General features: G+C 45.3%; 1 protein-coding gene across 2 annotated transcripts; it reads left to right on the top strand.

Annotated features, from left to right (window-relative positions):
• The first annotated feature begins 24,211 nt into the window (after positions 1–24,211).
• Positions 24,212–105,987, top strand: HIPK1 (homeodomain interacting protein kinase 1). Of its 2 annotated transcripts, XM_075335604.1 has the most exons (16): positions 24,212–24,683; positions 43,584–44,664; positions 55,704–55,827; positions 63,584–63,703; positions 63,952–64,038; positions 65,475–65,659; positions 65,841–66,003; positions 66,210–66,432; positions 68,060–68,184; positions 74,862–74,996; positions 88,166–88,305; positions 89,582–89,752; positions 90,211–90,423; positions 90,617–90,861; positions 99,817–99,944; positions 100,146–105,987. In XM_075335604.1, exons 2-16 carry the CDS (start codon positions 43,586–43,588, stop codon positions 100,641–100,643), a joined length of 3,636 nt encoding a protein of 1,211 aa, XP_075191719.1. In that variant the 5' UTR covers positions 24,212–24,683; positions 43,584–43,585; the 3' UTR covers positions 100,644–105,987. The 2 variants fall into 2 exon arrangements, with proteins under 2 accessions (XP_075191719.1, XP_075191720.1); XM_075335605.1 differs by lacking the exon at positions 74,862–74,996.
• The last annotated feature ends 38,192 nt before the right edge of the window (positions 105,988–144,179 follow it).

Below are 144,179 nucleotides of genomic sequence, written 5' to 3' on the forward strand. Positions count from 1 at the left end.
TGTCTCTTTGACTGTCTCTGTCTCTCTCTGTCTCTTTCCATGTCTGTCAGTCTCTGTCTGTGCTTATGTCTGTCTGTCTCTTTTTGTCTCTCTCTATTCGTCTCCCCACCGACATCTTATTACCTCACACATAAGCTTCTTATACTAATAATTTATTTTGTTCCTATAGCAACCACTCACAGCTCCTTTTAATAAGCTGTAGCTCCTATCTCCATTGACCTTAATAGAGACAGGTGTCTGTGCAAAATTTCGTGATTGTAAATGCGACGGTGCGAATTCCTTTAGCGGACATACATACATACACACACACACACACTCAGCTTTATATATTGTATATATATATATTACACACACACTGTATGGTGGTCAATGTGATTTTATTAACTCTCCTCATTTCATAGAAGCCACTGAAAAAAAGCCCCTGTATGCCTTGATATAAAATTCACAGGTGTACTAATATCTCTTTGAGTGCCCACTTATGACAAAGTGGGGCAATAATACCCATAATTTCCAAGCATGTAAGTGATCTCAGTATGAAGACGTAAATACCATGAGAACAGTGAATTAGTTATGTTGAAAGCTAACATGCCCAAACTTTCTTTTCCAAGAAAGTCTGTAGTTATTGTATGTGACTGCAGACTTGTGAATCCACACATCGCGCAGCATTCGGTGTCAGGATTCTCTGGGATAGCCAGCATAACCGAGCGGTCATGTGACCACAAATATGCCATATGCATACTCCCCATCACATTCTGACTAGATATGGTTGAAAGTAAGCATCTCACATACTTTTGGTCACATGACTGTTTGGTCTCACCACCGCTCCTGGAAAACCCTCACAGCGTGCGCTACACATGATGTGAGAATTCACAAGTCTGCAGTCACATAGAATAACTGCAGACGTTTGTAAGAAACCTAAATAATCCAATTAAATGGTTCTCCAGTGATCAAATATTGATGACCTATCTATAAAATAGACAATTAATATTATATTTGGTGGGGGTTCCAGGTCTAAGGGGTACTTTGCACACTACGACATCGCAGCTGCGATGTCGGTGGGGTAAAATCGAAAGTGACGCACATCCGGCCTCGCTGTCGATATCGTATTGTGTAAATCCTTTTTGATACAATTAACTAGCGCAAAAGCGTTGTAATCGTATCATCGGTGTAGTGTCCGACATTTTCACAATTTCGCTGCAGCGGCAGGTGCGATGTTGTTCCTCGTTCCTGTGGCAGCACACATTGCTGTGTGAGAAGCCGCAGGAGCGAGGAACATCTCCTACCTGCCGGCTATGCGGAAGGAAGGAGGTGGGCGGGATGTTTACATCCCGCTCATCTCTGCCCCTCCGCTTCTATTGGCCGCCTTCCGTGTGACATCGCGGTGACGCCGCACGACCCGCCCCCTTAGGAAGGAGGCGGGTCGCCGGCCAGAGCGACGGTCGCAGGGCAGGTAAGTGCATGTGAAGCTGCCGTAGCAATAATGTTCGCTACGCCAGCTATCACCATGATATCGCATGAGAGGCAAGGGCGGGTACTATCGCACTCGGCATCGCAAGCATCGGCTAGCAATGTCGTAGTGTGCAAAGTACCCCTAAGTCTCCTACTGATTTGTTATTGATGATTTATTCTAAAGACAGGTCATCAAAATCATATGATTGGATAACAATACAGCATAGATTGGACTAAATATTGTATGTTATATTTCTGATTTATACACTGTGAGACGGGGAATATAGCCGGTATAACCCGGTACCTACCTGCACGCAACCTCACATCCTCACAAGATCTCCTTCTCTGCTCCTCTCTTATCTCCTCTTCCCACAATCGCGTACAAGATTTCTCCCGTGCATCCCCCATACTCTGGAATGCTCTACCTCAGTACATCAGACTCTCACCTACCGTGGAAAGCGTCAAGAGGAACCTCAAGACCCACCTCTTCCACCAAGCCTACAACCTACAATAGCCCTCAGTCCAGTAGACCACTGCGCAACCAGCTCTGTCCTCACCTATTGTACCATCACTCATTCCCTGTAGACTGTGAGCCCTCGCGGGCAGGGTCCTCTCTCCTCCTATATCAGTCTGTTTTGTACTGTTAATGATTGTTGTACGTATACCCTCTTACACTTGTAAAGTGCCATGGAATAAATGGCGCTATAATAATAAATAATAATAATAATAATAATATAGCCCAGCTGGGATCTTTGCTTTTTCTAAGCAAATGGCTATGGAGTCACAGATGACAGCGGCAGTCTGGCAGGTTCCACACAGGTACGGCCATGGCTTTGTTTATTGTATACACTTAGCTCTCAGTGTCACACATGCAAAAACAGGAAAATAGATGTCTAAGGCCGTCTGGCCACTAACTAACATCAGTTTGCTAACTACAAAATAAAACCTATACAATATACAAACAGTAACATCTAACTGTGTCGGTTTCTCAGCACAGCAAGCAGAGTTGTGGAGTCTCAGCACCGGCCGTCATGAGCCTGGATTGCTCTCCTCAACAGTCTCCTTGCACTGAATGCCTCCTGATTATTTCACCTGATCCAGTGAGGAATCGAAACCTGGACTGAATGTGAAAAGTTGAGCAACCAGTCCCACTGCCATTCCTAGGCCCGTTTCACACATCCAGCATTTCGCCGGATGCCGGATCCGACATGCATGCAGTACAATACATTCATTTATAGTGGAAGCACGACACCATGCAGACAAATGCGATTGTGCACGAAGCACACAACCGCATGGTGTCGCGCTTCCACTGTAAATGAATGTACTGTACTGCATGCGTGCCGGGTCCTGCATTCGGCGAAACGCCGGATGGGTGAAATGGGCCCTACTGATTTACTCTGGCGAAAACCAGGCCCGAACTACATAAAAAATCAGTACAAGGAGGCATATGAAATGAACCGGGGGGAAACATATCTGTTTTCTAGTACTTCTCTCGGAATCTCACAACACATAGAGTAGACACTAAGGGGTACTTTGCACGCTGCGACATCGCTAGTCGATGATAGCGATGCCGAGCGCGATAGTACCCGTCCCCGTCGCACATGCGATATCTTGTGATAGCTGCTGTAGCGAACATTATTGCTACGGCAGCTTCACACGCGCTTACCTGGTCGGCGACGTCGCTGTGACTGTCGAAGAATCCCTCCTTCAAGGAGGCGGTGCGTTCGGCGTTACAGCGATGACACTGCGACGTCACTAATCGGCCGGCCAATAGAAGCGGAGGGGCGGAGATGAGCGGAGATGATCTTCTCCCTTCCGCATTGCCGGTGGATGGCAGGCGCAGGTAAGGAGATGTTTGTCGCTCCTGCGGCTTCACACACAGCGATGTGTGGAGGTGCAGGATCGACAAACAACATCGTACCTGCGGACGCACCGACATTATGAAAATGAACAACGTGACACAGATCACCGATTTTTGACTGTTTCACGCTCGTTAATCTTCTCTCCTAGGCTTTACAGGTTGCGACGTCGTTACCGGCGCCGGATGAACGTCACTTTCGATTTGACCCCGACGATATCACAGTAGCGATGTCGCAACGTGCAAAGTACCTCTTAAAGTGTAGGGTTTTTAGAATATGGCTTACTGCATGTAGGTTTCTTCTGTCTGGCTTACAATTTGTCCATGGTTTATTGAACTTCATGAACCAATTGCTTAACTTAGTTTGCGTTCATAGGATGTTCCCGTTTTACAATATTATTACATATTACTAGGAAATACCATAACATTATGGTCAGTAGGAGACCAGTCACCGAGGTCTCTATTGACCTGAGGAACAAAGGGACGTCAACATTTCTCCTGCACATCAGTGTGAGTGGAAATATAAAGCTGGGTTCACACTAAGCGACAGCGACAACGACGTCGCTGTTACGTCACCATTTTCGGTGACGTAACAGCGATCTTGTAAGTCGCTGTTATGATCGCTGCTTAGCTGTCAAACACAGCAGAAGCAGCGATCATAACGTCGCTGTGCTACATGTGCAGAGAGCAGGGAGCCGCGCTTAGCGCTGGCTCCTTGCTCTCCTAGGTACAGTACACATCGGGTTAATTAACCTGATGTGTGCTGCAGCTACATGTCACAGTGCAGAGAGCAGGGAGCCGCGCGCACTGCTTAGCGCTGGCTCCTTGCTCTCCTTGCTACAGTATACATCGGGTTAATTACCCGATGTGTACTGCAGCCACATGTGCACAGAGCAGGAGCCGGCACTGGCAGCAAGGGCGGAGGCTGGTAACGAAGGTAAATATCGGGTAACCAGGGAAAGGTCTTCTCTTGGTTACCCGATGTTTACGCTGGTTACAGCTTACCGCAGCTGCCAGTGCCGGCTCCTGCTCACTTCATTTCGTCGCTCTCTCGCTGTCACACACAGCGATGTGTGTGTCACAGCGGGAGAGTGACGACCAAAAAATGAAGCTGGACATTCAGCAACGACCGGCGACCTCACAGCAGGGGCCAGGTCGTTGCTGGATGTCACACACAGCGACAGCGACGGGACGTCGCTGCAACGTCACAGAAAATGGTGACGTAGCAGCGACGTCGTTGTCGCTGTGTGTGACACCAGCTTAATTCTCTCAACAGCTATCTATTTTGGCTCCTCCACACACAGGAGTGCTAGGCTGAGCAATCCAATGTGAGAACCACTGCCTGAAACATCTGTAAGCAGTTTGTATCCCCTCTGCACAAGAAGATTGGGCAATTGATTTCCAAATGCTCCATCCAAAATCTGTTGGGGGACTACTGATGGGACCCAATATACATTTTATCTACAGTATATTGGGCCTATACTTTAGAGGTCAACACTTTTTATCCAGTTAAGGCCCCTACACACATCAGTTATTCCGGTATGTATGACATCCATTTTCATACGTACTGGAGACACGAACATAAATAAACCCATTAAAATCAATGGGCCTGTGCACACATCAGTGTTTTCACAAGGACCTGTGTTCATGTGGCGCACACGTGTATCCGTGTGTTCCGCACGGAGACAAGTCTGTTTTTCTGTGGCGGCACTGATGTCACACAGACCACAAAGTGGTGTGATCAATGTGACACGTACCAAAGAAAATACGTGTCTTTGAAATAAAATTATTTTCCATACTTATCTGTCTCCAGCGCTGCTGTCGTCGCTGATGTCACTTGCTTCAGAGCCCGCTCATTATGCTTATGCATATTCACTGCACCACAGACCTGGAAGCAGCAGCGCCGGAGACCGCAGGAGCATAGACAGGTGAGTAAAAAGTTCCTGATCTCCATGTAGTATCACGTATAGCACACGGAGAACACAAGTGTGCCAAAATCACAGCACACATAGGGCCATACGCACCTTCAACATGTCTGTGAAAAACGTGTGTGTTTTCCATGGACGTATGAAACTAAACCTTCCTGTATCCTCAGTATTTAAACAAAGAAGTGTTATACCAAATACTTAAATCTACTTAATGCCATAAAGCCAAAGGAGAATGGGCACATTAGAAAACAAAGAAGATTGTTTTATCTGAAGACCCCTTAAGGTACCGTCACACTAAGCAACATCGCTAGCAACATCGCTGCTGAGTCACAACTTGCTAGCGATGTTGCTGTGTGTGACATCCAGCAACAACCTGGCCCCTGCTGTAAGGTCGCTGGTTGTTGCTGAACCATTTTTTAGTTGTTGCTCTCCCGCTGTGAAGCACACATCGCTTTGTGTGACAGCGAGAGAGCAACAACTGAATGTGCAGGCAGCAGGAGCCAGCTTCTGCGGACGCTGGTAACCAATGTAAATATCGGGTAACCAAGAAGCCCTTCCCTTGGTTACCCGATATTTACCTTCGTTACCAGCGTCCGCCGCTCTCACGCTGCCAGTGCCGGCTCCCTGCTCCCTGCACACGTAGTTGGAGTACACATCGGGTAATTAACCTGATGTGTACCCTGGCTAGGAGTGCAGGGATCAGGGAGCCGGCACTGGCAGCGTGAGAGCGGCGGACGCTGGTAACGAAGGTAAATATCGGGTAACCAAGGGAAGGGCTTCTTGGTTACCCGATGTTTACCGTGGTTACCAGCGTCCGCAGAAGCCGGCTCCCTGCTGCCTGCACACGTAGCAGAGTAGACATCGGGTAATTAACCCAATGTGTACTGTGGCTAGGTGTGCAGGGAGCCAGCGCTAAGCTGTGGGCACTGGTAACCAAGATAAATATCGGGTTGGTTCACCGATATTTACCTTAGTTACCAAGCGCAGCATGCTTCCACATGTAGCAATGCTCCAGCGATCCCTGCCAGGTCAAGTTTCTGGTGGGATCGCTGGAGCGTCGCTTAGTGTGACATCTCACCAGCAACCTCCTAGCAACTTACCAGCGATCCCTATCAGGTTGTATCGTTGTTGGGATCGCTGGTAAGTTGTTTAGTGTGACTGAGCCTTTAGGCTAAGTTCTCACAGTGCAAAAATACAGTAGATTTTTTTGCTGTATGATCACTTGTGGAAAATCTGCAACAATTTACAATGCCAGCAAAGTCCAACATATTTTAAGAAACATATCTACAGTGCACAGTGATGGGGGATGCTCATCAGAGGTTCATTTGTACTGCGAATGTAGGTGAAAGTTTCACCCTCTACGATTCAAAGTTTGAGAAGTCTTCTCCGTACCTTTTCCACAATGATATTTACAGCGGTATATACCATACCACTGCGGGAACTCTGCTGCTGGAGGTCCGCATCAAATACATTCCTTTGTAGTGTAACCTTAGGTTAAGTTCACACTTCCTTTGTTTTAAATCCGTCAGGTCGCAACGACGGATCCATCGTTTTTTAAATGTCAACTGACGCAATGGATGTGTTATTTCACAGGATTCCATTCACAGGAATCCTGTGAAAAAGCTGATCCGCCACGTCCGTTACATCCGTTGTGCGTCCGTTTTTTGACAGATCCGTCATGATCCATTTGTGTTTGGGACAACCCAATGGGTGTGCCAAACATGCTGGGCATGCTCAGTAGAGCATGACGAAATTCAGCACTGGATTCCGTCGTGTGATGGATTACGGTGGAATCCAGTACCATAGACATCCATTATAGCTTTTGACGGATGGCAACGGACACCTGCGGAGTCCATTTTTTTGCCGCTCCAAAAAACGTTACATTCAGTGTTGCTCCCGCCTGATGGTCAGTCAGTAAACAACTGATCCGTCATGCGGCAGACGCAACACGAGGCCATCCGTCGCAATCCGTTGCTAATAGAAGTCAATGGGTAAAAAACGTAATTCCTCAAGGCGACGGATTGCGACGGAAGCAAATCAATGGAAGTGTGAACTTACCCTTAGCATCTTACTGCTGAAACCTCACTGACTTCACTTCATCATCACATACAAAAAGATAGTGAAATGTGTAACTCTCTCTTAGGCCCCCTTCACACGTCCGTGTCTCCGGTACGTGTTTGGTTTCCTGACGTGCCGGAGACACGGGCACACGTAGACCCATTAAAATCAATGGGTCTGCGCTCATGTGCGTTTTTTGCCATGGACTGTGTGTACATGTGGAGCATATGTGTGCCCGTGTGCTCCACACGTACACATGTCCGTTTTTCTATGGCATCACGGGTATCACACAGTTTGTCCAGGATTCTTGAGGAAATAGTGATGATGCAATTTGTGGGATATAGCTGTGCCTTTGTTCCTCGGTGTTAGACCTTATTTATATGGCCCTTTTTACATCTCTATCCTGAGCGAGGATTTTCAAGCAAAAATTAGGAGTGGAACCTACATACAGAGCGCACACAGTAAATGGTATAAGAGTAGGCCAGTGTTATACAAGGGCATTACAGACACATTTGTTTGCCCCCATTACAGATACAAGCCGCAGCCAGCCCTTGCAACCTGTTTTCTCATTCTCTAAGAGCTCAGTGTGTTATTAAGTTGATTGCCAGGCAAAAGGTCACTGGTTCAAATCGAAAAGCAACCATAAAGAAAATTTCCCAACAAAAGAAAAACAGCATCATCTAGCTCATCAATAGCAGTCTCTCGGACTAGAAAATTGCCAAACTCCATGTGTGAGTGCCATGACAGTTGGAATTATATGAAATGAAGTCTGTCCATCCATTCAAAAACCAAAATGTGGAGGAAAATTATACAGGCACAATATCGGGGTCCACAAGTCAGCTCATTGCAAGGTCAAACAAGGACAAACACTGCCATGGAGGAGGCTCTTGCTTTGTGATTGTCACAATATGACAGCAAGACAATGAGGGATAGGGGCTCCTATGCTGTCCCTCACTCTAGGGGACCCTAGGCTATCCCCATTCTCAGGGTTACTCCTGATGTTGGAGATTCTTGAGTCCTGGCTATGCTCCTGACCAGATTTAATCTGATTCCCCACTCCCACCAGGAAAGGAAAGGGCAGAAGAAGTGAGAAGGAAACACAGATAAAGATAGACAAGGGAAAACCAAAGTTCTGACACACTGCAAACACACAGGAACAAACAATGAGAGACTCAGGAGAAAAGCAAGAGCAGAAATGTAGCAACAAAAGGCAACAAAGGTTAACTCAACAACTGCACTCCGCAACAGGTACCACAATCATGAGATAGTCTGAATCACAAAACCTCACCAGACCAGGTAAGATAAACTATAGCTCGCATAGAAGGAAGGATCTACTGAGCATATACAAGAGGGGAGCAGATGTGATTAGCTCTCCCACAACATGTGATCAAAGAAGACTAACAAGCAGGCTAGAAGAGAATAACTCTTACTAGCCTGGCTATGAACTACCACTCTGCAGGTCACAGACATCGGATAACTTATCAGGCAGAGTGTCAGAATTGAATGATAAAAAAATGGATCCAACTCACACACCAGGGTGTTAAACTAATTTTTCAGTTCTATTTTGAAAAATTCCTTTTAAAATAACTTAATAGTTAGGACGTCTCAGACAACATTGCAAATATAAAGTAGGGGGTAAAAAGAGAACCATACGCGTTTCGAATGAAAAAGTTCTTGAACAAACAACACAAAGCAGGAAGCAACACTAAAGAATTAAGTACAAGGTGGCCATAAAATAACCTAAGGTGTTTAGAGCCGTGTGCAGACTGACCCAATAGACAGAATTGGCTGAAAATTGGTATGTATGCTATTCATGGCATGGGGAAACGGAAGGCATCTTAAAATTATTTTTTATACCAAGCACTTTCCACACTGTGCTGTACGGGAGCCCCATTTGCCAGAAACACTGCATGCACTGCTGTTTACGGCAGGGTTGTTTGTGCCCTGTTCCACGATGGCAATGGCAATGTCCAGTGGCGTAACTAGAGTTTGATGGGCCCCGATGCAAAGTTCAGACCTGGCCCCCCCTCTCCACGTACACCGACACTTGGGGTACGGGATAATGATACTGACACTCGGGCTACGGGATAATGATGCTGATACTTGGCTCTTACCCTCAGAACCTAGGTTTCCCATGATCTGAAATCCCTCTATCACCACCCAGCTTTCCTATGTTATATCCATCTTGTCCTCGGCACCCAGCTTCCCCATTCTCTTCCTTTACATCTTTCCCTCAGCACCCAGCTTTCCCATATCAGAGCATGGGAAAGCTGGGTGGTGAGAAAAGATGTATAGCAGAGCATGGGAAAGATAGGTGCCGAGGGGAAAGAGCCTTTTTCCCTCAGCAAAAATTTTTCCCATGCCATGCTTGTATCTTTGTTCCCCCTTGTATATAGTTCAACAAATACTATAATGGCCCCCACATAGCCTTCCATATAGTATAAAGGGTCCCACATAACCCTTCAAATATTAGAATGCACCTCCATAGTCCTCCATATATTATAATGCATTTCCCATATATTATACTGCACCACATAATCCTCCACATATTATAATACACCCCCATAGTCCTCCATGTATAAAGTAGCCCTCATAGCCCTCCAATTATTATAGTGAATTTCTCATAGTTCTCCATGTATTATAATTCACCCCATAGTTTTCCATATATTTTAATTCACCCCATAGTACTCCATGTACTGCACCACATGGTCCTCAACGTTTTATAATGTATCCCATAGTCCAGGTATAAGGTAGGCTCCATAGTCCTCCATATATTATAATGTAGCCCCCATAGTCCTATATGTATTATAACGCAACCCCGTAAAACTTCATATTGTATTATGCAGCCCCATACTCCTCCATGTATAATGCACCCCTAGTCCATGTACAGTATAAGGTGTCCTTCATGTTGTATAATGCATCCCCATACTCCTTCATGTATAATGCAGCCCCATAGACCTCCATGTATAATGCACCCCCTAGACCGCCATGTATAATACACCCCTATAGTCTATGTATATGGTGTCCTTCATGTTTATTATGCAGCCCCATAGACCTCCATATATAATGCAACCCCCCCAGGCCTCCTTGTATAATGCAGCCTCCTAGACATCCATGTATAATGCAGCACCCCCAGGCCTCCATGTATAACTAGACCTCCATGTATATTGCAGCACCCCCAGGCCTCCATGTATAATAATGCAGCACCCCCAGGCCTCCATGTATAATAATGCAGCCAACCTCCCCAGGCCTCCATGTATAATAATGCCGCCAGCCTCCCCAGGCCTCCATGTATAATAATGATGCCAGCCTCCCCAGGCCTCCATGTATAATAATGCAGCTAGTCTCTCCAGGCCTCCATGTTTAATAATGCAGCCAGCCTACCCAGTCCTCCATGTATAATAATGCAGCCAGCCTCCCCAGGCCTCCATGTATAATAATACAGCCAGTCTCCCCAGGCCTCCATGTATAATAATGCAGCTAGCCTTCCAAGGCCTCCATGTTTAACAATGCAGCCAGCCTACCCAGTCCTCCATGTATAATAATGCAGCCAGCCTCCCCAGGCCTCCATGTATCATAATACAACCAGCCTCCCCAGGCCTCCATGTATAATAACGCAGCCAGCCTCCCCAGGCCTCCATGTATAATAGCACAGCCAGCCTCCCCAGGCCTCCATGTATAATAGCGCAGCCAGCCTCCCCAGAACTCCATGTATAATAATGCAGCCAGCCTCCCCAGGCCTCCATGTATAATAATACAGCCAGTCTCCCCAGGCCTCCATGTATAATAATGCAGCTAGCCTTCCAATTCCTCCATGTTTAACAATGCAGCCAGCCTACCCAGTCCTCCATGTATAATAATGCAGCCAGCCTCCCCAGGCCTCCATGTATCATAATACAACCAGCCTCCCCAGGCCTCCATGTATAATAACGCAGCCAGCCTCCCCAGGCCTCCATGTATAATAGCACAGCCAGCCTCCCCAGGCCTCCATGTATAATAGCGCAGCCAGCCTCCCCAGAACTCCATGTATAATAATGCAGCCAGCCTCCCCAGGCCTTCATGTATAATAATGCAGCCAGCCTCCCCAGGCCTTCATGTATAATAATGCAGCCAGCCTCCCCAGGCCTTCATGTATAATGCAGCCCCCCAGGCCTCTGGCCACCGTGTACTCACTAATTTATATAAAAAAACTTAACGAATACTCAGCTCTCCTCGTTCCCACGCTGCTCCGTCCTCACCTCTGTCCTCGTTCTCCCGCTGATCTGGTCAGCGTCTTCCCGTCCTGTGCTGTGTGCTCTCAGCACAGCAGTCGCACAGGAGTGACATCACCGCGCAGGCACAGGGGGAGAATGATGATACTTACAGTGGCGCCGGCGGCTCGATGCATTATCATTGCTGTGCATGATGACGGGAGAGGGGGCCCCGGTGCCGCCGTCACTGACACTGGGCAGGGAGGCAGCGGGTCATATAGCGGCCGTGTGGTCTGCAACAGAGCAGCGCAGCTCCCCTCTCATAGAAAGGAGCTAGCTGCTGATCTGCAGGGCATCTGCCGGCCCCGGGTTGCAATGGCGATCCCTGCGACCTCGGTAGTTAAGCCCCTGGCAATGTCCTCCACAACCCCTCTGCTTACCGGTCGTCGCCCGTGCCCTGGCTGAATGCTCAATAACTTTTGGACAGCTACGTGTGAAGGTCTTTCAAATGACGAAAAGCTCTCAGTGCAACTGTAGCATTCCTGAAATTCTCATAAAACAACCGCACTAACAGCGCACGATCCGGCAAAGAGACAGGCATCTTGCTGTCTGAGTTGCAAGCCACGCTCACTTTTTCACCTGGTGGGGAGTTTTGGTATACATTTTTTTTCAAGTTGCCTTCTGTTTCCCCATGTCTTGAATAGCATACATACCAATTTTCAGCCAATTCTGTCCACTGGGTCAGTCTGAACACGGCTCCAAACACCTTAGGTTATTTTATGGCCACCTTGTATACTCTTAATTATTGGGATGGAAAACATATGAGGGAATCATAGTGATATAGATCATAAAACACAGGAGCTGCGTGAGAGATACAACACAAACCCTGCAAAAGTCTAAATCATATCTATATATCTAGATCTCAAAAACAAATATACAAATATTGTATGTGGAATAGGTAAAAAAAAAAAATTGATAAGAGTATCAGAATCAGTAGTCTGAAAAGATATGGCCACCATGACAGTCGGCGAAGTTTGTAAAAATCTCTGTGTGACAGTAAGGCTATGTGCGCACGTGTGCGTATTTCATGCAGTTACGCTGCGCTCTGCAGCGCAGCGTAACTGCATGCGTCCTGCGTCCCCTGCGCAATCTATGGAGATTGTGCAGGGGCCGTGCACACGTGGCGTCTTAGAGCGCAGCGCTTCGGCTGCTGCCCGAAGCGCGCGTTCTAAGAAGTGACATGTCACTTCTTCCGTGCGCTTTGCTGTCAGCCCCTGCTCTGTCTATGGCAGGAGCAGCATGCAGAGCGCACGTTCTCTGCCGGCACCATGCGCTTCAGAACGGAGCTTTTCAGCTGCGCTCTGAAGCGCACCTTTTAGGTGCGGTGCAGAGCGCACACGTGTGCACATAGCCTAATAGTGAGATCACAGATTGCATTTTATTACAATGTTGCGGTGCCCTAAAAAAACTTATTTTTTTCCATTACGCATTTTATCGATGCTGGAATTGAACTTTTTTTTTTGCAATTTCACCGCACTTGGAATTTTTTTTTCCATTTTCCAGTTCATGTGGCAGAATAAATGGTGCCAATTAAAAGTACAACTTGTTGCTCAAAAAACAAGCACTTGTATGGCTTTATTGATGGAAAAATAGAAAAAGTTACAGCTCTTTGAAGAAGGGGAGGAAAAAACTAAAAATTGCATGGGGGTGAAGGGACATTGACAACACAGAATGACTGTTTAAACCGAGTACAGGCGCTGTGTGCACAATAACTTGGCCAAATATTAACTCCACCTTTCCATCTGCTTGTTTTCCATCTATCCCCACCCATTTCTAGCTCTATGAAGCCAGAGCTGTCAATCAAAGTGGAGAGGAGGGTGAAGATAGAGGGCAAACAAATAATTAGTCCCACTAGGATGCACAATCACCTATGCTTGGTTTAAATAGTCCCTTTATGAGACAACAACCAGGTTAAGGGTACCTTCACACTTAGCGATGCAGCAGCGATCCGACCAGCGATCTGACCTGGTCAGGATCGCTGCTGCATCGCTACATGGTCGCTGGTGAGCTGTCAAACAGGCAGATCTCACCAGCGACCAGTGAACAGCCTCCAGCCAGCAGCGACGTGCAAGCAACGCTGCGCTTGCACAGAGCCGCCGTCTGGAAGCTGCGGACACTGGTAACTAAGGTAAACATCGGGTATGGTTACCCGATGTTTACATTAGTTACCAGCGCACAGCTGTGTGTGCAGGGAGCAGGGAGCCGCGCACACTGAGCGCTGGCTCCTTGCTCTCCTAGCTACAGTACACATCGGGTTAATTAACCCGATGTGTAATGCAGCTACATGTGCAGAGAGCAGGGAGCCGCGCACACTGCTTAGCGCTGGCTCCTTGCTCTCCTAGCTGCTGTACACATCGGGTTAATTAACCCGATGTGTACAGCAGCTACATGTGCAGAGAGCCGGAGCCGGCAGCACAGGCAGCGTGAGAGCTGCAGAGGCTGGTAACTAAGGTAAATATCGGGTAACCATCTTGGTTACCCGATGTTTATCTTGGTTACAAGCTTACCTCAGCTGCCAGACGCCGGCTCCTGCTCGCTTCATTTGTCGCTCTCTCGCTGTCACACACAGCGATCTGTGTGTCACAGCGGGAGAGCGGCTTTGAAGAAAACGAACCAGGGCTGTGTGTAACGAGCAGCGATCTCGCAGCAGGGGCCAGATCGCTGCTCAGTGTCACACACAGCGAGATCGCTAATGAGGTCACTGCTGCGTCACAAAAAGCGTGACTCAGCAGCGAGCTCGCTGTGTGTGAAGCACCCCTAAAGCATGTTCCACTTTTTGCCTCCAAACCAGTGCTTGTCTCAGAGATTTATAAATACTATAAATTAACAAGCACCCTTAGGGGGATTCAAACCCATGAGCGCAGCATTGGAGGGTCATAGTGCTACCTACCACACCACTAAGCCTGACACGCTGTAAGCCTTCTTTTGCTCAAATACATAAAGAAAACCTGCCTGATAGCTAATGAAAATGATACTATGAAATTTATGTATACAATGTATACACACATATTTGTAAATATAGATATTTTACTTTTTTTTGGGTGTAGTGAATGAAAAAGGGTTCATTTATTTTATGGTTTGCTGGACCAGACTTTTATGGGGTTGACTCGCTCTCCCCTCTCTCCTCTCTCACTCGATCGATAGATGTATATAGATAGATGTATATGTATATGTGTATTTTTTTTTGGTGTATGCACGTGCATATAGTTAGAAAACCCAAGATAATTATAATAATAATAATAATTTTATTCATTTATATAGCGCTATTAATTCCACAGCGCTTTACATACATTGGCAACACTGTCCCCGTTGGAGCTCACAATCTAGAATAATATGGATGTATACCCTTACTGTAACTAAATAAGGGCACAGTGCAAATAAATAACCACAGAGTACTTAGTAAACACTATTTTTGATCAAAAAAGCATAAAGAAATCCCACTGTGACAAGGTGTACCCAAATCGTATACAGTGGAACCTTGGATTAAGAGTAACTTGGTTTGAGAACGTTTTGCAAGACAAGCAAAGCTTTTTAAAAATTTGTAACTTGGTTTAAGAGCAAAGATTTGCAAGAACAGCAAATATTCACCGTGCATACTTCCGGGTCTGTCCTTTCACTGCGCTCTGACCCGATCTGGAAGTAAATTTCTGTACATATGTACTGTTGTACAGTACAGTACAGTATATACTATATAGCATGTCTATCAATTTGCATTTGTGGATACAGTATTGTACTTTCTTTCTGCTGACCAGTACAGCACATTGCTTATCCTGTAATCTGCCTGTGCAGTATTCCTATCCCATTTGTCTTAGTTCTGCCCTTATTTTGGGGTGAATACATTAGGGGTGTGTTTTTTGTGTATTGTACTAGAATAAAGATTATCATATTTATACATCATTTTTTATCTCTATAGTGCACCTCCCACACACTAACAATTCTTTTGTAAGCTAGTGTGCAGTTTAATTTGTTTTATATGCTTTTACTGTACTGTACAGTATTTTGTATTAGTGTACTGTAATAATTTTATATGAATACAGGACATTATATTGTATTACTGTAATAAATTTGTATAAATGCAGTAAATATTTTTGGGTTGTGGAATGAATCGTCTGCATTTTAATTATATCCTATGGGAAAATTTGCTTTGATATAAGAGTAACTTGGTTTAAGAGCACACTCCCGGAACCAATTATGCTCGTAATCCAAGGTTCCACTGTATTTGCATATATGTGTGGCATAATTTTCATTGGTAATCCGGTCCTTTTATTTATTTTAACAAATGAAGAATGTGTTCCTGATCAGACTGTGTGGTGCATTGGGTAGGGCTGTTCTCATCTGTCACTAGGGTCCTGGGTTCAAATCCAACCACTGAGGTTTTTTTTTTTTTTTTGTGTGTGATGTAGTGACTTTTGACCCAGCCCCATGATGTCATTTCCTTTTCCTGTTGTTTCATGTATATAAATCCCTGTTGGTGCATCCTCTGCCATGGCCAGAGGAGGGCACTGGTCTGTCTCAGAAGGGGGGGGAAGTTTGATTTTAGTCTGATTAAACATATCCTGCCTGTCTTAAGATAGCAGAGCTTTTAATTACCCCCTTTTTTAATTTTCATTTAATTTTAAAATATTTATTGTTCGACTGGCGATTTTTATAACTGAACAGGACTTTGGGTTGAGCTGCAACTGGTTAATTGTATTTTAGGCGCAAAACTGCATTGTATTTCACGATACCATCCTCATAAGGTGAGCATCCAACCTTACTTATTTTACCAAGGTGCCTATGTTATGGAGCGCCCTGTGTTTCTCTCCTTTCATTAGGGATCGGTTTATTATGGGACTGTGTATATATGTATTTTCACCATAGATCCTCTTTTATGTAACAAACCTATGCTTTCATAACACTGCGGCTTTTCTATTTTAACTGGCCATTTTATTATAGCATTATCTTGTCTGCCTAGGTGTGGGTGTATAGGGAACGTGAAAAAGTCACAAAACTAAAATACAATTTTATTTTTTTTTTTTTTTTTTTTTTTTTGTACTGCCCACTAATAACCTTGTTGCAATTTCACCTTTAGTGACTTTTTGTTTTCCAGCATGTGTGAATGAGGTCCAGGGCCAGTTAAACTGAATCTAGAAAACTGGAGTTTAAAGGGGTTATTGGGCCTTAGGTTTCAAGTGTACAGGCACGCTGTGACCTCATGTGCCATGAGGATTCTCCAGTGCTGGCAGTGGGTGTGTGACTGCAATGCACCAACTAGATGGGTGCGGCCCTGCTCAATATAAACTCATTGAGCCAGGCTGCGTACAGTCTAGCTGACATGTGGATAGAAGTATGCAAATCGCTAACTTTTAGGGCTATGTTCACATTTCCGTTGTTTTGCATCAGTCACTTGCGTTGCTTGACGCTTGTGATTGATGCATTGTACAACGGGAGACAAGAATTGTCATGAGAAAGCTGATTCCGAGAGAGCGATCAGCTGATCGTTCGGCCGCCGAGACATTGATTTGAATGATTGATTTAACACAAGATCTGAGCATGCGCAGTGAAAACAAAAGGATTCCGCTGCTCAAAAAAAGTGACATGCTGCGTTCTTGCCGCCCGATGGTCAGTCGTTCCACGACTGATCAGTCGGGCAGCGGATGCAACGCAAGGGCATCAGTCGCAATCTGCCGCTCATACAATTCTATGGGAACAACGGAATCCGCTAAACTGATTGCGTTGTTTATCAGAGCGGCGGATTGTGACTGATCCTAAACGGAAATGTGAACATAGCCTTAGTTGCATGACTGTCCGATGCCAGCAGTGGAGAATCCTGATGCCTCACAAGACCGCAGTCATTGCAATAGCCAAAGTCTGGACAGACCCTTTAAGCTACCTCCTGATAGAGATATATATATTTATATTTAGATGGGTCAGTGTGCTGTTGTTCTGGACACTGCATTCAGTACTTGGATCATAAGTGTGAAATGGGCAATGACTGACAATGTAGGGCGTGAACCTGTTTTTGTTTTTAATTGATCCACAGGTCCATCTGTACAAGAACATCTACTAGAAAACAATGGAGCCCACCGCAGTCATGGATAAGGTAACACCTTAAATTGCTTATTTCATTAATGTGTAACACTACCTCCCGAGAGCCTGAACAAATGTGTACACAGTGCATCTATCATGTATATACTATGTTTTTGATCTACAAGCTAAAACATATATTATTTTTTTTTTATACTTTCTTTTTGTAGCTGGTCGATTAGTACAATAGAAGTATTTAAATGTGACCTCCCGGAGCTATAAATGTCTCCTCCTTGCACAATGTTCAAATCTAAAACCTCAGACTGTTTCTGGACGTCTGACAACCACTGCTGTGCTGCGCTTCCTTAGTTTTGAGCTGTAGTATGGCAGCTGGCATGTTTTCCCCCGGACCTAGTTTTGACGAGGGGGAAAAAAAGATAAATGGTGAAGTAACACAATGACTTTCAGATGAGAGCCTGGGTCATAAATAGTGATGGGTGAGCGCTCAGGTGCTCGTAACTCGAGCAGAGCAATTTCTAATGTTTTGGGGGGGCTTGTCTAGAGTAAGGAACATAATAAAGTCAATGGGAAACTTGGGCATTTTTCTTCTAGCAGAGCCCATGGAGTGAATTTTTTTTTTTAAATGGATGGAAGCACCTCTGAAATTTAATGTGGGGGGGGGGGTGGCTGGGCACATCTTATTCTCAGGATGCTCCTGCAAACAATATCAGAGTATTACACCCCTTAAACTGTTAAAAACGTTGCAAAAGATGCAACATCTGAATACTTCCTTACTAGCTGGGCAATAATTCACCTTATTGCTCCTCTCGCCTATGATTAGTGATGACATACTATAGTGCAGGGATATCGAACTCATGGGGCCAAAATAAAAAAAAAAACAACAAACTGGATCAAGTCAAAGGTCAACATAGTTGCAGGCCCCACATACCCTCCTTTCACAATAATGGAACCTACATAGCCCTCCACACAGTTTAGCCTTGTGGGACAAATAAAATCTGCTTGTAGTCCATAGTGTAAAGCCCCCCCCCCCGTCACATTTAATGACTTGCCAGCGATCCCGAAAACGATACGACCTGATAAGGGTCGCTGGTAGGCTACTGGTGAGATGTCGGACCTTACCAACGACACAGTAATGATGAGCGACCTGTATAGGAGGTTGTTGGTAGGTGTCAAACAAGCGATGCGTCCTGCCCAGCAGGACATTGGCTTTGAAGAAAATAAACCAGAACAGTGTGTAACGATCAGCGATTTGACAGCAGGAGCCAGGTCGCTGCTTAGTGTCACACATGACAAGATCGCTGGTGAGATCACTGGTACGTCACAACCTGTAACTCAGCAGCGATCTCTCTAGCGATCTCGTTATGGGAAAAGTACCCCTAAGTGATGTGCTGCAGATGGTTTCGTCTGCCTATCTTGACCTGTGTGTGGGATATCTGCAGTATGTCCACTTCCCAATCCTGCGGTTGGCGCATACTTAATCAGAGGCAACTAACAGCTGTATTACGTAAACTGGTAAGGCCTGCAGGCCTAGGCAAAATGATTATGGCAGAGGTGATGTTATAGGACATGAGGTTGTGTAAGGCAGGGACACTACACCTGGGAAATGGTTAGGGCTGGGTATTAAGTACTGAGGCATTTGCCGCCATCAGATCACAGAAATACTCACTGTCCACAAGCATAACATAAACATTTTGCAGGGAAAACAGACTGGAAATGTGGCTTATTGTTTGGGCTTGTGGGTGGCTGCATATTAATGATTGTGCTCAAAGGCCAGGAGTAGAAACAGATGCTGCACTGGGACAAAGTAGTTGCTGATGGTGGTTGCTAATGTGCAAAGACAGTATCTGGGTAGGAGGCATATGCGCCTGCTTCCTGGACAGTGGATTGACCAGCATGTAACACGGGTGAAGAGGCAGTGGGGTCACCCAAAGTGACGGTGCACCCAGATATTCGGCCCACCTAGTCCACCAGGATGAATGGCTAAACAGCCAGCAATAGAAGTACAGAACACACTCTGAGCACAGTCTGAATCAAAACACTTAATTCACTCAAACTGGGCCAGGATATGCATTCATAGACATGAGTATGTGTAAAATTCTTTGAAGTAGGCCTCTAAAAAAAACAAAAAAAAAACAAAACCTAATGCCATCATACACAACCTTCTTTGGGTGGGAAGTATGGGAATATACTGCAATAAAAGGAACACTTCGATTTACTTTAGGTCTGTCTGCTGTCAGCTTGCGTGGGGGGGGGGGGGTTGAGAACTCTGGGCTAATCCACACTTTATTCATTTTGCTAAGTCAACATTCAGTTATAAAGTGGATGCGCCTACTGGTTATTATGCCCCCGGGGCACTAACACTCGTCAGACAAAATGCTAGTGGCTGGGTAGGCCAGCACCTTCAAGGCACAGAGGGACTGCTCATGCCACATATCCAACTTGGATACCCAATAGTTCTATGGCATAGAGGCATCGAGAGTGGTGTCGTAATCCTTCACCATCTGGGAAAACTTCTCTCCTTGCTGGAGTACCTTTGGGCAGCAGGGCCTGGGTGATGGGAGGGTCTCAAACTGTCCCAGCACTTTAAGTGTTTTCCGCCCCTTCCTGTAGTGTCTCCCTTCTCTCCTCCTTAGTTGTGCAAAGAACTATGGTATGACCTCTGCCACCAGCTTTGATAGTTGAAGAGTTGGTCAAAAAAATTCCATCTTCTACCTTCTGTTCCACCATTTTAGTAAATCTCTCAACCACAGGGATGAGGGATGTAAAGTTCTCCTTGTGTGGGTCTACAAGGATGCACAAACAGTTATTTGTGTTGCCCAAGATGTGTTTTAAGCCAAGGGTCCCTGCAGAGGCAGTGAGACAAAACTTGCCATGTGTGCCAGACTCACAACATGCAAGAATTCCCTGTCCCCACCAGAGGAATGACTATAGCTCTCCTGCTACTCTTCAGGTCATCCATGTTGAGCAAAAGGGATAAAGTTGTTGCGGGTAGCACAAGCAACCAACTCCTGTTCCTCCTCATTGTGGGTGGCTCAGTGGTTAGCACTTCAGCCTTGCAGCGCTGGGGTCCTGGGTTCAACTCCCACCTAGGACAACATCTGCAAGGAGTTTGCATAGTCTCCCAGTGTTTGCATGGGTTTCCTTGGGTACTCTGGTTTCCTCAAACACTCCAAAAACATACTAATAGGGAATTTAGATTGGCAAAACTCTCCCCATTGTAGCTCACAATGTATGTAAAGTGCTGTGGAAGTAATAGCGCTATATAAATAATATCTATCTAGCATCCAATCCACACTGAAGATGAGGCTAGGCTTGGTAGTATCGCCATGTATTTTCCTCCTCTATCTCCATCTGCTCCTGCACACAGTCCTTTCATTGTGAGAAGTGATAATTTCTTCACATTGCAGCGGGATGGTTGCGCTGATTATGGTGTCATCACCGCCCACTAGCTTGGTGGAGTACTCCAAAGTTTTGGAGAACCGCACAGATGTGAGGTATCCATAGCCACTTGTCCATTATGTGCAGAGGCTGACTGGAATACAACAGGAATGTTGGAGCTGAAATTCAACTGCTGCTCACAAAGCCATAACATATGTAATGTTGAGTTCCAGCAAGAAGACAAACCAAAGTCTGAGCTGGCACTTGCAACCGCTGCTGCAGCACTGCCAGACCGGCAGCAGCTAGAACTCCATTGTGGAAATGGGTGCACACTTTCAAAAGTGACTCAGGCAAATCTGGGTAGGTTTTGGTAAAGCGCTGAAATACTAAGTTGAGCATATGGACCAGACATGGTACACGTGTTAACTTCACACGTTTCAGAGCAGTCACCAGGTTAGGCAGGGGCCAAACAAGGCACTAGTGCGATCTTTGCATGACACTCGGCTCACGCTGGCAGCACAGCAGAGCCGGGTGTCAAATGTGGCGCCCCCTGAGGATTTAGTCGCCACAGAGGTACTGCACCTCAGCCAGAGGTGTGGTATCCCATCCTGGGTAAGAAAGGGGTCAGCTACCAGTTCAGACAACCTGCACACACCAAGTGTTAGGTCACACACTGGGTCAGGGTTTAAGGCAGGTACCCCGTTAATGCTGAGTAGTGACCACTATACCTGGTTATGGAGCCTTAAGTCCCATTCACTGGCCTGAAGGGGTGGAGTCTGGGAGCAGTCAGTGGGTCAGTAGTAAAAGTGGGCAGAGCTAGGCTTAGAAAAAGTGAACTAGTTAGGACCAGTTTGGGGGAGTTCAGTCAGTATGAGGCAGTCTGTCAGAGAAGTGACAGTTGACAAGATTTAGTCAGTGAGGAGTCTAACCAAAAGGAGGTTTTAGGTGAAGATCCTGGGGTGTTGCTAGGCCCAGGTCACACCGATTGAAGGGATTCCAGAGTGCCACAGATGTGTGGGAGGCCCCCGTGGACTTGTTCCACCAAGAACACCGGGGTGGAGGGATCTGGTTGCAATAACGGGGACGGACCCCAGGCTAAAAAAGAAACATTCCCCTTAGCAATCCGATGGCCCGGAAGGTTGCTTCAGGCACCTGAGGCCACAACCTGCCACCAATCACCTGCAAGGGGGAGCAATAAAGACAGGTCAGCCACCCTTTGGACAGGCTCGGTGGCAGAGGTGCAGGACAGTCTAGTGAACGTCTGCACTAGTGAGACGACCAGGGAAGGACACATTGAGGGGTGCACCGGTACTGACCCTTGAACTATTCGGGATCGGCCGAGGCCCACAACAGTGAATCCGGGCATCCCATGGGTCAGCTGCAGTGTTGGAATGAACAGAGTAAAAACATCTTAACTGCAAGCTCCGTGTCGTCTGCTTTGTCCTGCACCTCCTCAACAACCACCATAGACTTTACAAACGGTTGCCCCGGGGTACCTGCTCCACCTGTGGGGAGCAAGAAACACCTCAGCTGCCTAACACCTGCCCCCGGAGCTCACATCCAGCAGCCGCGGCTCCAAAGCTGCCATCCACAGGTGGCGTCACGAATATTATATAAATTTTACTATCCTCTCCCCCATACCACCATATTTTTTTTTAATTGATTCCGCCAGGGTCACTGAGTCAGGCCCCACCACCACTGACTACCCCGGACTAGTCCGGCCTGACACAAAGTGCCCCCGGCCCTGGGACGGGCAAGTCACATGCAAGTATCCCTGCGACTGAGGTCCAACTGTGCGAGCGGACCTCTGCAGTGGAGGGGCGGGCCAGCGCTGTGGAGGGGCGGGAGAAATTTCTCTCCCTTCTGTAGCCGGCTATTGCCATTCTCACTGTACACTTGCGGTACATCGGTGTACTGCGAGTGCAGTGTTTTTTTTTTTGTTTTTTTGTTTTGTTTTTTTTTTTTCCTCGCCCCATACACTTTGGGTGCAAGAGTCTCGCATGAGTCGCAGCATGCTGTGATTCTTTTCTCGGTCTGATTAGGGCTGAGAAAATAATCGCTTATGTGCGCTGACACACAAGCGGCGGCCGGAGGCAACATATATTGCAACGTTTTTTGTCCGGCAAAAAAAAACGCATCCGGCCACTGCAGCGCATTTTTCAATGCATGCCTATGGACGCCGGATGCAGAAAAAACTGCATCCGGCCGCAGCATGTGGTTTCTTCCACTGCGCATGCTCAGTAGCGTGCCGCAACCGGAAAAAAACGGACGGGCCGCATGTAAAAACTTGTGCAAAGGATGCGGTGTTTTCGTTGCATAGGTTTCACAGCCGGATTGAGCGGCACTGCAAAAACCGGATGTGTGACTGTAGCCTAAGGGACAGCATACAGTGACGCCTTGCTACCACTGCCATCAGGTTTCGGAAAGCCTGTCTCCAAGCCTAAATGGCAATGTTTCCAGGGCAAGCGGTCTGAAAATGTGGATGTTTAGGCCTGTGGGTTGAGACAGATGGACGCTGCACTGCAACAAGTGGATGTGCCTGCTGATGGTGGTTGTGAATGTGCAGGAACAGTTTCGGGGATGGAAGTATCTGCACCGGTGTCCTGGACGGGATTGACCAGCATGTGGCCGAGGGGTCACCCACACACTGTGGACCCAGGCATTCCACCCACCTAGTCAGGTGTTTGGATGACCCATGCATAAGCATGCTGATGGTGGTTATGGAGGTATAGTCTGGCCCCTTCTGGGCTTGGTACAGCACAGGTTGCAAAGTTGTGTGTGTGTGTGTGTGTGTGTGTGTGGTTTTTTTTTTTTTTTTTCTTGTGTACTCTTCTGGCAGGTATGTTGTCCTAACTGTGGCCCCCTAAGATTCAAGGAGTTGTAGTTTCTCTGTGCTACAGCCAGCGCCACACACAAGCCGGCATGACTGCTCATAAAGGGGTGAAGCAGCAGCCAGCGCCACACACAAGCCGGCATGACTGCTCATAAAGGGGTGAAGCAGCAGCCAGCGCCACACACAAGCCGGCATGACTGCTCATAAAGGGGTGAAGCAGCAGCCACATTCTAATCCCTGCAGTCCAGGCGGGCGGCCTCCTCTGTCAAAACGCCAGAAAGTTCATAGCCCCGACGCGCATGCGTGGTAGACAGTAGACACTGCGCGACTGCTCATCCGTGACGTCAGCGGGAATGTTCCATTAGCAGAGGGAGCTGCCTCCTCTGTATCGATTGGTCGCGCCTGCGCCGCTGTCTCCGGCTTCCATTTGTCAGGTCTGGCTGTGTCGTTGACCGTGGGAGCTTCCCGGCGTCTCGGTTCTTTCTTGTCTTCCAAAACCGACCCTCATCCCCCGGGAACCGTCACTCGGGGCCGGCGCACTGCGTGCACAGCGTTGTGTGTGAGTCCGGCAGCTTTCCTGGCCCAGAAACGGAGACCGGGGGAGAGGGGAGGTGATAGGAAAGGAGCCCAGGAGAAGAGTGCCTAGAGCCGGGCACAGAGCAGGCCAGAGCCGTCAGCCGCGGAGGAGCCTGTGCAGAGCCCTGTGCCGGCCCCAGCTGTGAGCCTCGGAGGAGCCCCAGAGCCGGCCGTTCTCTTCAGAGGAGCCCATCCGCCGCTGAGGAGCCGTGTGCCGGCCGCTCCCAGGTATCCGGCCCGGGGTCTGATGATGAGCCCGCGGCGGGGGTCCGGACCTTCCCCGGCAGCTCCTCTCACCCGCGGCTGAGACTCCCACCACACCAGCGGTGAGTATCGCACGATGTGGGCCCGATTATCTCTGCCGCGATCAGGTCGCTGGATTCTTTTCTTTATGTATCAGCCACAGGCCAGTAGTGGTCGTGATATCTTCCTGCATCCTGTGCCTTCTGATGATCGTGTGCGACCGATCGCGGCCACTATGGTTGGGGCCGACATGCGATAATTGTCTGCCGTGGCATCCCATATGTACTATGGAGCAGTGAGCTAGGTGAAGGCCTCTTCCTGTCACTCTGGCCTCCCTTGTGCCAGCTGTGTGGCATTATGGCTGGTATATGTAGATGGCATCTTATCGCAGGGGCTTATTGACATGATTGGTTTCCAACTGGCATAAGATTTCCATGAATCCCTGTGCCATTACACGTAATTCTAACATTGATGTGCCAGTCAGGATGCCCTATACCCGTCTGTACTGTAATAAAGCTGGTGGCCGTAGAGGGGGGCCTGGATTTTGCACTGATCGGCTCCACCATCCTGACCCCATGCTCTGATGCCCAGCCCCAGCTGGGGACAATGGGGTCTGTGATTTGTCTTTAGTTTTGGGCATTGCTGATAATCACCCACATCTTGGGCATTAGTTTGGGTGACTTAATAGGCCAAGATCTCCTCAGTGTCACATGCAGGGTGAATTACTCGCTGCCCTGTGCTGGATGGCTCCAGTTTCTGGAAACCTCTTATCAGTGTCTGGTATTATTCACTTGCACTGGTGCCAGGCAGTGAGCGCTGCTGGCAGATCATAATTCTGCTCCCGTGTGGTGTATATATCACATGCAGGGATGGAGGCCTCCTGTGCTCTGCTTATTTCTGCAGGTGTGTAGTATATCATGGTGGCTGTGCCTCAAGCTCAAAGGCTGACTAGGTGGCAAGTAACCAATAACCCAGGGCTGCATGTGGCGGTGAGCTGTGGCAGGTGTGGGGTGGCTCTAAAAGTGCCCCAATTTTAAAAAATAATAATAAAAAAAATGTCGCTGTCCAGTTGTGCGCGTTTCTTCAGAAGTGTCTTTAGTTCCATAAAGATGCGGTACATTCTGGTATCCTCCATTTTGATACAAGTAAAATATATCTTTGTACAAAGATAATAAAAAAAAATTATATATTTATATTTGTGGGGGGGGGGGGGGGTTGTTAGTGGATGTGCAGTGCCCACTCTTGGGATGTTGGTTATACCCAGGACATGGCGGTGTTCCTGTAAGGCAGCGGTTCCATGCCCTCTTGTACCGCACTCCTTCTAGAGTTGTCGGCCCTGAGGTCGCCCTTCCCAGTTTCCAGCTCCTCCATGCTGGCTGATTCAGGTCTTGTTTTTCCGAGATGGCTGTAATCTCTGTGTAAATGCTGTGTTATCAGCCATCCGCAGGAATGATTGACGGCAGGATGGGGTGAATAGCTTTTTTATCTGCACAACTGTAGTCACTAAAAATGTTGTTTTTAAATTCCATTGTCTTTCTTTAAATAGGCTTCAAGCCCTGTCGGGAATAGCCATTTCCTTGGCAACCTGAGCAATGGAGGAGGGCTGGTATTAATAAGCTGGGGTGGCTCTGGTGGCAATGTGGAAGTGCATTGTTAGTAAAGGGACAATTACTGCTAAGTAGGTGTCAGGTGCTGCGCACTTTTATAATTTTTTTTTTTTTTTTTTTTTCCTTGTATACCAGTTTTATGATGTAAAGTGTGAATTCTGCCAATGACCCTGAATCCACTACTAGTGGTCAGTGTTGCCTTCCCATTCCTACTTTTTTTGGCATCAGCATGTTATGGCTTTTATTAGAGTGGGTACTCATCGATGCTATTTGAGTAGTTGCGTCATTAGAGGAACTTATTGATTCCAGAAAACTTCAGAACAGGATGGAAAACGAGCCAATAAATTGCTGCTGCACATCTTCTGGATGAGCAATCCATTGCTGATAATAGGTTAGACTGGGGGATGGTGGCAGATTGGACCAATCATGGTGGCTCATTGGTGGGCAGGTGCTGCACAAGGTCTACTCTCTCCTCTCTTGTGCTTAATTAGCATACAAATGGTTAAATAAATAGTATAAGATCTAAATTGGCAGTGTATACAAGGTGCAAGCTGGAGCAGAAGGCACAAAACACTTCCTGCTAAGGACACTACAGCTATCAACAGAGGTAAGGACATGGTTTATCTGGCCTGGAACTAATCTATAGTAGGGGTCCCTAACCTGCGCTCGTCATCTGGGGCTCATGGCTTTCTGCCGGCTTGGTGTATTGCCACCAAGCAATGAGCAGAACTCCAGATGGTGGTTAAGTTGCTCCACATAGATCTGGTTTTGCATGCGGTCTAAGGTGGTGTTAACTAGAAGATCCTTCTAGTCAGTGGCACCTGAACCTGGATGCAAGTGTGGTGGGCATGCCTGATGCCAGAATTCGGGTAAAGTGGGGACTCGTGGATATAAGCGGGGGAGCTTTGGCTCCTACCAGTAATGTGGTTTAACCTCTAGATGGCACTGTTTATCTCGGGGGGCTCTGGATGTGGCCTGCTACCATTTCTCACTGAAGGTGGCTCTTGAGGTAAGGTTGGGCATAATTGGTCTAGTGTTAATGTCCATACCTCCTAAGACTTTAGCAGTGGTGTGGCGTTTGTCTGGCGATCCCTTATGTGCCGGCTCCATGGAATACCCTGACTGTTTGGTTTAGTTGACCTTGTCTGAATTGAATATACAGTTGTGGTCTTTGGTGACCATCTTTCTGGTTGAGGGTTTATTTTTGTTCTTGCTGACAATCTGCTGCCAGTGAAATGTACTATGGATTCAAGTGTTCTCCACAAAAGCTGAAGCTGCAGATTAGTCACGGAGTCTATGGGTCAGGTCACTTCTTGTATAAAGGGTGGTGGTTAAGAATGCAGCTTGCTTCTAGGAAGTTGACTTTTCATCATAGCACGACATTCTTGGCTCCTGGATTTAAGTGTCTTTGAGAACATCTAACTCCCAGGAGCTCTAAACCCCGCCGCCTCCCAATTGTTTTACAGAAACCTTTTCATGGAAAAGTAATTGAACTGTAGCCATGCTGGCTTTCTGTCTTTATGGGTTTGTGACTGTTGGCTACCATGGGCTGGGCCGGGGCAATCTTTTCCCCTAATGTTTGTGTGGGTTTCTTTTCCCACAAACTCATTGTTTTATCACTTTGAATTTTATTTAATCTCTTTGCGAGAACTAGAACACATGAAGTATACCTACTAGTTCTACTATAGTCCAAGTCAGAAACTGGATCATCATTGGGCCAGACCTGCTTATCTGTAGTAATGAGATGACTATGAAGTGTTGGGTAAATAGAAATGAGGATATGAGTAGTAAACCTTTATACTTGTCGGCTATAGGTGGAATGTATGTTACCACAGCAGTGTGTAATCTTCAGGTTGAGGGGGGCTTCACTGCCTTAGAGGGGGGGGTCTCTTCTCTGAATTTCATATATATCCATCACTGGAGTTTGGGCACTGGAGGTGTAAATTGGCTCTTGTAATACCACTTGATATGCACATATTTTGAAAGCTGCATTTCCATGATTACATTTGTAATGGCTCTTCTGGCTTTCCTCTTATTTTCTGTGTTATTGCCTGGTGTGCACTGTCATCACACTGCTCCTGGCCTCCCTGCTAACATGCAATTAGTTGAAAACAATGCGAGCTATTGACAAACCTCACTCTGGATTGTTGTCCTGATTAATAACGTTACCGACGCTGCCCTTAAGCTGGCCATGCATATTAAATGGCTGGCAGCCGAACCATTCTTCAGCCTATTATTCAACCACAGCCCTCTCTGACTACGGGGGCACTGGGTTGGGCGAGGAAGGCTCCTGTGTATGGGATTCTGAGAAGGCTGTCAGCTGACCCAGCTGCTTATCTTGGGGAGAACGCAATCTAAGGCTGTGTGCGCTCTGCACCGCACCGAAAATGTGCGCTTCAGAGCGCAGCTGAAAAGCTGCGTTCTGAAGCGCATGGTGCCGGCAGATTTGTGCGCTCTGCATGCTGCCTCTCCCTATAGACAGCATGCAGACCGCACGAAAGAAGTGACATGTCACTACTTAGAACGCAGCGATTCGGCAAGCAGCCGAATCGCTGCGTTCTAACATGCCACGTGCGCACGGCCCCTGCACAATCTCCATAGACTGTGCAGAGGACGCATGCAGTTGCGCTGTGGTGCAGAATGCAGCGTAACTGCATGTAATACGCACACGTGCGCACATACCCTAAAATTGGACATGCTCAACCTACAACTCTCCTGACTGTCAGTTGGTGCCCCTACACAATAGTCACTATCCCATCAGTATCGGTGGGTTAACCTGACATTGGCCTGAATGGGGATGTTGGTCTGTGTAATGGCTAGATTATATACATTTTTTTTTTTTTTTTTCTAAACTACTGAGCTGTCCCAAGTAAGCAATATGGGATCCCTCCTTAAATCTACTTATTTGTAGCCGGTGCCTTGAGCGGAATCTGTCCAAAGCTTGTCAGATTTTGTAAACATTTAGACCCATGTGTACATGATGGCTGTAGGATTTTCTGCCCAGTCATCTCACGATTCACCAGCATGTATTTTAGGCCAGTTTCACACTTGTGTTGAATGGCATCCATTGCGTTGTGTGACGGATGCATTGCATATAACGGGGCAATGGATTGTACAAAACTGTTTCCTTACTTCAGTTTTACCGGCAGCAGACGATCGTGAACGATCAGCTGATCGCCGGGCGCTCAGCTGAGAGCTCTCGCATGTTGGCGGCCAGGCGCTCAGCTGAGAGCTCTCGCATGTTGGCGGCCGGGCGCTCAGCTGAGAGCTCTCGCATGTTGGCGGCCGGGCGCTCAGCTGAGAGCTCTCGCATGTTGGCGGCCGGGCGCTCAGCTGAGAGCTCTCGCATGTTGGCGGCCGGGCGCTCAGCTGAGAGCTCTCGCATGTTGGCGGCCGGGCGCTCAGCTGAGAGCTCTCGCATGTTGGCGGCCGGGCGCTCAGCTGAGAGCTCTCGCATGTTGGCGGCCGGGCGCTCAGCTGAGAGCTCTCGCATGTTGGCGGCCGGGCGCTCAGCTGAGAGCTCTCGCATGTTGGCGGCCGGGCGCTCAGCTGAGAGCTCTCGCATGTTGGCGGCCGGGCGCTCAGCTGAGAGCTCTCGCATGTTGGCGGCCGGGCGCTCAGCTGAGAGCTCTCGCATGTTGGCGGCCGGGCGCTCAGCTGAGAGCTCTCGCATGTTGGCGGCCGGGCGCTCAGCTGAGAGCTCTCGCATGTTGGCGGCCGGGCAACTCAGCTGAGGGCTCTCGCATGTTGGCGGCCGGGCGCTCAGCTGAGGGCTCTCGCATGTTGGCGGCCGGGCGCTCAGCTGAGGGCTCTCGCATGTTGGCGGCCGGGCGCTCAGCTGAGGGCTCTCGCATGTTGGCGGCCGGGCGCTCAGCCACCGAGACAAAACAAGTTTCTGTGATTAAAAAAACAAAACAAAATGAGCATGCGCAGTGAAAAATAGAGTATTATTCCACCACTCAAAAAATGTTACATGCAGTGTTCCTTCCGCCTGGAGGACGCAACGCCGTGTCAGCCAGCAGAAGCAACGCAGGTACTTTTGGCACAAACCGTCATCCATACAAGTCTATGGGAAACTACAGAATCCGTTAACTGATTCCGCTGTTTTCCAAAAGGGCAGATTGTAACTGAAGGTAATAAACGCAAGTGTGAACATTCCCTAAGGTTTGCTCATCTTTACAAAGTCCCTTGTTCAATGACCATATCTGAGGCCTCCAGACGGGAGCCCTGCAGTCTGCTCCGACATCCCCGACTTCTCCATTTTGACTTTAAGGCATGATGTTGGGATCACGCTTGACTTTACAATGCTCGGGCGCTGGAGATTCCAGAAAAAGGTGTGTATCGCAGGGTTCCCATCTGGCAGCCATTGATGAGGCCACTTCACCGGAGTCCTGCAGCTGTACTTGCTCATCTCTAATGGCAAGCCTTGGGGGCTCTTGAGGTCCCTTTCTAAGTGGTTTCCATTCATTACTTTTGTAATCCCCATTATGAGGCATTCCTCCTTTAGCCATAGTGCCCTGTTTCTTGCTGCCCTTTCTCTAGTGCCCTATGGCTTATCAGCGCACGTGCCAGTTGTTGTGGGTACACGTAGCAGAACAACATGTTCTCTTACATAAGGTAGAGTCCACTGGGTTGTACAACCAGGGCTATGCGGGTTTAACAATGTTTTCAATAGATCTGCGCTGGAAGCTGCACGTATTTCCTAGTTTGGAGTTTCTGTGGAATCTGGATGGGGGAGGTACAGCAGGGCTAATCTATTATTACATATGCACGCTTTCTTTTCTGTACACTGGTTCTTTTTGTTTATCAGAAGCCTCCCCCTTGTTTCCTACTGGACTGAAAATAGCAGAATGCAATCTAAGGCAGATCACATTACCCCTGTGTTTTCTGGCCTAATCTGCGGGCTGTGCTGTGACAGAGGCACTTGTTATAGTCCGATATGGCTCTGCTCCTTGCCCCCCTCATCTCGCCCATACAGTCTGGATCTGTAGTGACTGATAATGTGGCACTTGTGTGGTGTAACGTTCCTCCGGTGTCTCGCTCTCATCCAGTAACCATTCATCCTGTATTATGAGAACATCCAGATGTGATATGTGGGATGGAAGCAGAAATCTGTTAAAATGACTTCTTCCAGCTTTGATCAGCAGCCCCTGCGCTCTGTTCTCAGGTTACTTCCTGCACTCCTGTTATGTAATCCTAGAGCCAGGAACCTGCATGGTAGAACAGGGGGTGGCTGACCTTCACCTTCTCTGCTTGTTTTATTAGTACCTTTTTATTCACAAGCTCTGTCAACATTAGGTTGAGGGGGAGGGGGTTGCACACTAGTCAAGTTGTGTTTTTTTTTTTTTTTTTTTTTTTTTTTTTTTTTTTTTTGTAATCTGCTAGTCTTGGGGTGCTTTCACACTTGCGTTGTTTGGCAGCTGTCGCAATCCACCGCTTTGGGGAACTGCAATTCGTTAATGAATGTGCGCTGTTTCCCATAGTTGTATTGACGACTCATTGCGACGGATGGCCTTGTGTTGTATCTGACGCTGCATTGCATCCGCCGGATGGAAAAAACGCAGCGTTTTCTGAGTTTCCCAGAGCGTCAAAACAAAGTACAGGATTCTGTCGTTTTTATAATGGAAGCCTATGGTGGCAGAATCCGTCGGCATCAGTCATTTGACAATTCCTGTGATGGATCAGTCTTTACACAACTGAGCATGCTCAGTTAATTGCTTGAAAAAAAGCTTGATTGGATTGCGTTTTGCAGGAGCTGTCAGTTGTGCCAGTATATGCAACACATCCATTACATCACATAACACAATGTGACGGATGCTGCACAACACAAGTGTGAAAGTAGCCTTAGTGATCGACTCATGAACAAAGTTAATTTTTAATCAATAGCTCTTGGAATAATTTCCTCCACTGGATGGGATTTTTAAACCGAAAAACAATGAAAGGCAGGGAAGTGTTTTACCTCACAAGAATCTGATACCTGCTGTGTTTTTTTTTGTTTTTTTTTTTTTTTTTTTTTTTTTTTTCCTCTTATCCTTGATTGTTTTAGGTTTACTCTATGGCTGGTGTGACTCTCTAATCACATTGAGGGCTGCAGCAGATGGTGGTTTTAGTTTCTGAATACCGCACAGTACAGTGGCATGTCACTGATGTGGGCAAATCAGACTGACCGGTTCCTCTACCGCCCGCAGATGTTCCCTGGTCTGTTTATATGGACACTGGCCGAGCCATGGGCACTTGTTGTGCGTGACTGAGCGAGTACAGCTCTTATGAAAACTGATGAGCATTGTTTGTTCAGGATGTCAGTTATTTATTTATCTGTACAGTCATTTGCTAGCCAAATAGTTCAGCTGTGGTCTGGGAAATGACTGCCGTCGTATTCTTTCCTCATGTGATCTCGCTGTCTGGCATTTTTCACATCCTTTTTGGGTGTTGGATCGCTTATTCTTAAGCTTTTGTGTGTTTTTAGCAATAAACCTATGAATGTGCTATATAGTGAACATGGGTGGGGAGACTGACCGAAAACACTTTAGTCAATAAGGAGCTTGGCTTGTGTATTGCCAAATCTGCTGGGTACAGGCCACAAGTGAATGGGAGCAACCAACATTATCACGCAATCATTGAGTACTAGATATAGCCTTCTGTGGCTCGCCGGTGACTCCTGAGCATCTTGGGATTTCATAGCTTGGCAGCTGTAAAATCTATAGTCTTAGACTTATCAGGTGGAGCTGTACAGTTCTTCTTATGCTTCCCAAGTATTGTGTGTGTTTTAAGGCTTTGTGCACACTAGAAAATGGGATCTTCTGAAAATTCCGCAGGCTCTGAAAGATTACCGCCCGCAGTAAAAAACGCAGCAAACTGCACCCGAAAACCACATGCGGTTTTACCGCGGGTTGGTACATGTTTTAATGCATTCAATGCAATAAAGCTCATTGGAAAGTGTGTAATGTTCTTCAGATCAGGGATGGATAGAGATAATAGGATAGGCCCTGAATTTCTCGCGAGCGGTAATGTGTGGGCATCACCGATCTTGAGAAATGACCTGTAGTTACCCCTGCATCTTTGTTATGAGGTTACATTTGAGTACTGTCAGACGTCGCTGGATCAGTATGCAAGCTTTGTGGGTAAACCTCTGTGAATTATGCTGGAACTGTGTATTTGTGGTGGGGTTAATAAAGTGGTGACAGAGGGGGCTTTGTTTTATTTCCAATAAAGGATTTGTGTGTAATTACAGGTTAATCATGGAAGCTCACAAGGAAAAAGTCCAGCACACCGATCATACTTGCTGATGCATAAAGAAATCCCACGCACAGAGTAGTTTGGCCACCATCAATATAAATAAAGGAAATACCAGTGCTGGGCAGATGTCTAAAATTTATTGTGGAAATTATGCAAATCCAGCAAGTAAAGTAATGGCTGTATCATGTGAACGCAAACAGAACGCATTTCGAAGCTCAGGTCTTAATAATGTTCTACCTGAATATGATAAAAACCTGAGTGTCGAAACGTGTTCTGTTTGCTTCCACATGATACAGCCTTTGCTTTACTTGCTGGATATTAATAATTTCCACAATAAATTTTGGACTTAAATTATCTGGACTTTCCTTTTAATCATGGAAGCTGTCTCATAGACGCCGGACATGATTAACCTAGGACTTAGTGGCTGCCCATAGCAGCCACTAAGTCCTTTTATTGCCCCGATTGCCACAGCATCACGGCAATCCGGAAGATCCAGTAACTCGCCGGGACTGTCGCATAATGGATGCGATATTCTTGGCTGCGGGAGGGGGGGGGGGGGCATTAACTATGGCTCTTGCCCTCCCCAGCCTGAGAATTCTAGGCCACTGCTGTGTTCTTACCTTGGCTGGATGGTAAAAATACAGCAGAGCCCACTTTTGTGTGTCTGTGTGTCTTCTGCTCAACTTCCTCTTCCTGTCCTAATGACATCACCTCCTTGGAAAACGCAGGGAAGTGAACATTATGTCCCGAAAAACGCAAAATACCGGATGGAGTAACACAGGAAAGCACAATTTGCTACCTGCGTCATTCCCTGCGGGATTTCATGATTACATTAGTCAATAAAGTGAAATACTGCAGGTACCTGCAGAAAAGTGACATGCCCATTTTTGCTGCAGCAAAACCTGTAATGGGGAAAAAACTGTGCAGTATATATTATAACTTGTATTTTGTCGAAAAAAAAAAAAACTGTACCTACAGACTGATGCATGGAGGTGCTAACATCTGTAACTGAGAAATCTGACATCCTCTTATGGTACTGTTCCACTTGTGCATAGCTTCTGTGTGGAGAAACTGGAGGGAACACTCTTTTTATGTTCTTCGCTGCCTGTCCCTGTTTACATCGCACTGCAGGTGAATAACATTCGAGTGCAGTGCGATGTTTCACATGCTCCCATAGACTTGTGTTGGGGTGCGTGAGCCAAGAATTGCTGCCAAATGCACCATGCTGAGATTTCATTACGCATGCCGCTATGGCATGAGAAATCAATCGCAGATGGACACTGCCCCATAGTTTTGCACTGGTGCGAGTGCAGTCTGATCTTTTATCAGATTGCACTTGTCCGTGCAAAACGCAAGTGCCCTTACCTGAAGCATTGTGCTATGGCAATACTGCAGACAGCTTCCCTGCAGTGATATCATATTCAGACGGGGGCAATCTAGTCTGATTACAGCTGTCTAGCTTTCCATTACAAGAGGAGTCACTTTCCTGGCATACCAAATATATATTTAAATCTGCTTTGAAATGTTGTTCTCCCAATTTTTCCAGTGTAAGGCTAGGTGCGCACTGGAAAATGGAATTTTCTCAAGAAAATTCCGCAGGCATTGAAAGATTACCGCACCCGCAGTAAAAAAAATGGAGCAGCAAACCACACCAGAAAACCGCATGCGGTTTGCTGCGGTACTGTTCATGATATTACTGCGGTTTTGCCGCGTGCGGGTTGATACATGTGCTTTATTGCATTCAATGCAATAAAGCACACTGGAAAAACAAGTCATCTCATTCTTAGAGAAATAGACAGAAGAATAGATACAGTCCCTGTGAGCACATGCTGCATTTCTCCCGTTCGGTAGTGAGTTCACATTACCGGCCGTGGGACATGCCCTGTGGTTACCTCTGCTGTCTCGTTGCAAGGCTGCATTCAGCGCTGTCTGTCAGTCGTGGCTGGATGTAAGCATCGGAGGACGTGCATTACGCCGGAGGTGTGTTTCGGGGGGGTTAATAAACGTGTGTGTGTGTGTGTGTGTGTTTTCCACTTTACTTACGGGTTGATCATCTCAGCTGTCACAGACGCTGCCATGATCAAGCCTGGACTTGGTGGTGGTGGTCCGCCGCCATTAACTCCTTTACATTACCTTGATTGCCACTGCAACAAGAGCCGGGGACACTCCGGTACTGCCACATGCATGCGACAGTCTCGGGGCAGCTGCGGCTGATATTCTTGGCTACGGGGGTAGGAGGCAGGCGGGGGACATTAACCCTGCCCCTCTCCCTCCGCAGCCTGAGAATACCGGGCCGCCGCTGTGTGCTTACCTCAGCTGGAAGGTAAAAATACGGTGGAGCACATGTGTTTTTTTTTTTCTTTTCTATATTTCCATTTGCTTTGTATGTGTATTCTGTGTCTCTGTGTATGTTTTACTTTCAGCTCCGCTTCCTCTTCCTGGCATAATGACATCACTTCCCTGCAAACCGCAGGCAGCGATGTACATTACCACAGGTAAACCGTGAAATACCGCAGGGAATAACGGAGGAAAACGCAATGAACCGCACAGAATTTGCTGCCTGCGTTATTCCCTGTGGGATTTCACGATTACATTACAGTCAATGTAGTGAAATCCCGCAGCGACGTGCGGAAAAGTGACATGCAATTGTTTTTGCTGTGGGAATCCCGCAGCAAAACATGCAGCTGTCAAATTCCGCTTAGTGCACACAGGATTTTTTTTTTTTTTTTTTTTCCCCGTAGGTTTTGCTGGTGAATCACTGCACAGATGTTGTGAACATTTTCTGCAGCGACACATGCAGCAAATCCGCAAATAATCCGCGGCAAGTACGCACAGGGCCTAACTCCTTCCTGACCCATCAAAGCTCCTGGCACAATCTTGCTCTTAGGTTGATACCAGCTCCTTTGTCCCTAGACCTCACTTCTCCGCTTATGTAATTTAGTTCCTGCCAATGAATTTACCCTTCACTGCAGAATCTCATACACCTCCATAAGGTCAGCCCATGGCACCTATATGGTGCTTGGCTTAAGGTAATGTGCAAACGTTTAATTTGGTGTTTTGTTCAGGTTAGTCCTTAAAACTGAAGCCTTTCCTTGTACCCTCCAAAGAGAATGAGACTTCTGAAATATTAAGTTTGTTGCCCATTTTCTTTATCATTGCAAATTTGAAGCCATCTCAAATCTGTAGCTTTAACTTTCAGCATTTGTAAACCAAACCCAGTGACTGGAAGACCTATTTATTCTATTGCTGCAATACCAGAAACTGCCTTACAGATAAGAGGGCGCAGGTTCTAGGGAAAAGCTAAGCACCTTCAACCCCCTCCCTTGGCTGTTTAATCTGTTACATAAATGGTGGTTTTCTGACAGGATTGCCGTTCCCTACAGTGTACGGTTTGCCTGCTCAGATGTTCTTAGGCTCACTTCAGGTTCTGCTGTCCATCAGTAATGACAGGCCGCTTATAAGAAGTAGTAATTATCCCTATTTATATAGTCGTTGCGATGGCAGAGGATACAGCTGACAGGACGTACTGTAAGTGTCCGGCAGCAGCTGACGGTAAGGGGCCTGTTGTAGGTGAAAGCACAGCTTAGCGTGTTTTATGGAAATGCAGATGGAGAAACCGGCCTTCTGTGACAGGAAAGGATTATCCGTCAGTATAAATAGACCAGGGCGAGATTACGTAAGTTGTACATTATTAAATAATTTAGTGCTACATAAGTGTTTCTACATGTACATCTTGGGGGTGATGAGGGGGCCCGGTAATTGGCAGAGGTTCCTGGATATGAGGAATGGTGATGGCAGCCATTTCTACCTGGACTGTGCCCATTGAACGCCACACAGCTTCAGGTGACCTACTGCGAGAGGCCCAAAAATCAAACTTTAACAACTAAATGTCAGTGAATTGGATATTAGAGCTATCTTCATGGGAATTGTTAAGAATTTGATTTGCCATTACTCTCATAGAAGTGAATTCCAATGCCACTCCAGGTTTGTATGTCCCCCCCCCCCCCCACCACCTGCATGAGTTATCGTTAAACTACAAATCTAGGTTACTGAAAACACTTTGTAGTTCTAATCAGGGCTGTGGAGTCGGAGTCGTGGAGTCGGAGTCGGAGTCGGAGCTCATTTTGGTGGAGTCGGAGTCGGAGTTGGAGTCGGTATAAAATGCACCGACTCCGACTCCTAAAATATATAATAAATTGGGGACAGGAGTGCAATGCAGAATGTGCTGAATATTTTACTAAATAATAACATTTAGTATAATGCTTATATTTAAGTGAAAAATTTATTGTAGTATAATGTGAACATCAGACATTTAATTGTTTTTATGATACAATAATCAAGATATTTGGATAGAACATAAAATATTTATTGGAATACAACTTTAGAACACAAAAAACTAATAAATTGTAAATATGTAATATTATATATATATACACAGTGTATATACACACACAAGATATATATGTAATCTACTGTATATTACATAGTGTATTACATATTTACAATTTATTACAGTTTTGTGTTCTAAAGTTGTATCCAATAAATATATTTTATGTTCTATCCAAATATCTTGATTATTGTATCATAAAAATTATTAAATGTCTAATGTTCACATACACATATTCATGTACTACAATAAATTTTTCACCTAACTATAAGCAATATATGTAGGAGTCGGAGCCAGAGTCGGAGCCGAAGGTTTGGCTTACCGACTCCACAGCCCTGGTTCTAATGATGACTCATGCAGGGAAAAGACTTCCTGTTTCTACATGAGGCTTAAGACCATGTCTCACTAAGTGACGTGTGTGTGTGTGTCTTTTTTTTCGTCGTTTCTCTCCCACTGTGAAGCACACATCTGTGTTTGACAGTGCAACGATCTGAATGTACAGGGAGACGGCTTCTGCGGACGCTGGTAACCAAGGTACACTGGGTAACCAAGCAAAGCGCTTTGCTTGGTTACCCGCGTCCACCAGTTGTAGAAGCCGGCTCCCTGCACACATGGCCAAGGTACACATCGGGTAACTATAAGAAAAGCGCTTTGCTTAGTAACCCAATATGTACTATGGTTACAAAGCACAGCGTCGTTACATAGGTCACTGGTGGCTGATCTGATTGCTGTGGAGACCTGCCTGATTGACAGCTCCCCAGCGGCCATGTAGTGATGCTCCAGCAATCCCTGCCAGTGCTATACTGCCACGATCATGCTGATTCTATACATACCTTTTAAATGTCAGCTTGGATGTTTAGTGTTTGAAATACAGGCAAGTACATTTACAGAAATGTACAGCTTTTTGATTAGCAGCAGCTGCTGAATAGCTACTGTGGGGGAGGGAATACATAGCAAAACCCCACATCTGCCTGTAGATGTCACTGTAAGGCAGGGGTGGGGAACCTTTTTTTTTTTTTTTTTTTTTTTACTTCAGCCAGGGTCCATTTTAAAACCTCTACCTACCTTCAGGGGCCACACAAAATAATCAATGTGAAAATGACCCAGCTATATTTGGTCAAACAATTAACTTACCCCTACTGTGGCGGCGGAGCTGCTTCTCTTTGGTGCAGCTGTGATGTTTGGTGATACTAATCGTGTTTCTTTTCACAGCTGCTTTTTAATTTGTCAGGGGTCTGGAGCACAGTCAACTCTGTATTAAGATTGGTAAATCATATACATCACAACAGACGCTGTAGATACATCACAGGAGACACTGGGGGCACATACATCACACAAGGGGCTGGGGACATGTATGTGCCCCCCCGGCCCTCCTGTGATGTATTAGTCACTGGAGACGCCGAGGACAGGCACCACACGAGAGGGGTGGGGGCGCAGGCACCACACGAGAGGGGCAGATATCACTTATGGAGCCCTGACATCAGTTGGGGGGGACACACAAACCTGGGGTGATGCATAGCATTGGGGGGCCACAAAGCACTGGCCAGGGCGCACAGCAGCTCCGGGGGGCAGGCAACGCAGAGCACTAAACCCACCCACGAAGTCGCCTCTTGCTGGCATTGGCCAGCGGGAGAACGCATTGGTAAGCACAGCAGCACATCTGCGGATTTAAAGGGCCGGCGGCCCACAATATGGCGGTGGTGGCTCAAGCACTGCCGCCCCCGGGAATCTGCCCGGGGGACTCATAAAAGGGCATGGCCCACAGGCCGGAGGTCCCCACCCCTGCTGTAAGGGGAGTGTTAGAGATGCAGCCCTATCACGTGACAAATGACTCATACCTGGAAGGAGCCCATACAGTCTAGCCTCTAAAGAGGCCAGACAGGGATGGAATAGATGGCAAAACCCCACCCACACTAGCTATTTGGCAGCTGCTACCAGTCAAAAACTGTACATTTCTGGAACTGGTCGTATAGTTTTTGAAATACAGACAAATCTCACAACTAAGGCCTAAGCCACACGGCATGAAATCGGAGCGTGTGGAGTGATAAAGCATCGCCTTCCACTCGGACCAATATTAGCCTGTGTCAGCGCACATGAGCGATTTATGTTCTCAGCCCTAATTGGACCGAGAAAACAATCGCAGCATGCTGCAGGTGTAATGCGAGACTTTTTCTCTCACCCATTCAAGTGAATGGGGCGAGAAAAATCGCACTGCACGTGCGGTACACTGGTGTACCACGCGTGCAGAGCGCAAAACGCAATGGAGAAATCTGGCCTGCCCCTCAAGAGCCGCACGCACAGTCAGACCGCAGTCGCAGGGATACAAGCATGACACTCGGCTCTGCTGTGCTGTCAGCACGAGCCGAGGGTCATGTGAGCATCGCAATAGTGCCCTGTGTGGCCCCAGCCTAAAGGTATGTATATTATCAGTATGATGGTGCCAGTATAGCACTGGCTTTAGGTTACCATATATAGGAGAATCCTGGTGATGTGCTTTTAATCACGGATTTCAGGTTTCAGACCTATTAAACTTAGCAACTGGACGTTCAGTGCTGATTGCAATGTATTAAAGATGCAAACTTTAAAGGGAACCCTTCACCTAGAATATGCGTTCTGAGCTCTCAGCAGACGCATGTGTGCCCTAATTACACCTCCCTTCCATCCCTGTGCTGTAAAATTGTATAATATGAAAGTAATGTTTTATTACCCTGCTATTTACATAGGAAATATGAAGGTATTTGGTCCCATGGGCGGCGCCTTGCCCTATGGACGTCTGCATATTTCCGTGGTATCACGCCCCTGTGGGCATGATACCATGGAGTGATGTCCCCGTCGCTCATTCTATCCTGCGCACATTGCGGCAGGCTTCGTTTCCAGGTGTTCAATCACCGGCTTCAGACGCACATGCGCAGTGCGTGTCTGAAACTGACAAGGAGAACCCGGAAGAGAAGCCTGCTGCAATGCGCGCAGGAGAGAATGAGCAACTGTGACGTCGCTCCATGGTATCATGCCCACAGGGGCGTCATACCACGGAAAGTATGGAGACGTCCATAGGGCAAGGTGCCGCCCTGTGACCACATTCCCTGCTATTTTACATACGAAATATATGAAGGTAATAAAACGTTTATTAGTTTTATTAACTTTACAACACAAGGATGGGTAGGGAGGTGTAATTAGGGCACACATGCGTCTGCTGATAGGTCACAACGCATATTCTAGGTGACAGGTTCCCTTTAAAGTAAATCTTGAACGTCACTGAAACATTACAGCGCAGCCCTCCCCATAGTCCTGTTGTCCTGCGAATGGCATATGGCTGCTATTCCCAATGTTGCCATGAATGGATGATTTGAGAATACCCCTTTAATTGGATACTTTACGTTTATTCCGAAGAGCCGCTGTCGCACTGTTTACATGTTGGCATTTAATCTGGGTTTCTACTCTGCAAATCGAGGCTGATGCTTGAATGTGCCATGGGTGCAGCACCTTCAGAGATTACTCCTGTTTTGTGTAACAAATTCTTTAATTTTCTGCCCAAAATGGACTAAACTGTCTGCATATCTATAGTGGTGGCTGGAACGTTTCCTTTTCTAGTGAAAAGTTGTAGAAGGAAGTGGAAGTCATTGGATTTGATTATAAAACCTAGGTGGATCGACTAACCTTTACTTTAATAAAGGGGTTCCCTGGGATTATAATGAAACCTTGTTACAATGGAGAGCTGATACTTGCCAATCTAGTGTGCGCATCAGTTGACACATGACACTAGTGGCTGAATGATATAGTCCTATCTTGGCCATGGGCCCAATACATGCCTCATCACGAAGGCTGACAGCAAAGATAGTCTAATGGGTTAAATGCTGCATGTTTTACATTGCCTTCACTATGAAAACTGGAATTGGATTCTGATTTGCCTCTGAAAACTTGCCTTTGTTCTGTGACGTGCGGCCATCAGTTTTTTCAATCCTAGTAAGGGAGGGCGGCGTGTGGTTGGAAAATAAAGCACCACTGGTCCCTTTTGAATGTAACCACACAGCTGCACTCACATTCAGCTTGTGACAATGAAATACACACCCCCCCCCCCCTCCACACAGGACATCGGTTACTCATTTCCAGAGGTCATATTAGCCCCCATAAGAGGTCGCCTTGTTCTGCTCCTCACTGTGCTCAGCACCCTTTGACTGCAGGGTTATTTTTCTTTCCTGGTTTGCTCTGACCTCCAGCCTAGACTCCCATTTTCCTGGCTAATCCCAGTCTCTGTTAGAGAGGCAGCCATATAATTAACGTTGAGGACTGAATTACAGGTTCGCTTTCCTGACTGCTCGCTTGTTGAGTGGACACCACAATTATCAGGGCGCTGGAGCTTTATTCCACTGCGGTCTATGGCAGTCTTGTAATCACCACTAGCCCTAAAGTAAGCTTCTAAAAGTACAGACTTCGTGAGCCCATCCACTGAATAAAGCTCCTGTAGGGTGTATGTGTAACATGGCAAGACTATCATGAGGACACTCTTCTGGATGTGGTAGTTGGGGCAGTTGGCATTTCTAGTATGATGTTTCAAGAAACTGCTGCCTGCTGAATAAGCCTTGTACTTGGTTTGAGTCCCGGCACTTTACCTGGCTCTTCCTGTTTGCCATGGTGTGGTGGCAATCTGGGTAAGGCCGGGGCCACACGGGGATTACTGTGATCCCCTCGCATGACACTCTGCTCACGCTGGCAGTACAGCAGAGCCGAGTCATGCGAGTGTCCCTGCGACTGAGGTACGACCGTGCGAGCGGACCTCAGCTGCGGGGGGCGGCCCAGCACTGAGGGGAGGGAGGGATTTCTCTCACTCTCCTCTGTAGCTGGCTATTCCCATTCTCACACTGCACTCTCACCGATTTTCATGCCGTGTGGCTTAGGCATAATGGAGTTAATGGCAGCCCACAGCTGCCACTAAGCCCTAGATTCGTGATGGGAGGAGTCTGAGACCCCATCCCCCACCAGTCTAGGTTTTCTGGTATTTAATTCTACTGACTAAAGCTGAGCTGCAATATACAACAATTTTGTTCAAGATTACAATCTCAATCCTTTCCATTCCCCTTCTCCCATGTACAGCGCCACATTTAGGCTTTGTCTGTTATTGCAGCTCCATCCGATTGATTACCTTAAGTGTATGCATTCGGGGGAGGTGGCTGTCAGCCTTAGTCCAGGCTGGTATAGTAACCATTTAGCTGATATGAGGGCTGTAACGCTGCAGTGACTGTAGCTGCTTATTTCTGTAAATCATCTGTTTAGATTCTCCCCCTCCTGTGTATTAACACTAATCATTTGTGGATTTGCCTGAAATGTAAACTCCCCGCAGCAGAGCCTTCATGGTAAATTGTTTAGAGGTCTCATTCCACAGAATAGCAGATGGAAAAAGCCGTCTGTCTGCGCTGGTTCTATACACTGCAGGCCACAGCGAAATGTCATTCCCTAGGAGGTCAGATCAGTGTAAATTCCTTTCGTGCCCCCCGAGAGCTTCCATTTGGAAAAATAAACCTAAAGCCTTCCATGCTGAGTAATTGTTTTCTGGAATCTGTCCTGTAAGACCACTCCGACCGCATCCTCTTTATTTTTAGAGAAGCCAGAATGCTAGATATTGTCAATGAAGGCCATGTGCAGCTGCGTTCCTTCATTCACGGATGGGTCCGTCTACTTCCCAGTTGTGTCCCTTTCTTGGTGTTTTGTGTTCATGGTCTACAATTTGACTAAGTGTCCTCTTTCTGTCTTTTCAGGTATGGCATCACAGCTGCAGGTGTTCTCACCTCCTTTAGTATCGTCCAGTGCCTTCTGTAGTGCAAAGAAACTTAAAGTTGAGCCTTCTGGCTGGGATGTTACGGGACAGGGTAATAGCAACAAGTATTACGCACACAGCAAGAACCTCTCAGTCGCTCAAGGGCACGCAAGTTCATCTCACCAGGTAGCAAACTTTAGTCTACCTGCTGCCTACGAGCCCAATCTCCTTATCCCAGCCACCACAGCAGAACATATAGTGGTTACTGCCGCCGACAGTACTGGCAGTGGACCCACCTCCTCCTTCCAGAGCAGCCAAATCCTAAACCACAGAAGCAACGTTTCTTTACTGGAACCATACCAAAAATGTGGACTGAAAAGAAAAAGTGAGGAGGTGGACAGCAACGGTAGTGTGCAGATTATCGATGAACGGCCGCCTCTAATGCTGCAAAACAGGACCGCGGTGGGTGCGGCTGCCACAACCACCACCGTAACCACTAAAAGCAGCAGTTCCAATGGCGAGGGGGATTACCAGCTCGTTCAGCACGAAATCCTGTGTTCCATGACCAACAGCTATGAAGTCCTGGAGTTTTTGGGCCGAGGGACTTTTGGTCAAGTGGCAAAATGCTGGAAGCGAAGCACAAAGGAAATTGTGGCTATTAAGATCTTAAAGAACCATCCTTCCTATGCCAGGCAAGGCCAGATAGAGGTGAGCATCCTCTCACGCCTGAGCAGCGAGAATGCTGATGAGTACAACTTTGTACGCTCCTACGAGTGCTTCCAGCACAAGAATCACACTTGCCTTGTATTTGAAATGTTGGAACAGAACCTTTATGACTTTCTGAAGCAAAATAAATTCAGTCCTCTTCCGCTGAAGTACATCCGGCCCATATTACAGCAGGTCGCCACTGCCCTAATGAAGCTGAAGAGCTTGGGGCTGATTCACGCTGATCTGAAACCAGAGAATATCATGTTGGTGGATCCGGCACGTCAGCCGTATAGAGTGAAGGTGATCGATTTTGGCTCGGCTAGTCATGTTTCTAAAGCGGTGTGCTCAACCTACTTGCAGTCTCGGTACTACAGGTGAGGCTTTTAGATTTTTTTCTTTTGATATACATTGCAATCTGAGTCATAAAGGCTAGAAAAGCGTCCACGGAAAATAAGTTGTCCTAGAGTAAATGGTGAATTACCAGGAGTTGTCCACCCTTGTGCCACTGAACCAGACCCAGCTGAGGCATAAAGTTAAGTTGCTTGGAAATCCACAGGCTTGAGTGGGTTGATGGTGGCACAGGGGTGGGAAGCCAGATCATGGTAGTGTCAAGATTTCCATTAACAACAAAGGGGAGAAAATCCAGCTCACCTACCATCAAAGTCCATGCTTTCCTCCAGAGTGCACGAGTCCTGCCGGTCAGTCCATACCGGTATGTGTGGCAAAGAGTGAATAGAAAAAAGTGGGCTCAGCACTGATCTAAAAAAACTTATTGGAATCCGGTTAAAACAGTCTGGGAACACGTTGTACACAATGAAGAGCAGGAAAAACTTTACGCGTTTCAGACAGGCTAATAATTTAAGCTAGCTTATGACTAAGGACACTTTTTGGTTTTAAATTAGCCTGTCCGAAACGCGTAAAGTTTTTCCTGCTCTTCATTGTGTACATGTTCCCAGACTGTTTTAACCGGATTCCAATAAGTTTTTTTTTTTTATATATTTTTTTTTTTTTTTTCAGTGCTGAGCCCACTTTTCTATTCACTTTGTCAAGATTTCCATTGTCTATCAAGAATGACCCTTGCAGGACATCCACAAGAGTATTGATTTCACTCTCTGAAGCATGGATGGTGGCATGAAGAATATTATGTCTGGCTACAGTTCAGTGAGAAAACTAGGTCATGACACTAACAAAGTAAACTTTCTCACCACACCTATTGCCATAAATGCAAAGCAGATTATGTAAGTCACTTTTGCCTGTTCCCTTGTATAACAAGGCTGCTTATGGCTCTAGGTGCCTCTGGGTAACACCTAGATGTTCTGTTTCCCAACCTTTTTTTATATTGCACTAAAAAAGATTATGTAATGTAATAAGGAGTTTGCGCACTTGACATACTTATGTAATGTGGCGGCTTTCAGTGGCACAAGTAGAGAAGAGATGGCTCCTTACAGCATTATGCGCCATACCTTATCTATACCTGGATCTCCGTGGGCTGTTTTGTTATAGAGCACCATATCACTAATAAGGTGCGTCTTGTTCCTTGGAATATGTGTAGTGGCTGGCACCATAGGGCAGTACCATCTTTTTGGTGTGGCTTTTTGGAAGCCGTAAACGTGTTGTACAAGGGAGCCCAAAGTTGTCCTTGTGCTGACCTCAGCTCCATTAACTATTTGCACGAAAAACAATCTTGCATGGATAAACCTGCAGCCGGTCCTGGTAGCTGGCTTCTTGCTGACACAGGAATTTTCCACCATGCACTATTAGTTAGTTCTTGATGGAATTCTTTATTTTTGCAAAAATAAAATACAAATTGGAAAGTAGGTGATACCACACTGTTTCAATCACACGCTATGACTATAGGTGCGGAGACCCTGCTGCATGCAGCGCCCTACAACCCTGGACATCCAGCAGGTATTGTGCTCATTTCCATCAGAGTAGAACACTGGCACAGTGAATGCACTGGACTGCTGATGTGACTGTCCCATCACACGTGACTTTTTTTTTTTTTTTCCAGATCGAGGGTTTTGTTTTTTTTTTGCATGGTATATGGCGCTAGAAGGCTGTACATTTGATATTCTGGTGATCAGAGTCCCTTTTTAATGGGTCAGTCAGCACAGGATGACTGCTCACACCCTCCCCCCTTCTGTGATTGACAGCTCTGGCTTCATGAACCAAGAGAGGAGGTGATGGCAAACCAGCTAGTGGGACGGTGGATTTAAATGATGCATGGGCGCCTGGACTTGGTGTGAACAGTAATCCTGTGCTGATGGAGTAGCTTTTAACCCATAGGGACCAGGCCACTTTTTTCTTTTCTCAAATCGAAGTGTCAAATTACCCCACCCAGGTAGTTTACCTTTTTTTTTTTTTTTTTTTTTTTTTTAGGTGCTTTTCAGAAATTAATGCAAAGTGCCATGGCTGGAGTGGGTTTTTTTTTTTTACCACATGAATGTGGCTTGGTTCTGAATAGGCCACTATAGCCGGCACTGAGTTATTTTGGCCGTGAATCGCCATTGCAACTATCAGAACCACACAATCCTGATCTCAGGGTGCTGATGGGGGGGGGGGGGGGGCTAAGAAGGATCAATTCCAACCCCCCCCCCCCCAGCTAACCTCTAGATTCTGTAGTCCCTATCCACAGTAGCATCAATGGGGTTAAATTACCATGACACGTGCCATCTCTGATCGTGCCTGATGCAGCAGGTTCTGCTAGTGTACAGCTGATGCCTGAGAGGATGCTAGTCACTTACTGATGACCAATAAGACTTAAAATTGATCTAAGGGGTTAAGGGAGACACATTCTCCGCCAGAAGAAAGAGAAATATGGTCTCTCAATGTCCTGTAGGTGGTGGTGGTTTGTCGTTCTGCTTAGAGAGCGGCATCAAGGACTCCTCATAAATCCAATCAGAATCTTACTCTAAAGGTACCGTCACACAACGAGATCGCTGCTAAGTCACCGTTTGACGCAGTAGCGATCCCGTTAGCGATCTTATCTGTGACACCTACCAGCGATCAGGCTCCTGCTGCGAGATCGCTAGTCCTTGCAGAATGGTCCAGGCCATTTTCTTCAAAGGCTGTCCTGCTGGGCAAGACACATCGCTGTGTTTGACGCTGTGTGACAGGGTCAGTGACTGCTGAGATCGTTATACAGGTCGCTACTGCAACCTGTATTGTTCCTGCATCACTGGTAAGATCTGACTGTGTGACATCTCACATGCGACCTCCCAACGACTTACCTGCGATCCCTATCAGGTCGCATCGTTTTCGGGATCGCTGGTAAGTCGTGTGTGACTGGGCCTTAGGGCTATGTGCACACGTGTGCGTATTACATGCAGTTATGCTGCGATCTGCAGCGCAGCATAACTGCATGCGTCCTGCGTCCCCTGCACAGTCTATGGAGATTGTGCAGGAGCCGTGCGCACGTGGCATATTGGAACGCAGCACTTCGGCTGCTGCCTGAATCGCTGCGTGCTAAGAAGTGACAAGTCACTTCTCCCGTGCGGTTTGCATGCTGTCTATAGGGAGAGGCAGCATGCAGAGCGCACATTCTCTGCCGGCACCGTGCGCTTCAGAACGGAGCTTTTCAGCTGCGCTCTGAAGCGCACCTTTTTAGGTGCGGTGCAGAGTGCACACAGCCTGAGGATTATGACCTTGAGTCCTGGATGTCTGGATTTACTAAGCCCCCAATGTATCAAGACTTTTTAATATGACTTTTACTGACTTGCAGGGCATCCCCCCCCCCCCCCCCCCCTATAGGTGGCAATAGACTAATTTCTTCCTTCGGAGTAGAGTGCATTACTGGAAAGTCTTCCTACACCAGTTCAATCACCACTAACCTTTTTTTTTTTTTTTTTTTCTTTCTTCTGTAGTCTCGCTGTCTCAGGTCCCATTGCTTTTATTTACCTCTAGATCCAGTATCCTCCACCACACTAAGGCTGGCATTATGCCAAGACCATCCGTTTCTGAGCTTTACTGCCTGTGCTGGTATAGGAGTATGTGAGCATTGTTCCTGCTTGCATCCTCCTCAGCTGGTCTAACAGCTTCAGCATATGGAAGTACAAGGAACCTAGGGATCATGAGTGGCGTGTCAGGTGAAGGCTTGTTACCCATCACAAGCCGTCAGGCACCCAGATATTATTTAGTGCAGGCTAAAAATTAAATTTCAGACTGACGGGTACTGCCATGATTCTGGAAAGGGCCTTCAGTTGTGGTCACCCTCCCCTCACCCCACCCCATCAGGCTTTACATGGTCTAAAATGTACATCTATAGACTGCTGATTACACTTCCTTCTGTTGATTTTTGGGTTCGTGTAATTATTGTTTAGGTCTTGACATGTTGTATGTAATATATTCTCCGCTGCCCCTCCTCCACGCCATAGCATTCTGGTTTCTGCAACCTGTGCAGATTCGTTCTCCACTTATAGGCCAGCCATGATCTCCTTTTTCAGCTTTGCATTTAACCCCTTCACGACCATGGACGGATATATCCGTCATGGAGCGTGTCCCGTTAAGCCCTGCCGCGGGCAGGCGGCAGCGGTCGGCACACATCAGCTGTTTTCAACAGCTGACATGTGTGCCTGCTAGCCGCAGGTGGAATCTCTTCCACCTGTGGTCATTAACCCCTTAAATCTTGCTGCCAAAGTCTGGCAGCAAGATTTATATGCGTGCGGCCATGTTTTTTTACTTACCACCGCCCCCACCGGAAGTCATGTGCATGATCACGTGACTATCGGTGGTTGCCATCGTAGCACAGGGTCATGTGGTGATGCCTGCAGCTATGATGTCTCACTTTCGTTTTCCCTCAGCACGGAACAGAGAAAGTGACTGAATCTGTTGTATATCTGTGATCAGCAGATATATAAGAGCGATCGGATTGCTGATCGCTAAAGACCCCTAGGGGGACTAGTAAAATAAAAAAATGAAGAAAAGTTTTAAATAAAAAAAACCTAAAAGTTCAAATCACCTCCCCTTTTCCCCATTGAAAATTAAAGGGTTAAAAAAATAAATATACACATTTGGTATTGCCGCGTTCAGAAATGCCCGATTTATCAAAATATAAAATCAATTAATCTGGTAAACGGCGTAGTGGCAAAAATCCAAACGCCAAAATTACGTTTTTGGTCGCCGCAAGTTTAACGCAAACTGCAATAAGAAGCGATCAAAACGTAGCATCAGCGCAAAAATGGTATCATTAGAAACGTCAGCTCGAGACACAAAAAATAAGCCAACACTGAGCCATAGATCCAAAAATAAGAACGCTACGTGTTTCAGAATGGCGCAAAACGTGCGCCACTTTTATTGGACAAGCTTGTGAATTTTTGTAACCCCTTTTAGACACAAGTAAACCTAGACATGTTTGGTGTCTACAAACTCGCACCAACCTCAGGCATCATACCCACACATCCGTTTTACCATATAGTGAACACCGTGAATAAAACATCCCAAAAAACGATTGTGCCATCACTTTTTTTGCAATTTTTCCGCATTTGGAATTTTTTTGCCGTTTTACAGTACACCATATGGTAAAACTTATGGTTTCATTTAAAAGTACAACTCGTCCCGCAAAAAAACAAGCCCTCATATGGCAAGATTGACGGAAAAATAAAGTTACGGCTCTCGGAAGAAGGGGAGGAAAAAACGGAAAGTGCCCCGGGGCTGAAGGGGTTAACATTCTCATCCCCTTTTTTCAGTCTTGTATGGAGAGCACTTTACATCTGACTGGATGTTCTGTTCCATTGATCACGTTGCTCTTGTCGGGGGGGCCTTTACCATCACTTTTGTCCTTGCCTCCCTTCCCCTCTCCCCATTGCTTTATTTTCTGCTTTATATGTAGTTTAATGCAGCACTTTAGTTGATATAGCTTGTATGTCAGGAGTGCGCTCTATGGACACAGCCTGGTTCCTTGCTAAATTGGCTCAGGTTAGTAACCCTTTAGCCGTTGTCTGCCAAATATATACCAGGATGCTTCATAAAACATTTTTTCCCCTCTGTCCATACAGATATACTGCCCTACCACAGTCTTCAGTATCCAGCACATTCACTCTCCTGATCAGTGATGTCGCTGCTCTTCAGACTAGCAGGCTCACTGTGCTGTCACGTGGAGTTGCTCTTACAATATTAGCCTAGTCTATGGTGCCTCGTTCTGAGGCTCCATAGATTTTCATTGTTGAAGCCACTTCCGGGTTACACAGAGCAGTGTGCTGTCACTCAGAATCATGCTGGATACAGGAGGAGATGGCGGTAGTGGAGTATATGAACACATTGACACGACACCTACATGCTGATTTGAAGACACTTAATGTGAGTGCTTCTTTTAAAGGGGTTGTCCACTACTACTTTAGGTCACTTTTCAGCAATTACAACTTGTTGGCCTGTCATGTAATACCATGTTGCACAAGTCTTATTGTATCCCAAGGAATCTATGGGCATGATTTCATAGGAAGAAGGGTTGTCCTGGTAGTGGACATCCACACCCTCCCCCCCCCCCCCCCCTCCTTTCTGAATCCCAGTTTTCACCTTGTAAAATAACCTTTCTACTTCCCACCAATGCCTGTGCTGTTCCAGCGGTGTAGGATTGCCTTTCCTGGGAATTGTGCAACATTGTCATGTGATCCCTGCATTCAGAGGCCTTTTATTCCCCCACCTTCAGAGAAATCGTACATACAGAGGGAAAGATGATCACTACTTCTGTATAGATTTATTGGAGTGTGGGTAGAGTGAAGCGACCTGGCTGCAGGCATTTCATGACCATCTAGCACCATTCCTGGGAGGGTCAGTCCTGCACAGCTGGAACAGCGCAGGCACTGGAGGGAAGCAGAAGTGTTTATTATAAGGTGGAAACATAGGGACTCTCTATAGGATGTGCACTACTAGGACAACCCCTTCGTCTTTACAGTGCATCATAGCTTATGGTAAAATGAAAAACTAATATTCCGATGAAATCATGCCCATGGATTTCTTTGGGTACATGACCTGTGCAACATGGTATGACATGACAGACCCACAAGTTGGTAATTGCTAAAGTATTCCCTGCCTGCAGATCTCTGGTGGTGATACATACACTTTATATGTGTGAAATGTGCATATTCTCACTGGGTGTGAAATCTAATTGTGTGCATCGCACTGTGCAATATCTGTAATGTAGAATGAGGTGTGGAAATCGTGTGGTGCAATTCTGGAATACTTCATCACTTACTGAAGCACAACAATGTGACCTCCGCCACAGACTAATACAGCACTGCCTGCGAGAATATCTGGCAGAGAAATCCTTGTCTGCTCTTTTATACAGTCCTCCTTGGCCCTATGACGTTGATGACTTAGGACGGTGGATTTGATGAACAGTCATCTGCTGCCCTTTCCAACACTGCTGCTCACCAGCTTGGGCAGGGTCCTGACGAGATCTGATCGGCAAGCTCCAACCCTCCATGTGAAGGGAACAGAAATCTGAGAACCTGGGGAGAGACCAAGCAGTGTCTAGAGCCCACCAAAGGGGATCTGAGAGCAGCATAAAGTAGGGGCAGAGACTGATTCCAGCGATGTCACTTACTGAGCTACATAGTAACTATCAAAATGAATATCTGCTGCAGGTCTCGGAATGCTGAGCCCTGTATAACCTGCTCATACCACTGATTGGCAGCTTTCTGCACATGTAATCAGTGGTGGGGTTGTAGAGAAACTGTGAATCAGCTGCTGGAAATCCTCCAGTTTCATTAGTCCTTCTAATCTACTGATATTTTTATCAAAACTACACAAACATCCCTGTTAATGAGATCTCTGGAGTCTGGTATCTTTCTCTACATTTTTGCTGCTCTGTGTGGCCAAAAAAATTGCTGACAGAATTGACGTGATCTGAAACTGCTTCAAATCTGCATGGATAAAAAGCAGTGTCAGATTTCGGGAATCGCAATTACGTTGCTGGAAAGTGAAATCCTCTAGGTACCTTAGGGCAGAGGTCCCCAACTCCAGTCCTCAAGGCCCACCAACAGTGCAGGTTTTTGGGATTTCCTTAGTATTGCACAGGTGTTAATGTAATTACCTGCCCAGGTGCTGGTTCCAACAGCAGTGCAATGCTAAGGAAATCCTGAAAACATGCACTGTTGGTGGGCCTTGAGGACTGGAGTTGGGGAACCCTGCCTTAGGGGACTAAAACGATCAGCAATCTGATCGCTCTTCCATTTCTCCAGATCACAGCTACACAGCTGAGCTCTTGAGGTGGCTTTACTCACTGCCGGTGCTTTGCTGGCATTGAGAGAAAGGGACTCATGATAGCTACATGCATCACATGACCCTGGAAGTCACGTGATCACGTCATGTTACTTCCGATGGGTGCGGGTAAGTTATCGTTATGGCGCTGCACATCTTCGTCTCACTGCCGGATTTTGGCAGTGAGACGTAAGGGGTTAATAGTTGCGGGTGGAAGGAGATTCCACTTGCGACTAGCAGGCACACATGTCAGCTGTTGAAATCAGCTGATGTTTGCGTACTGCCTACGGCAGCCTGCGGGGTTTAACCGCACACTATCAATAACACACCCAGTACGTCATGGGTCGTAAAGGGGTTAAGGTGCAACGTGTGGAGCCAGAACGGAGTTCTAAAATGCCTGCATGCTTGGCGGCTGACGCAGTGCTTCAAACTCCTGAGGCCCATTTGTTGTGGTCACTAATTAGGAGTGAGTTTTTGGAAAACTGGCCAAAAAACGTCTGCCAATAGTCTTATGCTTGCAGTTGGTTGTGTGCTGTGGTCTGCTTGTCTAATGGCCCCACAAATATTACATTTGGTGGGATAAGCTGACCGCCTGTATGGTGGTGGTTCTGTTGTCCCCACAAATGGCTTGCATGAAGCCGCTAGGCTGGCCATATGCATTTACATATGTTGACCACATGAGGGAGCTGTTTACCCAACTCTTCTTTAGCCAATGGATAAAGGTACTGTCACACATAACGAGATTGCTAGCGAGATCGCAGCTGAGTCACGGTTTCTGTGACGCAGTAGCGATTCCGTTAGCGATCTCGTTATGTGTGACATCTACCAGCGATCAGGCCCCTGCTGTGAGGTCGCCGGTCGTTGCTGAATGGTCCAGGTAATTTTCTTCAAAGGCGATGTCCTCCTGGGCAGGACCCATCGCTGTATTTGACACTGTGTGACAGGGTCACAGTGACTGCTGAGATCGTTATACAGGTCGCTACTGCAACCTGTATTGTTCTGCAACGCTGGTAAGATCTGACTGTGTGACATCTCACCTGCGACCTCCCAGCGACTTACCTGCGATCCCTATCAGGTCGCATCGTTTTCGGGATCGCTGGTAAGTCGTTGTGTGTGACTGGGCCTTAACTCCTGACCACAGACCACCACCTGTGTATGTGCCCAGCTGGGCCAAGTGATAACTCAACTATCTACTCTTACCAATGTATTGGTTAGTTAAAAGCAGATTGGATGTGAACTTACACCTCACCACTAAACTAGTATGGGCTGCACAACTCTTTACAAGCACTATAGGCCTATTGCAGGGGTCTCAAACTCAGCTGGGTGGAAGGGCTGCATATAGAAAAAAATTGAGGGGCTGAATTCTTTGCAGGACAAAATGACATTTTTAATATAGATTTTATATTTAACCTTTTGAATCACTTTTTTTTTTAAATTGTGTTGCTTGTTTATTATAACAAACTTGCACTTTTTTGTTTAGTTTAAATATAAAGCATTTTTAATGGCAGTCATGCTTTATTTTGGGGTTTTTTTTTTTACATTGTATCACCTTGTAGTAATGTTTTACAATTAGCAGCATAATATAGTAATCTCAGCCAACATCTTGTAGTAGTAGTGTCCCGATGGTGCAGTAATTTCCCCCATCCTTGTGCCCTGTAGTATTGTACCAGTGTGCACAGTAGTTTTGTCCTCATACTTTTAGTAAGTGTAAAAGTGAAAAGGGGCGCTGTGAAGAACCAACTAGGATTAGTATACAAGGTAGAGCCAGTGTCATACTGGCACTATCGGGCTGATTCTATACATACCTGCAGTGGTCAGCTCGGATGTTTAGGTTTTGAAGTCCAAGAAAGTAAAGTTTATAAAATGCGATGCTGCTTGAGTGACAGCAGCAAAGGAGCAGATAACGTATTCATAGTTCTCCTCCTCCTGTTAGAATTTGGCATAAGTATTATACAAATGACTTCCTTTTGTGGGAGGACCTGTGGGAGGTCATATCAATGTGACCTGGTATCCAGCTTTGGTGGCCGAGGCCCCACCCCTTCTGGTCATGTGGATATGACCTCACACAGGTCCTTCCACAGACCAAGTGAATCGTGAAACTTTTTTTTGATTTAAAAATCTATACATCTGAGCTGCCAACTGCAGATATGTAGATACGCAGCCTGATGGTGCCAGTATAGCACTGGCTTTAGCTTGTATACAAAAATCCTGGTGATTGGTTCCCTTTAACAAACCAGGATAACTGGAGTGTAGCTGAACAGCTCACCATGGGTGGGGGGGGGGGGCTGTACACCCTTGCACAACACTGGTTAAAGCATGGAAGCTGGACACTAGCCCAGACTCTGCTGTGGACTCCTCTGTGGGAATGATCGTCAGGTGGTAATGTGACCGTTCACATGGGATCGCATCACCGCAGGTCCTGGAGATGGAAATCAGCCCACAAGGGGAAAATAACAGGCTGAAAAAATCAAACGGTCTGGCGGAGCGCTGAGGAGGAAGATCTTCTTCAGTTTTGTAAGAAAATAAAGATTTTAAAGTCTGAAGATCTTCCTGCTCCTTAGCGCTCCGCCAGACCATTTTGATTTTTTTTTTTTTTTTTTTTTTTTTTTTTTTTTTTTTTCAGCCCATCCTTTTCATCCCATGACTATTGCAGCTGTATGCCCGGGGTCAGGAGGACTTTACTATTGAATCATTTACAATTCAATTCTAGGAGATGGCTGCTGCCCGCCAATCAGATGCAAGGTGACGTCATACAGCGACGTCACTTCCTTGCATCTGATTGGCGGGCAGCAGAGGCCATTGGTATAACGCAGATAGCTCCTGTGCGGCACCGCAAATGATTTAATTGCAGTAACGTCCTGCCAGCCCAGTGCATAGGACCGCGATTGTCACGGTCTGCGAGCCGCATGTGGGCCGCGTGTTTGAGACCTCTGGTCTATTGTGATGAGGGAGAATGCTTGCTGGCTGTATGTGGGCAGAGAGCTGGACTGCCCTTCCATTATTCTGAGGCTGACTGAGCATCAGACCTGCTTGATTCCTGTACTGAGTACTTTAGTGTTTTAATCTATTGCCATTAAGAATACAAGAAGCAATTCAATTTGGGTTGAGAACTTGTGCAAGTACTCTCTTCCTGGGTTAAATGCATCGAATTGTCCATAGATCGTGACCTGCTCGTTATGATTTACATTTTTTTTTTTTTTTTTTGTCTACTCCACAGAGCTCCTGAGATCATCCTTGGGCTGCCGTTTTGCGAAGCAATAGACATGTGGTCTCTGGGTTGCGTCATAGCAGAGCTGTTCCTCGGATGGCCTCTGTATCCGGGTGCTTCGGAGTACGATCAGGTAACTTTTTTTTTTTTTTTTTGGTTTTTTTTTTTTCAGTGCTTGCACTCAAGTGGTTAAATTCCTAGGCAGTTTAGAAATAAAGCCCTCTTTCACAGTTGACCAGGTGCCATGAGAAATGTGGGACATGTGTTTCTGGAGGCGTGACCTGACGTATTGCTGAAGAGGTCAGGAACTGTCGTGCTACCTATTGGGTGTAGGAATCTTAAATGGCAATATCGACCCTTTTTAATTTGGCTTCTTCTCCCAAGTAACCTGGCAGGACTCATTAGACACATTTCAGGGTGTTGGCCTCTTCAGAGGATTGGAACCGATGAAGGGAAATCTGCTTATTTAAATGGGTTGTCCACTACTAGAACAACCCTGCCTGGTTCCACATGTTTACACTAGTTTAAAATAATGGACTACTCTCCTTCCATACGAGCGCCCTTCCAGCTGTGCCATGACTCACAAAACTGGGGCTCCCGTGGGGTTGTGATTAGGGGTGATCGAATACCTCAAATATTCGGCTTTGCGAATATCCGACAAATAGGTCGCCGCTATGCAAATATTCGATGGGCAATGTGAGTCCATGGGAAGCCCGACTAGTTGTTCGGGGTTCCCGTAAACTGACTTTGCGCATGGAATATTTGCGAATAGTTGAATAGCAGCGACCTATATTCGCAAAGCCGAATATTTGAAGTATTCGATCATCCTTGGTTGTGATGTCATGCAACCAGCGTTCAGTCAGCGCCAACTTCTATCTCCCCACTTTCAGACCAAACAAGCGGTTATCAGATTAGTGTGGCATCACAGCTCACTTAATCTGGCTTGCTCATTTGGTCTGAAGTCAAGGAGACAACCGCCAGTGCTGATTGGCTGTGGGGTTCGCCTGATGTTACAAACCCACATGAGCTGTGCCGCAGCTGGACGGCTGACTATATTGGATGTGAATATTTTGTTTTACCAGGGGAAAACACGTGGAATCAGAAGGGGTTGCCTAATAGTGGACAACCCCTTTAACTCCCAGGGGAGCACTTCATGGCCCCCATTGAATGGTTTGTGTATACAGGGAGTAGCTTATAGTTATCTTAACTTAAAGGGAACCTGTCATCAGAAATTTAGCTTGAAACCTAAGTTTCCCCCTCTGCAGCTCCTGGGCTGCATTCTAGCAAGGTTCCTGTACTTTTTGTGGCCCCTTTTATACCAAATTAAATACTTTATAAACTTGTACCTTTTTTGCTATGTAAATTTTGTAAATCGGCCATGGGGGCGGGCTCTGCTGTTCCTCCAATACATTGACGCTGTCCCCCCACGCTCCATTTCATCCATCAGGAAGCCGCCCACTGCGCCCGAGGTGCCGCCCACGCCAGGATCGCTGGTGACGTGTGTCACAAGCACGAGATTATGGGCGGCACTGTGATTGCATCCAAGTGCCCGCCCATAATCTCGTGGACACGCTTTTCCCCCCACTGCCTCCAGCGTTCTGCGCAAGCGCTCGCCGGCCAAATGACCCAACGTCACCTCCTTCCCATCTTACCCTGCAGCAGGGCAAGGTGGGAAAGAGGGGACGTCGGGTCATCTGGCCAGCAAGCGCTTGCGCAGAACGCTGGAGGAAGAGGGGAAAGTGCGGACACGAGATTATGGGCGGCACTTGCTGATGACACTCACAGCGCCGCCCGTAACCTCGTGCCTGCGCAAAACGTCACCAGCGGTCACACGTGCACAGTCCCGCTACAGTCGCACAGCGCATGCGCGGGACCAGGGGCGGCGTCCTCAGATATGAAATTCAGCGTTGGGGTGGGGGGGAGGGGGGGCGGCGATGTCAGTGTTAGAGGAACAGCAACGGTCAGCAGAGAGCCCGCCCCCATAGACTATTTACAAAATTTACAAGTTTATAAAGTATTTAATTTGGTTTAAAAGGGGCCACAAAGTACAGGAACCTTGCTAGAATGCAGCCCAGGAGCTGCAGAGGGGGGAACTTTTAGGTTTAAAGCAAAATTTCTGATGACAGGTTCCCTTTAACGTTGCTCTGTATCGGTCCGTATACTCCGAAATGTCGTCTTGTAGCTCAGGCTCCTATAATTGGTTAGTAACCCCCCACTGTTCACCTGTGCTGATTAGTGTGTTGCAGAGAATGGTCCATGTGTAGGTGTGCTGGGTACAGCATTACTGGTGCTCTGCCAGTGCTCTTACATCATCCCCTTCATGAATATGGATGAGATCACCCCCCCACCCCCCCCCCCCCCTTTCCCAGTATATTTCCTGCAGTTCATGAGATGTAACTTTCCATCCAGGTGTTCAGGCCCTGCAGATAATCCAAAATCTTGATGCCAGTCATTGTTCTGCTCTATGGTGCTGAAGCGTGGAAAATGTGTAATAAAGCTACAAGTGTAGGAAGTGTTCTCATGTTACATGGAGCGCTGCTAATTTTGGAGACGCTCTTTATCCTTAGCTTCTGGCTACTTTAATGATTGGCACTAGTTTTGACGTAGTTTTAGGTCTGTGCATAAATGTTTCTCTGCACATGGGCCTGTGAGCTGCTCTATCAATCTGATCTGGCACAACACATACTGCTGATACAATGTTTCCACGCACAACTCCAATAAAAACACCCTTATGCCAGATATTTCACACAATGCAAAAAATGAGGGCCCAGTGAGGTTTTAATTTGTCAATTATAGAACCACAGGTTTTTTATTTTTTTGAGCAATGGGTGCAAAACAGCAAATTAAGTGTTTTTGAGTAAAAAAAAATGCTGCAACCCACTGACCAAATTGACATGCTGCATATTTCAGTGGTTTTGTGACTTAAACTACTATTCCATGTGTTTTGTCCACAGAATGTTTAACACCTTTTTTTGAACACTTTATTGACTTCAGAGCTGCAGCATATTTTGTTTTGTTTGAACCAAATTTTAAAATAAAAAATATGTAAACAGAGCTGCAGCATATGAACGTAGGCTAACACTTCAAAGCACATGGAGGTGTCGTCCCCCCCACCTCTTGAGTGGTCCAGGATTTGAGGGGACTGGGGCAGCTTTCTTCCAGAAATTGCCACAGGTTGTCTGGTAGGGCAGCGCACTACTCTATTAAAATACATGGAGCTGAGCTGTTGTACGTTACCTGTAGGCATGTGTGGTGCTGATTTGGAAGAAGGCAACCTTGTCTTTTAATCTTTTTAAACCCATTTTATAAGCACCTGTAGCATATGGAAGTGGTAGTATAGCCATGCTTTCCCCAATTAAAGTGACTGTTGGAGATCTCGTGTGCCAGTCCTAGGAAATTGGGGGGTCCAGCCCAAGTTCTACATGGTTTGTAAGTGTATTGCATTGACACAGCCACACTAGCCCCCAAACTAAACATGGCTTGTTGACAAGCTCCTATACAGCTGTACCACCAGCTCCATATGTAAAGATGCACTGTGAGGTGATTTTGGGGGCAAGAAATCAGTCAGTGAGGTCCTCATATTAATGGTCAGCTGGTTCTATTGAACCTTGGGTGTGGGAAGGGGGCTTTAGGGTTGAATGCATGAAAGGATCCTATGGTTCTTGCCCCATAGAAGGTGAATGTTACAAAAAGCTTTGTTGCTTAACAGTACATGAGTCTTATCCAGCTGAGCAATGGATATATAAAAGGGCTCTGGAGCTGCTCGTATCCAATAGGGATAGGAAAAATCCGTCCTGCCAGGCCTCCTGGTTTCACATTAAGGCTGTGTCCACAGTAAAAGGTCCCTGCGGATTTTTTTGCCTGAAAATCCGCAACTTTCGCGGCAAATCCGCACCCGCGGATTTGCCGCGGATTTTTTTTTTTTTTTTTTCCACATTCAAAACAGAAAATCCGCACCAAATCCGCACCAAACAATTGACATGCTGCAGTTTGTTCCGCATCAAAATCCGCGGCAAAATCCGCAGCGGAAAAATCCGCAGCATGGGCACAGCATTTCCAAAATGCCATTGAAATGGCTGGGGAGTAGCTGTGCTGCAGATTTTCGGCAAATCCGCGCTAAATCCGCGTCAAAATCCGCGTCAAATCCGCGATAAATCCTGTAGCGTGGGCACATAGCCTTAATGGCCAGAAGGTGGCTTGTGAGTAATGGAGAACTTCTGCTCTTCTCTATGCAGAAGATTGCACTGCAGACATTGTATGCCACTGACCCCCGTAAACCCCCTGAGAATCGGCCTGTAGCACAGGTTTTGCTCCTGTTTCTGTACTACTTTGGGCAGGGTGCTTCTCCCTTCTGAGGGTTTCTCAGCAGCTGCAGTTGTTGGGTGGCACCTGTGTTACAACATAACTGAAACCGTCTTTATCTGCACATGAGGTCTCTGCAGACTCTGCACATGGCTGCGATCAAACCACTGAGATCTTAGATAAGTCATGTAGATGCTGACACCACCCTCCTGACCCTCTGAGGTAGCGCTCCGCACCTCTTGCCAAATAGAGAATGCAAATGTCTAGTCCTTGTGTCATATAGAATGTATAGTTAGCACATGTGAAAGCACTGCCCTACCTCACTGCATCCGGCATGTATTTACTAGTGTGCGTCTGGAGAGCGGAGTGACAGGCAGAGCCTCACTGTCTACCATTTATGACCACCTCTAGTGCGCAGGGATCTGTGGAGGAAAATCTGCAATCCTGGCTTCATCCTCACTACTCGCTCACTCTCCTGTCAGAAATGACCAGGTGAATGTGTGGTAACCTCAGTTACCTCTGTAGCATCTGGCTGCTACCCCCACTCCATAACAATAGTCTGCATATGTGGCTCGGTCTAGCCGGCACGTTGGGTCGCCCATGTGTGGTGGTGGAGACCTTACAGGGAGGCTGGCTCTAGAAAACTAAGCCGTGTGGTGCTGCACCCCCAGGGAATATCCATATTGTCGCATGCCTCGTCCTTCATTATGCCGTTTGCATAGACTGTGCTACACATAAGCACCTCTTAATCCGCTTTTGTCAGGGTTGAAAAACAGGGTAAAGGATGCAAATCCTGTAGCACTTCCCTGGTTTGTCTGTCGGGAGGGAAATCTGATGAATGAGCAGTCGATCCTTTCTTATCTTGCGTGTGGGTGAGGGGCTTGCACCTGCTGAGCAGTGCTGCTGGGATTTACAGCTCGGTAGTATACATTTATGGGGCATTTATGGCAGTCATTCAGTATTGTCTGGAATCCTTTCCATGTATAGGGTGATGGTAAGAAGCATCAGGTCACTGGGTTTCTCTGAGCAGCCGCTTGGCCAGTGGACTAGTGACTTGTGCATTTCTGGCAAGTAGACTAGATGTGTCCATAGCTAAAGTACATGATTGTGTGCAGCGACCAGGCCTCACAGTGGTTTCCCTGTCAGTCTTCTGAGAATCTGCTCTGTGCTGTGGGTGTCACAGGGTAGGTGAAGTCGGGCTAAATGCTGCGCTAGAAACCACAAATCCAGGAGATGTAGTGAATTCTTTCCTTTCCTTTATTAACACAGGTCAACGCGTTTCAAAGGCATCTCCGCCTTACTGAACTGAAGCTTCGCTCTGTTGTGTTGTCCATGATGGAGGTTTTTAACACAGAGCGAAGCTTCAGTTCAGTAAGGCGGAGATGCCTTTGAAACGCGTTGACCTGTGTTAAGGAAAGAATTCACTACATCTCCTGGATTTGTGGTTTCTAGCGCAGCATTTAGCCCGACTTCTCCACCTACCCTGTGACTTTTATTGCATCATCGGGGCTGCGGCTGACCACTTTCTGCATTAATTTGCTTTATGCCTACAAAGGAGTTGTGCCTGTCACAACTTAAACAGGTGAGTACCTGTCTTACCCCTTATATCCATCTGTATACCAGATAAGACCCTATTTGCGCTTCTTTTTTCCACAGCTCTGATATCTGTGCTGTGGGTGGGAAGATGACTTGTCTGCCTTCCATGAAGTCAGATATGATCACACTATTAAAATGGCGTTTTGGGTTTTTTCCTCCTCTTGCGGGTCAAGGCCGTCACGTTTTGCATTTCTCATCATTCACTTGATCTGTTAGATATTTGTGCAGAGGTTTTATTAATAGATGACATTTTCCAGCATAACGTTCTGGGTAATCTGTCTATGATCTAGTGTATTCTGGAAACTGTGCACCTCAACTTAAGGCCCAGTCACACTAAACGACTTACCAGCGATCCCAACAACAATACAACCTGATAGGGATCGCTGGTGAGATGTCACTATGCGACACTCCAGGGATTGCTGGAGCGTCGCTACACGTGTAAGCATTCTGCGCTTGGTAACTAAGGTAATTATCGGGTAACCAACCTGATATTTACTTTGGTTACCAGCACATACCGCTTAGCACTGGCTCCCTGCACACCTAGCCACAGTACACATCGGGTTAATTACCCGGTGTACTCTGCTACGTGTGCAGGGAGCTGGCTTCTGTGGATGCTGGTAACCACGGTAAACATCGGGTAACCAAGGGAAGGGCTTCTTGGTTACCCGCGGTTTACCGTGGTTACCAGCGTCCACAGAAGCCGGCTCCTGCTGCCTGCACATTCAGTTGTTGCTCTGTCGCTGTCACACACAGCAATGTTGCTCTCGCACTGTGATGCACACAACTAAATGGTCTAGGACATTCAGCAACAACCAGCGACCTCACAGCAGGGGCCAGGTTGTTGCTGGATGTCACACACAGCGACATTGCTAGCAAGTTGTGCCTCAGCAGCGATGTTGCTTAGTGTGACGGTACCTTTTAGACTATGGCTCCATAAGAATATAAAATCAGCGTCCGCTTGCATCGTGGTAGCACGTCTCGTGTCACTGTAAAATGGTCTTGTCAAAGTGACATCTTATCCATATAGGAACAATAAAGACAACTGCACAAAGTCTGTACTTGCTGGTGGGGAACAGGTCAAGAGGGCATGGCTGTTGGGCTACCACTTACCTGATCCTTTAAAGCAGAGCAAAATCCAGCATCCAATAATAGTAATTGGATTTTAAATTACTCTTAAACTAAGACAACACAGACAAGTGTTATAATTGGAATCCGTGCCTGATTTTATATCACTTACTGGGCTGCTTGCTGTAATTCTTGCTGAGTGATTTTGATCCCTAGAGGACTAGTAAAGTTGCTGCTGTGTAGTCTCCATATTCATGAGCTCTATAGAACAGCCCTCTGCACAGATTGGCAGCTTTGTGTATACTGTGCATAGCCAGAAAGCTCAGTCACAATTTATAGCAAGTAGCTTAGTAAGTGATGCATCTCCACAATAAAGCTGTCCTAAATACTGCTCTAAGATGGGGTAGCGAAAATCTACTGACAGTGTCTCTTCAGTTTACTAAAAGGGAATAAATTGTGGTCTTTACTCACTGAGGCAGGGAACTGAACCCCAGTGATTATTGGCCCCCCGCAATCAGTCACTTCTTGTGGACAGGTTACACATCACTTAAGAAACAAAGCTAAATATATGAAGAGCCTAAAGCCTGCAGGCAATGGAAGCTTTATTGTTCCAGGTTGTACTTTTGGATAATCTAGGATAATGTCCATTGCTTTGTATCCAGTTCTAGCCTGACAGCATGGTATACTAGTCTAGTGTTGTAGAGGATGTGCTTGTTTTGGTGGAGTCGCTAAATGTCGGCTGTCGCCCCGTTTATCTGACATCTGCTCGTGACAGATACTTTGCACTTCTTATCCCTTTTGAGAAGTATAAAAACTCTTAATGGCATTTTCATTTTCTGCTTTTCTTAGAAAATGTTTTCCAATGTCACTCGCTCTCATAATGAAACTATACCTTGAGCATGAAAAGCTGTCATTGTGTGTTTCAGATAAGGTACATCTCCCAGACACAAGGCCTTCCTGCAGAGTATCTCCTCAGTGCCGGATCTAAGACTTCCAGATTCTTCAATCGAGACCCAGATCTGGGCTACCCATTATGGAGGTTAAAGGTAAATTGTGTCATCTGGAAAGGATCTGGCCACCGCTGCCTGCCAGGGCCTCTGTATGGCGAGAAGGCTGTACAGCAGTACACGGCCGCACTCTGGCATTTACCCTAATCATGAGAAATCCCTGACATACTTATGCTCTATAGCAGTATTCTTATGTGACCACTGGTGCAATTTTACTTTCTACTGTGCTTGCAGCTCACAATTAATACACAGTAAATTTAAGTCTGAGTTGTTTTATTTTCCTGTAGACACCAGAGGAACATGAAATGGAAACCGGAATAAAATCTAAAGAGGCTCGCAAGTATATCTTCAACTGTTTAGATGACATGGCCCAGGTAAGTGAGCAGCCAGTGAACTCGTCTTGAGTGCTTTGCAAACTGTAATGGTGAATAAGGGGCTCCTACCCCTACTGTCGGTCACTTTTTCTCCCCCAATGTGGTATATTTATTAAAAAGCCAGAATTATTCAACCCTTGTTGCAAATTAGGAACAATATATAAATTTCAACACAAGTGGTTTCTTCCCATCCAGTACTAGCGCCACTCTTACTACAGCCTGTGTCTCAATTATTCATGTATGTGGCAAGCGTCTTTAGCACGGGGTAGAGAATCTTTGGCGGCTTGACCTGCTACATATGTGATGTGTAGCAGACACCGCTTCTGGCAGCATTCCTGATGAATCTTGGTTATTAACCCATGGACAATGGCCTTCGGTTTATTGTATGTGACTATGTGCTAGAACTGCTTCATTTAAGGCCCCCCCCCCCCTCTCTGACTTTCTATGGGGTTTAAAGTCAGGTGACTGGCCACTCAATCAGGATTTCTAGTGAACAAGACTAGCTGGCCTGTGAAGATCGTGACTATTCCCAGGACTGTGAGCTCAAACATAACCAAGGCCATGGTTTCTTCTCGGATTTCCTGACTATTGGAAACCTGCATCGTGTGGAGGGCAAAGCAGCACCAGAGCTTCACTGATGGCCTGCTTTTTAGCGCATGCTTCATTGTTCTTCAGGCATACTGCTGATTTTTCTTAAGCCTGAAGTGTGTGTGTGTGTGTGTGTGTGTGTGTGTGTGTGTGTGTGTGTGTGTCCTTACAAGACGGAAAATCTCGGGGACTCATTAGTTCCCAATGAACCCTTGACGTTATAGCGTGGGGTGTTATCAGGATGTCATGAGTTTGTTGGAAACTCCAAAGACCTTCTGGAATACACACCTGTCCCTGCGATGCTGGGCCTGGAGCTGTCCCCGCGATGCTCCGGCTTCCAGGTCCTGAGTGCGGTGAATAATCAATGAATGAGCGGGGGTCAGGAAAACTGGTAAATATGGAAAATCTTTATTTCACGCGTGTTTTCTCTGGTACCTGTCACACGTATGCAAACACGGATGTCACACGTGACACATGACCATAACCATGCTTGTGACTGGTACCTGATTAAACACTAACGTCTGAACCCAGCCTTAAGAGTACTGAGCACCTGAGCATGGTAGTGCTCACCAGTCACTAATTTTGAGCCTTTTTACATTTTATTCTTTGGTTCACTGCAGAAAGTTTGAAGTTTTCGAAGTCTTGATTTGCAATGGGGTAGACTACTTTAGATTGCCCTTCTACAGATGCAGTTTAGTGTCCTTACATGGGGCTGACAATACAACATAATGAATCTTTTTACAGCAGTTTCTTGTTTTCAATAGATCAATGTCAACAATCCACAAATGCCAGTTTTTGTACAAAAGGCTTTATATATTTTTTTTTTTTTCCTCTCCCACATCTAATAGGTGAATATGTCGACAGACCTAGAAGGCACAGATATGTTGGCAGAGAAGGCAGACAGAAGAGAATATATAGACTTGCTGAAGAAAATGTTGACTATTGATGCAGATAAGAGGATAACTCCAACAAAAACCTTACATCACCCTTTTGTTACCATGAATCATCTGCTGGATTTCCCACACAGTAACCAGTAAGTAGGATCATTACTGGGCACAGACATGTTGTTCAAGGGCACTTCCATGAAAATTCCAGTCGTGCTCTTCTCTGCATTAGTCATAAAGCCCGTGCAGTGATCTCAGGCCAGCCACTGAAGATCGATGATACGAGTGGCCTTTTAGTATGGTGTTTATCATTGGTTTGCTTTCTTACAGTGTAAAGTCATGCTTTCAGAACATGGAGATATGTAAGAGGAGGAACAATATGTATGACACGGTGAACCAGATTAAGAGTCCTTTCACCACTCACGTGGCACCAAACACAAGCACAAATCTGACTATGAGCTTCAATAACCCACTGAGCACTGTGCACAATCAGGTACGTAGCCAAACGTGGCTGCCACACATGATCTGCACCGGTCCTGGTGCTTAGAAGTGCCGGCCATTATATTGGTAGTGATTTCTTTGTAATTACTAGAAGTGTCATGTTCTGCGTGGTCGTGGTGATTCGCAGTGCAGACACACGTGTACTCCTGTGTAGAGCTGCCATCTGACTGCCTGGTGTGACTTTCTGTTCCTTTTTAGGCTAGTGTACTGGCTTCCAGCTCATCGGCTTCAGCTACATTTTCTCTGGCAAACTCTGATGTGCCACTGTTAAACTACCAGTCAGCGCTTTACCCGCCATCTGCTGCTCCGATGCCTGGTGTGGCTCAGCAAGGAGTGTCTCTTCAACCCGGAGCACCCCAGCTCTGCCCCCCAGCAGATCCATTCCAGCAAACATTCATCGTTTGCCCGCCAGCGTTTCAAGGTAACTTGCATTTTTTTCCCCCACTTTATATATTGCCTTGGTATCTAGTTAAGTTATGTGGTGGGTTTCTAGTTAATGCAACACATGAAGGGGCAGAACAAGGCTGATACTGAGACTCTTCCCAGACTCTTAAATTGGGCTGAATTGCTGTTCGCTGTACAGAAGGTCCTACATTAGTAGGACCAACGTCTAGGCCCCTGATAATACCCCCTTTCAGCTAAAGCTGTCCAACTGATTTGCCACTGCTGATATTCCATTCTGGCCATGCAAACAAATTGCTAGCCAGTAACCCCTACGGGCAAGACCTAAATCTGGCACCCTCTGAGTCATATACTGACATATGCCCTTATAAATGGGACCCTCGGTACTGATTGCCTCTATGCACTGGATACGTGATAATGTTAGGTGGACATTCTGACCATGGGAACCCCACCCATTGCAATATAAAGTGGTATCCCTGCCTGGATTCTGGCTAATGGAGTTTCTAGTAATCCTTATTTGGTTACTTTTCGATCATTGAGATCACCATTGCCCCCAACAAGAGTGCATCTTCACTTACATGAGTGGTGCTGGTTCAGAACATTGGCCCACTAATATGATCATTATCCACTATTTCTGAAACTTCTAATCTTACCGAAGGAAATCATTATAATAAACAGATAATGAATGTATTAGTTTGGAAGTCTGTCAAAACTTCATGCTGTGCAACCCAAAATCAAAGGTCCATTTTTCTAAGTTTTGCCTTAAAGGGAATCTGTCAGTAGGATTTTGCTCCCCTCTTATGAGAGCAGCAGAACAAAAGGGCAGAGACCCTGAATTTAGTGATTTATCATTTACTGAACAGCTCTCATTTTGATGATCTGCCCTTTCTGCTGCAGATCTACCAGTTCTCTAAATGGGGAGCTCTGTAACCCTGCCTTCACCACTCATAAGAAGCTTACTGGCTGCTTTCTGCCTATGCACAATCAGTGGGTGGTGGTAGAGGGCTCTTTGAGTATTACACTACATGTCAGGATGTTTACTAGTAATCTGCTAAGTGATATAAAAACTACAGCTCAGTGACGTCCATGGAAGCAGACTTGATATGCATCTAATGCTGCTGTCGATAAGGCCCTGTGCGCACACTGCGGTTTTGCTGCAGAAAATGCTTATAACCTTGCTGCAGTCCTTCCCCAGAAAAACCTATGGTAAAAAAATGCTGTACGCAGTTTTTTTTTTTTTGTTTTCAACAGGTTTTGCTGCATGTTTTCTGCAGCAAAAAGAATTGCATGTCACTACTTTTACACAGGTACCTGTGGTTTTTGCCATAGATAATGGTCACAAACCATGGCAAATTGCAGTAAAACCGCATGCGGTTTTTTGGGTGCGGTTTGCTGCGGTTTTTACCGCAAGTGCGGTAATCTTTCAGAGGGTCCGGAATATTCTTAAAAAAAAAAAAAAAATTCCATTTTCTAGTGCGCACAGGGCCTTGGCAAAACTTGATATGTTTTTAGGTCCTGTGCATATGCTGCAGATTTCTATGCTTCTGTGCAGATTTGTCACCATTTTCTGATGCCTGCAAAGTGAATGAGAATTAAAGTACTTTAAACTTTTTTTTTTTTGTTTTTTTTTTGTTTTCCCCCACAAGCTGCTGGGCTTCAAGCAAGCGCCAAACATTCCGGTTTTCCTGTTCGGATGGATAGTACGGTCCCAATCGTGCCCCAAGCTCCTGCTGCCCAGCCTCTCCAGATTCAATCAGGGGTCCTGACACAGGTAATTCAATGAGAGGGTTTTTTTTGTTTTTTTTTTTTATCTTGTCACAAAATAAATGGTGAGAGGTGAAGCTATCCTTTTTATAACCAGTTTATTTTTAACGCATATATTTGATTACCAGCTGGCCTCGTCCCAGTGCATGTCTATCTAGAACCGTGCTGCTGACAGTCGTTTTCAACTTGTCTGTCTTTGTATTTATTACGGTGTTATCCCTTATATTAACGTATACTAAAGCTTGTTACAATAAACTGCATATCGCCGACAAAAATTTCAAGACAAATTAATAACTAGTTTTTTGCAAATTGACTTGCATTTCCCATTCCGTCAGCCTCTTAGCTGCCATTTTTCACAATGCAATGATGACGGTCAGTCCAGACACGCCACAGGTAAGGTGGTACTGCCCTCCTGTGCAATGGCCGTGGCTGATAGTAATGGAGCTGTTCTGAATCAACTCATATGTCCCAGCTTTCTAACATTGGTCTAGTACAAATTCATTGACTTATGGCACTACAGCACTTGGTGCCCAGCTATCTTCCTAGTGCTTTTGATCTTGCGTTAGTACCATCATTCAGTTTGCCTGGTTAGTGAGTCACTGCTCCAGAATTTCTGGCATCAATTTTTTTTTTTTTTTTTTTTTTGTCATTACTGGAAATATAGCCTGGGTGTGCCCGTTACTTCAGGAATAGAATATGCATTTGGCCATGATTGCATCAGTCTGTCATGAGCAGAACTTCTGGTTTCTCAGCGGCGCAGTCTTGTGGAGCAGAATCTAGCGGACAGTACGATGCATGCTCAATAAATGTACCCCGATTCATAAATGGGGGGTTAGACTAGGCAATTCTCCCGACACTCCCCTTGAAGTAGAACGTCATGCATTGGCTGCCTCGTATTTTCCACCGCTTGGCAGTATCACCTTTTTAGCTTTATACATATATGCGTATTATATAGATTCTTGTATGAAGAATATTCTTCTTTTCTGAGTCTTGTGTTTAGAGAAACTGCCCAGTGCTACATTCCCATTCATCCCCCTAATGTAACATTTCACAATGGGGAGGGTGCAGCGTTGACACCATTTTAAGGCCGTTTCTTTGCAGAATGCGGTTTTCATCCCTTCCAGGCTGTGATCACTGTTTGCACTCGTCTTCATCCATACTGTGACAGTGATGGATTTTGTGTACAGGAAATCATTCCATTACTAGATAAGGACTTGTGTTTTTGAAAAGCCATTTATCTCTTTAAAACTCTCTTCCCAGCCATGTCCTTACAGCAAGTATAAAATGAGCCGTTTCACTGCTCAGCATCCACTCTCCTCAAGCTAATTGTGCCCATCTGAAAACTGATCATGGCTTACGCACAGCCATTGATCTCACAAAGTAATTTGTCTAAAAATACATCGGGCAGCTTTTGTTGGAAAGGGATAAAATAAAATGCCTGGAAGAAGTAGTTTCATTGAGTTTCTAATGGAAACATGACCTCAGAAAACAGACTCCTGGAAACAGAACACAGTCCTATGAATCAGCTGCACAGGATGCCAATAGAGTACAGTAATGCTGCAGGTGGAGGACATTTGTTACATTCTCAATATAGTTTCCTTTCATTCCAGCCTTATGACTCACTTTCTAGGATTTATCACTTCCTATTAACTGCTTATTAGGCCTAAGCCACACGGCATGAAAATCGGAGCAAGTGGAATGCGATGTTTTATCGCGTTCCACTCAGACCAATATTAACCTATGTGCCAGCACCCATGAGCGATTTATTTTCTCAGCTCTAGTCGGACCGAGACAACAATCGCAGCATGCTGCGAGTAATGAAAGTCTTGTTTGTCACACCCAGTCAAGTCTGTGGCAAGAGAAAAATCGCACTGCACTCGCAGTACACCGGTGTTCCGCGAGTGCAACGTGAGAATGGCAATAGCCAGCAACGGAGGAGAGGGAGAACTCGAGCCGGCCCGCCCCTCCTCAGAGTTGACCCGCCCCTATCACATGATCTGACATCAATCGCAGTGACACTCGGCTCCTGTTGTGCTGTCAGCATGAGCAGAGTGTCATGCGAGGATCGCAGTAGATCCCTGTGGCCCAGGCCTTAAAAAGAGCACTCCATGATTTTTTTTTTTTTTTTTTTTTTTTTTTTTTTTTTTAAAAATCTGTGTATATGCATGTAGGGTGTGGGTTAATATACTCTCTTGGATTCAGTGCCGTTCTGCTCCTCTTAGTGACGTCACTGTGCTTCAGGCTCTCTGGTTCGCTGAAGTATTGCAATGTAGGTCTATTAAACAATGTTCTGACTTTGTTTCATAGACTTTTATATTGTAAAAGCCACTTCTGGGTCACGCAGAGCAGTGTGACTTGGAGTCTGCACAAAGCTGTGACGTCACTCTGAAGAGGAGCAGAACGGTGCTGGATCCTGGAGAAGGGGGCAGTAGATGAGTATATTGAAACTCTAACATCACATACTTAAATTTATTAAAACAAATCAGAATACTTTAGAGATGTTGCCCCTACATCATGATGGTCTCAGTTGAGGTACCAAAATCCTGCTGATGGAGACTCAAAGTCCAGTGCTGGTCACTTACTGGGCAGCATGCTGTAGTACTAATGACCACCAGTGGGTGAAAGCTTATTAGGCCACTAAAAAACCTGCTGTCATGTAGTCCTCCATATAACAAGCCTTGTATAACCACATCCCCACCAATGGTAGCTGTGTACAATGTGCATAAAATGCTGCCAATCAGTGGTGTGGGAGGGCTCGACAATTTAAAACTCGAAGATGTGCAGCCAGTAAAACTGAGATTTTATCAACATGACCGTAAGTGGCCCAGCAACAGACGCTGCTGGAATCTGCCACCTGGTTATTAAAGATATGGTTTGCTATAGCCTCTAGTGCTTTAATCTCCTGTTAATAAAACAGTTTTACCCAAAATGCAACAAGCAGAGCAGTAAGGGACCTATTACTGGAATAAGGTCAGTCTCTGCATTTATTCTGCTCTCAGATTAGTTGACGACAACCTAGTGCCGTTCCCTTGAACGAATATTTTCTGACCTAATTTATGCTTAAAGAAAATTGTTTAATCATTGGGTTAGACGTGTCAATATGGGACACTATTTACTGCAGATTTGCTGCTTTTCCAATTTGATAGGATGAAAAGCCAGTGAAAGCTGCAGTCCATTTTAGCTGGTTGGGCCAGACCCATTCGGTCACATGACCAGGGCACCCTTTTTATTCATTGAAGTTAACCTTTTGGAAATGTCGTCATGGTTTAAGGAAATTTGATTTTACTTGAAAAACTTTTTAAGTAGGACAGCATGAAATGAGGTTTTCTTCCGTAGTGTGAATCTAGTTTACATGGACCTTGGCCACTAGTACCTGGCAAAGTGTGAGCAGGAAAGGAGTTGACTCCTAACATCCCAGTCAGTGCGCTCCAGCTCATAGACCTCCTATACAGCAATTAACAGCAACTTGTCAGGATCTGAGTAAATCTCAATCATGTAGAATGAATCCCCAGCATCACAGCTCTTAAGCCCCTGTCACATTTAGCGACTTACCAGCGATTTTCATCTTGCATAGCAATTCTGTGGTTTTGCTGTGTATAGTAAAAGTAGAGGATTGCTGGTTCATGTCCCCAAGGAGACTAAGACAATAGAAAGTGGAAGAAAGTTCTTAAATTGGGATATTGAAATTTCCCTTTAGACATTAATGCAGCACTTTTTTTTTTTTAATGTATCAAACTATATAAAATTTAAACCAACTGGTAAACTGTAATGAAATTGAAATTTCAGAATTACGGCGTTTCAGCAACCTCACACGTTAACTAAAACTGCACCATAATGGGTTACACAGTACACCTACCTCCAAAAACTAAACCATTGTCCATAAGCTATTTGGAAGTTCTTTTGTGTACCCATGATGGTGGCTAAATCAGTATTTATAATCTGTAAAGGAATGTAAAGCACGCTCAATCTTTAGCACATGCTCCTATACTAGGTATTGAAATCCCAGCAGCAATTAGTGTAATGACTGATCACAAACTATAGTTTATGATTGGTAATTGTCCTGAAAATCGGTCAAATTAAGTGTCAGAACCTTTTGGAATGTGAGGGATTGTATCACGTAATTGCACAATTGCGTATTGCAACCACTGTTAGGATTCTGCTGTTTTCTTACGCCCAGTATTTATTACACAACTACAAATATGCAACTTGCATGCAATCATTCTCAAGGCTTGCTCACGCCACATGTATTAATCAGACAAGTGCTGCAATTTGACGTGCAAATTGGATGTTTCACGTTTTTGGGTTCATGGAAAACATTAGCCTGCACTCGTCAGTGCGGTCTGATTTCTGCAGTCATGCACAGTGGAGAAGATGGAGAAATTTTGTCCTCCACCTTCACTGTGCTGATTCTCACCTGAGACTCTAGGATCACACTTTGATTTTAAAGTGTTGTTTTTTTTTTTTTTTTTAGTGTCAGAGTAATTTACTGGATTCTGAGAGAATCTACAGTCTGACCTTTGGCTTAGGATTACTCACTGCATGCAACAAATCATTAAGGGTAATTTATGTGGAAGCTGGGATCCTGTCAGTGAGTACACTGTTAGGATTCGCCTTATTGTATTCCAAATCAAATTCGAAATGTCGTTTTTTTTTTATTTTTTTTTGGACCCCGCAAATATATCTCTATCTGAGACAAGCTTAGTTTAATATTTGTAAAGCTGAGCCACATTCTGATTACATAATGGGTTTTGAGCATAAACTATTTAGAATATTTGTAGATATGAAGCCTGTCACTCCAGCTCCATTCCCTACCTAGTGCTGCCGAACTGCCTCTATGCTGTGACTTCAAGCAAAGACTCCCTCAGTCAGGCAGGGTGGAGGCGCTGCTGGCCTGATAATACAGATGGAGTGACGGGATGTACAGAAAGTTATTCAGCCTCAATTGTCGCATCAATACAAACTCTATCAGTAATGGAGGAACTGACTGGCCATGTAAAGGTATTGCCAGACTGTCTTTAAAAACTACATGTGCATATAGTTTTATAAAGTCAATCTGTCAGCAGGATTTCACCCCACAAACTAATACAATTACACTGCCATATCACACCATGGTCTAGAAATTGATTAGAATCTAGAACGTTCCATAAGATCCCATCTGTAAAGTGTTGTGTAATTAATAGTGCTATATAAGTGAGGAAAATGAACTAGTGACTTGCGGCCCTTTTAGACAGGCTGATAATTGTGAGTATTCCTAAGAATGCTTGTTATAGATCACTATAGGCCTGTGGGGTTTTTTTTTTTTTTTTGTATCTTAAACAGGCTTTCAATCCAATGAATTGGCAAAATGTGTATTGGTTGACGCTACTTTTGGGCTTGCATTCTTGTTTAATGGACGGTTTAAATGAGGTGACTGCACTTTCATGTGCCGTGATCACAAGTTTTTACCTCCCTGAGTATATTTTTGTAGTGCTTAGCCACATGCACATAAAAAACAGGCACGTAGTTGCTAATTAACTGCCTGTTCTGCACAGTGACTATCTCCACCAGTGATTCCCCTGACATCTCAGCAACAAAGCAGCTCTCCCTCTTCATTTCTGTCACAACTGACATCAGTGGAACGGGAACGTGAGCAGTACAGGCAGGGTTTCACGATCTACCCATTTTTTTTTTGGCACAATGTGCAAAAAAAATAGTCAAGCATAACCCCTTTTAAGAATGCTAGTCTTGAAGACCAAACAATCAAATCTCTAATTTCCTGGTCAGTATTTCTTAATCCTCATACCAGACAAACCAGCACTTTGATGATTTGTTGGGTGATTGGCCTGTAATTAGGAATGCTTGTTGCCAATTGTCAGCCTGTTTTCTAATCTTTTATCAATTTTTTTTAAACGGGTATTTTGAGTATTCATAGTGATGGCATATTGCTAGGATAAGGCTGGAGGGAAAGTTGTGACTTGCACATAACCCAGACTGGCCACAGCCTCTTCTGACAGGAGCTGGTCCGCTGCATGTATGTCTATGCAGCTGAGCCGCTCCTGTCAGAGCCGCCGGCTGTTTTGGGCAATGTGATCTGAACCTCGTGAGTCAGCGACTCCAGCCACAGTCAAATGTCTTCATCTGACAAGGCGTAGTTTGACCATTTACTGCAGTGACATAAATCAGTGCTGCGCCCGTGTTTTTAGGGTGATTCGGGATCCCAGGGATTGACCCTCCTGACTATTACGGTGCTTTCATATTGCTTTCTACCCCCCACGTTCAGTGGTCCCATTGGGGCTTGCCTTGAAATCCTCCTTAAAACGTACATATGTGCCAATGGGGCTATTAACTATGATGCAGACTGACTTTTTTGTGCTGTCGTGCACAATTTATAGTAGACTGCCTCGTTGGAGTGTTCATTCAAACCCTGTTTTGCCAGGGATTTCTATGTAAGCTCAACTGGACCACAGAACGTGGGGGGAAGAACACATGTGAAAGCACCCTTAGAGAAATGGGTTGTGCTTCGTGCTAGAAAATGCCCACGAAGCAATAAACTGGCATGAAAATCTGCACGAATGAGCCCTTTATGGGTTTGATATATTCACATTAAACCCAAGGAGCATTCACATGCTAGTTCTCATGGTACTGTTAAAGCCTATATCCTGCTATAAGTACACTGTTTCACTCACCTCCTAATCTACGTTTCAGGGAAGCTGTACCCCACTAATGGTAACAACTCTTCATCCACACGTAGCCACCATCACACCGCAGTATGCGGTACCCTTTACCCTGAACTGCGCAGCCGGGCGGCCGGCGTTAGTTGAACAGACGGCTGCTGTACTGGTAATTTTTGTTTCACTTGATTGTGTACACTAACAGTCTCCTTCTCATATATGTACTTGTTTCCCTTTCCTCTTACCGTAGAGCGTTTCCGAAGAGCATGGAAGCATGAGCGCCATCTTGTGGCTGTGTTCTTGCAACATCCTAAGCGGCTCGTTCTTTAATGTCTCCTTTTTTTTTTTTTTTTTTTTTTTTATTTCACTCCATTTTATTTCCTTTTCCAATTGATTGCCACGTTGCTGTCTGCCTCTTATGTTTCAGCCTAGCTTTCTTTAAAGCAGCAGTTCCAATGAGGGGCTAAATTGCAATTTTGCTTCCTACATAGCGGCTTTCTTTTTCCTTCAATTAATTTTGAGGTTTCTGTTATTGACTTTAACAAATTTTAATGACCTGACATCCATGCTGATACACCTGGAGCTCCAGCCTTATAATCCACTGCATTAGGAAGGTGCCTAACTGGAGCAGAGGCTGGGATGAATTAAAGGGAACCAACCAGGATTTTCGTATATAAGCTAAAGCCAGTGCTACTAGCACAATCAGGCTGCTTATCTACATACCTGTAGTGGGCAGCTCAGATGTTTAGGTTTTCAAATCCATGAAAGTAAAGTTTAAAAAATTGGCAGCTTCTTGAGTGGCATCTGCAACTGAGCAGATAATATATGGGTGGGTATTCATATGTATTCCCCCCCCCCCCCCTCCTGTTCCCCCTCTGTTCTCTATGCTAATTTTACTATTCACTAAGATGGCGTCGGAGTTGGCGTCCTCTGATCAGCTGTTTCAAGGGGGTGATCTCCACTTGTTTGTGACCGCAGGAGTATGCGCGGTCACAGTGAGAAGCGCAAAAGTGAGTGCATGCGCATCCTCTCACCCACAAGAATAGAATAGCAGGGGGTATCCATCTTCACAAAGATGGCGCTGGAGATGAGCGCTATGCACAGGTTCCAACTCTGATGTCATCTTAGTGAATAGTAAAATTAGCATAGAGAACAGAGGAACAGGCAGGGGGTGGAATCCATACGAATACCCATATATAGCTCATATATATCCATTGCAGATGCCACTCAAGCAGCTGCCGATTTCTTTAAACTTCACGTTCATGAATTTAAAAACCTAAACCTCCGAGCTGACACTAATGGTATATAGGTAATCTACCTGATAGTGCCAGCATAGCACTGGCTTTACCTCATTCATGAAAATCCTGATTGGTTCCCTTTTTAAAGCTGATAGTTTTCAATATATTATATTATATATATTTTTTTTTTTCTTATTTCTAGACTCATTTGTTACTTAGAACTGTCATTCTTACTATAATCTGGCTTTGTAGAAGTGATTTCCCTTCTATAGAGGCACAAAATGATCATGTATGCTTCTTCGGCAAGTTTTACATAAAGCAGTGGAGTAGTGGCTCAGACCACCTAATAGCTTGTGAACATTTTTTCTAATCAAAGGATTGAATTCTATAATCCAAGCACAATAGTTTTGAGAGTAGAAATGATTATGGCAGTAAAGCCCACCCCAGCCTTTCCTGTAGAACTAAAATAGCATATACTGGGTCAGGTCCTTCATATAGAAACATGGCAGATATCTCGATTGCTCATGGGCTGTGATGGAAGTCGCTTCTTTGCATGCAGAGGTGAAATTTTAGTTTTTTTTTTTGTTTTTTTGCTTGTGTTAAAATTAACCTTGCAAATGCCTGAATAGTATGCTGCTGAAACCTCCATGGACGGCTTGTAATCTCTATGGAGTTCTAATTCTTGGCTTCAGTGGTACCTTAACAAACAATACCCCCAAAACTTTTTGCAGCCATTAACCCAGTCAATAAATGAGCTTTTTCTGTACCCTCAATGATATTGCTTTTCCACAGATGCTGAAATTCTTGTTTGAATGTTAAAGGTGAGCTAAACTTGGGTTTGGAGAGGGCAAATGTTTATAATTCTTCATGAAGACGTCATGGTTATGACACTCCACCTACAAGATTGACCTAAGAGCAAGCTGATTAAATGCTATTACTCCACGCCGCATATGCTGGTAATTTTCCTTTCTGATTCTTCTGGATTGATTAAACATCAAGTCAGTATGGATCAGGTTCCTTACAATGAGTCATTTCTTAACGAAGCATGAACTCTAAGTAAATTGCTCGTTAAGTACTGCTTGACTAATCATACATCCTTGAATAGACATAATTTTAGTTTTGTTCCAAACCTCCCTCTTGTTTTTGTATTTGTCTATTATACTACCTGCATGACAGCCACTTGTTCTTTATGGAAAATATGAGACTTTAAAACCTTGATAACAGGTTCTTTTACCCCAGACTAATGGTACGTATGTGAAGGTGCTTTAATGCAGATTACGTCCTTGCTTTCTTGTAGAAATCAAGCTTTCAGTTTTTAGAGAGAACCATAGTTTAAAATTGTATGCTAATGGCTGCAAGTGCAGTGAGGCAGGCGCTGCAAGTGCAGTGAGGCAGGCGCTGCACTCTGCTCTCCTGCCGAGGCAGGCGCTGCACTCTGCTCTCCTGCCGAGGCAGGCGCTGCACTCTGCTCTCCTGCCGAGGCAGGCGCTGCACTCTGCTCTCCTGCCGAGGCAGGCGCTGCACTCTGCTCTCCTGCCGAGGCAGGCGCTGCACTCTGCTCTCCTGCCGAGGCAGGCGCTGCACTCTGCTCTCCTGCCGAGGCAGGCGCTGCACTCTGCTCTCCTGCCGAGGCAGGCGCTGCACTCTGCTCTCCTGCCGAGGCAGGCGCTGCACTCTGCTCTCCTGCCGAGGCAGGCGCTGCACTCTGCTCTCCTGCCGAGGCAGGCGCTGCACTCTGCTCTCCTGCCGAGGCAGGCGCTGCACTCTGCTCTCCTGCCGAGGCAGGCGCTGCACTCTGCTCTCCTGCCGAGGCAGGCGCTGCACTCTGCTCTCCTGCCGAGGCAGGCGCTGCACTCTGCTCTCCTGCCGAGGCAGGCGCTGCACTCTGCTCTCCTGCCGAGGCAGGCGCTGCACTCTGCTCTCCTGCCGAGGCAGGCGCTGCACTCTGCTCTCCTGCCTTTCACCACTCACAGCCTGCCACATATGACAGGGCACTGGAAACGAGAGTGATTGTCAGACAAGGGGCAGGCAGTGGTAGACAGTGCCTACCTCATGGCACCTGCAACCTTTAGCATTCAATTTCAGCCATGGATTTCTCTAAAACTGAAAAATGGTACTTGGATTTAAATTCTGATTCTTGTAAAAATCCTTCATGTACATACCGTTAGTTTGGATTTAAAATCCTGATGCCAGGTTCTCTTTAATAATTACATTTCTGGTCTCATGATGTCCAGCAGATGAGTGGATTTCATGGCTCAGGCTGGTTAAAGTAAAATACTGACTGCCTGTAGCTCTTAACTTGCCTAGCCTCTGCTGGGCACCACTTCTTGCTCTGGCTCACAACTCCAAAATCACCCCTGAGCAGGCTTTCAGTGATGTTATGGCTAGGTATGATCGAATACTTCGATTATTCGGCTTCGCGAATATTTTCCGACTACCTCGCCACTATTCGAGAATATTCAGTGCACAATGTAAATCTATGGGAAGCCTGAATAGTACTCAATAGTTTTCAGTACTATTCGGGTTCCCATACTTGCATTGTGCATCGAATAGCGGCAAGGTATTCGGAAAATATTAGCGAAGCCAAATATTTAAGGTATTCAATCACCACTAGTTATGGCTGAACCAGGAAGACTATGTACCATAAGTGTTGCAGGAGTTTAAAAAAACTGGCTATGGCTACTTTCACACATCAGTTTTCTGCATTCAGGCACAATCCTTTTTTTTTTTTTTTTTTGCTGGATCCGTTTTTCAAAACATTGGAGCATACTCAGTTTACAAACACTGATCCGGCGGCCGCATCCGTTTTTTGCTGCATTACGCCGGATCCGGCTTCCATTGTAAAACACGCCCTTTTTTTTTTTTTTTTTTTTTTTTTTTTTAAGGGGCCAAAAGTTGCATGAAACGTTGCCGCCACATTTAATTTTGCCACATCCGGAAAAAAAAACGGATGCAAAGCAATCTATGGGGATAAAACTGATGCGGTACCGGATCCGTTTTACCCGTTTTGTTTTTTTTTCCGGATTGCGCCTGATGGAAAAAACCTGATGTGTGAAAGTAGCCTAACTCAGAGAACCTTTTGTATTCAAATCTTATGAGGATTAATCACTTGTTCACTTATTCAATACTAAAGTAGATTTCCTTTTAAGTCAGTAGGATCAACCCTTCTAAGCAATTTATATGGGCATGACAGTCATGGAAAGCTGAAGAATACGATGCCTTGTTATCCTCTGCAATCGGATGTCTTATTCCAGAGATCTGTGTTCTTATGAGCTGTACCATGCTACGGGCCAGACATTAATCTGCCTCCACAGCATTTATGAAATATAAGGGGCATTATTAGTGTCATGGCTGGGCTGTGATTATAACGGACACATCTGCAGGTTCCTCACTGCCGTACTACACTATTGTAATGCAGCAAAGCTGTGTGAGCTGCAGCAAATGTTTGTAAGACCGTTTAGTTCTACTCTTGCGTGTTACATGCCTCATACTGGTAATGCCCGTTTTAGTTAATATAATCTCTGGAGGAAGATTGTCTGGCAGATCTCTGGCCAATAGCGGGGGAACAGCTCAGTTACACATGAGAAATATTTCTCTGGAATAAGATCATATAGGAGATATCAAGGTGTTGCTTAATTTGACTTCTTATTAACGAAGTGCCCAAAATTTATTTAAACTTTTTTTTTATATTTTTTTTTTTTTAGCTTTTTGCAGCTAGTTTTTCTCATTCACTGCACAATTCCTCTGTTCTGTAGAGCTAGATCACTATTGCTAGTGAAGTGAAATCTATTGTATAATACTTAGTTATCCCCTCCCCCCCTCGTTATGCTAATTCTAAGTATTATACCATAGATTTAACTTTTCACTAGCAGTACCTGTGAGGTCATACCCATGTGACCAGTAGGGGTGGGGCCTCAGTCAACAAAGCTGGATACCACGAAGCAATGTTTGCTGAGGCCCCACCCCTTCTGATCACATGGGTATGACCTCACAGGTACTGCTAGTGAAAAGTTAAATCTGTTGTATATTACTTATGCTAATTCTAAGAGGGGGGGACGGGATAACTACAGTATGAATACTACCCTCAGATCTTATCTGATCCTCAGCTGCTGTCACTCAAGAAGCTGCTGCTCTTATAAACTTTAGGTTTTGAAATCCAAGAAAGTAAACATCCAAGGTGACAACTAAAGGTATACCGAAGATCAGCCTGATAGTGCCGGTATAGCACTGGCTTTACGCTATATACAAAAATCCTGGTGACTGGGTCCATTTAATAGATGCATGCATTTGTATCTTCGCACCCATGATGCCCACTTCAAATCGAATAGTGTACCCACTGGGTAGCTCGCGGACTTGTTTTGGACCCCAAACTTTATTAGATTTCAAAAGTTTAGCTTAGATGCTGCTTCATAAGCGAGACCTGGGATTGACCTGTGACTGGCAATCAGATATCCAAAACCGCTTTAAATATCAAAGCCAACAATGATTTCCCTGTAATGTGAACTCATGGGGTTCATAAGGCCCTCTGGCTGTGCAGATTGGAGTAATTGGACATGCAGGGCCACAATTGCATTCATTAATCCCTGTGATTTTGGTATCCCTTACTATGCACTCTCCTGTAACCTAACTGTAGCTCACCTTTTTAGTTTACCAGCTTGCCAATGGATTAGGTCGCCCTTTTTACCGCTTTTGCCTAAGTTTGCATTACTCCATTGCAGAGCTTTGCATATTTTGTTCTTTTTGTCAAAGCAGTCCGTCGCTTGGAACGCCAGATCTCTGCATCACGTTTGGGATGTTCTTGCTCTGTATTAAACAATATGCTTTGTCTTGTGCAGGTGTTGGCTTATTGGAAAGAAGCATGGTGTGATTTAACACTTTATTAAACTTGATTTTCTCCCTCTGGCTTTATTTTTTTTCTACTTTTAATCATTTTCTACTGTAAGTCATGGATATGTCTCTTGCAGAAGTACTTTCCAATCCAGCAAATGTTTAATGTGTGGTGCTGCACTACATGGTTTTGTGCCAACCAAAACTATCATAACTTAAAAAAAAAAAATAATTGGAAGTAGTTATCCATTCACACAATGCTTTGGTGCTAAAGTGAAGGTGCTAGACTGATATCCCTCATCCCCCCCCCCCCCCCCCCCCGAAACCTTGCTTTGCATGTATTTTGTCTAGTTTTGCTTAAATGTAAAATAAGCAGTACTTGACCACCTTGTACTTGGTGCTCCAGTAACTCCTGCTAGTGAAAAGCTAAATCGATTGTATATTTATGCTAATTCTAACAGGGGGGGGACTAAATACCACCCAGCTATTATCTGATCCTCAGCTGCTGTCACTCAAAAACAAGAAATCTTAGGGCGCTTTTCCATCTGCGATTTTTCTTGTGCGATCTGATATAAAAATCAGTGTTAATCAATGAGTTTAATCTGTCCCGTTTTGTTTTTGTTTTTTTTTTTCTCCACACAAATCGTGCTCTGTACAATCGCAGCATGCTGCAATTTGCAGAATCTCTGCTCATGTGTTATATTGCACTGCACTCGCATTTTATGCAACTGCAGTGCACACAGACAGACAACGGAGGAGATGGGGAGAGAGTGGTCCCTCCTTCTCCACTCCTGTGATGCAATCCCAAGATCACATCAGTCGCATGACCCTTGGCTGACACCGCAGCATATCGCATATGGCATATCGCTTCCGCATCGGAAGTGGTACGCAAGTGGAAAAGAGCCCTAAATCACAGAATAGTAGCGTTTTTAAGGGACCTCAAGGGCCATCGGGTCCAACCGCCTTCCTAAATTATCCCAACTAGATGTATATCCAGTTTCCACTTGAAAATTTCCATTGATGGGGAAAGATCACCACCTCCCGTGGTCACCTGTTCCACTCTGACTGCCCTCACGGTCAGCTTTTCCGAATGTTTAATCTATCTCCTTCCTTTTTTAGTTTCATCCTATTACTTCCTTGTGCTAATGAGAATAGGGTAGTTCCCTCTGCACTGTGACTACCTTTCAGATATTTGTAGATCGCTATTAAGTCTCCTCTCAGCCTTCTCTTTTGCAAGCTAAACAGTTTTAGCTCTTATAGCCGGTCATCATAGGACATGGATTGCATCATCAAATTTTTTTTATTTAAACATCGGCTTTTGACAAGAGCATAAGACAGGAGCAGTTCCAATATATGTCCCCAAGTGATACTATTTTAGAAACTGCACCCCTCAACATAGTTTTGAATATCAACTAATTTATTAACCTTTTTGGGGCTTTTCAGGAATTAATGTAAAGTGGCATAACGAAAGAAAAAATGTTTACCACCAAAGTTGCTAATGTCTGAATGGGTCCATTTAGACAAGAATCGCCATTACAACAATTGGGACCACACAATCATGTCTTGGTGCTGATGGGGTTAAGAGGGAGCACCCACACTGTTAACCATCTAGATGCCGTAGTCGCTATTGACACCAGCATCTAAATGGTTGTGGCCATGGTTTGTGCTAACTCCTGTAGGCTGGTAGGTACTGTGGTTTTTATCTCATGGGTATGCTATTCACTTATCTCAGGTCAGTAAAAGATGTATTAATGGTCCCTAAAGGGGTGTAAATACTTCTGATTTAGTGTAATCCCAGGCAGATTAGATTAAGATCATGGCTCTGTGGGGGCCATATCACTTCCAGGACTCCTTATTTACACTGAAGATGTTTATTAACTTTTTGTTTTGATGTTCTTCTTCAGAATAAATTTTGTTTTAGGCTGCTTTCACACTTGCTGTTGTGTGGCATCCGTCACAATGCGTTGTGTGACGCATGTGACTGATGCGTTGTAAATAGTGTGATAAAAGGCAACGGATTCAAGTGAAATAATGTGTTGCGTTCTTTTAGTTTTAGCCGAGAGAGAGCCCACATAATCACTGCACACACGCAGGCACTACTACACCCATCACTGCACACACTGGCATTACCGCACCAATCATCACTGCACACACACTGGCAGTACCTGAGTCACTGCTAACAATGCGATTAACTTCAGTTTCTGCATGGAGCTCACAGCGAGCGGTGGTTTTCTACGGCCGCTCCTGTCAGCTTCCATTGTAGCAGAGCTGAAAGTGTTGTGGGACCTCATTTGGATTACACTGGACCTGGAGGGGTATTTGGGGATTAATAAAGTGAAGGGTGTTTTTTTTTGTTTTTTTTTATTACCCAAAAAATCCCTTATTTGGGGATTTTTTTTTTTTCACTTACAGGCTAATCATTGGGGGTGTCTCAGACTCCTGCCATGATTGACCTAGGATTTAGTAGCAGCTATGGGCTGCAATTAAGTCCTTATTAACCCAATTGCCACCGCACCAGGCAATTCGGGATGAGCTGGGTGGAGTCCTAGGACTATCGCATCTAATGGATGCGGCAATTCCGGGCGGCTGCTGGCTGATATTTTTAGGCTGTGGGGCTCCCCATCCTGAGAATACAAGCCTTCAGCCATATGGCTTTTTTTTTTTTTTAATTTATGGTACTGCACGATAGACCCACCCACCAGTGGCTGTGGTTGCACTCGCACATGCCCCCACGCTGAGTGACAGCTCTCGCAACCAATCATAGGCGCCGGTGGGCGGGGGAAGCAGTGAATACAAAATGGAATAATGAGCGGCCGGCATTTTCAAAAGCGGGAGAAGCCGCCAGAGCTGTGACAATTGGGGAGTGTGAGAGGGGGAGACCGACAGACAGACAGTGCTTTTAAACAACATTCTGCTGGACATGCTGAGCATGCCCAGTAGAACGTGACAGAATCCTGCACTGGAATCTGTCACCAAATGCATGGCGACGGAATCCAGCACCATAGACATTAATTATGCCTCTTAACAGATCCTGACAGGTTTTACAAATTATTATTTTTTTTTTTTTTTTTTTACAGCAACAAAAAAGTTACATGATGCGTTCCTTCCACCCGACGGTTACTGACTGTCACCGACAACTGATGCGCTCGATCCGCCCCACGGCGCAAGACAATCTGTTGCAATCCGCCCTTTAATAGAAGCCTATGAGGAATAAACTTATTCATGCAACGGTTACCGTAATTCCTCAGTGGCGGATTGCAACGGATGCCACACAACGAAAGTATGAAAGTAGTCTTAAGCCATCAGATGCCTCCATGATTTTGTTGCACGATAAAGTATCCTCCTATGGTGAGAAATTAATTTGCAGACAAAGACATGGTGGAGGATTAATTTCAGGGGACACGCACTATTGTGCCTCTCTGCAGCCATTCGATAGTCAAACTGGTTTCTTTTACATTTTATCTGCTCAGTCCAAGGAGACTTCATGAGGACCACTTCTGGATAGACTTCTTGTAACAATAGATAAAGGGGTTGTATCTGGATCCCACTGGTTGCTGCCAGTTCTGAGTTAATGCCACTGTTGGACACTTTCTGATTTTGATGGAAAATTCTCTCATCTGTTGCGTGAAGTCTCCTTAGCAGACAAATACGTCTACAGTGTTTTTTTTTTGTTTTTTTTTTTTTTTTTTGTTGTTGCCCATTTTGGGTGCTTCTTCTAAATGACCTGGAAAGTAGATCTTGATGTCTAATTTGAAATCTTTTCTTAGACACCTTCCCAAGTTATACAATTTTGTATAACTACCTTGTGCCTTGTTGCTGTGCTCAGTCTTCACATGATTACCTGTGGCATGAAAGTTTTCCTTACCCACTGTTAAGATTTGCCCAGCTGCTTGTTTCAGTTAATGACTCTAAGGGCTAAGCCACACGGCGAGAAAATCGGTGCGAGTGGAGTGCGATAAAACATCGCATTCCCCTCGGACCAATTCTAGCCTGTGTCAGCACACATGGGCGATTATTTTCTCAGCCCTAATCGGACTGAGAAAACAATCGCAGCATGCTGCGATTGTAAGCTGAGTCTTTCTCTCGCACCCATTCAAGTGAATGGGGCGAGAGAAAAATCGCACTGCACTCGCGGTACATCGGTGTACTGCTAGTGCAGTGCGAGAATGGCTATAGCCGGCTACACAGTAGAGAGGGAGAGAAATCCCTCCCACCCCTCCTGAGTGCCGGCCCGCCCCCCGCAGCTGAGGTCTGCTCGCACGAACGGACCTCAGTTGCAAGGACACAGGCATGACACTCGGCTTTGCTGTACTGCCAGCACGAGCCGAGTCTCATGCAAGTGGATCGCAGTAGTGCCCGTGTGGCCCCAGCCTAAACCTATGGATTGAAATGATCATGATCACCTGTTTTATTGGTTACTCATTTTCTGAACATCCTACAAAATCCCAGACTCTTTGCCAAGCGTGCATGGCTTCAAAACTGCACCAGTTCTTCTAGTAAAGGCTGGTCATGCCAAATATTTGTAAAGGGCTTTACGGTTTCTGCTGTTTGTTCAATTTAATATCTTAAATATATTTAATTTTATGAATCTACAGCATCCCCCGTCTGCTAACTCCCCAATCTGCATTACATTTTTTTGCACAATAGTGTATGGGAGGTCTAAAATTATCTAAAAACCAGACAGAGCAGATATAGAATTCCCAATCCGGACACTTCCTAGGTACTCCTATGGTCTTGCATCCTCACCCCTAGTGAGGTCTGAGTTGCAGCGATGGCATGTCTTGACCCAATATCACTGGAGGCCAGGATACAGAGACCAAAGGAGGGGGTAGGGTGAACAGTGCCATAAGAGTGGTTGGGGAGCCAGTAATTTTATTACTTAGTTTATGTGGGTTTTCTTTTTTTTTTTTTTTTTTTTTTTTGGGGTGTGTTTTTGTTTTGTTTTTTGGGTCCGGCTCACAGCAATCCCTTAGCACCAATAAAATTGCCCATATTTTAAGGGAACTTGTTTCATTCCATTCCCCCCCCCCCCCCTTCTGATTTCTGTATTGTACTTTTAAAAGGAGTTGTCCTTTTATGAATTTTCCTACTGGCTCTCCCTTTAAATCCACTGCCTCCCATGATTTTGCATATCTGGTTCGGCAGTGGTGACATGACATTGACGCCGCTGGCGTCAAATCTCTGAACTTGGTGGCTCATGCGGTCTACATAGCTAAAGCTGCTGACCTTGTGACTGGCTGTATATAGGCAACATCTGTAAATAGATCTGCAGCCAGTTTTTTTTTTTTGTTTTTTTTTGTCCCCGGCAGGAACCTTTTCTGAAAGGGGACACAGGCATTCAGATAATGTATGGCTTAGTTTTTAGTCATGCGCTTAGACAATCAGATTTCCTTCTATGTTGTATACGATGAAAACACTTGGTTACACGCTAACCCAGTGGGCCCAAATTTGTAGCAATCCTGTTTTAAAGGTAGAATACCTAACATGCATTGAGACTGAATCTTAGCTAATGGGACAACTAATAATGTCTTGCATATCTGCCACATCTTGCTATATAAACCAGGAAAAACCTCTAAAAAAAAAATAACTTCCTTTTTAAAATGATCAATCTCAAGCTAAAAACACTGGAATTTCCGGTTGTTGCGGTCACTAACACAAGGTCGTGAAGTGTAATCTGTGAGGCCCTGCAATAGGGCAGTGGGCAAGGGGCGTGTTATTAATAGTTCACGATATTAAAGTAAATTAGGAGGCTGGAATTCTGAATGCAGAAGCGTCAGGAAAGGGTCTGTCTCTGGGAATGGGACTTCCACCCCCTTAAATATACCAATTAAGCAGGCGCACCACACTATTTATGGGGTTGGTGCCACAGTGAAACATTGCCATAGCAGGCACTCACTGTCTACAGAGCCTTCCATACGGCGTATTGTCCTGGAAGGAGGCCTCGTTTTTCAGCCAGCAGGTGACAGGGTGACCCAGGACAACTGGACCCCCATAGGGAAACATAACGTGACCCATCTATCTGAAGGACATATGGAAGGATGAGGAGATTGATGGCCTAAATTAAATGGAGACATCTTGAAATATATAAATCCCCTGATGAACCCCGACACATTAAGGGGAAACGTGTCTGGATAAAGACCAGTACTGGGACATTCAGGCCCATCATATCTTTGGTTAAGACCCCTATTCCATGTATAATCCCAAGAGCCATAATCATATAGTTATCTATATAACTGGGGATTGATGATCATATTTACATGAGATAATTGTTGTTGAAGTATGACACATGACTACATAAGCACTCCAGCACACTGCACCTGGTGGTGGTTTTAGGCCAGAAATAGTGATGGGGACAAATGGGGCTAGCCGCCGAGGAACAGGGGCACCCAAAAACTTGTGGTGTATCTGACCTCCGTTTCCAGGAAGGGATAAATGCCAGGGAATATCAGGTCACATTATCGTGAATTATTAATAACTTATAATGGGTGGTTAACGCCCCTTGCCCACTGCTTTATTGCAGGGCCTCACAGATTACACTTCACGACCTTGTTAGTGACCGCAACAACCGAATATTATTCCAGTGTTTTTAGATTGAGACTGATCATTTTAAGGAATGTTTTTTTAGAGGCTTTTTCTGGTTTATATAGTAGACCCTCTTTACGATATATTTGACACTGGTTTTGATCACATCTTGATGATCGGTGAAAACACTGATATGTTTAAGGCTGTTTTTTTTTTTTTTTTTTTTTTTTCCTCGTCAGTGAGTTCATAGCAGCTCCATGGATAATTGCTTAATTGTAGAGCTCCAGAAATAGTATTTCAAGTGTTTTTCCAGGCACTCCTTTAAAGTCATCAGTTACCTTGCTTTAGGACATTTGATTAACAGCTGCCTTCCCTGGCAACCATTATCTTTGGCCATGAGTGTCCTATGGCTAGAGCTTTGATGTAGGTCAAGGCCCTGCTGTTTTTGCAATCTTGACTCATGGTCATTGCTATTTAGAGAATCCCAGCCTCTGCTGCTTCATTACTGGCCTATTTCTGCTACACTTGAAGGACATTAGATGGTACAATGAAGGGGTAGATTGCATTTTTTTTTTCTAGGTCACACACCATGCTCTGCAGCACAGTTTCATCAGCTGACTTTACTGTTCCTTTTTGCTTTAATCTTCCCTCTGCAAGATGATTATCCTATGACACACTTGGATACTTAATTTTGAAGTAAACTAAAAATGGTCTTTTTGTTGTTTTTACCCTTTACCCCATTGTCTTCCAGCAAGCATGGCCTGGTGCAGCACAGCAAATCTTGCTGCCATCCACCTGGCAGCAGCTTCCTGGAGTCGCCCTTCACAACTCTGTTCAGCCGACAGTGATTCCTGAAACTATCGGAAGTAACCAGCCGCTTGCAGACTGGAGGTATGTTCCTGTTTGGTAACATGGGCTGAGGGCATCCAGACATTTCCAATCCTGTTGGGTAGCCACAGCAATATCACTTACAATGCCTGTAAAGTCGTTGAGTTTGGTCTTCAATCATTCCTGCTCCTATTATTGCAGTTGCTTTATCTGTTGGACATTGTTAGACTCATTCTGCCTGTTTGGTGATTGCGTTCTAGCCAGTTAGAATGCAATAGCAAAATATCTGTGGATGACTTTGCGCTAAATGTTTTGTTTTTTTTTTTTGTTTGGTGTTCCCCAGTTTGTGATGGATTGGTGTCTGTAAAGGGTAAAAGTCAGTGTATAGGTGTCAACAGTTAAAGGGACTCTTTGCATAGAATGACTGTTCAAGCCAATTACAGGCGCTCGAGTATCAGGGCAGGGCTAATCCTTTACATACACCTTCTCAACTGCTTGTTTCCCCTCAGATCTAAAACCAGAGCTAAAAGATATCAGAGGGGGTGGAGATGGAGGGGAAAACAAGCAACAGGAAAGGGGTGTGTGGCCCCCAACACGATTCAGTGCTTGGTTTGAACAGTTATTCTATGCGGACAGTCCCTTTTTTAAAGTGATTCACTCAAAGTTAATATTGGCTACGATATGTTAAACAAGGTTTCTCACATACCTTGTGTTGCCAACAGTACCAGTGAGCAGCGCTATTGCAGTCCATTTTTCCCCATCGTCTGCCCACCCCCCACCCCATCCGGGCTCCATGACCTCAGGGATATGGTGATGTCACATTGCCTTTCCGCTCACATCACTGGCCGGCACAGGTCTCAGAGTGACTGGGCTGTGGGTGGAGTTTCACCACTCACCACAGCCCAGCGTCACAGCCCAGCATCCCTCCTGCTTGCGTGCTCTGCAGTGAAGGAGGAGTGAGCAGAGGTGATGAGCGGGAAATCTCTGCCCACAGCCCAGTGACTCAGACTGGGGCCAGCCACGGTGATGTCAGGTGAGCAGGAAGTTGATGTGACATCAATGGATCACTGAGGTCACGGAGCCCGGGGGTCAGGCGATGGAAGAGCGGCCTGCAATAGCGCTTCTCACAGGCACTATTAGCAATACAAGGTATTTGAGAGAATCCTTGTTTCTCAGCATAGCTTTGTGGCCAATAATGAATATGGGTTAACCATCCCTTTAAGTATTTATCCAGTTGTGGGTATTTCGTACTCGGAGGGGGGGGGGGGGGGATGGTGGAATCTAATGCCTTAGCTGACAAAATTTGATATACTAAAGATATTCTTGTCTCCTATACTAGAACTGCACATTCCCATGGAAACCAGTATAGCGCACTGATGCAACAGCCGTCATTACTCGCCAACCATGTGACCTTGGCTGCGGCTCCGCCCTTAAACGTTGGGGTTGCTCATGTTGTTCGACCGCCGCAAAGTGGAAACATGTCAACAAAGAAAAAGCAACAAAATACCAAGTAAGGGCTGCTTTAATAGTGTATTAGGTCATCAGACTCTTTACTTCATATAGTAGCTGTCAAATCCTTAGTGATTATCTTATGTTGCCGATATAACACGGCTACTATAAAGTCTGGCATTGCAGTCTAACTGGTATCTACTCATTCCTTGACAGGAGGTGGCATTCTCACAAACGTTTTCCAAGGCCTTTTTTTTAAACTAGCTACAACCTGATTGGTTACTATAGGCAAGTGCTCGACCTGTGAATTAGATTTGTTTAACGCTTCCCTCTCCCCACTCCTGCACTATAGAATAAAATGAGGTGCCTGATAATTTTTGCTCTAGCACTGGGGACTGGTTTCTCTTCTCATGCAGACATAATAAAAGCACAGGTTCACCTACCAGTGTCACTTTGACTGTCTCTCTAAAACCTGATCCAGGTTTCCACTACCGTTAAACATGACTGCTTGTTTTCCAGGACCCTGTCTGCTTTGGACATCCTCCCTTCCCAAGTGTATTCAATAGTAGGAAGCAGCCCCCTTCATGCCTCCACTTCATACAACCCTCTTCTCCAAATCCAAGAGCAGCGACAGCCCATTGTGATCCCGGATACTCCCAGCCCTCCTGTGAGTGTTATTACTATCCGCAGCGATACGGATGAGGAGGAGGACAGCAAGTACAAGCCAGTAAGGTAACCATGGCAATAAGAGTATTTGCTTATACCATTTGGGTGAAGAACTTCAGCAATATGTCCCACCGGCAATTATTTTGATACGACACCTCTTCCCGTTATGTCATTCAGTATTTGGAGCCAAAACTGCAATCTATTATACTTAAATGTTTTGTGCCGAAGCCTTGAACTATTTATTGACTTTTTCCTACAGCTCTGGTATGAAGATGCGGTCCAATGTCATCAGCTATGTGACAGTGAATGACTCTCCAGATTCAGACTCCTCTGTCAGTAGCCCATATTTGGCAGACCCACTATCTGCTCTCAACGGAGTAAATGGCGTGTTTGAAGTTCCAGGCGGCCGAGGACACCACACACACAGCTCTAGTTCACGTACAATTATTGTCCCGCCATTAAAGACTCAGATTCATGATTGTAGTCTGGATAACCAGTTGTCAGGTGTGTGTAGCTTATGTGTACATAAGGTTTCAGATCTTTCATCTTCTAACTTCTTAATGTTTTAATTACGTCGACTTCACAACATAAAATGTACTAGTTTGTCCAAAAACTGGTCCACATCTATGATGCGCACTCAGAAGCTGAACCTGCATCTTTTCCATTAGATTAGTTGTCTCGAACAGCCATAAATAGAGTAGGTCTGCTGTTAACCCCTTAAATTCTGCTTGAAAAAACTGTTTAAGGCTGTGCACACTTTTTTTGACGCTACGTTTTTGTGCGTTTTAGCGCTAAAAACGCACAAATAGCGTCTTTAAAAAACGTGTGCGTTACCGCGTTTTGGTGAGGTTTTGCTCACTGCATTCTGCGTTTTTTTTTTTTATCAGTGAACATTGCCATTAAAGATTGTTGGAAAAAAGGTGTAATTTCCTTCTTCCATATGATCTTCATTCTTCACTACTGTATGCAGGAGAGCAGACAGCTGCAGAACTACAAGGCTCAGCATGCTCCGTCCACTAGTGGATGCAGGAGAGCAGACAGCAGCTGCAAGGCTCAGCATTCTCCTTCCAGGACTGTATGCAGGATTTCTTTGCCCCCCCCAAACAAAAAAGACGTGGGCTTTGCCATATTTTTGTATGCTAGCCAGGTACAACAGGCAGCTACGGTCTGCCCCCAACCCCGAGATGCTTATTTGTACCCGGCTGGGAACCAAAAATATAGGGAAGCCTTTTTTTTTTTTTTTTTTTTATTAAATTTCATGAATTTTATGAAATTAAAAAAAAAAAAAAAACGTGGGCTTTGCCTAATTTTTCTGTCCAGCCAGGTAAAACTAGGCAGCTGGGGATTGGAATCTGCAGTGCAGGGTGCCCAAGCTTTCTGGGCACCCCCGCTGCGAATTGCAGTCCGCAGCCACCCTAGAAAATGGCGCTCTCATAGAAGTGCGATCTTCTGGCGCTGTATCCAACTCTTCCAGCTGCCCTGATGCCAGGTGGCTCGCTGGGTAATAATGGGGTCAGGGCTAGCTGTGTATTATCAGCTGGCCCTAAGCCCGAAAATCATGGTGTCATGCCAATATTAGACATGGCCACCATGAATTTCTAGTAAAGATAAAAAAAAAAACATAACACACAAATATTTTTATTAGAAATAAAACACAACACAATTAGTGACTCAATCTTTATTGAAATAAAGAACACACAACCCCCCCCCCCCCCTTCGCAGTAATCCTGGTTCAAGGGTCCCGCGCCGTCCAATCCTGATCCAATATCATCTGATCGTTTTGCTGGTAGACAAAGCGATCGGATGATGTCAGGTTCAAGACCTGAATCACATGAGACAGCAGCTGATTGTATAAAAGCAGTTTATACAATCAGCTGATGCATCAGTGCAAAAAAAAACCACAAAAAAAAAACACTTCTGTGCAGCGTCGGACTGGCTACCGGAGGACTTTCCAGTAATGCCAGGCCTGGATTCAGGTACCTGCACTGCACTGGAGCTGTCACCTGAGCTCCAGACTGCAGCGGAGACTACAGCGAGCGAGCACAGAGTGACTGATTCTCCCCGGCACTTGCGATTCATTTCATGACAGCTGCAGACATCCCGGGCTAATCTCCGGTGATCTCACCTGAACACCGGAGCTCACCCCGGCCTGTCTGCAGCTGTCATGAACTCACTGCAAGCGCCGGGGAATCAGTCACTCGGCGGTAAAATCTGGCGTCACCGAGACTTACGATCAGCTGATGCGTCAGGTGACTGTATCAGGTGATCACAGCCATGTCTTCACGGCCAGGTCTGCAGCTATCGTACGTGACTGGGAGCCGGCACACATTTTTCTACTGTTCACTTTTGATTTAGCAGCCGCTTCCACCTCCTGCACGGGAGCGGACATGGCACCGGGCGGGAAATGGAAGCAGCGGTGGCAGTAATGGGAGGATTCACGCTTCTGTGCTTACTGACAGAAGGAATCCTCTTTCTGTACATGTCACTTTACTGCCCACCCCTTGCGTTTATAGCTGCGGTTTTAGTAATAAAAATGCACTAAAACGCAGCTATATTTGCAATTTGCTGTTTTCATTGCTTTTTTGAACATCTCATTGAACTCAATGGGTGGATAACGTAGTGAAAAACTAAAAAATAATTGACATGCTGCGTTTTTGTGGGCACCACAAACGCAGCTAAAAAAAAACGCTGTGTGCAGACAGCAAAAATGAAAACTCAGACTTTGCTGGGGAAGCAAAGTCATGCAGTTTTCTGAGCAAAAACGCCACGAAAAACGCACTGTGTGAACTTACCCTAAAAGACCAGAGTCCTCAGTGGTTAAATTCTGTTATTCTGATAGCATTTTCAAGTGTATGAACCTGGTCTCCTATGTCAAACGTTTTGACAGGGTGATGGTGGATCAGGCTCCCACAAGAGCTAGTCAGATCCCTTTCAGTGGAAGTTTTCAAAAAGAAATGTCAACTGTGGGAGATGAATCAGTGAACCCTGCTGTGAGCAGGAGGTCAGACCTGATGATCCGTGAGTTCCCTTCCAACGCTACCATTCTATGATCGTGGGTTTGCCATGTGCCACCACTACAGTATGAAGACTAGTTGGTGGCTGGCATTCATAGTTGACCAGTTGTAATTAATATTGCAATACTACAGACTTTCAGTAGATTGTAAAAATCACAGCCCATTACATTTAAGTCCATTATTTTTATGCAAATTTTTTTTTCTTCGGCGCTCCATTGGGAGACCCAGACGATTGGGTGTATAGCACTGCCTCCGGAGGCCACACAAAGCAATTACACTAAAGTGTAAGGCCCCTCCCCTTCTGGCTATACACCCCCAGTGGGATCACTGGCTCACCAGTTTTCTGCTTTGTGCGAAGGAGGTCAGACATCCATGCATAAGCTCCACTGTTCAGTCAGCAGTAGCTGCTGACTATATCGGATGGAAGAAAAGAGGGCCCATACTAGGGCCCCCAGCATGCTCCCTTCTCACCCCACTTGCGGTTTGTAAGGTTGAGGTACCTATTGCTGGTACGGAGGCTGGAGCCCACATGCTGTTTTCCTTCCCCATCCCCCTGAGGGGCTCTGAGGAAGTGGGATCTTTCCGGCCACCAAGCCCTGAGGCCGGGCTCCATCCACAGACCCATAGAACCTGCTGGATGTGGAGCGGGAGTGCCGTTCAGGGACAAGGCCCTGCAACTTTCAGGTACTCTGTGTCCCCGTATGGCAGGCCACGCACACTCCAGGCTTGCTGGGTGTGCTAGTGCGCCGGGGACTGTAGCGCTGTGCGCTGGGCTTATAGTCCCTGCAGATTACTGGGGGACTTTACGTGTGGGGACCGCCGCGCCGACCGCCCCTGGAGCGGCGGCGCAGCTGCGACTTGTAGTGGCCGGGGACACGCCGACCGCGCTTTTACGGCGGCGGCGCTTCTAACTTTAGTCCCCGGCTTTTGCGGCCTAGCGCCGCTTCGTTCCCGCCCCCCACCCTGTCACTCAGGGACAGGGAGAGACGCTGTTCTATAGCAGCGCAGAGGGCTGGAGCCTTATTTGCATTCTCCAGCCCCCTTTACTAGACACAGTGGGCGCCGGGTTCCTGCTCTTGTCTCGGGCACGCCCTCTGCCCGCCCCTCTCCTCTGGACGCCGGCAGCCATTCCGGCACGCAGAGCGGGAAAACTGAGACACTGAGCTACCAGCACAGGATTCCGGCGCCACACACCCGCTTTTGTGCGGGCGGTAAGCGGCAACTAAAGTGCTGACCCACTAATGCCGAAGTGTCCTGTTGTACTTTTGTACGGTCGCTATTCAGGATGCAGACCTAGAAACAGCAGCAAAAGATCAGGGGTGCTAAAGCACAGACTCTATATGCTGCTTGTCTTGCATGTGCTGCAGTGTCATGTGTCCTTTATGCTTGTATGCTTTACATTGCACTGTAAGGGCTATTCTTGGCTGTCTACCCGCCTAGATGGCTAGACAGCGGCAGCAAACAGCAATGGTGCTAAGGCACAAGCTTTCAATGCTGCTTGGATTGCATGTACTGCAGAGTTTATTTTCATGCTTGTACATTCACTGCATGTCGCTATTCTTGGCTAATGCTCCTTGATGACTAGACAACAGCAGCAGAAAAGCAAGGGTGCTAGGGCACAAGCTTTCAATGCTGCTTGGATTGCATGTGCTGCAGTGGTTATTTTCATGCTTGTATGCTATACATTCACTGTATGTCGCTTTTCCTGACTAATGCTCCTGAATAACTAGACAACGGCAGCAGAAAAGCAAAGGTGCCAAGGCACAGGCTTTCTATGCTCCTTGTACTGCATGTGCTGAAGTGTTTATTGTACTTCATGCTTGTATTCTATACATTGCACTGTACGGTCGCTATTCTTGGCTAATGCTCCTAGATGGCTAGACAGCAACAGCAAAAAAAAAAAAAAAAAAGCATGGGTGCCAAGGCACAGGCTTTCTATGCTGCTTGTACTGCATGCGACTGTTCCAGGACCCCCAGTGTGTGCAATTACTCAACGGGGTCTCTGCTACAGGTGGCCAAAAGAACCACCTGTGATCCCTGTCCAGGGACAGGGACGGAGTTGCAGTTTCCGCTGATATATTGTCTGTGGCTATGACTAACATCTTACAGACTTTGCAGTCCAGACAGACCTTGGGCAATGTTGATTCAATGCCCCTGGCCACCCTGATTTCGAAACAAATCATGGCTCCAGGAGGGTCCCATGCATCCCAGGGTGCAGGCTCTGACACGGACGACAGTCCCAGACGGCCTAAGCGAGCTCCCTAAGAACGGCCCTCGACTTCATCACAGTACTCTCTGTATGATGAGGCAGACGTAGCTGTTCAGGACTCTGATCCTGAGACCGCTCTCAATCCGGATACACCGGATGGTGACGCTATAGTGAATAATCTTATAGCGTCCATCAATGGAAGGTTGGGTATTTCTCCCTCAACTCCTCCAGTGGAGGGGTCAGCTTCACAGCAGAAGAAATCCCTATTTCGGTATCTCAAGCGTATATTGAGTACTTTTCTGGTCACTCTGACTCCAGAGAAGCAGTCCAGGAACACCACGCTTATCCCGATAAGCGTTTCTCCAACCGTATTGAAGATACGCGTTGTCTCTTCCCCCCCTGACGTGCTCAGGCGCTCCAAGGGTGGATCCCCCAATCTCCAGGCTTGCGGCTAGATCTATAGTTGCAGTGGAAGATGGGACTTCACTTAAAGATGCCATTGACAGACAGATAGCCCTATCGGCGGGTCGGTTGCCCCGGCATTCGCAGCCATAGAGGCACTCCAAGCTATTTCAGCTAGTATTGCGCAGAGGGACGCGGTCACATGTACATCTTGGCCGCAGTGGCGTCCTTCACCTCGCAATGTCGGCATTGCGACTCAAGCTGTTTATGCTGTCCTGGACTCTACGAGCCGTACGTCAGTGGCGTCCGCCAACTCCGTGTTGTTACGCTCCTAGTGTTAAGGGATTGGAGCAGATGCTGCTTCCACAAAAGTGCTTAACCAGATTGCCTTTATCTGGTGACAGACTGTTTCGTGAGCGGTTGGATTAAATCATTCAACTGTCCAAGGGTACGGATTCTTCCTTACCCCAGCTATCAAACAAGACCCATCAGGAGAAGGGACAGTCGAGGTTTCGGTCCTTCCCAGGGTCGGGCACGTCCCAATTGCCCTCGTCCAACAGGACTCAAAAGGCTCAGAGGGGCGCAGGTTCCTGGCGGGCTCAATCACGCCCGGAGAAGGCAGCCGGAGGAACCGCTACCAAGGCGGTTTCCTCATGACTTTCAGCCCTCTCTCTCCGCGTCCGCGGTCGGTGGCAGACTCCACCGCTTTAGCGACATTTAACTGCCACAGGTCAATGGCCGGTGGGTGAGAGACAGTTTGTCGCAAAAACTTCCTCACCGGCCGGGCCGAGGCTCTTCTGCAGGCAGTAGGAGTCGTAATCCCGGTTCCTCCTCAGGAACAAGAGACACTTTTTACTCCGATCTGGTCGGGGTGACAAAATAGGACGACTCCTTCCGTTCCGTTCTGGACCTTAAACTGCTCAACAAGCACGTGAAAACCAGGCGGTTCCGGATGGAATCCCTCCGCTCCGTCATTGCCTCAATGTCTCAAGGAGATTTCCTAGCATCAATAGACATCAGGATGTTTATCTCCACGTGCCGATTGCTCCAGAGCACCGGCGTTTGCTACGATTCGTTATTGAAGACGAGCATCTTCGGTTCGTAGCCCTACCCTTCGGTCTGGCGACAGCCCCACGGGTTTTCACAAAGTTCATGGCAGCAGTGGGACCACTCCCGCACTCTCAGGGTCACCCTGTGATCCCTTACTTAGACCATCTACTTGTCAAGGCACTCTTTTAAGAGGCATGCCAACACAGCCTGAACATGGCGCTGGAGACTTCCCAGAGTTTCGGGTGGGTCCTCAACTTTTCAAAGTTAAACCCAATCGCTGGCATATCTTAGCTTGGGGTTTCACACTCTCTCAAGCGGTCACTACAGACGGGGGTGCAGTCTCTCCTTCAAGGAGACACCTCATCCAGAGGCAGTCCCTTTCACGCAGTTTCATCTGCGTCCACTTCAATAGAACATTCTTCGCTAATGGGAGGGGAAGTCTATGTCCCTACACAGGAACGTCCCCCTTTCTCAGACGATCAAGGACTCTCTTCAGAGGAGTCCACTCTTCAGATCAATTGTCTGGAGCTCTGGGCAGTGCATATGGCCCTGCAAGACTTCCTGCAGTGGCTGGAAGGCAAACAGATCCGAATTCAGTCGGACAATCCACAGCGGTGGCATACATCAACCACCAAGGCGGACTACGCAGTCGGCGAGCCTCCCAGGAAGTCCGCCGGATTCTGCTAGGGGTGGAAGACAGAGCATACACCATATCCGCAGTTCACATCCCGGGCGTAGAAAACTGGGAAGCAGACTTCCTCAGTCACCAGGGCGTGGACGCAGGAGAATGGTCTCTGCACCCGGACGGGTTTCACGAATCGGCACAACAGCAAGGTCCCGGTTTTCATGACGATCAAAGAGCTCTGGCGACAGGCATCTCACGGTCGGTCAACCGTGGGCACTACCAGACCGGCCAGACTTACTGTCCCAAGGGCCGTTTTTCCATCTGAATTCTACGGCCCTGAACCTACTGTGTGGCCATTGCGTCCTAGATCCTAGTGTCCTCAGGATTATCCCACGGGGTCGTTGCCACCATGAGACAGGCTATGAAGCCCACGTCTGCTAAGATCTACCACGGAAGTGGAAGATTTTTTTACTGGCGCTCTGTACAAGGAGTGTCCCCCTGGCCATTGGCATTGCCTACTTTTCTTTCCTTCCTGCAATCTGGGTTGGAAAAGGGCTTGTCGCTCGGCTCCCTTAAAGGGCAAGTCTCGGCGCTATTGGTGTTTTTTTACGAAGCGTCTAGCGCGACGTCCGCAGGTACGCACGTTCCTGCAGGGGGTTTGGTCATATCGTCCCCCCGTACGAGCGGCCGTTAGATCCATGGGATCTGAACAGGGTACTAGTTGCTCTCCAGAAGCTGCCTTTCGAGTCTCTGACGGATGTTTCACTCTCTCGACTATCACGGAAAGTGGCCTTTCTGGTAGCGATCACGTCTCTTCGGAGAGTGTCTGAGCTAGCGGCGCTGTCATCCAAGGCTCCCTTCCTGGTGGTCCACCAGGACAAGGTAGTGCTGCGCCCCATTCAGGAGTTTCTCCCTAAGGTAGTATCCTCGTTTCATATTAATCAGGATATCTCCTTACCTTCTTTTTGTCCTCATCCGGTTCACCGGTATGAAAAGGATTTACATTTGTTAGATCTGGTGAGAGCACTCAGAATCTACATTTCCTGCACGGCGCCCCTGCCCCGCTCTGATGCACTCTTTGTCCTTGTCGCTGGCCAGCGCAAGGGGTCGCAGGCTTACAAAGCCACCCTGGCTCGATGGATCAAAGAACCAATTCTTGAAGCCTACCGTTCTGCTGGACTTCCGGTTCCATCAGGGCTGAAGGCCCAGTCTACCAGAGCCGTGGGTGCGTCCTGGGCATTACGACACCAGGCTACGGCTCAACAGGTGTGCCAGGCAGCTACCTGGTCGAGTCTGCACACTTTCACCAAACATTCTCAGGTGCATACCTATGCTTCGGCGGACGCCAGCCTAGGTAGAAGAGTCCTGCAGGCGGCAGTTGCCTCCCCGTAGGGGAGGGCTGTCTTTGCAGCTCTAACATGAGGTATTTCTTTACCCACCCAGGGACAGCTTTTGGACGTCCCAATCGTCTGGGTCTCCCAATGGAGCGCCGAAGAAGGGAATTTTGTTACTTACCGTAAATTCCTTTTCTTCTAGCTCCTATTGGGAGACCCAGCACCCGCCCTGTTGTCCTTCGGGATTTTTGGTGGTTTTTCGGGTACACATGTTGTTCATGTTGAATGGTTTTTCAGTTCTCCGACGTTACTTCGGAGTGAATTTGTTTAAACCAGTTATTGGCTTTCCTCCTTCTTGCTTTTGCACTAAAACTGGTGAGCCAGTGATCCCACTGGGGGTGTATAGCCAGAAGGGGAGGGGCCTTACACTTTTTAGTGTAATTGCTTTGTGTGGCCTCCGGAGGCAGTGCTATACACCCAATCGTCTGGGTCTCCCAATAGGAGCTAGAAGAAAAGGAATTTACGGTAAGTAACAAAATTCCCTTCTTTTTTTAAAAAAAGCTGCCCATAACCCATCGACTTTTCCCGTTTTTAAAACTCAACTAAATAGACATGCCAAATATGTTTAGCTATGAGGAGGAGCGTGAACGTCCAGTAATTTGTCACAACAAAACTACAATATTGTTTTTTTTTTTTTTTTTTTTAATTAAATTAATAAAACGTGTCATCTTGCTACATTCCTGTCACCGAAAATGTTATTAAAGTCACCACCATATTTTATTTCTTAGTTCTTGAAGTCTGAAAATGCTGCTCTTCTCCTTTCAGGTATTCTAGGCCATTCTGGAAAGCTGAAAACCTCTACATCCAGTGGACAATCCAGTAGTTGCATCTCCCAGGCAAACTATCGTTCCCACCGTATGGTAAATGGAGTGCAGCCCCTCAACCTCAGTCAGGTACAAATCTGATTTCTTATTTTATAAACTTTATCCTATAGATGAAGTCTCCATGTTACACTTTGAGACACCAGCAGACAGTGATATTTCTGCATATACTGACAATTAAACCTATTACTCAATATGCCTTGTAAACTGACTCCTGTCTGTACAATTCAGAACATCACTGCTCATAGTGTTCATTTTGTTTTAATATTTCAGAACCAGCAATCTGTCTCCATGGGATCCCAAGAACGAAGCATAAATCCTGCTCCTCGCAGACAACAAGCCTATGTCGCTCCACTCCCATCGATTTCTCAGGCACCTTTCACTTTTCAGCACAGCAGTCCATTGCATTCTTCTGTGCACCCTCACCTTGCTGCCGCTGCGTCGGCCACCAGCCACCTAACAAGCCAGCCTCATATGTATACGTATGCTCCCACCACTGCTGCATCCCTGGGGTCCACTACATCGATAGCTCATCTGTTCTCCCCTCAGGGCTCCTCAAGGCACACAACATATGCTACCCATCCTAGTACTCTGGTTCATCAAGTCCCGGTTAGCGTGGGACCTAGCTTGCTGACCTCTGCCAATGTGGCTCAGGCACAGTATCCACACCAATTTGCAACCCAGTCATATATCAATGCCTCTCGAGGTTCTGCAATCTACACTGGATATCCTTTAAGTCCGACAAATATCAACCAGTACAGCTACCTATAATCCAGAATCTGGAATTTTTTTTTTTTTAATTTTAAAGACTTGACTGTTATACAGCAAGATTTGCTAGAAGCACGCTTGGAGGAAAAGGGGCTCTTCCTTAATGACTGCATTGTTGAAGTCACATTAAGCTTGTTCAGTGTTAATTCATTCTGTGGTTTTGTGTATCACACGTTTTGTAGCACCCTCCCCACATCTGTCCTGGTTGTCGAAATGGCATTGCTAGCGAGTGGGGTCTCTTCTGCCGGAGACAAGATGGCTGTGGACTGCAATAACATTATCCACTGTTTTTTTGTATTTTTATTTTTCTTCTTTTTTTTTTTTCTTTAGTATTTTAGATCAAAAGTTTTAACTCCTGTTTAAGTTTTTGGATTTTTTTTTCTCTCGTAGAAGCGCAAATTCTTGTGATAAATGAAGTATTGCAAACACTTTTGATTTTACACTCTTAATCAGTAGTTACTAGGATTGAAATGTTAATGTTTTATTGTTAGTGTAATTATTTTAGACTGCTTTTAACTGATTTCTTTGCTTCCCACAAAGTATTTTATGGTAATGGCTGCTTTTAGGATTTGATGCTGTGTGAATCCATTTTTTTCTTTAATTTTTTTCAGTGGATATACATAACCCTGGTGAATATTATGCAACTTTTTTTTTATTTTGTGTTTTCACAATTTGTGACATGGCTGTAGCAATATGTTTAGTTCTTAGGAAACATGATTTGATTTTAATTTTTTTTCAGTTGTATAGAAAGGAATCTAGCATGATGCCATGAAACTTCTTGACCACATACATAAATGCTTAGCAGCGTATATAGTTTTCTGTGGGTAAAGTACTCATAGGGTGAGTTCATACTAAAGCGCCAATGCAGGAGTAGGTTTGCTTTGCGAGTGCCCCCTCCACAAAGGACTTGTAAAATTTCCAGGCTGCCACAAATCCAGTCTTTTGCTGCTACGTGTCAATTTTACATGGGTGCAGTACATTTTTGTCAGGGTGAATGCAAGTAGTAAAAGCAGCCAATCACAACACCACTTTGGTTTGCCTAATCTAGGTAATGCCTCCCCTTTCCGTTTCTTGGTGTTAAAACATTTGAAGGGTGGTTATCCCAGAAGTATACATAACTTTCTATACTGAAGTTTTCAGAGAACCGTGTTTTTTTTTTTTTTTGTTTTTTTTAAATTCTAAATGTTAAAATAAAAAAAAATTTTGAAACCAATTTTGCAAGTATTTATGGGGGGAAATATACTTTTTGTGTACACAGGTCTTATGTAGACCTGTGTACTTCCATAGTTATTGACTACAAAGAAACCCATTGTAGCTAGTGTTGAGCGAGCAGCTAACTATTTGTATTCTCTATGCTGTTAGCGAGTACTGTCTGCTACTAGCATATTCATTAGTAGCAGGCACCATATTCGTTAGTAGCTGGCACCATGTAAGTAAAGTAGCTAGCGAGTAACCCGAAAGCCATCCTACTCGCACCAAAAGTACGGCTTTTGGATTACTTGCCACTTAGCAAGTATTTCCCATTGACTTGCATTGTGCCCGCTACTCATAACGAATATGCGAGTAGCAGACAGTACTCGCTAACAGCATAGTGAGTACAAATAGCTACTCGCTCAACACTAATTATAGCCTCTATTCCTGACCCCTCTTCATTGGTTTAGCAAAATGTTAAAATACTATGATCATAGGAAAGTGGGAGGTAACGGACTAAAAGATTGGACAAAACTTTTAGTCTAAGGTAGCATTTTGTGCCTCCCTTCATTATAAAGTTGTGGACTCAATAGCAGGGAACTAGTTGTGACGTTGCTTCAACTTTTAGCTTGGATGTATTGGAGCAATAAAACCTGTTTTGTGTAAGTGTAGGTACCATTTTATTGTAGGTGTTCTATGCACTTGGAGCAACCTATGACACATCACATATGGCCCTGTTTAGTCTTGTATGTGGTTTTGAACTCCTAGTGTTGGATGAAATAACAGTTTTAAAAAGTTTGTCCTTTTTATAGTTTTCCCAAATTGTCCAAAAGTACATTAAGGTTTTTACGTTGTCAGATTCCATTTCTTGGTTGACAATCTACCTTCCCTTGATACATAGCTTCCTCCCCTCGATTGATGACTTGATCAGTTGGGCACTATGGTCATTATTTTGCAATCCAGACAAGTCTACTTCTGTGTTCTGATAAGAGATCTTCCTCCTCTGTGATGTGACTGGGGATAGCAGTCTTGTGTGAAGGCGGCTAGCTGTCTTAAGTCAGTATAGTGAGCAAAGGTGGCTGACTTGGTTAATAATCTAGCTATGGATGGAGGTTGACATATTTGAGGTGGGCTGAGGGATCTAGCTTAATTCAAGAACTAAGCCACCCTCCATCAAAATCTGAAGACCTGTGCCCATTTAATTATACTAGTAGGTTTGGGGGTGGGGGGGTGTCAAAAGAAACCAAGAACTTGTGCTAGTGGGACAACCTTTTTAAAACCAATAAATATATAATGGATTTCAGCTCTGGATCGTAGTGTTTGCTTTAAGTGTCGGTAGAACATTGTTTTAACTTTTTACTCGAGACATTGATCTAGAAGCTCAATCTTTTGAGTCCACCTGACACCAATTTTATAGTATGCATTATATTGTAGCTCTGTTGTGGGGCTTAGAAGTTTGAAGTGGTATTTCATTAGGATAGTATCATTTCGGATGGGCAATAGTTGTAAGACTACATGCATGCGTATGACCTCTTCTGGTTTGTCATGGAAATTGGTCTGGTCACTTCTGCTCGTTCTAGCATGCTTGTTGTCACCTACACATAGATATTAATAAAGATGTGTATTTACTTTTTTTTTTCTTTGCTTTTACTAAGCTGGAACACACAATCTTTATTTTCACGTTTCATACTGAATTTCAGACTTTTAATAGTTTTTGTATTTTGTGGTGGTTTCATATTTTACATAAAGATGTAACCTCTGGAATTCAAAGTAACAAGGCTTTTCCAGCATCGGAGCGATCCTTGCCAGTGCATCCGAAGTTTTCAATTGGTGTCTTTGTATTCCAAACTGTTAGTGATGATACTTGAATATTTCTGTAATCTGTCTGTTTCCGTAGATGTGGGTGGGTAAGGGTGGCTTTTTTTTTTATCTATGTATATAAATATATACACACAGCTTTTGAAGTTATTTTCCTCCTATTTTGTTTGTAAACCAAAATAAATTGTGGGAATGTATGTGAAGCAGTTAGAAATGATCACTGTAGCACTGATTATATCGAATATATAAAGTATATATATGAAAAAAGTTTGAAATGTACTCGCGTAGTTGTGAGTATGTTAAAGTAAATCTGAGTTTTTTTTTGCACAGGTATGTATGGTGAATTCTTGTTTCATGTATGTCCACTTAATGTAGTGCCTTAAATGCCAACGTAGTGATTAGTTTACAGTATGCTTGCCTTATTATAGGGCTGGCAAGCCCCGTTTGAATAGAAGCAATTCCTTAAACCTAGACTCAAGGGTCAAATAAGGGTAGGGAACCGTAGTGCTGGGTTAATAGGGAGCTGTCATTTTGAGGGTTTTTTTGCCCCTCTAGTAGTAAACATACCCAGGCGTCAAGCAGTTGTTGCTTCTGACAGGCACACAAACTAAGTGTTGTAGATAAGCATCTCACATCTCGGCTCAGTTTATGTAGGTTTTAATAGTGAATCTTTTAATTCATGCGTGCAATGCCCCCCCCCCCTTGACTTTATATTCTCCCTCTTTAACCAGACCTTGTGGTTTGTCACTCAGTAAATTCCATGTGAGACCATATACACTGGCTAGTTATAGGACGCTATACCAAAGAAAGATTAGTGTAGTAAATATATTGTGCTGACTGATATGATGGGCCCATTCTGGGATACCAGTAATTCATGTCGTCCACTAACGTTTTTGCTCAAAGGTTATTTAGCTGCCTATGGCACCACCCATGTGTCCTATAGTTACTTGGCTTTGATATGCGCCAAAGGCAAAGATTCACTGTCTCCCATAAGGTCTGTCAATACATCATGGTTTTTCTCACTGCTGAAAGTATTAAAGGACAAGGCCTGTAGGTAAATGTGCATAGATATAGATTATTACACTGTGGATTCTCCTTTGCACATTAAATGCCCAAGATGTTGTTGTCTTACCAGATTATCTTCTCCTAAGGCGCATATTTGTTTCATAGGCTACCAGCACCTGCAGGTCACTGCATCTCTAAAATTCAGGGATAAGGCAATGAAATGTTGGCAAGTTAATAATACACTGACAAAGGTTGTCTATCACCTTGTTTAATTGGCGCTCTCACTAAACCTTGTGACATTTATGTTTGAGTGTGCAGGTGGTGCATCCTTTATAAGGAAGAGGTGAAACACTGCTGGATTTCTGTGAGATTCCTCGAAGTGTAATGTAAAGGTGGCGCGGACTCTTCGGGCTTGGCTATCATGCTGTACATATTCATGGCTCAGTGTTAGGAACCGTATAGTGCCATCAATAGGCTATACTTATTATTTTTTTTTTTTTTGCTTTCATGTTATTGTGTATTAGGTATAAGCCAATAAGTCTTATTGCTTTTAACAACCCTTAAATCAGAACATTATGTATTGGGTAATAAAGTTGTATGCCTCCTAGCCCCCATTTTTAGTGTTTAGTAGTCATTTTATTGTGAACACTGACGCTATTCCTATACTCTGCTAACGTCTTACATCGGCACAAGTAACAAATGATTGATTACAATTGTCTGTTATCCAAAGGGGATTGTACGAATTATATCGGTAACATAAAAAAAAACATTCCTAATTCCTATAATAAACATTCTTGCATTGCATATATCTTGATATAACCTACTAAAAGTTAAACTTTCCCCCCACTTTGTTTTTTAGCTTTGATCACTACATGTAGCAGTATGTAATAACAAATTAGTGTGGTTTTTTTTTTTTGCTTTCAATTAATATTGCAATGTATTGTTTGAGTTGTTTTTTTTAATTGTTTTTGCTAGTTGCTGTCGGAACCTAACAATTCATATATATTTTTTTTTTTTTTTTTTTTTCCTTTTATACTAAAATATTTCTCCAAGGGGTACTCGGCTTGGCTCCTTGAGATTTATTGATCTGTGTGTTACCGGTGTTCTAAGGGTTTTATGTAAAATCAGTTGTAAGAAAACAAGAAAAATAGATATTTAAAATTTATTACTAACTATATGGGAGAAGGGTCCATTGTGAAAACCTAGTTTATCATTGGATTCAATGTTTGTCTTTGGTTTTACAAAGTAGCTTGTATTTTATGTATTTTCTACGTCATACGGCAAATTGTTTAGCAATTGAAATGCATCAATAAAGAGGGGTAATTTTTCTTTACTGCTGACTCTTTTTTTTTTTTTCTATTTTTTTTTTTTTCTGTTGGAAATTGACACGTATTACATCACCTTAAACAGAATCTGTCATTAGTTTCATGCTGTCCGAATCACAGGCAGCTTTAATCTGAGCCTGGTTGTGCGATTAGACAGGTATGTTTTATTCTAAAACACTGGTATTTCAGAGGAAACTGGTGGGGGAAGAAACAGCTGTCCAGAATCACTAGTAATCCCGGAGCTTGTGAAGGCACAGAGCTGCTAGAGGGTGCCGAATCTGTGGGATTACAATCTCCAAACTGGTTATAAATACATAATACTTGGCTCCTATACAAACCATTGTTTGGTAATTTGGTTTTCTGATCAAGGAAGACTGCACCTTTCTAAAGTTGCCTCAAGGCTCATACTTAAGATGCGGCACCTTCCCTTTAAGTTTTGTATTAATAGGGATTATGGAATCCATAATTAATACAAAATTAAATTCATTGTTTTAGTTTTTATTTTATTCTATTTGTACTGGGGGCTGCAATCTTGGATTTTCTGCTTTAACGACAGTTGCCTCAAATGCATTTGAAATGGCGTGCACCAAAATACCATCAAGAACAATTGCTGGTGCCACATCATGCAGACAAGTAAATACAAGGAGAAGGAAACTAAGCTCTGAATGTAAACATGTGCACATCAGGAATTAGATATACCAATAAGCCTTTAAATAGACATTTTATTAAGTGCCAAACACAAACTAGGTTAAAAACATTTAAAATGACACAAAAAAAGCTTCAATGTAGGACATGGTTGCCATAAGTAATAGCCACAATGGCCAATACAATTATACAGTGTACACCCCCTACAGTGATAAATAACAAAATGTAGCAGCAGAAAACGCATGTCTCACAAGGGAGATAATAATGGCCTCAAATAACCACCATATAATAATGGAACATCACAATAGTTATAAAATAAATCACCCTGAATAGGGGAACCCAATCCACTACAAAGTAGTATGAAAAACCTATAGTGTGGTAGAGAGGCCAGAGTCTGTCCAGGGTCAGGAAATGCTATACCCAAGGTGAGAACTCGTAGAATAGGGCATGCAGATATTGCAGTTACCCTTAACAAGGGCAGAAAGCTGTAAGGAGGTCTGTGACAAGCTGGGGATGGAGGCTAGGTGACCTAATGCGAAGCCGCCTGAGCGTGGCAACACAACTTTTACACAGGTTTCTGCTGTGATCTGGACACTCCCCTTGGACTGTCCAGATCACAGGTCTGGGAGAACGCCATCTTTGTGGAGCCCACAGTGTATGCGGTGTTCCACTTTCCCCCTGTGACTGGTCTGTGCTAGTCAAGCAGTGACACTGGGCTGAAAGGAGGGTTGAGTCTAGAATGTATGGGTTCCTTCCAGGTGTCTTAATTAGTGAGTTAGGCTATGTTTGCACGTTGCGTTTTTACCGCGTTTCTGCAGCGTTTTTAGCAGCAGCGTTTTTGTGCAAAAACGTATGCGTTTGTTTTCCAGCAAAGTCTATGGGAAAAGCATAAATCCTGTCTGCACTTTGCTTTTTTTTTCTGCAGCGTTTAATTTGCATATTTGTGGTCAAAAACCATGCTGAAAAAAGCAGCATGTCAGTTGTTTTTGCCATTTCTGCAGCGTTTCCTTAATATTGGAGTCAGAGAAATGGCAAAATGCAACCAAAAGCACAATTCCTGCGTTTTTCATGCTTTTTACCTGCTTTTCCACTGCGTTTTTGGCTCCAAAAACGCATGCTTTTCTGGCCAAAAAATAATGGGTTCTAATGTTCCTTTACATACACACACATACATACATACATACATACATACATACATACATACATACATACATACATACATACATACATACATACATACATACACACACACACACACACACACACACACACACACACACACACACACATACACATACACATACACATACACACACATACACATACACATACACACATACACATACACATACACATACACACATACACATACACATACACACATACACATACACATACACATACACATACACATATACATACACACACACACACACTATGAAGAAAAAGACATGGATCGCACATCCCAAAAATACAATGATCTAAAGCCGCTAGGCAAAAAATTAAATAGAACATGAAGTTCTTTTGTTACCATTCTGATCAGATTGTATTAAGCCCACTGCCACGTCACGGCAAACCTCTTGAGTGGGTCCCTAACCTGACCTTTTTGTGCGGCACCGTGCACTGACCACCGCCGCAGCGACAAAGCGCCAGCAAGGCGGGCGACCTGGTGCCTCACAGCACCCATACTGCAAGGCAAAGCCCCCAAGGCTCCAGGCCGCACCGCCCCACTGACACCACACCACCACAACAGCAGCCACCACACAGCACCAGCACACAGTGAGAGGAGCTGTGCACTCACCTCCCACTGGCTCCCATATGTGAACTGGGAGCAAAAAGAAGGCTGACCCCTCTTGCAGTCTCCTGCTGATTAAAATCACCTGTGCCAAATGGGGAGAGTGCAGATCCAAGCAAAAAAAGAGGGGGATAGAATGATATAAATACCTTGCTGGCGCTTTGTCGCTGCGGCGGTGGTCAGTGCACGGTGCCACACAAAAAGGTCAGGTTAGGGACCCACTCAAGAGGTTTGCCGTGACGTGGCAGTGGGCTTAATACAATCTGATCAGAATGGTAACAAAAGAACCTCATGTTCTATTTAATTTTTTGCCTAGCTGCTTTAGATCATTGTATTTTTGGGATGTGCGATTCATGTCTTTTTCTTCATAGTATGGTATTAATAACTGAAAATTTAAATGTTAAAAAATAATAAACTTCACCTATTTTTCTGTTAAAATATGCATAACCACTATTTTTTCATTAAAATTGATAATTTCCCATTATATTTTTATTAAGTTTTATATTTTTTTTCTCTTTTCATTATTTTTGACTATTTCAACTTTATTTCTCAGTGTCTTGATCTACAAAACGCATCTGCAGAAACGCAGGTGAAAACGCAGGTAAAAAGCGCTAAAAACGCGGTAAAAACTCATGCGTTTTTAGCGCTAAAAAAATGGTCAAAAGCCATTTGGTCAAAAACCAAGGGAAGGAAAACGTGCAGAATAAACTGCAGGTACTCCCACGCAACGTGCGCACATAGCCTTACAATGTATAGGCTGCATTCAGGACGTGCAAGGAGCCCGTACATTCGAGTTGATTCACTACTGAAGTTGTGTGTGTGTGTGTGTGTGTGTGTGTGTGTGTGTGTGTGTTGCTTCCAGGTCCTGACTGCTACATTATAAAAGACTCTAATGACACTAGAATGTACGGGCTGCAGTCAGGACCTGGAAGGATCCCGTACATTCTAGGCTCAACCCTGACGGGAGATGCTGCTACATTAGCTGCAATCACTGGCAGCTCCTCCTGTCACTGGACTCAACGGTGACAGGAGTAGCTGCAGAGACACCAGGCTTGCAGGAGGAGCTCCAGGATGGGATGAGTACCGGGGCCTAACATCTATAGTACATTGCCTGGCTGCTGATTATTGCTCTCTGCCACTGTGTTCAAAGCAGGCAGAGAATCACACGCTGCTGTGCTCTAAACAGGCACAGCTCTATATATTGCTGAGCAGTGCCAGCTGTCCTTGGTATATCAATATTATTTTGCAGGCCCCAACAAAATGGCTCCGCACTGTGCTCCTAAATTTCATCTTCCCTCATCCTTTTGGAAACACCCAGAAGGGAAGGGGGAGGTGACATCACACAGGAGAGCAGATTCTGCCCACTTTTACTGCAGTTGTAATCCAGGCTAGTCTTACACTTTTCAGGAGCTGCTCCCCCTAGTGTTTAAAAGTGGAACATATTAAACTTAAAATTTTGCTCCATTGAAAACAAAACATTAATTTAATTTTTTTTTTTTTTTTTTTTAATGGCAAGTTTCCTTTTAAACTATGGACAGTAGAAAAAAATTCCAGCACTTTTCCTAAAACTCCAAGTTTGAGGCATGTTACAAATAAAAAAAAAAAAAAAAAAACAAATAGCAGGAAATTGTTAAACATATGTGGAAAATATCCAAGAATCACATTAGGATGTTCCCTAATGCGTTTTGGACATTGATGTCCTTTAATCATAGAAATTTGATATGAAACAAAAGTGCAATATTTACCCCCTTCAGCCCCGGGGCACTTTCCGTTTTTGTTTTTTTTTTTCTCCCCTTCTGAGAGCCGTAACTTTTATTTTTTTATTTTTTTCCGTCAATCTTGCCATATAAGGGCTTGTTTTTTTGCAGGACAAGTTGTAGTTTTAAATGAAACCATAAGTTTTACCATATAGTGCACTAGAAAACCGCAAAAAATTCCAAGTGTGGGAAAAACTGCAAAAAAGTGTGGTGGCACAATAGTTTTTTTTTTGGATGTTTTATTCACGTTGTTCACTATATGGTAAAACGGATGTGTGGGTGTGATGCCTGAGGTCAGAGCGAGTTTGTAGACTCCAAACATGTATAGGTTAACTTGTATCTATCTAAGGGGTTAAAAAAAATTCACAAGCTTGTCCAATAAAAGTGGCGTACGTTGTGCGCCATTTTCCGAAATCCGTAGCATTCTCATTTTTTGGGATCAATGGCTCAGTGACTGCTTATTTTTTTGTCTCAAGCTGATGTTTCTAATGGTACCATTTTTGCGCAGATGCTAAGTTTTGATCGTCTGGTATTGCATTTTGCGTAAAACTTGCGGCGACCAAAAAACGTAATTTTGGAATTTTTTTGCCACTACGCAGTTTACCAATCAGATTAATTGATTTTATATTTTGATCGGGCATTTCTGAACGTGGCGATACCATGTGTTTTTATTTTTTTTAACCCTTTCAACTTAACTAACTTTCAATGGGGTGAAAGGGATTTGAACTTTTAATTTTTTTTTTTTTTTTTTTAACTAGTCCCCCTAGGGGCTATAGCAATCAATTTGCTGATCACAGCTATACAGCTGTAAGCAGCAGATACGGTCACTTCCTGCTTCACTGGCCTCTGCATTGGGTGAAAATGAAAGTGACTCGTCATAGCTGCAGGCGTCATCGCATGACCCTGTGCTACCATGGCAACCACCGATGGCAATCTGACAAGTGTGGATCCCTAGTAATATTGGACAAATGGCTTTAAAAACGTGAATCTATGCCCCCTGCTAGTGGATACACATCTTCCATTACCAGGTGGTTCTACGAATCTGATTAGAAAAGAATTACAAGCAGTTCTATATGAAGGTCTCCACTGGGTGTTGTCTACTAAGATGTGTGACAGTCTGAATGTGGAATAGTGCGTAACCACTAAAGGCTGTTAGAATTTTAGGTAAACACTGGGATTCATACAATACACCTAACATTTTCTATCATACTTACGTGCCATCACATGGAGCAAAAGCAATATATGAATTATTTGTAACGTCTTCTTTATACTTTTCGATGCCTCATGAATTGTTCCTGCAAGCTTTTAAACACCATCTCAAGCAATCCAATATGTATTGAAAGGCCTTGAGTCAATTTATCATTAGGCTATGTGCGTACGTTGCGTAATTACATGCAGTTACGCTGCGCTTTGTAGCGCAGCGTAACTGCATGCGTCTTGCGTCTCCTGCACAGTCTATGGAGATTGTGCAGGGGCCGTGCGCACGTGGAGTCTTAGAGCGCAGCGCTTCGGCTGCTGCCCGAAGCGCTGCGTTCAAGAAGTGACATGTCACTTCTTCTGTGCGCTTTGCCTGCAGCCCCTGCTCTGTCTATGGCAGGAGCTGTAGGCAGAGCGCATGGAATCGGCTTTTTTTTTTTCTACGGACATTTTCTGCAGCGATTTGAAGCGCACGTGTGCTGTTCAGATCGCTGCAGAAATTTCTGCAGGGCTAGTAAGCAACGTGCGCACATAGCCTTACGTTTTTTTTCTTCTGATTTGATAATTTTTTTCTTCTTGCAGACATGTGGCTTCCCCTTGGAGGCCAGCAACTTGCTCTTCATTGGCAAACTTATAAATATCTTGGTTTGAATCTCTTCATACACATGAACAGTAACACGTATGTTTTCTTTAAAAGAGTAAGAGTACTATTTACATAGTAGACACTGCCATATAAGCAATATATCGATTTCTCCCCATAACTGAAATTTGTGGTTTTGAGGTGTGACATAATACATAAACGTCAATCCATATGCGGCTATATAACCTCATGGTTACATAGAGCCGAATATACACCCGAACAAAAATCAAGATCAGAGCTGCTAGATGGTGAAAATAAATCTGCCCTTTTTAAGGCTAAGACACTACTTTGCTTTTTACCTGCTTTTTCAACTGCAGCGTTTAATAACAAAAATGGATGTGTTCGGCTTTTCAAGCTTAGTCTATGGGAATTTGGGTTTCTTGTCTGCACTATGCAGTTCAAACTGCAGCCTTTTTGTGGCAGAAATATGGGCAAAAACTCTGCTTTGCAGTTCTAAACGCAAATGGCAGAAACAATTGACATGTCAATTGTTTTTGCCATTTGCGTTTAGAACCGCAAAGAGGTGTGAAAAGCCATAACACCAACTGAAATCTGTCAAAAATCCTGCTACTTAGTGAAAAATAATGTCCGCTGGTACAACTGATGGGTTATAAAAAGGAGTCTCATTTCCAGGGTGCTACACAAGATACATCTCATGATGGGTAAGTCAGTGAGCTGTCTCGAGACCTTTGCAACCTTTTTGTTGCAAAACATACTGATGGCATTGGTTGAAGAACTGTCTAAATTAAAGGTGCCAGTGCGCACTGTTGGGGCCATAATCTGGAACAACCAGGTGCTCCTCACAAAATTTCAGACACAGGAGTGAAAATAAATTGCTGAAGGGTTGTCCAAGAGCCAATAACCTGTGGAGAGGTACAGAAAGACCTGGAATCGGCAGGTACAATTGTTTTAAAGAAAACAATAAGTAATGCACTCATTCTCCATGACCTGTATACACGCTCACCATGCAAGATTCCATTGCTGAACCAAAAGCATGTTCAAGCGTGTTTAAAGTCTACTCAACAACATTTAAACAAGCCTGTGAAATACTGGGAGAATATAGTCTGGTCAGATAAGACCAAAATTGAACGATGTTTGGAGGCCAAAAGGCATCGCATATCACCCCCAAAACACCATGCCAACAGTGAAGCTTGTAGGTGAGAACATCATAGTGTGAAGCTGTTTTTCAGCATACGGCACTTGCAAATTTCCTATCATTGAATGACAGGTGAATAGGCAAATGTACTGAGACATTCTTGATAAAAAATCTGCTGCAATCTACCAGGATGATGAAGATGAAACAAGGGTGGACATTTCAGTAAGACAATGATCCCAAACACACAGCCAAGGAAACTCAATTGGTTTCAGAGAAAGAAAATAAAGCTGCTGGAATTTCCTGATCTGAATCCAATAGAAAATTTATGGAGCGAGCTAGGAAGGAAAATTTCGCAATTTTCAAACTTTAATTTTTAAATATCCTTAACCCCTTCAGGAACGAGCCACTTTGTACGTTACTGACCAAGCCTCATTTTCTTAATCTGACCAGTATCTTTATGTGGTAATCACTATGGAACGCTTCAACATATCTCAATGATAATGAGACTGTTTTTCATGATACATTGTACTTAATGTTAGTTGTAAATTTAGGTCGATATAATTTGTTTTTATTAATAAAAATATTGAAGATTTGACAAACTTGAAAATGTAGCAATTTTAAAACTTTTATTTTTCATGCCCTTAACCTAAATAGTTATATCACACAGAATAGTTAAAAAAATAATATATGTACTTTCCATCGGCATCATTTTCATTACATCTTTCATCATTTTATTTTGTTAGGATGTTAAATTGATTCAAAGCTGAGCAGCAATTTGTCATTTCTTCTAGAAATATACAAAACCTTTAGGGACTTTAAGGTGCTTATAACTTACAACGAGCTTGCGGCAGCGATCGCACATGCACAGCCCCTGTGATCACCATGACGTACCCATACATCGAACTCCCTTCACGACCATGATGTATGGGTACGTCATAGGTCATGAAAAGCTTAATGCAAAGCTGAATTGAAAAAAAAAAAAGCAAAAAACTGTAATGTTTCCTCTAAATTGCTGCTTTAGCCACATTATTTCCTTTTATAAGGGATGGCATGAGAAAATGGATCCTTCAATTTGTTACCCGTTTCTTCTGATCTGAAGATACCCCACATGTGGTCAGAAGCCTCTGTTTGGACAAATGAAAGAGATCAGAACAGAAGGAGCACCATTTGAATTTTAGAACACAAATTTGGCTGAAATAAATTGTGGGCATCATGTCACATTTGCAGGGCCCCTATGGTTACTAAACAGCAGAAACCCCCCACAAGTGACCTCTTTTGGGAAACTTCAAATCTCTATGATTTTATCCAGGAGTATAGTGAGGATTTTGAACCCACGGGTATTACACAGAATTTGATAAAATTAGGTTGTCCTATAAAAAGATTTAATTTCTTTCAAAAACATATTTTAGCCTTAAATTTTCCACTTTTGCAAGAGATAACATGAAAAAAAGAATCACTCAATTAACCACTATCTGTGTGTGGCGATACTCCACATTTAGTAAAAATGTTCTGTTTTGATAAATGGCAGGGCCTAGAATGGAAGGAGCACTATTTGAAGCTTGGAAGACAAATTTGGCTGAAATAGATTGTGGCCAACATGTCCCATTTGCAGGGCCCCTAAGGTGCCTAAACAGCTGAAACCCCACCACAACTGATGCCATTTTGTAAACTGCACCCCATAAAAAAATAAATTTGTAGGTCATTAACACCCTTATATTACCCCAATTTCCACCACACCAGGGCAATTGGGATGAGCTGGATAAAGTGCTGGAATTGTCACATCTAATGGATGCAAGAATTCTGGGCGGCTGTGGGCTGCTAATTTTAGGCTGAGGAAGTTCCAATAACCATAGGCCTTCCCAGGCTAAGAATACCAGCCTCCAGCTGTCAGCTTTATCATGCCTGGGTATCAAAATTGGGGTGGACTGCACGCCATTTTTTAAAATAAATTTAAAAAGCCACATGGAGTCCTTGTTATTTTAATATACAACCAATATATTGCGCACAGCTGGGGGCAACAGCCGGTATCTGTCTTCTTTATCTGCGCTGGGACTCTATATATGGGGAACCCTACATCATTTTTTAAATTTATTTTTTTACTCTTTACTCGGGTAGACCGAGGGCAACCATCAGAACCCCTGGCAGTCTGACTGCTGCCAACCACAGATGTGTTTGGGGGGATATTATATAGGAGGAGCACTGTGTGTGTGGATATTATACAGAGGAGCAGTGTGTGGGGGGGATATTATACAGAGGAGCTGTGTGTGTGGGATATACAGAGGAACAATGTGTGTGTAGGGGGATATTATGCAGAGGAGCAGTGTGTGGGTTGGATATTTTATATGGAGGAGCTGTGTGTGTGTGGGGGGAAGATATTATACAGAGGAGCAGTGTGTGGGGGGATATACAGAGGAGAGTGTGTGTGTGTGTGTGTGTGTGTGTGTGTGTGTGTGTGGGGAGATATTATACATGGGGCAGTGTGCGAGAGATATTGTGGATAGGGGAGGTGTAGCTGATGTATTATGGAGAGAGGCAGTGTGGGGGTGTATTATTTGGTCTTGGAGGGAAACACTTCATTTTCTGCAACAACTTCAAGGGTGCTAACACTTTTGACTGTGTGTGTATGTATATATATATATATATATATGTATGTATATATATATGTATGTATATATATATATATATATATGTATATATATATATGTATGTATGTATATATATGTATGTATGTATATATATATGTATGTATATATATATATATATATATGTATATATATATATATGTATGTATATATATATATATATATATATATATATATATATGTATATATATGTACGTATATACACACACACACACGGGGGCCCTGTTTACAGTTTGGGTTGCTATGTATGTCATGCAACATTAAAGGGAACCTGTCACCGGGTTTTTCCCTTTTTTCCCTTATGAGCTGCAGCCACTACCAGTGAGCCCATATATATATATATATATATATATATATATATATATGAGTATTCCAGAAGGCTGTATATAAGAGCACAGGCCTACTTTATAATACAGGGGACAGTGCGGTCGGATGGGTGTTGTTTCTCTCAATCCAGCGCCTCCTTCATTTAGTGTAGTCATCGTCCTCGTTCCCAGCCCCATGTGCTTGATTCGTCCTGCGCCATCTACACAGAGGCTGCCATTGTGCTCCTGCACAGTTTGATCTGCCCTGCTGAGGAAAGATTAAAGACCGTCGATGCATGTGCACTACAATACTTTGATCTGCCCTTAGCAAGTCAGATCAAAGTGCGAATGCGCAGGAGCGCAATGAAGGCATCTGTGTGAATGACGCAGGATGCGCCATGCACACGGGGCAGGGAAGAGGGATGGTGATGGAGGAGGCGCCGGACCGAGACCAGCGACACCCATCGGACCGGATTACCCCCTAGGTTGAGAATAATAAAGGTGTTTTCTCCGTTCTACAGAGTGGCCTGAGCACTTATACATATAACATTCTGGAATGCTGTATATAAGAGCTCACGGCGGCAGCTCATAAGGGAAAAGCCTGCTGACAGGGTCCCTTTAAGAAGTTAAAACTTATTTTGTTAGACCACATTCACACGTCCCTATGATGTCTGTTTTTTGTCTCGGACAATATATTGACCCAAAGTTTCAAATCAGAACCATGTATCCAGGCTGTGAGACTCAGAGCATGTCCCATTGTCCGCAATTTTGTGGATTACACTTTAAAGTCTAAGGGGATTCGTGAGGCACAGCTGAGACTAGGAAGGTCTACTTAGTAATTTAGAAATCCATCCTAGCTTCATCCATTTTTAACGGAAACATTAGGAGTTCATGTGTAAAAAGTTTACACAGTCTCCGTGCTTCAGAGAAAAAATAAAAAAGGATCAGAAAAAAAGGATGCAAGTACGAAGACACCTGAGAAATAAATCGGTCCGTTTCTCTTGGATGGTAACACATGGATGTGTAAATGCAGCCTTAGGATGAGCGGATTAGTTGGTGTCCACATACATACAGCTACTTTGTGTATACTGTCCCATATTCCACTGGGTGGTGCTATAATGTCTCAATTTGGAAAATATGTTCCAGAATAAATTATACGGCTTTCTGTGCGCACATAAAGTAGTAAATCTCATGATACAATAAATAAATGACTTTGAGCAATATTCACTGCTAAACTCTCTGATGGACCTCAAGCTAAAAGGAAAACTTTGGTGTGATTGAAGCAATATATTTTAAGCTGCAGATGTATAATATGAGTGATGTTAAGTTGCTCTTTAACCCTCCGGATATATGACCTTTTATTGTGTAAATCGGAGTTTAAGCAATAACCAAGTGTTTTTTATGGATCTAGTTTTCCGAGAAATTGTAACGTGCTTCTATCGGCAATTCTGTTTGGACCTTCTTTGTTTAGATTGATATTTTTTAAATCTTTAATGACCCATGCACCTTTAATTTTTGCATTTTCCATTTTTACCTTTCTGTCGACATATTCGTATAAGGGCTTGTTTTTGTGGGACTGGTTGTAGCGTTTATTGTATCCAGTTGGATGAAAATAGAGCCTTTATCAAGTGAAAAACCCGAAACATTTGTTTTTTTTTCACCGGATATAGCCACCGGTATGGTGTTGAAATTCATAGTGAATAAAAAACCGTATTATTATTGTTGAAGAATCCATTTTCTACCGCAGCACAGCCCACCTAGCATGTTTTCATCCAAATGGATCCAATATTTCATGAAGGATTCATCCACCAGCCTCGGGGCAGCACCAGCTGTTTTTGTTCATGCCTACATGCTTGTCACAACTCTACCAGGTGAGTGTAGAATGTTTTTATTAACATTTTTAAGATTACAAAAACAGCATATATAAACAAAAGAAATAAAGTAGTTAATGGTTGATTTAACTATAAAGAGATCATTCTTTATATAACCTTTTTGATAGAAGTCAATGCAGCAATTTAAATGATTGTGAAATAGGTTAATGAACAATAAAGTGACAGAAGGAGAAGAGGAGATGTGCTGAGTAGCACCCGGTGGTAAAAGTGGACTAAGATAATGCCCGGAGGCTGGTCACCTCAAGAGGTTGTGCACCCTTGCACAACCCCGGTTACTGCGGTGAAGGATCCACGGGAATCCGCTGGAGCCTGGAGCTGTCTGAAGATCCTGGGGAACAATGTGGGATGAATCCTTCCGGGTTGGTCACATGATTGCGAGCAACTGGAAGTACGTCACCGCAGGTCCTAACCAGCCAGAGCAAGCCCGGTAACCCAGCAACCGTAGCTTCTAGTGAGTATTGTGTGACTCTCCACTCCTAGAGCTGCTCCTGCCGTTGATCCCTCAAGGGGATAATACAAGTGAAGATAACGGGGTGGCGGTCAGATTGGAGCGCTAGGAAGCAGGAGGACTAGGGCCCTAGTCCTGCTTCCTAGCGCTGCTAATGAACAATAAAGTAACCTTTAAAGTGGCTTCAAATGAGCGCCAATAATAACTGTCCATGTCTCCTCCTCTCTCCGATCAAGGAAAGTTTAGTGATTGTAGAGGAAATAGTAGTAGAAGATCTCATCCTCCTGCTGCATGCCTTTGTGTCTCCATGTTGCAGATATAACCTGTAGTGGAAAACTAAAGTAGCATCGGAGAATCTCCCATCAAAAGACTTCGTTGAAATCATGTGGTTGATCCAAAACTACCTTGCAAAGATGTACGAATGTTGTAAGGGAAAATGTCTATAAAACTCTCCCAAATGTCAAAGAAATCCTAACCTCTATGTTCCTTTTCAAACAGATGCCTCCACCCAGTCGCATCTTCATCAAAAAATCAAGTTTCTTTTGTTTACGGACAGTCATGTAACATACTGCTTTATATCCTGCTGCTGACACTATTTGTAAAAGTTTCCTTACACCAGCGCTGCATGGATATGTTTCAGCATCTACATAACCGAAAATGGCCCAGATAGAACTAAAGGGGTCAAATTGGTCAGATCAGGAAATTAGGATCAGAAGCATGGATCTTTGTCCGAAAAGACTGTATTTGTAGGCCACATACCCATCCTGTGCCCTTTAATAGGGGTAATATAGGCCCGATAACAGAGATTGAGAAGAATTTTCATATATTGCGCTGAAGGAAGAAACTTATAGATATAATTGATGTAATTAGGGTTAGTGTACTGGGTTCTGGTATATCCCTTGACCATTTGGTTAGTAATGTTGATTGGGCGACATGTTCTACTGGTTTATTAAGAAGCTTATAATACCATGATATTTGGCTTTTTTAGGGCTAATATTGTGAAAAGAACATCCTTAAAAGTGATGGGCAGATTCACAGATAACCGGGATAGGCGGATATAACCAGATTAAAAAAAATCTGGATGGGGACATTACACTGTATATAAGGGGCTGTGGTGCCATCATACTATATAATCGCGCTGAGGTGGACATCATACAGTATGAGAGGCTGGGATCGACATCATAGTGTATATTGGGGGCTATTGTGGATATTATTCTGTATATTTGGGGGCTGTAGTGGATATCATACTGTGTGGACGATGTGCTGCCCCCCATGCCAGCAGCCGACGCTGCTCGGATCCAGGCCTTCAGGGGTGGTGGCTCGAGGGTCTCCGGACCCGGGGGTCTCGCGGACATACCGAATAAATGGGGGGACGTAGATGTAAGGGCTAGGCCGTAGTAAGTTTGTGACGCCACCCATGGTGTGTGGTGAGATGGGACACCACCGCTGCTGTTATGGGGCACCCGGGGAAAATGTTGTGCAGCAAGTTGTTAACCCCTCCGTGGGCAGGGATGGTGGCCCCGGGACCCGGTGGCTCAGTGCAGGGGATGACGACTGCAGGGGGTGCCTGTGTACTCACTGTTAGTAAAACACACAAGTCTCTGGTAAACCGAGGTGATGGTGGCCGGTGCCGCGGCCGGTTGCGTTCGGGTCCCCCACCCGGCTGGTGGTCCTTATCCTTTTCCTGCACTGCTTTGTGTAAGGTGGACTTTCCTAGTGTGAAACTCCGTAATCCGCTGCCGACTGGATGTGGCCTAAGGAGCCGTGCCCGCAGACGCTGGCCCGTGGGATCTATGGGCCCTGGCGGTGACCTCTTATCCCTAATCGGTGGGCTGTTGTCTTCTATGAGGGACTTTGGGTGGGACAGGACCTCTAGTCCTGGCCTCAATCGGTTAATTAACCAGTTCCGCTGGTTCCGGTCCTGGCTTCAGGGTCCGAGTACCCCCCTTTGTGCTACGATTTCCGGGTCAGTTCCTCGTGTCGGTACCGGTGGGCTACAACCCTGTCTCGGTCCACCTCGGTTCTGCTGAGCCGTCTTCCCGTCTCCTGCTGACGGAGAGCACCATCTACCTCCTAGCCAGTGGCACCAGGGCTCCTACCCTGGTACTGTTCAACTTGAACTTCCTTGCTGGAGCTACACTTAGCTCCAGCCCACACTCCTTTCCAAACTTAACTTCAGACTAATCTCAACTGATCTGCTGTTTTTCCACCTCGGGCTGTCCCCTGGGTGGGCGTGTCCCAACCACTTGGTCACGCCCACTGGTGTGTCTATCTTTCCCTAAGGGGCAGTGACTAGGGTTTTCTGGTTGGCTGTGTGTTTCCTAGTGAGGGAACAGTGTAATGCTGGGGCCTAACTGTGACTACCTGGTTTTGCCAGGGCATCACAGGGGACATTGTATATAAGGGGCTGTTGGGCCAACATACTGTATATATGACTGGGGGGGTCATAATACTATATGGCATGCTGTGGAGACCATCATACTATATATTAGGAGGCTGAGGTGGATATCATACTGCATGGGGGGTTGTGACAGACATCATAAGGTATTTTGTGAGCATATATATATATACTGTATGGACAGCTGCGGTGACCATCATACTGTATAGGAGGACAGTGTGAGAAAGGGGTACAGTTTGGAGAGGCCAATTTGGTGGGCAGGATGAGGACATAGTGTGAAAAAGGGCACAGTATGGATATGGAGAGGGGCAGCATGAAATGGTGCACAGTATGGAGATAGGTTAGCATGGCAGGGTGTCAGTGTAGAGCTATAGAGAGTGTAAGGGAAAACAGTGGAGAGGGGACAGCCATGGTATAGGCTGTGGTTCATAGAGTGAGGTGAGACAGTGTGGCAATTATAGCTGATAATGTCAGACAGGGGGGCAGTTATACTTCATTAAGGCAGACCGTGTGGATGGTGTAGCTCATAAGGGTAGACAACGCAGAGACTATATACCGTATTTTTTGCTTTATAAGATGCACCTGATTATAAGACGCACCCCCAAATTTGGTGAAGGAAAAGAGAAATTTTTTTTTAATGTTAAATGGGGTCCATCTTATAATGCCAGTGTCTGTCTAACAAATCATATAGGGTATATGTCCCTCATAGCCCCCATCCTAAAATTAGCCCACTTAATCTGGATATGGCCCCCTTATATTGAATATAGCCCCCTTGTGCTGGCACACGTTCCCATGTGCTGCCTATGGCCCCCTATGGATTGCACACGTCCCTCTGTGCTGCCTTTGGCCCCCTATGGATTGCACATGTCCCTCTGTGCTGCCTATGGCCCCCTATGGATTGCACACGCTCCCCTGTGCTGCCTATGGCCCCCTATGGATTGCACATGTTCCTTGTGCTGCCAATGGCCCCCTATGGATTGCACACATTCCCTTGTGCTGCCAATGGCCCCCTATGGATTGCATACATTCCCCTTTGCTGCTTATGGCCCCCTATGGATTGCATACGTTCCCCTGTGCTGTCTATGGTCCCCTATGGATTTCATACCTTCCCCTGTGCTGCCTATGGTCCCCTATGGATTGCATATGGTCCCCTGTGCTGCCTATGGCCCCCTATGGATTGCACACATTCCCCTTTGCTGCCTATGGTCCCCTATGGATTGCATACGTTCCCCTGTGCTGCCTATGGCCCCCTATGGATTGGATACGTTCCCCTGTGCTGCCTATGGTCGCCTATGGATTGCATACATTCCCCTGTGCTGTCTATGGCCCCCTATGGATTGCATACGTTCCCCTGTGCTGCCTATGGTAGCCTATGGATTGCACACATTCCCCTGTGTTATATATCGCCCCCATGCTGCTGCCCATAGTAAAATAAAACACTCTTTCCTTACCTCCTCCAGCGCTGATCTCCCTCCTGTCTCCCTCAGTGCTTCTGTTCCTCCACTTCCTGGTTCTTGGTGCCGGTCATGTGATCGGCACAGCAGAGTGAGATCTCTGCCTGCCTGATCACAGTAGAAGCAGGGACACCGGGGAGAAATGCTGGAGGGGGTAAGTAAAGCTTTTTTTATTTTAGGATGACCAGCAGCATGGGGGCCATATCTAACACAGGGGGGCATGTGCCATCACAGTGGGACGCAGGCTCATATAATATGCACAGCTGCCCGAGCCCGTCACTGCGGTGCGGTTTCAGCACCACGGAGATGGACAGCGCCTGTGCATATTATATGAGCGGGAGCAGGAGATCAAAGGCTGCAGCCCGCAGCGTTCACCTGCCCCCAGCACCGCTCCAGAGCGGACCCTGCAGTGTGTATATATATATATATATATATATATATATATATACATACAGTTAGGTCCAGAAATATTTGGACAGTGACACAAGTTTTGTTATTTTAGCTGTTTACAAAAACATGTTCAGAAATACAATTATATATATAATATGGGCTGAAAGTGCACACTCCCAGCTGCAATATGAGAGTTTTCACATCCAAATCGGAGACAGGGTTTAGGAATCATAGCTCTGTAATGCATAGCCTCCTCTTTTTCAAGGGACCAAAAGTAATTGGACAAGGGACTCTAAGGGCTGCAATTAACTCTGAAGGCGTCTCCCTCGTTAACCTGTAATCAATGAAGTAGTTAAAAGGTCTGGGGTTGATTACAGGTGTGTGGTTTTGCATTTGGAAGCTGTTGCTGTGACCAGACAACATGCGGTCTAAGGAACTCTCAATTGAGGTGAAGCAGAACATCCTGAGGCTGAAAAAAAAGAAAAAATCCATCAGAGAGATAGCAGACATGCTTGGAGTAGCAAAATCAACAGTCGGGTACATTCTGAGAAAAAAGGAATTGACTGGTGAGCTTGGGAACTCAAAAAGGCCTGGGCGTCCACGGATGACAACAGTGGTGGATGATCGCCGCATACTTTCTTTGGTGAAGAAGAACCCGTTCACAACATCAACTGAAGTCCAGAACACTCTCAGTGAAGTAGGTGTATCTGTCTCTAAGTCAACAGTAAAGAGAAGACTCCATGAAAGTAAATACAAAGGGTTCACATCTAGATGCAAACCATTCATCAATTCCAAAAATAGACAGGCCAGAGTTAAATTTGCTGAAAAACACCTCATGAAGCCAGCTCAGTTCTGGAAAAGTATTCTATGGACAGATGAGACAAAGATCAACCTGTACCAGAATGATGGGAAGAAAAAAGTTTGGAGAAGAAAGGGAACGGCACATGATCCAAGGCACACCACATCCTCTGTAAAACATGGTGGAGGCAACGTGATGGCATGGGCATGCATGGCTTTCAATGGCACTGGGTCACTTGTGTTTATTGATGACATAACAGCAGACAAGAGTAGCCGGATGAATTCTGAAGTGTACCGGGATATACTTTCAGCCCAGATTCAGCCAAATGCCGCAAAGTTGATCGGACGGCGCTTCATAGTACAGATGGACAATGACCCCAAGCATACAGCCAAAGCTTCCCAGGAGTTCATGAGTGCAACAAAGTGGAACATTCTGCAATGGCCAAGTCAATCACCAGATCTTAACCCAATTGAGCATGCATTTCACTTGCTCAAATCCAGACTTAAGACGGAAAGACCCACAAACAAGCAAGACCTGAAGGCTGCGGCTGGAAAGGCCTGGCAAAGCATTAAGAAGGAGGAAACCCAGCGTTTGGTGATGTCCATGGGTTGCAGACTTAAGGCAGTGATTGCCTCCAAAGGATTCGCAACAAAATATTGAAAATAAATTTTTTTTTTAGGGTTTGGTTTATTTGTCCAATTACTTTTGACCTCCTAAAATGTGGAGTGTTTGTAAAGAAATGTATACAATTCCTACAATTTCTATCAGATATTTTTGTTCAAACCTTCAAATTAAACGTTACAATCTGCACTTGAATTCTGTTGTAGAGGTTTCATTTCAAATCCAATGTGGTGGCATGCAGAGCCCAACTTGCGAAAATTGTGTCACTGTCCAAATATTTCTGGACCTAACTGTATATATACACCCCCCCCCCCTTATATTCGGCTTATAAGATGCACCCCCTACTTTCCCCCAAAATTTGGGGGAACAAAAGTGCGTCTTATAAAGCGAAAAATACGGTACCATAGGAGGCTTATTTAGGTCAAAATATGGACAGATATTTTTATGCAGAGCGCATTTTAATAACACCCTTATTTTTAAGCGCCGGCTTGCGCAAGCGCGCTTACGTTTTAGGCTCTGCCTACAGTATGGCAGAGAAAAGTACACAAGCTGGCGATATGGATGCACAGTCGCGAGATTTCCCTCGCCTATTTGGACACAGAAGGTGTCATTCACATCGATCAGAGGAAAAGGACAGCAATCAGCAGTGGAGAGGTGGGATAGACGCTATTGCGAGTACACACATCGGAACGGACCATCCAGATTTACATACAGCACGGGAGAATATAAAATGTTTTTGGGAAGGTATACATTGGAAGTCAGGGGATAATATACACCTTTATAGAATGCAGGACAAGGCGCTGCTAAAGATGGTAGTCGAAGTTCACACATGAAAAATCTGGTGACAGGTTCCCTTTAAGCCAAGCTCCCCGAGGCAATCGTGTGGGCAGAGCTCCTCACCATAACTTACTAGTACGTTGATTTGTGAGAAGTACTTGCAAGATATGATGTACTGATACGTCATATGTTGGGAAGGACGAAGAAAAGGAGGAATTAATTAATTATTTTTTTTAAACTTTTTTTTTCCCCATTTTTATTGATTGGTAAGAAGAAGGCTCAGCTTGTAATACTGCTTCATAGGTTTTATCTGCTCTGGACCTTGGGGGCTCTGTTTCTCTAATGTAGTTCCCAAACTACTCTAGGAAAATCTGTGCTCCAAAAGTGAAATAGGACTCCTTTCCTCTCGAGTCTCACCGTGTGGCCAAACAGTACTGTGCAGTCACATGAGGGGTATTGCTATGTTCAGAAGAAATTGTGAACCACATTATGGGGCCTTTGTTACTATTTTCCTTTGTAAAATTTGGAAATTTGGAGCCTAAACAACATTTTAGTGCTACATTTTGTGTCACATCTGTGGTGTCAATGTGATCACTGCAGCCCTACTTGAATTCATTAAGGGGTGCAATTTATAAAATAAGGTCACTTGTAAAGGATTTTTGCTGTTCTGACACCTCAGGGGCTTTGCCAGGGAAACATAACACCAAAATGTGCACTATAATATGGCGCTCCTTGCCATTTGAGCTTTGCACTGTGCCTCAAAAGTAGTTCCCGATTACATGTAGGGCATTTGCATACAATGGAGAAATTACAAAACAAACTGTGTGATCTATTTTTATCTTGTTAGCTACTTATAAAATTTAAATATTTGCGGCTCATACAACATTTAAGTGAAAAAAAATATATATTTTTTCTTCTTTCCTCAATGGTATAAAATTCTGCCACACACCTGTGCTGTCAATATGGTCTCATCACATGCCCAGGCACAATCAGAAGCCAAGATAGCCCTCCCGGATAAGTTTTCTGGTGGAAGGGACAAGTTTACCACCTTCAGGGAGGCCTGCAAGTTGTACTCTGTCCTTGTACTTCTAGGAGTGAGGAACAGTGAGTGGGGATAGTAGTCTCTTTGTTGCGGGGAGATCCTCAGTCCTGGGCCTTCTCTCTGCCTACTGACTCTGTCATGATTGACTCCTGGTTCAGCTGGAGCTGAGCCTTTTTTTTAGTTTCACTTCTGATGCAAGTCACGTTAGGGGTTAATCCTTTCTGCCTCGTTCTGGAGGTCAGGCTGCTTTATTAGGGCACTGTTTCTCTTGGACTTCGCCAGTGATACTTCTGGCTCTGCTGTGTTCTGCTCTTGAGTGACCTGTTGTCTGCCCTGACCCCTCCTGACCTCCGTGTTCACCTGACCTGTTAACCTCCTCTGTTGTCTGTTTCCATCAGTGTCTCTCCCGCTGTCTCCCTGTTCGTTCCTTATCTGTTTACCTTAATTCTGTCTTGTCTTCCCACTCCCCCTCACTTCTAGGCTCTGATTTCCCGGCTACTGACTATTTGCTTCCCTCTGACTACGTTTAGACTTTTCCCTTGTGTACTTACAAGACCTCATGTTGTGACACGGCTTTCTGACGATTCTACTGCCATCTGGTGGGCTTGACTAGTATTACCTCTGCTAGGGAATTCCCTGCTCATACGTTTCCTCCACTTTTACGCCCCCTAGTGGTTTACCAGCTAACTACCTTCTCAGATAGTTTCAGGAATCCTCTGAGTCCCACATTACTGCGCTGTACTGCTATTGTACATCTTAGAGTACAGCGTGACATTATCACTGGCCCTTACATTTTTACCCCTATGGATCCGTTACGTATCCTTACGGATCAGATGTCTAATTTGACTCAAATGATCCAGGACTTATCCATTGAGCATAGAGCCCTAGCCTCTTCCCATACTCAACTCCAGCGAGCTTGCTGCTGCAGTAAAGGCTTTCCAGGGTTCCATTACTCAATCACAGCCCGGTCCCGTAGATGTATCATTCCATTCTCTAGAACCCACGGTCATGCTCCCGGATAAGTTTTCCGGAGAGAAGGAGAGGTTTCACACGTTTCAAGAGAGCTGTAAATTACTTTTTTCTCTTAGACTCCGTTCCTCTGGGGATGATAGTCAGCGGGTGGGGATAATAATTTCCTTGCTTAGGGAGGGTCCTCAGACTTGGGCCTTTTCTTTACCTCCGACAGCCCCTGAGCGTATGTCTGTGGATAGGTTTTTTCATGCCCTAGGAGTGCAGAGTGGTATTGTTCTGAGTTCAGGCAGTGGTCTACGACGGTTTCCTGGAATGATTCTGCTCTGAGATGCCAGTTTAGGAGAGGACTCTCTGATCATCTCAAGGACGCTCTGGCCCTTCATCCTCCACCCAGTTCTTTGGAGGAGGCCATGACCCAGGCAGTACGGATGGATCGGAGGTTGCGGGAGAGAGGAGTGACCCTGCGGGAAACCTCATTATGCCCGGTCAAAGCTGAGGTTGTTTCACTTGCGGAGCCCATGGAGGTCAGTGCCACAGATACCAAGGAGAAGGAGAGGAGACGGACGACGGGAGTGGAAATTGTGTTTCTACTGTGGAAGTCCGGGACATTGGAGGAAGGACTGTCCTACCTGTCCTCCTGCTACTAAACCGTCGGGAAATGCTTAGGTCTGGGTGATGTTCGAGGAGGTCACCCAGACCCTCAGGTTCCCTTTTCCTCTTTCCAAAAAAGTTTGCTTGAGGTGGAACTTGTAATAGGAGACTGTTGTATTCCATTCTCTGCTTTCGTGGACTGTGGTTCCTCCATGAACTTCATTGACTCCAGTCTGGTTTCCAAAGCTAAGATAGGGACAGTTAGGCTAGAGACTCCGGTTCACATTATTGCTATTGATAGGACATCATTGTCACGAAATGTGGTTGAATTTGTCTGTGAGGAATTTTTGCTTAAAGTGGGGTCCCTTCATCAGGAACTTATTTCATGTTATATCATGGATAATCTCCCTGCGGGACTGGTGCTGGGATTCCCCTGGTTGCACATGCATAATCCTGTAATTGACTGGGACTCTCGCGATATTGTTAAATGGGGTCCTAAGTGTTCTAATGGTTGTCTTATCACTGTTCAGGTGTCTTCAACTAATCTGGAGGGTATTCCGGAGTACCAGAAGGATTTTGGAGACGTGTTCTCTGAAAAAGAGGCTGAGGTCCTGCCACCCCACCGTCCTTACGATTGTGCTATTAACCTGGTTCCAGGTGCCAAATTACCCAAGGCCCGTTTGTATAATCTTTCTGGCCCGGAACGCACTGCCATGAAAAATTACATATCCGATAGTTTATGTAAGGGACACATCCGTCCTTCTGTCTCGCCTGTTGCTGCTGGGTTCTTTTTTGTTAAGAAGAAGGATGGTGGCCTACGCCCTTGCCTCGATTTTCGGGAACTTAATAAGATCACGGTGAGAAATACCTATCCACTTCCACTCATCCCGGACCTCTATAATGAGTTATCTGGAGCTAAATGGTTCTCCAAGCTTGATCTCAGGGGAGCCTATAACCTCATTCGCATTCAGGAAGGGGATGAGTGGAAAACGGCATTCCTTACCTCAGAGGGCCTTTTTGAAAACTTGGTCATGCCTTTCGGCCTCACTAATGCTCCTGCAGTGTTTCAGAATTTTATGAATGATATTTTCTCTGAATTTATTGGCCGTTTTATGGTTGTGTACCTAGATGATATTCTTGTCTTCTCGTCCAACAAAGATTCTCATATTGATCATGTACGTACAATACTTCATAGGTTACGGGAGAATTCCCTATTTGCTAAACCTGAAAAATGTACTTTTTGTGTCCAAGAAATCACCTTTCTAGGTTTTATTCTGTCTGCTGATGGTTTTCGGATGGATCCTAGAAAAGTACAAGCCTTTTATAATTGGGTGCAACCCAGAGACCTCAAGGGTCTGCAGCATTTTCTGGATTTTGACAATTATTACAGGAAATTTATTAAAGGGTTTTCTCAAGTGGTCAAGCCACTCACGGATCTCAGCCGTAAGGGGGCTGATCTTAGGGAGTGGTCACCGCAGGTGATAGAAGCATTTCTGAGGTTAAAGGAATGTTTTATGACTGCTCCTGTACTTGTTCAACCTGACCTCTCTCAGCCGTTTATTGTGGAGGTTGATGCTTCAGAGGTGAGTGTGGGGGCGGTGCTCTCCCAAGGACCCGCTACTTTAACTAATTTAAGACCGTGTGCCTTCTTTTCCAAAAAATTTTCTTCTGCTGAGAAGAATTATGATGTGGGGAATCGAGAGTTGTTGGCCATAAAGTTGGCCTTCGAAGAATGGAGGCATTTTTTGGAGGGGGCTGTTCATCGGATCACTGTTATTACGGACCATAAAAACCTGTCTTACATCGAGTCTGCTAAACGGTTGACTCCTAGACAGGCTAGGTGGTCACTTTTTTTTCCCGTTTTCACTTTTCCATTACTTTTCGGCCCGGTTCTAAGAATGTTAAAGCGGATGTGTTATCTCGCAGTTTGGATCCGTTTTCGCCTCCCGAACCCCCTTCCTCCATTCTTCCTCATGGGGTAGTCATTGCTGTTTTATCCTCCGGATTGGAGGCTGAGATTCGTGTTGCACAGGCATTGGCCCCTCCTTCATTGCCCGATGCCAAATTGTTTGTTCCTGTCCAGTTTCGATTACGGGTTCTCCAGGAATTTCATGACTCTGTGCTTGGTGGTCATCCGGGGGTCTCAGCTACTCGTAAGGCTATTGCCAGGTTGTTTTGGTGGCCCTCTATGTACTCCGATGTCGCCGTGTTTGTGTCTGCTTGTGATGCGTGTGCACGTGCTAAAGTTCCCCATAACCGGCCGGCCAGGGAATTAGTGCCCTTACCAATTCCGTATAGGCCCTGGACTCATTTGTCCATGGATTTTATCACTAATTTACCTGTTTCCGCTGGCAAGACTGTTTGGGTGGTGGTGGACAGATTCAGCAAACAGGCGCATTTTGTTCCCTTGTCGGGATTACCTAATGCTGAGACTCTGTCCAAATTGTTTATTGAACAGGTGGTTAGATTGCATGGCATCCCTGTTAACATTGTGTCCGACAGGGGGGTTCAGTTCGTTACCAAATTTTGGAGAGCATTTTGTAGACGGCTGGGTATTGAGTTGTCCTTTTCTTCATCTTACCATCCCGAGACCAATGGGCAGACTGAGAGAACTAATCAGTCATTGGAACAAATTCTGCGGTGTCTGGCTACGTTTCAGCAAGACGATCGGTAGGATTTAACTTTCAGGTGGGGAATAAAGTTTGGTTGTCTACCAAAAACATTCGTCTGAGAATTCCTTCCACTAAGTTGGGTCCAAAATTTATTGGTCCGTATGAGATCATCGAGATTGTCAACCCAGTGGCTTTTCGTCTGCGGTTACCGCAGTCCTTTCGCATTTCTAATGTGTTTCACAAATCCCTGCTCAAGCCTTTTGTTCCTTCTGTTTCAGTGTGTCCTCATCCCCCCTCCTCCCGTTTCGGTGGATGGTCAGATGGAATACAAGATTGAGCGCATCATCGATTCTCGATGGGTCCGTAGTTCGCTTCAGTACTTGGTACATTGGAGGGGTTACGGACCGGAGGAGCGATCCTGGGTTCCGGCACGATCTGTCCATGCTAACCGACTTACTCGTGCCTTTCATAGAAGGTTTCCTGGGAAACCTGGGGGTCCGGTGGCCCCCCTTGAGCAGGGGGTACTGTCATGATTGACTCCTGGCTCAGCTGGAGCTGAGCCTTTTTTTTTTAGTTTCACTTCTGATGCAAGTCACGTTAGGGGTTAATCCTTTCTGCCTCGTTCTGGAGGTCAGGCTGCTTTATTAGGGCACTGTTTCTCTTGGACTTCACCAGTGATACTTCTGGCTCTGCTGTGTTCTGCTCTTGAGTGACCTGTTGTCTGCCCTGCCCCCTCCTGACCTCCGTGTTCACCTGACCAGTTAACCTCCTCTGTTGTCTGTTTCCATCAGTGTCTCTCCCGCTGTCTCCCTGTTCGTTCCTTATCTGTTTACCTTAATTCTGTCTTGTCTTCCCACTCCCCCTCGCTTCTAGGGTCTGATTTCCCGGCTACTGACTATTTGCTTCCCTCTGACTACGTTTAGACTTTTCCCTTGTGTACTTACAAGACCTCATGTTGTGACACGGCTTTCTGACGATTCTACTGCCATCTGGTGGGCTTGACTAGTATTACCTCTGCTAGGGAATTCCCTGCTCATACGTTTCCTCCACTTTTACGCCCCCTAGTGGTTTACCAGCTAACTACCTTCTCAGATAGTTTCAGGAATCCTCTGAGTCCCACATTACTGCGCTGTACTGCTATTGTACATCTTAGAGTACAGCGTGACAGACTCCCAGTCATTGCAGTCGGTAGATTTAGAGTAATTTCTCCCCTCAGTTTGAGTTGCTTGCGGTTCATCGTGGGTCAGGGGCTTGCTTTTACTGAATAGATAAGGGTCATTATATTGGGGCCTGTCTGTTAAAACCTAAGCCAAATTCATCTGGTTAGAAGCCACATCCTCATTGTCGGGTGGAGGGAAGTGACGAGATGGTGTATATCTCCTCCATTTATACGTCTCAGTTTATCATAACAGTGGATGTGGATATTAGTGGAAAATGTGAGGCAATCTTGGTTCTAGAGGATAGTGGAGCAGGTGCTAATTTGGTGGATTCTGGCTTTGCTCAGACTCAGGGTCTGACACGTAGTGTACTGCCATTCTCATTCAGGCTATCAACTCAGCTCCTCTCAACCAGAGGGAGTTCACCCATACTGTGGCCGCGAGAGCAGCTACAGATGTGCCTTAGACTCGATAAGTATAACGCATGTGCTCCAATTCCCCTATCCCTTCTACCACCATTTTTAAGCTTCGTATTCTGGTCCCCATAGACTTAAATGGTATCCGGGATCAATTCATGGCCGGAACCAGATTCTTCCTCCTCCTGCTCCTCATTCTCTGCTGAATTACCCTCCCCATCACTGCCAAGCAGGGAGCTGTGCAGCAGTGCATTGGCAAAGTGGCAACACGCTCTGCTGAAGCTGATCTGTTTAGTAGAGATGAGCGAACCGGTCGCGGTTCGGCTCGAGCTCGGTTTGCCGAACCGAGGTCTGGTTCGCGTTCGGTTCGGCAAACCACTCGAACCGCATAGGAAACAATGGGAGGCAATCACAAACACATAAAAATACCTAGAAAACACCCTCAAAGGTGTCCAAAAGGTGACAAACAACTCACAACACAACACAAACACATGGGAAAGTGACAAGAACAAAATTCTCATGCGAAAACAAAACAGCGTAACGAGGAAAAAGAGGACGAGACAGAGATATAGGCATGGCATGCCCTTCTAAAATCATGTAAAACACTGCAAGGTGACTCCAAAAATTGGGCCACACAGACATGCACCCCTTCAGTGGCAGCACTTTGCCCCAGTTGTACACTTCACAGGTAGATTTGCATCAAGCACATTAAAAAATACGCCATCCTTAACCTTCCCCAGGATGGCACCGGGATAGGTAGCTAAGTCTTTGCTGATCCCAGATCTGTTCATCTTGGATCATTTTTAGAAATACTGCAAGCAAGGGTTACTCCAAGCGGAGTCTCCCTTTTTTCCAAAAATTGGGCCACACAGACACCCACCCCTTCAGTGGCAGCACTTGTGCCCCAGTTGTACACTTCACAGGTAGATTTGCATCAAGCACATTCAAAAATACGCCATCCTTAACAGTCCCCAGGATGGCACCGGGGTAGGTAGCAAAGTCTTTGCTGAACCATTACTTGTTCATCTTGACTCCTTTTTAAAAACACAGCAAGCAAGGGTTACTCCAAGTGGAGTCTCCCTTTTTTTCCAAAAATTGGGCCACACAGACACCCACCCCTTCAGTGGCAGCACTTGTGCCCCAGTTGTACACTTCACAGATAGATTTGCATCAAGCACATTCAAAAATACGCCATCCTTACCCATCCCCAGGATGACACCGGGGTAGGTAGCTAAGTCTTTGCTGATCCCAGATCTGTTCATCTTGGATCATTTTTAGAAATACTGCAAGCAAGGGTTACTCCAAGCGGAGTCTCCCTTTTTTCCAAAAATTGGGCCACACAGACACCCACCCCTTCAGTGGCAGCACTTGTGCCCCAGTTGTACACTTCACAGGTAGATTTGCATCAAGCACATTCAAAATACACAAGCATTTACTCTCCCGAGGAAGACACAGGGGTAGTAAATTCCTTGTGGATCCATGACTTGTTCATTTTGATGAACGTTAGTCTGTCCACATTGTCACTGGACAGACACGTGCGCTTTTGTCAGCACACACCCAGCAGCACTGAAGACACGTTCAGAGACAACGCTGGCATCTGGACACGACAAAATCTCCAAGGCGTAAGTGGAGAGCTATGGCCATTTTTCAAGATTTGAAGCCCAAAATGAGCAAGGCTCCATTTGCAAAGTCATGGCATCAATGTTCATTTGGAGATACTCCTGTATCATCCGCTCCAGCCGTTGATTATGTGTCAGACTTGCTGTCTCTGGTGGCCTTGCAAAGGATGGTCTAAAAAAATTATGAAAAGATTCAATAAAATTGCTGTTACCAGCACCAGATACGGTGCTGCTGGTACGGGTAGACTGTTGAAGATGACGAGACCGTCCCATGTTTGTCAAGTTAAAACTGGGAGATTCACTCTGTGCACCACGGTTGTTTGGTGGAAAAGCCGAGTTAAGATCGAGTAACAGCTTCTGCTGATACTCCTGCATACATGCGTCCCTTTCTATGGCTGGAATTATGTCACAAAATTTGGACTTGTACCGGGGATCTAATAGTGTGGCAAGCCAGTACTCATCATCACTTCTAATTTTGACAATACGAGGGTCATGTTGGAGGTAGTGCAGCAAGAAGGCGCTCATGTGTCTGGCGCAGCCATGCGGACCAAGTCCACGCTGTGTTTGTGGCATAGAGGTGCTAACCGTTCTTTCTTCCTCTGACATCTCCCCCCAACCTCTTTCAACTGAAATTTGACCAAGGTGTCCCTCATCCGCTGAGTCTTCCATGTCCATGGACAGTTAGTCCTCCAATTCTTCATGTTCTCCTGCACCTTCTTCAACATTTCGCCTGCTACCATGCGCCCTTGTTGATCCCTGTCCCCCATGGTCCCATGCCTTCCGCCTTGGTGATGATGAACGTCTGGACCTTGGTGATGTTGTTGTCCCTTTGCGCATATGAATCCTCCTGTAGTTCCTCCCCTTCCTGTTGTTCCACCCCCTGACTCCGAATAGTGTTTAGCGTGTGCTCCAGCATGTAAATGACTGGAATTGTCATGCTGATAATGGCATTGTCAGCGCTAAACATATTCGTCGCCATGTTGAAACTGTGCAGAAGGGTGCATAGGTCTTTGATCTGAGACCACTCCATCAGGGTGATCTGCCCCACCTCTGCATCTCGTTTGCCCAGGCTATACGTCATGACGTATTGCACCAGGGCTCGGTGGTGCTACCACAGTCGCTGTAACATGTGGAAAGTCGAATTCCAGTGTGTCGGCACATAGCATTTCAGGCGATGAACCGGCAGGCCGAAAGACTTCTGGAGCGATGCAAGTCGCTCAGCTGCGGCGGTTGAACTGCGGAAGTGAGCAGACAGTTTTCGTGCCCTGTTCAGAAGGCCATCTAGGCCGGGATAGTGTGTTAAAAATTGCTGGACAACAAGGTTCAACACGTGAGCCATACAAGGCACGTGTGTCACCTTGCCCAGGCGAAGGGCCGCACCCAGGTTTGCAGCATTGTCGCACACGGCCTTACCAGGCTGCAGGTTGAGTGGAGACAACCATTTACCAAACTCAGTGTCCAGAGCTGCTCACAACTCAGCCGCTGTGTGACTCTTATTTCCAAGACATTTCAAGCTAAAGACCGCCTGATGCCGTTGCGCTCTGCTGCCAGCATAGTAATGAGGGGTGTGTGATTCCTTCTGCGCAGTTCCAATGCTGGTGGTCTGACCAGGCAGGCTTGGGGCGGAGGTGGAGGACCCAGACGAGGTTGAGGAGGCAGAAGCAGTGGAGGACCTTGGACAGACAGAGGATTGATGCCCAAGTCGTGGGGACGGCAAGACTTGTACAGCAGACCCTTCACCATCTATCACCATAGTTACCCAGTGCCCAGTCAGCAACATGTAACGTCCCTGTCCATGCTTACTGGTCCAAGTATCGGTGGTGAAATGCACCCGTTCACACACAGAGTTTCTCAAGGAAGCGGTGATGTTGTGTGCGACATGCTGGTGTAGCGCAGGCACACCTTTCTTAGAGAAGTAGTGGCGACTGAGCATCTGGTACTGGGGCACAGCGACAGACATAAGGTCTCTAAAATCCTGTGTGTCCACCAGGCGGAAAGGCAGCATTTCGGTAGCCAAGAGCTTACAGAGGGATAAAGTCAACCTCTTAGATTTGTCATGGGTTGCAGGAAATGGCCTTTTATTTGTCCACATCTGAGGGACAGAGATCTGGCTGCTGTGTGTAGACGGTGGTGAGTAGGGTGTCCCTGAAAAAATGCAGGTTTGTGAGGAAAGTGCAGGCATAGACATGATGTTGCCTTCATCCAACGTTGATGCTATCGATGTCTGAGAGAGCTGTACACGCACTTTTTTCCCCTTCCAAACCAAATGACGACCTACCAAGCAAACTGCCTGTTGCGGTTACAGTGGTGGAAGTTGTGCGTGGAAAACCAGGTGTGACAACTGTCCCCACAGTCCTAGAAGATGAAGAGCGCGCGGCTGCACTGGAAGGGGCAGGCGGTGGATGGTTCGCTCCGCTAGGCCGCATTGCCGCACGGTGAGCTTCCCACTGGGACATATGATATTTATTCATGTGACGATTCATGGAAGAAGTTGTCAAACTTCTGAGCTTTTGGCCTCTACTAACAGATTCCCGACAAATTTTACAGATCACATGATTTGGGCGATCCTTTGCAAGGTCAAAAAAGGACCAGGCTAGGCAAGGCTTAGAGGGCATGCGACATGCTGAGCCCCGCCGACTAGTATTCAGAGGCAGAGTGGTGGCTGAGGATGCAGTTGTAGACGTGCTACCAGTACTCCGACTCTGTCCAGGAAGGCGCAAGGTAACTTCGTCGTCAGTAACATCCTCCTCCACCACCTCTGTTGACCTCCTCGAGTGCCTGACTGTGGGTTGACAGTAGGTGGGATCTAGAACTTCCTCATCAAGCGTTGTGTTTGCACTCCTCTCCCCCTCAGACCGAGCCTCTTCCTGCCCTGAATGAATATTTAAGTTGTCATTCCAATCTGGTATCTGCGTCTCATCGTCATCAGTATGTTCCTCATTGTCAATTACAACAGGTGTTTCAGTTTGTGAATAAGGGTCAACATTATGCTCAGAAACTTAGTCATCACGGCCTGAATCTTAGTCACAAAGGTTCTGGGCATCACTGCAGACCATTTCCTGGTCTGTACTCACTGTAGTTTGGGAGCAGACCTCTGATTCCCATGCTATAGTGTGACTGAACAACTCTGCAGACTCAGCCATCTCTTTTCCAACATACTGTGCAGGGCGGATGGAGACTTGAGAGCTGGGAGTAAGCAAGTGTGATTGGGATGACAACTCAGAGGACTAATGTTTTTTGGATGCAGTAGTTGAGGTGGCGGAGAGGGCACTTGTTGGACCACTTGAGATCCATTCAAGCATTTTCTTTTTTTTGGCCATCATCTACCTTTGTTCCAGTTGTTCGTGTTCGTAAAAAAGGGAGCACATCTGATTGTCCACGGAAAGTAGTAGACATCTTACTTTTGCTGGAAGATGACCTATCTTCAGCAGATGTTAATGGAGCTTTGCCACCTTCCCCATGGACAAACCCTTTTTTTCCTTTTCCAACACGCCTGTTCCCCTTTCCACCACCATCTGTCATTTTGCCACTTATTTATATAGCGACAAGATTGTGCACTTAAAATGTGTTAGTAAAAATTGAGAGGTGGTGTAGATTGCAGCGGTGGTCTACCTTTATTGACAGCAGAAAAAACAACAATAACTATCCCGGACAATGGAACTATGGCCCTTAAACTGACAGCACAGTTTTCTAGTATAATAGCTTAGTAAAAATGAGTTTGAGTGTGCAATGCAGAGGTGGTTCAAATATCTTTGCACCAATGGGACACTAATGAAGTCCAACATCCACTTTTAGGATGCTACTAAGTTTCCTGAGTGTTTGCTATTGTATTGGCTTAGTAACAATGAGCTTGAGTGTGCAATACAGAGGTGCTGTAAATATCTTTGCACCAGTGGGACACTAATGAAGTCCAACAGCCACTTTTAGGATGCCACTAAGTTTCCTTAGTGTTTGCTAGTATAATGGCTTAGTAAAAATGAGTTTGAGTGTGCAATGCAGAGGTGCTGCAAATTGCTTTGCACCAGTGGGACACTAATGAAGTCCAACAGCCACTTTTAGGATGCCACTAAGTTTACTCAGTTTACTTGTTTGCTAGTATAATGGCTTAGTAACTATGAGCTTGAGTGTGCAAAGGGCAGGAGGGTACAGTGGCCGGGTTGTAGGTCAGTGTAGAGGAAAGGAAGCCTCACTTTCTATCCCTCCTATTGGTGAAACGCAGCAAGGAACTCCCTGATCTTAGCTACACAGACGCTCTTATCTGTAGCTGTTAAAAACTCTTTCCACGGACCTGACTGTCACCTATGGCTCTGAGCCTGCTGTAATTAGCCCTTACAAGGGCTAAAAGAAACTTCTATCCCTATTCTGTATAGCGCTGTGTGTAGAGCGTACACAGCAGTATCGGAGACAGGAGCTGCGCCAGCGGTGACTGACACCCAGACGCAGAAGGCAGATAATGGCGTCCAGACGGACAGATACCCGTTTTTATAATGCAAGGACATGTGGCATGGACAGCCTATGACACATGCCCTTGCTTCTCTGGCAAAAAGTCCACTTGGCTGTGTGTGTGTCTGGGATTGGCTGACATGCTGGCCCGCCCCACTACACGCGCGCTTAGGGAAGGAAGACAAGGAAAAAAAAAAATGGCGATCGCCATTATCCCAGCAGCAGTGATCTGAATGCGCAGTCCCCGCACACTATACGCTGAAATTTCATAACAGTGTGAGTCACAGAGTGACTTACACTATTACAGCGAAAAGCCAGCTAGTAATTAGCTTGGCTTTTTGCTGCTAGAACCGTTCTCGAACGTAACTAGAACTATCGAGATTTTAGCAAAAAGCTCGAGTTCTAGTTCGATCTGGAACAGCCCCCAAAATCACTCGAACCGCGAACTGGAGAACCACGAACTGCGCTCAACTCTACTGTTTCGGTCAGAAACCATACACTGCAGCAGAGCTGTGTGAAGATATAAAAGAACAGACCGATGAGTGGCTCTCCCCGCTGCATCTCCATCCCAGTCTGGTTGTCTGTGATAATAGGTGTAACCTGGTGGCGGTTTTAAAGGTGGGCAAGCTGGTACACGTTTCATGCATGGCTCACGTGCTGAACCTAGTTGGTCAGAAATTTTCTGAAAACATACCCTGACTTGCTAAACCTACTTGGGAAGATAAAAAAAAGCAAAAAACAAAAAAGTGAGCCGGCGTATGAGTTGTTGTATATGCAACATGTAAGCTCATGTTCACTTGAGAAGGTGCGCCATAATAGTGATCACTTCCTCTACCGCTTTTGCTAGTCTTACTGCGCTGCAAAAGCGCTTGAATTTGCGAAGTCATCGAGTCAATTGCGACCTGCCCTTGCGGTGGAACTCTGCATATCATATTTTGGCAAGGATTAGTGAGCAGCAGAGGGCAGTAGCTGAATACTAGCTTCAACATGCCCATCAGACTGAGAGTCAGCCACCACACATAACAATTGTTGAATGGGTGTGGATCTCTGACATTTGTGAGGTTCTTGAGAACTTTGAGTACTGCACCAAGCTCGTGAGCAGTGATCAGGCTATTATCAGCTTAACCATCCCGCTGTTGTGTCTGATGAAACAATCACTGCAGAATCTCAAAGCTTTAAGTGCCCAGCATGTGGCTATGGAGCCAGATATCCCAATGGGTAATACTACCAGGCCCATCCAATATTCTGAGGCAACATTGGGTGATTATGAGTAGAATAAGGAGGAAGAGGACTTCTTTATCTGTGCTACTGAGGAGACTCCCAATGCTATATAGGGGACTCTCAACCCCAGCATCATGTCAGTCCAACATGGATGGGCAGGAGAGGAGGAGGTGGAGGAGGAGGCGAGTCAATGTGAGGAGAGGACGAGTATTGTTCCTCCTGGTGGGGACACAGAACCTTTGATTGTTTGCAGCTTGGCCCACATAGCACAGTTAATGTGTAAGTGTCTGTGGCAAGACCCTCATGTGATACACATTTTATCTGACAACCTATACTGGTTGGCCACCTTTCTGAATCCACGGTACAAGGAGAAATTTCCTTTTCTCCTTTTGGAGTCACTAAAGGGTTGCACATTGGAAGCCTTCAAGAGGGTCGTTCATTGTAGATCAGTTGCTGAAAACATCATCGTCAGACAACGCTGACAGCAGAGTTACCGACTCTTTTCAACACCAAGGATTAATGGGGAGAGACACGAACACCAGGTCCAACAGAGGTAGGGGAAAAACGTGCACAAGCTGGGCCATTTTCAATTAACCAGCTCATCAGCAAGGTCTATCTGTGCCTGAAAACAATGCCAAGGAGGTAAACGTTGCACAACATGGTCAAGAGGTAGTTAAGTGACCATACCTGTGTCCTTTCTGATGCTTGAGTTCCCTTTAATTAGTGGGTATCCAAGCTGAACACTTGGCCCGACCTCTCCTTATATGCCTTGGAGGTGCTAACTTGCCCAGCCGCTAGTGTAATGTCAGTGTGTTTTCAGTTCTGCTGGGGCAATCATTATTGATAGGTGCACAAACATCTCCACAGATAATGCAGACAGACGTACTCTCCACTGATTCTAATCTCTCCACATGAGAGCAAGCTAAACTAAGGGGTGCTTCACACATAGCGAGATCGCTACCGAAATCGCTGCTACGGCACGGTTTTGGTGACGCAACAGTGACCTCATTAGCGATCTCGCTGTGTGTGACACTGAGCAGCGATCTGGCCCCTGCTGTGAGATCGCTGCTCGTTACACACAGCCCTGGTTAGTTTTCTTCAAAGGCGCTCTCCCGCTGTGACACACAGATCGCTGTGTGTGACAGCGAGAGAGCGACGAAATGAAGCGAGCAGGGAGCAGGAGCCGGCATCTGGCAGCTGTGGTAAGCTGTAACCAGGGTAAACATCGGGTAACCAAGGTGGTTACCCGATATTTACCTTAGTTACCAGCCTCCGCAGCTCTCACGCTGCCTGTGCTGCCGGCTCCGGCTCTCTGCACATGTAGCTGCAGTACACATCGGGTTAATTAACCCGATGTGTACTGTAGCTAGGAGAGCAGGGAGCCAGCGCTAAGCAGTGTGCGCGGCTCCCTGCTCTCTGCACTGTGACATGTAGCTGCAGTACACATCGGGTTAATTAACCCGATGTGTACTGTAGCTAGGAGAGCAAGGAGCCAGCGCTAAGCAGTGTGCGCGGCTCCCTGCTCTCGCGGTTATGATCGCTGCTTCGGCTGCTGTGTTTGACAGCTAAGCAGCGATCATAACAGCGACTTACAAGGTCGCTGTTACGTTACAGAAAATGGTGACGTAACAGCGACCTCGTTGTCGCTGTCGCTTAGTGTGAACCAGCCCTAAATCTCCCCAAAGCCGTTTCTTTTCTACATCAACCATCTCTCAGCCCATAGAACAAATTTTTGTAAACAATGCACATTGTGCACTGGATAAACTGGGACAGAAGACATATCAAACTAATATTTGTCATTGGAGGCCCTTGTCATGGGTTGTCCCACATTGACTGAGATACGGGCAACATATTCAATAGCAATTTACAATTACTGTTGATGAACAACTGATGATGGCCCTCTGAAAGCTTGAATTGAGGCCTGCAGTATGACATGGAGGAGGGTAAAGCCCAATGCTACAATAGGCACATTGTAAACTGCTATGAAATATGTATTCCAGTATAGTCTCAGTGAGGGAACGACCACCCAAATGTATGAGTAAGGCCGCTTTCAGATTGCATTTTTACCTACGTTCACTGGTCCCGTCGGGGCATCTGTCCAAACCTTCCTTCCCCCGCCCGCAAAACGGTGCAAGACAGAGCATACGCTGACTCTGTCTGCTCCATTATAGTCAATGGCCACATTGGCATATGCGTCCAAAACCCGTTTTGCGGAGAGGGGAGGGGGCACTTTTAATACACTACTTATATTTTTCAAGGAATTCATGAAAATGGGATATACAGTGCTGGCCAAAAGTATTGGCGCCCCTGCAATTCTGGCAGATAATACGCAGTTTCTTCTTGAAAATGATTGCAATCACAAATTCTTTGGTATTATTAACTTCATTTATTTTGCTTGCAATGAAAAAACACAATAGAGAATGAAACAAAAATCAAATCATTGATCATTTCACACAAAACTCCAAAAATGGGCCAGACAAAAGTATTGGCACTCTTAGCCTAATACTTGGTTGCACAACCTTTAGCCAAAATAACTCCAAACAACCGCTTCCGGTAACCATCAATGAGTTTCTTACAATGCTCTCCTGGAATTTTAGACCCTTCTTCTTTGGCAAACTGCTCCAGGTCCCTGAGATTTCAAGGGTGTCTTCGCCAAACTGCCATTTTGAGATCTCTACACAGGTGTTCTATGGGATTCAGGTCTGGACTCATTGCTGGCCACTTTAGTAGTCTCCAGTACTTTCTCTCAAACCATTTTCTAGTGCTTTTTGCAGTGTGTTTTGGGTTATTGTCCTACTGGAAGACCCATGACCTCTGAGGGAGACCCAGCTTTCTCATACTGGGCCCTACATTATGCTGCAAAATTTGTTGGTAGTCTTCAGACTTCATAATGCCATGCACACGGTCAAGCAGTCCAGTGCCAGAGGCAGCAAAGCAACCCCAAAACATCAGGGAACCTCCACCATGTTTGACTGTAGGGACCATGTTCTTTTCTTTGAATGCCTCTTTTTTTTCCTGTAAACTCTATGTTGATGGCTTTTCCCAAAAAGCTCTACTTTTGTCTCATCTGACCAGAGAACATTCTTCCAAAACATTTTAGGCTTTCTCAGGTAAGTTTTGGCAAACTCCAGCCTGGCTTTTTTATGTCTCGGGGTAAGAAGTGGGGTCTTCCTGGGTATCCTACCATACAGTCCCTTTTCATTCAGACGCCGACGGATAGTACGGGTTGACACTGTTGTACCCTTCGGAATGCAGGGCAGCTTGAACTTGTTTGGATGTTAGTCGAGGTTCTTTATCCACCATCCGCACAATCTTGCATTGAAATCTCTTGTCAATTTTTCTTTTCCTTCCACATCTAGGGAGGTTAGCCACAGTGCCATGGGCTTTAAACTTCTTGATGACACTTCGCACCGTAGACACAGGAACTTTCAGGTCTTTGAAGATGAACTTGTAGCCTTGAGATTGCTTATGCTTCCTCACAATTTGGATTCTCAAGTCCTCAGACAGTTCTTTGGTCTTCTTTCTTTTCTCCATGCTCAATGTGGTACACACAAGGACACAGGACAGAGGTTGAGTCAACTTTAATCGATGTCAACTGGCTGCAAGTGTGATTTAGTTATTGCCAACACCTGTTAGGTGCCACAGGTAAGTTAGAGGTGCTGTTAATTACACAAATTAGAGAAGCATCACATGATTTTTCAAACAGTGCCAATACCTTTGTTTGGTGTGGAATTATATCCAATTTGGCTTTATGACAATTTTTTTATTTTTTTTCCATTGAAGACAAATTAAATGAAGATAATAGTACCAAATAATTTGTGATTGCAATCATTTTCAAGAATAAACTGAGTATTATCTGACAGAATTGCAAGGGTGCCAATACCTATAGCGCAAAAATGTGATGTGATAGAGAAATTATAAGATCAGATTTGAATTCAGCACCCTCAAATTAGTCTAAAACTGTTTTGTTAAAGTCTATGCCAGAAAATTGTTGTTTTTTTTTTGTGGACCAGTGTAATTTTTTTTTTATGTTGCTATCACTTACTTGAGATGTCAGGCTGTAATACTGTTGTCCTGTTTGTCTAAATGGGGAGCAGATGTATAAATCCAGGACCTTCTGGTTATTCATGTCACCTGATCTCTGGCGATCACATGACTCACATTTGATCACTTTACCTTAGGCTTCCTGCTAATCTAGGTGTAGTCTATGATGTGGGAGCAGTCACATAGGCTGTATAGACACACCAAGTCTTTCATGTTACCTTGCTGGGGTTTCTGGTCACATGACAGTGTCACTTGACTCCAGTGGTTCCCATGTGACCACTGTTTAAGTATTGTTTACTGGGTTACCCAGAAACTCTCTCCTCCATCCCGCGGCACCTCTTCCCTTATTTTTTCTTCAACACCCAATGGTAATAAAATGCTATCACATTTGTCATAGAGCAATATGATTGCTGGACTCCTAGATGAATTTATTGAGGGGCGTAGTTTTTAAGATGGGGAACTTCTCCTTTTCTGGCACCTCAAGGACGTGGATGAAAACTTTTTCCTGGCTGTCTGTGTTTGTGGACTTGTACTCACAAGGTACTCACAAGGAGACCAACAATTCTTTCAAACAACAACTTTAGTCTTTACTCAATGTTTCATTCTCTGCATGAACTTAATACTTTAGATAGAGGGCACATATCTTCCAGCACTTTACAGTTCTACAAGGCATATTCAGACATAATCTTAGTTACAAACTGGAGCGCTCATATCCTACTAATCCTTTGAGTTTCAACACAACCCAGCTCAGCGTTACAGTACAACTCGTGATGGCCACTTTCCTTGCAGCGGTTCCATGTCTACTCTCTATGTAGGGATCAGGATTAGGGCTCCCATCAAAATGGTAAGTGTAGAGCCATGTGCTCTTAAATGCTCAGGGAGAATCCACATGGATAAGCCAACTTCAGTAACCTGTCAGTTAAAATAAATCTGTTACCTTGATGGCTAATGGACCTAACCACTAGAGTCCAGTTCTCCATCTCCTATTGTCTGGGGCCCTTCTATTTGAGGATTAGTCTCTCATTTCATTGCTGTTCACACTCTTTGTCTCTGTAAACATTTTGGGCTATAGTAACATTTTTGTGGGAGAAATGTGATTTCTTATTTGTACGGCCCAATGTTATCAAATACTGGAAGCACCTGCGAATTCAAGGTGGTCAACACACCTCTAGATAAGTTCCAGGAAAAATGTAGTTTCCAAAATGGGATCACTTATGGGAGTTTTCA

This window comes from Anomaloglossus baeobatrachus, chromosome 2 (assembly GCF_048569485.1).
Source record: "Anomaloglossus baeobatrachus isolate aAnoBae1 chromosome 2, aAnoBae1.hap1, whole genome shotgun sequence".
In the NCBI taxonomy this organism is placed as follows: domain Eukaryota; kingdom Metazoa; phylum Chordata; class Amphibia; order Anura; family Aromobatidae; genus Anomaloglossus; species Anomaloglossus baeobatrachus.

Excerpts from the sequence above, each read along its gene's own strand:
- HIPK1 (XM_075335604.1), top strand. The coding sequence starts at position 43,586 with ATGGCATCACAGCTGCAGGTGTTCTCACCTCCTTTAGTATCGTCCAGT. Across the intron at positions 63,704-63,951 it reads ACCCATTATGGAGGTTAAAG|ACACCAGAGGAACATGAAAT; the intron begins GTAAATTGTGTC and ends ATTTTCCTGTAG. Across the intron at positions 65,660-65,840 it reads GATTTCCCACACAGTAACCA|TGTAAAGTCATGCTTTCAGA; the intron begins GTAAGTAGGATC and ends GCTTTCTTACAG.